General features: G+C 39.0%; 12 protein-coding genes and 1 long non-coding RNA gene across 19 annotated transcripts; 7 read left to right on the plus strand and 6 right to left on the minus strand.

The window, feature by feature from the left end:
• The first annotated feature begins 2,265 nt into the window (after positions 1–2,265).
• Positions 2,266–23,414, plus strand: LOC143451566 (uncharacterized). Of its 2 annotated transcripts, XM_076952216.1 has the most exons (14): positions 2,266–2,404; positions 13,249–13,642; positions 13,722–13,915; positions 14,965–15,068; positions 15,307–15,471; positions 15,596–15,749; positions 15,943–16,064; positions 16,290–16,506; positions 16,865–18,739; positions 18,875–19,023; positions 19,757–19,907; positions 20,001–20,139; positions 21,029–21,263; positions 22,721–23,414. In XM_076952216.1, the coding sequence occupies exons 1-13, from the start codon at positions 2,356–2,358 to the stop codon at positions 21,249–21,251; spliced, it is 3,936 nt and encodes a 1,311-aa protein (XP_076808331.1). In that variant the 5' UTR covers positions 2,266–2,355; the 3' UTR covers positions 21,252–21,263; positions 22,721–23,414. The 2 variants fall into 2 exon arrangements, with proteins under 2 accessions (XP_076808331.1, XP_076808332.1); XM_076952217.1 differs by lacking the exons at positions 2,266–2,404; positions 13,249–13,642; positions 13,722–13,915 and adding an exon at positions 14,716–14,883.
• An 860-nt stretch (positions 23,415–24,274) lies between these two features.
• Positions 24,275–26,591, plus strand: LOC143452072 (uncharacterized). The gene is made up of 3 exons (XM_076952905.1): positions 24,275–25,098; positions 25,189–25,282; positions 25,382–26,591. The coding sequence occupies exons 1-3, from the start codon at positions 24,469–24,471 to the stop codon at positions 25,507–25,509; spliced, it is 852 nt and encodes a 283-aa protein (XP_076809020.1). The 5' UTR covers positions 24,275–24,468; the 3' UTR covers positions 25,510–26,591.
• A 100-nt stretch (positions 26,592–26,691) lies between these two features.
• On the minus strand, positions 26,692–31,314 carry LOC143452057 (polypeptide N-acetylgalactosaminyltransferase 4-like). Its single transcript, XM_076952884.1, has 11 exons — positions 30,787–31,314; positions 30,242–30,538; positions 29,910–30,069; positions 29,569–29,715; positions 29,049–29,179; positions 28,695–28,913; positions 28,309–28,491; positions 27,959–28,090; positions 27,718–27,852; positions 27,195–27,323; positions 26,692–26,935 (listed from the first exon to the last, which is right to left on the minus strand). Exons 1-11 carry the CDS (start codon positions 31,264–31,266, stop codon positions 26,825–26,827), a joined length of 2,124 nt encoding a protein of 707 aa, XP_076808999.1. The 5' UTR covers positions 31,267–31,314; the 3' UTR covers positions 26,692–26,824.
• Positions 31,315–35,133: 3,819 nt separating this feature from the next.
• LOC143451413 (MOB kinase activator 1A-like) lies at positions 35,134–37,620 on the plus strand. The gene has a single exon (XM_076951927.1). It carries the CDS (start codon positions 36,110–36,112, stop codon positions 36,770–36,772), a length of 663 nt encoding a protein of 220 aa, XP_076808042.1. The 5' UTR covers positions 35,134–36,109; the 3' UTR covers positions 36,773–37,620.
• A 986-nt stretch (positions 37,621–38,606) lies between these two features.
• LOC143451414 (stAR-related lipid transfer protein 6-like) lies at positions 38,607–41,726 on the plus strand. Of its 2 annotated transcripts, none has more exons than XM_076951928.1 (7): positions 38,607–38,746; positions 39,074–39,123; positions 39,445–39,580; positions 39,919–40,018; positions 40,428–40,454; positions 40,850–40,943; positions 41,114–41,726. In XM_076951928.1, exons 1-7 carry the CDS (start codon positions 38,654–38,656, stop codon positions 41,253–41,255), a joined length of 642 nt encoding a protein of 213 aa, XP_076808043.1. In that variant the 5' UTR covers positions 38,607–38,653; the 3' UTR covers positions 41,256–41,726. The 2 variants fall into 2 exon arrangements, with proteins under 2 accessions (XP_076808043.1, XP_076808044.1); XM_076951929.1 differs by having other exon boundaries at positions 38,651–38,746; positions 39,074–39,127.
• An 8,465-nt stretch (positions 41,727–50,191) lies between these two features.
• Positions 50,192–79,896, minus strand: LOC143451505 (zinc finger homeobox protein 4-like). 3 transcript variants are annotated; one of them, XM_076952122.1, is made up of 35 exons: positions 79,879–79,896; positions 77,687–78,098; positions 77,370–77,532; positions 77,048–77,195; positions 76,513–76,623; positions 66,059–66,652; positions 65,744–65,881; positions 65,350–65,486; positions 64,672–64,795; positions 64,111–64,302; positions 63,609–63,954; positions 62,974–63,344; positions 62,648–62,851; positions 60,263–60,397; positions 60,046–60,147; positions 59,805–59,909; positions 59,456–59,570; positions 59,290–59,363; positions 59,063–59,173; positions 58,851–58,964; positions 58,646–58,753; positions 58,485–58,530; positions 55,177–58,368; positions 54,778–54,959; positions 54,465–54,677; positions 54,160–54,352; positions 53,627–54,055; positions 53,371–53,525; positions 53,164–53,246; positions 52,680–52,828; positions 52,348–52,596; positions 52,107–52,213; positions 51,852–51,938; positions 51,425–51,468; positions 50,192–51,080 (listed from the first exon to the last, which is right to left on the minus strand). In XM_076952122.1, the coding sequence occupies exons 2-34, from the start codon at positions 78,042–78,044 to the stop codon at positions 51,430–51,432; spliced, it is 8,874 nt and encodes a 2,957-aa protein (XP_076808237.1). In that variant the 5' UTR covers positions 78,045–78,098; positions 79,879–79,896; the 3' UTR covers positions 50,192–51,080; positions 51,425–51,429. The 3 variants fall into 3 exon arrangements, with proteins under 3 accessions (XP_076808237.1, XP_076808236.1, XP_076808234.1); XM_076952121.1 differs by having other exon boundaries at positions 51,852–51,935; positions 53,164–53,258; XM_076952119.1 differs by having other exon boundaries at positions 53,164–53,258.
• Positions 79,897–91,041: 11,145 nt separating this feature from the next.
• LOC143452301 (uncharacterized) lies at positions 91,042–93,058 on the plus strand. Its single transcript, XM_076953213.1, has 6 exons — positions 91,042–91,181; positions 91,395–91,423; positions 91,833–91,918; positions 92,061–92,156; positions 92,350–92,402; positions 92,938–93,058. The coding sequence occupies exons 1-6, from the start codon at positions 91,102–91,104 to the stop codon at positions 92,942–92,944; spliced, it is 351 nt and encodes a 116-aa protein (XP_076809328.1). The 5' UTR covers positions 91,042–91,101; the 3' UTR covers positions 92,945–93,058.
• Positions 93,059–97,274: 4,216 nt separating this feature from the next.
• On the plus strand, positions 97,275–98,022 carry LOC143452835 (mitochondrial import inner membrane translocase subunit Tim13-like). Its single transcript, XM_076953964.1, has one exon. It carries the CDS (start codon positions 97,364–97,366, stop codon positions 97,679–97,681), a length of 318 nt encoding a protein of 105 aa, XP_076810079.1. The 5' UTR covers positions 97,275–97,363; the 3' UTR covers positions 97,682–98,022.
• Positions 98,023–98,330: 308 nt separating this feature from the next.
• LOC143452834 (sorcin-like) lies at positions 98,331–99,996 on the plus strand. Its single transcript, XM_076953963.1, has 5 exons — positions 98,331–98,527; positions 98,718–98,862; positions 98,953–99,111; positions 99,214–99,323; positions 99,394–99,996. The coding sequence occupies exons 1-5, from the start codon at positions 98,480–98,482 to the stop codon at positions 99,487–99,489; spliced, it is 558 nt and encodes a 185-aa protein (XP_076810078.1). The 5' UTR covers positions 98,331–98,479; the 3' UTR covers positions 99,490–99,996.
• Positions 99,997–102,919: 2,923 nt separating this feature from the next.
• On the minus strand, positions 102,920–110,899 carry LOC143452743 (uncharacterized). 3 transcript variants are annotated; one of them, XM_076953820.1, is made up of 11 exons: positions 110,745–110,899; positions 106,183–106,214; positions 105,589–105,731; positions 105,270–105,389; positions 105,063–105,109; positions 104,734–104,918; positions 104,499–104,529; positions 104,012–104,174; positions 103,837–103,917; positions 103,558–103,607; positions 102,920–103,372 (listed from the first exon to the last, which is right to left on the minus strand). In XM_076953820.1, exons 1-11 carry the CDS (start codon positions 110,816–110,818, stop codon positions 103,333–103,335), a joined length of 966 nt encoding a protein of 321 aa, XP_076809935.1. In that variant the 5' UTR covers positions 110,819–110,899; the 3' UTR covers positions 102,920–103,332. The 3 variants fall into 3 exon arrangements, with proteins under 3 accessions (XP_076809935.1, XP_076809936.1, XP_076809934.1); XM_076953821.1 differs by lacking the exon at positions 110,745–110,899 and adding an exon at positions 106,861–107,087 and having other exon boundaries at positions 104,012–104,175; positions 104,509–104,529; XM_076953819.1 differs by lacking the exon at positions 110,745–110,899 and adding an exon at positions 106,861–107,087.
• On the minus strand, positions 109,171–110,315 carry LOC143452746 (uncharacterized). Its single transcript, XR_013115096.1, has 4 exons — positions 109,927–110,315; positions 109,753–109,833; positions 109,475–109,524; positions 109,171–109,279 (listed from the first exon to the last, which is right to left on the minus strand). It is a non-coding gene; the product is annotated as an uncharacterized LOC143452746 (long non-coding RNA).
• A 1,348-nt stretch (positions 110,900–112,247) lies between the features above and the next one.
• Positions 112,248–114,163, minus strand: LOC143452211 (uncharacterized). The gene is made up of 6 exons (XM_076953082.1): positions 114,018–114,163; positions 113,767–113,810; positions 113,478–113,578; positions 113,252–113,368; positions 112,965–113,011; positions 112,248–112,781 (listed from the first exon to the last, which is right to left on the minus strand). The coding sequence occupies exons 1-6, from the start codon at positions 114,080–114,082 to the stop codon at positions 112,697–112,699; spliced, it is 459 nt and encodes a 152-aa protein (XP_076809197.1). The 5' UTR covers positions 114,083–114,163; the 3' UTR covers positions 112,248–112,696.
• An 851-nt stretch (positions 114,164–115,014) lies between these two features.
• LOC143452888 (uncharacterized) lies at positions 115,015–116,713 on the minus strand. The gene is made up of 2 exons (XM_076954026.1): positions 116,285–116,713; positions 115,015–116,008 (listed from the first exon to the last, which is right to left on the minus strand). Exons 1-2 carry the CDS (start codon positions 116,595–116,597, stop codon positions 115,902–115,904), a joined length of 420 nt encoding a protein of 139 aa, XP_076810141.1. The 5' UTR covers positions 116,598–116,713; the 3' UTR covers positions 115,015–115,901.
• Between the last annotated feature and the right edge of the window lie 857 nt (positions 116,714–117,570).

The following is a 117,570-nucleotide window of genomic DNA, read 5'->3' on the forward strand; positions in this document are numbered from 1 at the left end:
ACTTATATTTTTAACAGAACACCGGAACTAACCCTTGTTTATTTTATTATGCAAAGGCTAACTTTTCGTCTTGAACAATGGGCCTAGGCATTTAGGCCTATGGCGTAGTCAGCTCTGACATAGTAGTCAATCTTTCAGAGTAGTTCAAAAATTAAAATAAATAACTCGGCGTATCTGATCATTTGGCTATCTCTAGGTAGCTGTATTTATAAAAAAGAAACATGCTTTAACTTGCTTAAGTCTGGGAAAGCATTTCATTGTTGCCACTTGTAGTTTGAGGCATTTTGAAGTGAGCTTCATGCAGCTTTCAGCCCACTGCATTTTCTATTAACCTTCACTACATTATTGCTTCCTCGATTGTAAGTTAGATGAGACAAGACAAACAAGTAGAAATATATGGTGTAAATCTTAAATCGTGTTACATTGGATATTTGCCACGCATTTTTTAAAAATGCTATTTTGTTATTCGGGGCTATGCTGAAGTACACACTTGCAGTGTAAAGTGATAAAGCTACATTTTGATGTTTATTGCAGATTTCACCAAAAAATAGGCTGCTGCTACTTTACCGGAAAAATTGTCAATTCAAATCGAAGCTATTTTTCATGGTTTCTTTTTAACCTAACTTAACTGTTATTACTAAGTAACTTAACTGAAATGATTTTAGTGGCTGTGCTAGTTGTTACCAGCTATTATTACCTTCATTACTTTTGAGCACGTTTTAACCCTTTTCGGCTTTGTCACGTTTTGTCGTTTATTAGCGCATGCTAATAACAACTGGCTTGATTTTTTCATTCCCACCGCGCTATTAACAAAAAAAAAATGATTGATTGAAATGTACACTCTAATAATCTAAAACTAACTTTAAACAAACCCCAAACAACCAAAATTAAGTTTTTGCATAATAATTCTCCTGACCTAGCCAACTATCTTTAACAACAAGCTGTGTGACCCACTTGCGGTGAAATAGTCATTTCAAAAAAATGTCAAACAGGTTTTGCTGTGTGGTCAAAGTGTAATTAGCCAAATTTAATTTTTCCTTTAAATTTATATAAATCAACTTATGCGTGGTAAATACAGAATAATTCTGTTTAATGCACTTTCCACTATGACCTAAAAAAAGTCGTATATTTATGTGACTCGAACTGGAATAGAGTATAATGCAAGATAGCAAATATAGTCTGGCGAGCACAAGTCGGTAGTAATGCAAAAGTCAAGCAAGCAAACATTAGCAACGTAGGTTTAGTAGGTTTGATGAATCCCAAGAATAGTTTTATACATATTGCAGGACACAGCTCTAGATACTAAAGCAAACATTGCCATACCTCTTGCCAAGGTTTCAACTGGTCATAGTCCTGATATTGTAGCTGTTTTCAAGAAGAAATTTACCACTGGGAACGTCCAAATTTTAATAAAAGTATGCATTATACATGAAAGTTCTCAGTATGGTGTAATGTTGAATAATGTTCAGCGAAGTTTTTCAAATCGACCAGACAGTTGTTTGAAATTTCATTTATTGAGAAATCTATCTTTATTGAGAAACCTACCACACAGTTTTATTTTGCTGAGTTGTATTCCATTATACCAGGATGAATATGGATCATCAGATTCCCTTTTACAGTAGGAAGGTCCTGCATCTCACAATTTTATTGCATTTAATCTGGTGTCATGTTTTAAACATAATAATTATTTCGATAAAAAGGAATAACAGGAAGGATATGTATAGTGGTGAGCTGGCTCTATGCCATTAACTTTTCTTTGCCATCTTTAATTGTCAGCCTGTTTTAAAATGCTTTTTTCGCTTTGAGGTGGTTTGTGAGTGTTGTAGAATTGTAGTCTGGATATGGATTTTCTGTATAAAAAAGCACCACAGTGACTGATTGTGCAGTCATGTTATGGTACATACTACTGTACAAATTTGGATTTTGTTTCTAGTGTTATCATTTTTCATATGCCTAGCCTATGTGGCAAATTTGAAGATTTCAATGATGGTTGTTTTGTTTTCATTATGTTTGTACTGTTGCTGCGATTGTTTAGATTGCAGTCGAGCTTTCATATATGCCATTGCTACAATTTCATAAAGATTGTTCTAGCAAGCTAAATTTACTGAACGTTATGTTTTACAAAATGCCTTATTAATACTCGTATGCTAAAGCGGAGAACCCAAGAATTTCCAGAGCTCAGTAATTTTTTTGTTGTCAATTCATACACACTCGTAAAATGTAGAAATATATAACTTAACCGGTATCTTTGTGTTTACAGTAAAAAATGTCAAAAAAAGCAATATAAAATGATGCATAGTTAAAGTATAAGTGTTTACATTTCAAAGCAAATTGCTCCAGACTTGAAAGCGATAGATGATAACTATGACGAGAAAAAAACAAGGAGCTCCACAGAGACTCAATTGTAAGTGGAAATTGTGGTTGATATTGTATTTTAATTATGATCTACATTTTATGTCAATAGAACTTACTTAATGTGTTTGTCAACATTTGGAACCTAATGTCCCTACATTGATGTATGTGCAATGATTACTTGATTGAATTTTTTCAAAAAATTGCTTTAATATACTCATCTTAAAGTTATTTTGTGTTGGTTTTAAATGTGTGTAACTTGTTAGTTATGAATGTTATGATACATTGGCAGAGTAAAAGCACTACCTAATCATGCTGATACAGTTCTAACTAATTCTTGTTACCAATAAAATTTTACCAAACTTAGCTGCATTTTTCAAGCTTTGCATGGAATTTACTAAATTTTCTCAGTATCAAGTATATTTGCTTTCTTGACAGACTACACAGGCTGTTAAGATCTGGTTAGAATTAAAGTTTGGAATATCGATATAATATAGGTTGATTAAGTCTTGTAATTGTGACTGGTTAGATATAAGTATGTATATATACAGTAACTAAAATATGTACAACCTACAAACAACGACCAATCCTATATTTTTTTTGATTTTGATAAAATGCACTGACCAGATATCATATATCTAGTCTTAACCGTGCGCTTAATGTAAATTAAAATGGACAGAAACCTTATGTCTGATGCTTTTTTTTGACTTGTTTTGCAGAAAGGTAACAAATTGTTTCATGGCAAAAAGGTCATTTGTCAGACCAATTAATGAAAGTTGCAAATGCGATTGATCGATTGTTGCATAATAACAGTTAATAACTTGGTGAGGAATTTTTACCATAGATGCGTTCTAATTGTAGGGGTAACGCATTGGGATTTGGGAGTTGTCACTTCTGTAATTCAGAATAAACAGGAAAGCTAAAATGATTAAAAACTTTCCAAACTATTCCATTTTCACTGAATTTTTCGTGATATGTTAAATGTATATACCATTTTCAAAAACTTGTTTGCAGTGGTTGTAGTCTACTTTGCACATATACGTCCACATTTAGTTCTTCGCAGTTAATAAACGACTTCACGGAGCCATCAGAGAACAGAGAGAAATACATTTTCGAAATCTTAACCTTTTCGCCTGTTTTGATAAAAGCTCATCTTTATGCGCTCGACTCAAACTCTATTCGACATTGACGAATCGTGTTGTTGATCCGTATTCCCATCCAGAGAAGCACTTATCATGGGAATGTTGACGGCTTAAAACATCGCAAGAACCATCACTCACCTACTCTGCTGGGACAAGTTTGCCACAATGGCCTTTCAATTAGGATTGATTCGACGCTCGTTTGTCGCTTTTATCGCGCGCGGTTCATTCTAAGTTCATTCTGTTCTCTCTCTGTTTAACACAAGTATAAATCAACACATTATTCACAGGGCAGTTGTACAGCGTTATAACCCGCTATGTGCAACATGTGGAACTTCATTGTAGTGAATTCTAATACTAACGTTCTGCCGAATGAATGCTAAGAAAAGATTCATTTTGTTGTTTTTTTGGTTTTATTGATGGTTTGCATGTTTGTCATCTGGTTTGATGCAGTTTAATTTTAGCATTTGGTAGGATCTGTGTGTTTCCGAAGTCACCATAGTCGTTGGAATTTGAACGAATGTGATCCTTTTCTTGCTTTCTGTAGGATAATGCATGTCAGACGAGATATGCTGAATTTTACCAGACATGTCGATTTTTCAAATCAGATTTCCTTTCCTTGTCGCTCACAACCCACCTAATTACACAATCTGTCACGATACCTTGCCATTGCGCTATTCTGTAACGTCACCAGAAGTGACGTGTTGTCAATCTTGGCCCACAGGTGACCCCATCACGTGACAGACGTTCTATCTGCTCAATACTTTTGTTTCATCAAGATTGACGTCACACCATCGTATTAAGCATGGTTAACATATGTACCAATTATTTGATTGCATTATGGCCTAGCAAATGGAATTCTATATAAATCCTCAGAATGCTAACTTTGGTTTAGATTTTTACAGAAACAAATTGTGCCTTTGGTTTGCGGATTTCGATCAGTTGATTTCGATCAGTTACGTTGATTACGATAGTAGTTGAAGTTATGCTAGAAACGTGTTGACGCCTTAAAATCCGGCGCCTACTTGAAAGTGTCCGCAGTTTTCTCAAGCACGGGTGCAATACAATCAATGTCGAAGTTTTAAGCGTACAAAGCAAGCAAGTTTCATGATACATTTCATAGCGTGTTTTATTGAAATCATTTGCGTTTTGTATTTGTATAATGGCCATCATGGGAATGTAATAATCGCACAGATCTAAAAGTTGGTTTGTTATGACAGAGCCGGTATATACCGAAATGCCGTTTCAGCAGTTGTTTATTCGTTTCAAATTTAAGCCATCTATCATCGTATTGTGCGCGATTGGCATTATTCCACTGATTAATGATTCCAATAAAGCGTTATTGACTCAACCGGGCTCGTTATGCTCGTCCAATCATCCATTCTATTTCATATATACTGGAACATTCCGTCAAGTGTGGCCCATTTCTACTTTTGATATATTACCCACGCTAATTTATCCAGCCCGTCTTTTGCAGCACTTGTCTTCTGTTTGATCACGTGACCGTTTTGCGGTGATCACGTGATCGCTATCTTTCCATGTTGATGACGTGTCGTGCAAGATGCGACATAACCCGACACCAAACTTTCAACCTGTGCAGCTTACTGTACTTTTTTCCGCATAAATATCGACTCTTCCGCTCAGCGTAATGACACGAAGTTAGAAGTTTTCTTTCCTGCTCTCCTTAAATCGTGTCCGATATACCACGAGCCCCGTTGATTTTCGATGTTAGACGTTGTTTGACTCCTCGAAGACTTCTTTCTGTGATTTATGCCATTTCAGCAAATTAAAGTTGAATTCCTAAAGTTTCCTTACAGTGGTCCAACTTATAACATGCTTTAGTTTCCAAGAGTTTTTGTCGGTTTGGATTCATTACCATTGAAGAGGTTCTACTTGCTGGTTATCATCCAATGCCTATTGATAAACGGGAACCTAGTACCAGGTCAGCAAACCGGCCCAAACCGGTTCGGTCTGGCTTCTTCGGAAGATCAGTCAGCACTCTTATGGGATAAACCACTTGTAAGATTAATGATCTGTCAATCGTGATCTACGTTTCATGTGCTTCATCACGTAAACAGCTGTGAAAGCTGAATATGCCGAAAAATAAAGTGTTGTGTTGTTTAGGTTCAAACTACGCAATCATTACCAGCGACCCAAAATTTTGGACCCATGTTTTGCTTTAAGCGATTAAGTTATCGGTCGCCAACGATGAAGTTAAGTGGAATGTGTCTACCACTCGATTAAACTGTAAACTGTGTTGTTTGCTATAAATTAGTTCGATGACTCTCCATTCAACGACCGATACCCCGTCTATATGTGGCAGCCCGTAGTTTAACTTCAAAGCAAGCCAGCTAAAGCGGTGTTAGTCGCACGTGGATCGTCAAATTTTCTTCACTTGTCCACCGCCGTAATTCTTCATCTTGTTTCGATCGATTCGTTTTGAGCCTCTTTTCATTTCGAAAGAACACATCACATTGATGCCTTTGTTGCATCACAATGCTGGTATATTTGTCAAATCACGACCTGTCAATCACAGATTTACGTCATACGTGGCGTAATACTTCATACGTAAATTCAAGCACAACGTCTACAACTGTACACGATGAGTTTTTCCAATACGACTTAGCTCTCAAGTACATGTCTCAGCACTTGAGTATATCTTTCCCACTTGAGATTAGTATGAGTTTGCTGTAGCCCGAAAGTTGAAAGTAGTATCCGAGTATAAAGTAATATCCGAAATGTACGTTATACTAGTAACGGTATCCATATCGCACAATAAGTCTGGAAATCTGTGGGGTTCTACTGGCTTTTAGCATCCTCATAAATCCCAGATTTTTTGATCAGCCGGCGTCGCTCGATTGATTCATTGCGTGCTCGTTCAGACGTGAATTGAGTGATGAGTTACAGGGCACGGAACAACACGCCATGCATCACTTTTGCAGGCTGTCAGTTGCAAACCATTCGGCTGTGAAATTCCGTTTCGTAAACTTGCCCAAACTCAGTCCATGTTTTCAATTCAAAAGATTCTTGCTAGCTTTTCGCTTTCACCTATCAAACTGATCTGTAAAAAAATGGACGTCACGATCAGTTTATTTCAGATCAACCCATTCCGAAGTAATTCCTATAAATGAATTTATGTTAATAAACATTGTATGTTTGTTGTGCACTGTACAGGCATAATCATCTCTTGTTTCTGTCGTTTCTCCGAAAATATCCATTGGTGTTTCCGAACTTCCCACAAAAATCTTCACCCAAAACTGACATACTCATTAGGTCAAAGGTCATTCGTCTGATCTACATCCTTCCGTTGCCTGGACAACAGCCTACGTCACGATAGTGCTTGCCGTCCAACACGGGTGTAGTCACACAAAACGTTTACTTTGAAATTTTGGTGTTTTGTTGGAAATTTTAGCATAAGGTCAGCGTAAGAACCACCTGCGTTGTAACAACTTCTTCCACCCAAGTCTTCAAGTGGCGGTCCGCCGCCGTTGGTCTGTTTTTCCAGCCAGCAGGTGACATACCTTTCAAGTCGGCAGTCGCTGGATACTTGACATGCTTTGCCACACACGCTAGCACTTCTACCGAGCACACAATTACACTTGTTATAAACGTGACGACAGTTAATTAGGATTATAACGTCACAAATAGCATGCAGGCCCACCTGGTTCTTGGAATGCCATTTCGAGGAAAGTAAGGTGTTTTGAAGGACAGCCATCGATACTCCATGATGACCGCTGATTTATGTGTTCACTGCGGGCTTCATAAGTGCCTATTTCCGCCAAACCTCGTGCCAATTAAAGCGTTTTTTCCCCGCAGAAATTTGTTGACAACTTTACGAAGTTATTAAGCCACACCAAGCGTCAGTTACTTGAGTATTCTCTCACTCGTGTTGAAAAATAATAGAATGTTGTTACGAAATAAATGCTGATGCCTGTTTTGGACCGAAGTGCTTACGACTCGGTTGTTCAATGGATGGCCAAGCATGTAGCAATGAGAACCTGGATATTGTTGTAGCTCAGTTTGCATTAACTCAGCTAGACAGAGGAACATGTTTCGTTTGTCGTTGGGTTTCGAGCAGAATGTTACATTTTTGAGCCAAAATGTCAAAAGGTTCCTGTTATTTGAGAAAACGCGGGAAAACCACAGACTGTAGTCTGTGATTTATGTCGTTACAATCCCATTTTTGTTCTGCTTTGTGACGTAATATGTTTCAGTGTCTTCATTTCAGATATCGTGAAGGATGCCATTATGCTAGTCATGGTGGAGTGAGCATTTTAAGAAACGTCAACCCATATTTAAAATTAGTCTAAAAATCAAGCCGATATTTCGTGAATATGTTAATCTTATTTTCCGTTGTCTGCAAAAGTTCTCCGTAGGTCATTCGCACGCTTGTGTCTTAAGCTTGGTATGTCATGACTTGAAACACGTAGACATTGTCCGCCGGTTTCTGAAACATTTTAAATTACTCCGGTTTTGCACAAGCGTTTAAAAGCACGCCCGATGCTGAGTTTCAATTCATTTTCATTGTCTACGTTATAGTCGACGATTGATTAAAATGATTGCTGTCCTTCTGAAATTTCAACGGACAATGGTAGCTGTTTTACACTGTTTTTCTTCCTCTAATCAGTCTAATCACGAAATTTAAGCGATAAAAAATGTACCAAGACCTTCCAGAGTATATTCACTTTACGCCAGCGATAATACCCTATTGTTCAGAATATAAACGTGTTTGTTTTCGAAATTGTTCAAATTGTTTTGAGAAATTTAAGTAAAATTCAACGTTTTCGACATTACGCTGTTAATAGTAGTCTAATTCTCGGAGACGATGAGTAATTTGGCCGGATTATTTGCAATGTCGGCCAAAATGCAAGCAAAGGTCACACATTTTAAGTCAATCGATGTTTATTTTTAGCAAGTATCTACACGACAATAAAGAGCATTCTTCAACATACTGGCGCAGAATTTCTTCGCCGTGTTTATGTTGTGGGTTTAGCGCTATATTAAAACGCAACGTAGATGCCGCTTCCTAATTAACTAGCCTGAGAAAAGACCAGCCCAGGCCGGATCGAGACCTTGCATTAGTTGGAAATTTCCACTCTGGCTTTAGATTGATCGAAGCTGTCAATAGTGACGTGCGAGGACGCAGTGATAGATGGAATTGGATGGTAGAAGGGCGCGCTTTTAAAATGTGTTTACAGCTAAAACACGTCAAGTCCTTCATCGATCGTACACTTCGTTCCTACTACGCTTATCACTGCAAAACGAAAAGACATCAATTCTTTCTCTTGCCTTTATTGTTTGTGACATCACAATGTATTAGCTCTCCCCTGCTTACGTCACTGTTTTATTAATGGATAAATTTATTTATGAGTTTGCTTGGTATTGAAAACGACGTGACATGGCGTCTATAAATCAAACGCGGGACTCTAAATACTGCCCCGCCCTCTTCTACACGTGCATGAGGATCCAGTTTTATTGTCGTAGGTTGCTTACTGCGCATGCGCGTACCACACGCGTGTTCTAGATACGGAAAAACATGAACCCTAGAATATAGAAAACTAAAGATAAAAAGACCCGGTACCCCCACCCCAGTCTTGTCGTACGCTATTTTTCATATTTCATCGTGACGTATACATGACGTCACTCGCTATGTACGATTTTGATCCATTTAGTGTCTCATAGTCCGGCGCTAATCAACCGCCCGCTGTGTCGAAACTACTGGCAATTTTCCAAGTTAATTTTCATCCTGCTTCATGACTTTATCGGTCACCGACAAGCGCTCGTTGCAACAGTGAGTTGCTCTCATAAATCTGCCACCATCTGCCGTCGCTTCTATTTTCTTTCCACGATCTGATTGATCGCATCGTTCTTACGCGCAATTACTTTGCGGACCACGATTTATTGCCCACCTCGTTCGTAGCGCTGAAGTTATTTCATCAATCGACCGATTTGATCTACATTTCAACGTCATCGAAAGGAATATAATTTACAGCCACGTAATAAATAACAATCAGTGTGTTGGCTTTTGGATTGTGTTCTGATTAAGGATTCTTGTCTGTTGATCCAACATAAATCACACTTCAAATCGCGAAAGAATTATAATAACCGGTCATTGCTTATCCCATGCAAAGAGTCGAGACCAGAACCATCTAGTAGTGCTAAGAAGCCGACAGTATTTTCTAGTAAAGACCGATATCCATTTTACTTGTATTTCACAATAATTTGGGTATTTTTCGGTGTTGTTTTCTGTCTGTTTCGTTCTTGGTCGTCGATTGTTTGCTGACAAGTGCAAGTGCAAGTCGAACTCGCTCAGTTTTCTTTCTCTTGTTTGTACCGATGCTATTAATACTTTGGAAAATTGCTGCCTACTCTTAATACGCGTAGAAATTGTCACGAAGTCCTTGTCATTAATTACGTAGTGCCATAATTTGATGGACTACTCGGAAATTGGAATTAATAGCGCGCAGAATTTGGATCGAAAACGCATTTGAAAAGCTCCTCAAGTTGCTTTGTGTGACGGATTGGCCAATCACATGACATTCTAAGTAGTAAATTGAAAATTAATGGAATAGGACGTCGTGTAACCCTACCCACGTCCTATTCAAAGCCCGTTTGATTGATGGTAGTTGCCGTTTAAAGATCAAGACATTTCGCCGTTTTCGTCACAATAATCATGTTTTTTTTCCCTGTCGAATTTGCTTTAGATTTTAGAACATACATCCACCGCTCTTGACCTTTCGGTGAACTAAAAACCGATCGTGACCAGATTTTAAAAGGCGTCTTTCGATGACCGATCGGGTGACCACAAGAAAAAGGCTTAAAGGCGTCAAACCCTCTCTCACGCGCAGTGTAGTCAATAAATGTAAGACTTGTTAGGCGCATCGGCGTGCTTAGTGCACCATCTTAACTGGTGTGTAAATGGAGGTTATTACACAGGAAACACAGTTGGCAGGCCGCTAATCGTTGCTATTTATACCAAAGCCCACTGCAAAATGGAGTGCACTTGAGCTCCACGGCCGCGGTTTGTAATTTTGGTAAACAAGACACTTACAATGAATGTGGGCATGAACTTGACAAGCCGTTAGCTTAAAGAGGTCAACGGTAATCTGACAGGTCTAGGTTTATCAGCGAGGACGGGATTCGAAAATAATTTGTTGTGAAGCTCAGACAGCGAGAGGGCGGTCGTCAAAGAATAATCAAAACTTCCACTCGTTTGCAAGGAACAACTGCTCCCGGCTTGTAGTGACGTCACATCATATTTGTCCACAGGAGTTAAGAACTTGTGATTGCTGAGGTGGTTGGTGTTGTTTGAGATGAGCGAAGAGCTTTTTTGTCCTGCCTGACTCAGTCAAAATCTGTTGGGAAAACTCTGCTGCTAAGGTCCTTGAGAAAACTGAAGCCAATTCGAAAGCGAACAACTTTGAAGTGATATGTGACGGGTTGCGTTACACAGGTTAAACACCGAGCCCGACACCACTGTAACGAGGCTCACCGGTGTGTTTCCTGTCATGACGTCATCTATATTAGAGGCACCGCACCATTTAATTAAGCAGGTCAAGCACTGGATCTTGAGCCCCCTGATCGTTATTATCGAGATCGTGTTTCTGGGAATTTGTATTAGATTCTGTACCGTTGCACCCTGCCCCTTCATTTACCTTCTTGGCGCGGATAGATTCGGCGCCAAAGGCACCCGTGACTTGCGTGTGCGCTAATCCACGTTTAGAGTGCGTTTCTTTAAACAAACGACGTGTGTTTGTGCGCGCTCGTCACTGTCAGTCGACCTCAATCAATCAGCAGCGAGTGGACATGGAGCGCAAGAAAAAAGGAAAACAAAGTTATTAATCCAGCTCGTACAGGGTTGCTACTGGGTCAAACTAATTTCAAATCCCTCCGATTGAGTCTATTGTTTCCCGCTGTTGTGATGCGGTCGCATGGTTGGCACGAAAATCGATTTGCGACTCTCATTCGCGACAAATTAATTCGTCCGCTCGCCCGTCGAACAGCAGATTAAAAACAGCTTTACCAGTTCGCTTATATCGAAAGCAGAGAGAGAACGAGAGAAGGAAAATGCTAAATTAAGTTACAAACAGGTCACTATGGACCTTTATTAAGCAGCAGGTACTTGGTATGACATGCCAACATGACAAGTTACCGCTAATTTCTAAGTGATTTATTGGACACCTTGTAATTAAATTGAGTTTACTTAACGGTTGGACGCTTTGTTCTTCCACTAAGATAACATTCCTCTTGCATATGAACAGTATAAATTGTGCGTACTCACGTTCGTTTTGTAAAATGTAAGCGTGGCATTACACTGCTGCCAAAAGCCTGTTCTGCCAAATGCGGTCTGCGAGCTTTATAATTTGTTTATAGGCTTTGATATTTATGTGTTAAGCTTTAACAGTGAATTACGTGAACGTTTGCGAAAATATTATTTCGTTCACCGCAAGAGAACCTCGAAAGTTTTTTCAACTTAGTGCCAGTGCAACCAGTTAATGTGACTTAACGAAAACAAATAGATAGTTATTTTAATAAGGACTAATTAATTAAACTGGATGAGTGAAAGGGTAGACAGGAGGTAATATCATCTTAGTAGGCGGCGTAATAGTTTTGTCGGGAATATTTTAAATCATCCTGTCTCTTTGTCTAATAGATCGGCGACAAAGCCAAGTAATCTCTTTGTATTATGCCAAGGTAAAGAGAAATTCTTTTTCCAATATCGGTCTAATTAGCAAACGTCAATTACACTAAAATCACATTTTTAGACATTCTTTATTAATAACCGTACAGGTTTCACCGTTGTTGCTGCGATATTATTAAATTTTCCTTTAGTGTTGATATGAAATTTGCCATTATTATCTGATGTCGGCGTTGGTGACAGTAATTTGCACATGATTTATATACTGCTGGGCAGAGAAATGGCAGGTAGGTTTGTAAGACCATCGAATAAGCGACTAGTTACTACTTAGTGAGACCAACTCGTCTCTTTGACGGAAATGTTCATTAGAATCCGGCGCATTAAGAAATAATTTTATGTTTTCCGTCCCGATTAATTCTGATAAAAATTTAAAAAAAATATTAATTTTCTAACAACACACCCCTCTGTCATTGTTCTCTTCAAGCAATGCCCCAATAAAGTGACAGGGTGATAACACAATGTCAGTCCCTTGTTTGTCAACTTAATCGCGATAAGGCGTATTTTAGGTCCTGCTCGCACAGTCTGTTTACTGGAGTCCTTGTACAATGTTTGCAATAAATAATTGATACTTTCCAACGAGCCTTCCATCGCTCAAATGTTGGAAGTACAACCGGTTGCAATGCTGACGGGTTTGATAAATTACAGGGCAGCACCAGATAAGGTTATTGTTGATCCTGTTTCAACACTGAGCGGACTATGTTTTCAACATACTTAGGTAAAATATTGAAGGACACGCTAAAAGCCTGAAAGACTGAAATTGAAAGCAGTGTTTTCCAACTATAGGCCTATTTTCGGGTCAAGTATACAAGTGCACAACCTGATGACGTTGCAATTTGAGTAGCTAGGTGCTAGTATACAAAGGCAACCTGTGGTTGTGCACTTGTACACTGGACCTCTATTTTCTTCGTTTCTGCCCTTTCAGTGAAATTAAGGGTAAAAAATTTAGCAAATATTCAGAAATTTCAGGACAAAATTTTATCACTCTTTTTTATTACACAGCCAATGTAAGAACTACATAGGATCCACTCATTACTTAACGTTGTACTTGAAAACTTCCAGCTCAATCAGAAGCCACAAAAGACCAGTCTTCATCTGATGCTCTTGATAAAACGCTAAATCGTGATCCGGACTTCGGAGGATCTGGAAACTGTGAATCGCTCCGTGATCCCGCGTCTGTCACTCAGCATCCTTCATCCCCAAGTCTCCAGCACTCGGGAGCCGATATCGTCGATACCGACGCGATTAATCGCGATACCGAACTGACATCGATGGATTCGTCGTGCGACAAAATATTCGCTTTCACCAAAAACTTCATCTCCGGTGAGAGTCGTGCCTCCGGGTCGAAGGTCAAAGTTGAAAGGCGAGAAGAAGTAACGTCATCAAGCCGTGACGTAAAGCGAAGTTGCCGGTCTCCTCATAGCCCAGTTCCAGCGAAGAAGCCAAAAATACAAATGTAAGCTCAAAATTATCCAATGCTCTAACGCCAGTTCGTATGTAGCAGCTTCCAATCCACCCTTCTTTCGTCGCCGCAGGTCGCAGGAAAACGGGGATTCCCGTAACATGAGAACTCACTCATTGAAAACCGAAGTTAACTTTGATGAGCTGTGTGACGTCAGCAAGTGCGATGAACAACAGCAGAACGTGAAAAACAAACAAGAAAGTGTGATGACATCATCGGACTTTCCCTTTTTACCGAACCACGCAGACGGTCTGAAAGCTATGACAGGTAAGCGGCACTACATGCGACTAAAGTTTAAACTGAGAAAAGATATGTCACATAAAGACATTGGAGTATATGTGTTAGAAGATTTACTGAAGTAATAGTCACTTTTCCGACCTTGTACCTTACTCTTGTACTCTTCATAAGATTATCATTGCTTCATGAGCGGTTTGACTGATTCACTTTAGTTTGAAAACTTACATAATGATTGACGATGTACGATATCATTGTTTGATTCCAGCTACCTCTGTTATTCCCGGCTGTGTAATCGCCGGTTAAATATTCTATTCAATAACAAGCTTTTTGTACGAAGTTTGTAAGTGGAATGACAGCATTTCATTGAATCCAATCGTAAATGCCGACAAGAACGTTAAAATGTTCAGATAATATAAAGTATCATACCGTGGCAGAATTCTACTGATCGTACGTCGTTGTTAACAGGATATCAGATATTATCTAGTCATCAGGGTAACAATGAATCACGATTTGATTTGCAACATTACTACCGGTGTTAAAACTCATCTAATAAGACATATATGTAATATTGAATAGACAATAATCTCGAGATGCTTTAATATGTCTCGCGATAGTTAGGGCGGGCGCCGATGTAGCGGCTTTGTCGATTGACGTTTCTTGGAGCTCACTTGCTGCTTGATTTAAGCCGTTTTGAAGGTGTTTGCAGACTAAGTTTGTTTCTGATATACTTCACCTTGCAGTCCTACTGGCGAGATCCAGTACAGCGCATCCCCAATTAATTTTATTTCAAGGGTGGTCTTTGTTTTCAAGCGTCAGTGCTGATGGTTGGTAGATAACGGTACTAATTTATAGCAATGCTTCAATGGTAAATATTTCTGGTTTGAATGGTTAATTTTGCTCGGGATAATAGCTAAGCTGCAATGCCAGATATTATACAACCTGATCTTGTCAATGAAACTGAGCGAACGTAGAAGAAATCCGTTCCCATCATTCCTGGAGTATGTTGCAAATTTTCTCTCACCGTCATAAACTTGCTAATCTTCAACTTATTCGAAAAGAATCTTTGAATTTTATTCCAGATGCCGCGTCGTTAAACGCTGCCCAAAAGCTACTTATGGACGCCATGCTTCGTCAACAGAAGCAGTTCTACGAGCAATGTACTAACAGCTGGGTGAACGTTCAGGTACGCTCCTTGTCTATTGTACATCACATATTTCTGTCTAGTAGGTTACAGTTTTTGTATCAAATGTTTTGTAACGTATTTTAGCATCGCTGTGCTAGTAGCGAACAATTGCTGAAGTATTTAGCGTGATGCGACCACGTCGCGAAAAAATTTACTCTAATCACGTTAAACCAGGCACATACGGTGATAAACCGTGCTAGGTATGGTGGCCATGAACTACTGTATATTTTCCTCTCAGAGGTCTGACAACAATTGCTTAAGTAAGAGCAAGGCGGAGAGATACCGCTGGTGTGTGCAAGGAAACAACCAGAAAACGTCACAAGCGCCAGTTTCCTCACAATCGCATGTTTCAAACCTGAAGAAATCGGCTACGTTAGCTGGCACCGGAGTGGCCCCAGTGCAGGTGGCGTTTTGATACATGCCAGAGACGTCACTATCTACCGACTAGTATTAAATTACCAACTAAGTTATCAAAACTAGTGAAACATTGCAGAGTATTCACCGTGTATCTATGCTAATACGCGCAGGACAAGTTATACAGCACCGTATTCACGGGAGCAAGCAAGTTTCATTGTCGTGATTGCGGAAGCCAGTTCAACACGCTGGTCGAACTCACGGTTCACATGAATAAGACCGGACATTTTCGTGATATGAACGTTGGTGAGAAAGCGAAAACACAAGGTGATTGCATGAGATGCGCGCTTAATCGAGTGACGTACGGTATAGTTGCTGTACTTCCTAAATCTGTGAATTACATGGTGATATTGCGCGACAGGTTTTACGTTTTCGCCCCGTATCATGACATCCAGTTGTATTCTACGTTATGCCATGAAAGTTATTTCTACGCTAATGCTATGCTAATTAAATTATATAGAAGATAGCAACCTGGCCAACGTGAACAAAGCTAAAAAGAAGCATTCACTGTTGGAGGAAGACCCGCAATCGGAGAAGGTTTTGACGTGCATGGGCTGTGGGCATCTCTTCGAGTCGTTGCAGGTTCGCGCCATCACTTGTGTTTATCTGCTGTTAGTTAAAGCGACCAACTGAAGACACGGAAAATGTCAAACGTGTACCCCAACTTAATTCACTGCCTGGAAAAATATCGCAGTCGAGCTTCATGTCATATAGGATCAGATGTATAGCGTTGTAACATTAACCTATTTCTTAGAGCTTCTTCTTGAATAATTTTTTCTACTAATTTTTCTTCATGATTTTTTCTAGGACCTCAGCGTGCACATGATGAAGACAAAGCATTACGAGAACGTCCCTTCCCTTCGTATGTGGAGTCAGAAACATGACCCCGGCAACGATAACAACATCAAAAAGAAAGCGCTCCCAAATCAAGCCGTGTTCCCCAAGAAACATGAAATGGGTCCCTCATTTCCCATGGACCCAGCCGCTATTCAGCAATCTATGTATCTGCCGTCGTTAATGGGAGGTTCGTTGGAAATTATTTTGAAAATGTTTTATCACTTCGCCATTTTGTCTTCCTTGTTCAGATCAGGGTCCATTCAATAATAACGGAATTTTATAAATGTTAAGTTTAATAACGATTCATCTTCGCTTAAGTTGATTCCCTTTTATTTAATCATTAAGTGATGGCCTAATTACTGACATGTCATGACGTTCTATTGCAATAGAAATTAGGTACCATGTTATTATGAATACCATGCTATTATACTGTACCATGTACTTATTACCATGTACTTCTACCGCACGAATGGCAGTATATGATTTCCAGGCACCCACTAATTAACTTGGTTCTTCTTCTTTGATTAACTTTTTTTTCCTTCCAGGCATAAACAATCAGGCTGCTGCATACGCCAGTCTACTATACTCCAATCCCTGGCTCTCTGCCTCTGTTCCTCCCGCTTTCTTCCCATCCGTCTTCCCAGGTGGCTCCGGACTCCCTTACTTGTTTGGATTCCCTCCAACCGGCATGTTTCCGGGATCGTTCACGTCTCTTCCAGTTTCCACGGCAACGGCGGATGACCTCGCGAAGATAAAATGTATCTACTGCAAGGAAACCTTCGCTAACTTGCAAGCTCTCACGGAGCACATGAAGAGCTCCCTGCCCTGCCTGGAGAGCGCTTACAAACACGGTTACCCAGGCCCCAGTAACTCGAATCTTTCTTCGCTACCTCAGAACGAAAACCCGATGGGGGTGTCGCCTTCACCCAAACCTGGAGCTGTCTTGGGCAGCGTCATCCAAAACAACCCGAAGTGGGCGAGTCGTTCTTCATCGGCAAATGGTAGTTTGTCGAACCACAAGTCTGATCAGAGCAATTCTCCGTTTATTCAGGATGTGAAGAAATCGGACGCCGGTCCTGCAGCCAGCTTTGACTTCATCAAGTCACTTGAGAGCACGATCCAAAGTGCCATAAGTAAGGTTGAAGTCCCAAAGCTCAGTAAGAAGCCTCAAACTTCCACAGGGAGCCTTCATCTGTACGAGAATTCGACTCCGGCTTTTAGCCCCTTTTCTTCATCACTTAGATCAGAGTTCTCCTCCATCGAGAAGTCTACCAGTGTGGCTTCAACTTCCAATGCGTCAGATAAAAGATCGGTTGTTTCCTCCTTCATTAACTCTGGATCTTCTCGTCTCAAATCTCTAAGCAATGATGTGATCTCATCAAGTGAACCTCAAGCTCCCGGCTGTGTTTCTGCTCCTGCAGTTTTCCTTGAAGATCCTAAGAAGAGATTGGAAAATTTAGGCAAGGTTGATGCTCCTCTTGATCTTACTTTGAAGAAGGACACTGCTACAAAATCCTCTTCTTCTTCAACTTCCTCGAAAGCATCGACTGATATGTCATTCCATTCGGATTCTGCAAAGAATGGGTTGAGCTCAAAGTTATTCGAGTCATCCCTCATCCCAAAATCTTCCTCTTCCAATGGATGCGAAATTATCTCAGCATACACGGGGACAGAACCCATCAAGAATCCTCTTCAAAGTCTCCATGACAACATGCAGTCCTTGTTTTCTTACATGAAGCCTAAAATTGAAGTAGCGATGAATGCTCTTCCCACTAAATCTGTATCCCCTGTTGCTCCTCTACCGTGTAGATCCAGCTCCGATTTTTATTTTTCTTCAGGTGTCATCGGGTCGGTTGAAAACGCTTCCGATCCTCTCAAAGAGATCCAAAAAATTGTCAACAGCGCTAATCTGGAAACATCACGTTCGCCCACCAACGGGCTCCCCACTTCCAAGGAGTCTGGAAACAGAAAAATTTCTTCGGGTTCATTTTCATTGGAGGAGCAAACACCGAAACTCTCTTCGCTTCTCAATGACCTTGTTGTTCCAAGAGACGAAGCACCATCCTTTGCTAACCCGATCCAGATGATGCAGGACCTTGTAGAGAAAAACCTAAACTCTAACTCTCGTGGAGGAAACAAACGAAAGATCTCATCAAGTCCTCCAGTCGACCTCCATTATGCAGCAAACGGCTCTGTGTCTTCACAAGCCACGAATCCTCAAAAACGTGTCGAAGCAGACAAAGGTTTAGATGAGAGATATGCCATAACATCAGTTGCATCCGCTTTACTCTCCCTCAAATCGCTTGGAAGCACGTGGCCTCCGTCTTCAAACACAAGTGACATGCCGTCAAAGCGTCACTGCGCTGCTGGACAATCCACCAATTTTGAAACAGCAGCGGGAACAGCTTCACTGCATTCAGGTGTGTTTCTGTTTAAGTGAGAGACCTTGAAATGTTGGGACATTGATTTCATGAATGCTGCGTTGTATTGAAGTCGCCAAGGTTCTAATTGCTTGTTGTCTAGGTTTCAATATAAATCTTACCCCCTTTTTCCAGATTGCGACCTTAGCATCGAACAAGCTTTCATAACGTCACTTCCGTCAACGTCGCTGAATATTTCAACCATTGTGAGGTCACTTGAAGCAAGTGAAATGCAAATAACAACATTAGCCAGGGAATCACGTCAAAGTGTTGATGACGTAAAGGTACTGACAATACGCAATAGGTTTTTAACTACTTATAATGTGTCTATTTTCCCTAGTTAGTTTGCCGGGGATGAATTTTAACGGATTATAAAACTGCTCAGTAACTCAGTTTTTGGTCTGGAGTGGCTTTGTAGAAATTCATGCAACCCGCCGTTCGATCAAGTTACCAAGTAAAATCTATAGTTTTAGAAAATGTTTACACCACTCTACCCGATCTTGTTTCTCATTTTCTAAGCCCAGTGACGTCATATCCTCTCGCAATTGCTTTATTCACGTGAGCTCATCGTCACAAAGAGTTGATTGATTGAGCACGCAGGGATACTTGACCCAAAGAGTGTCAGGTTGCGGGAAGGGTTGCTGTGCAGGCGCCCTCCAAGCCCATCTGTCACAGTTATAGGACTGTTAACCGCCAAGATATTACAATTGTCCGATGTAGAATTCTGTCATCGGATTAATTATCCTCGATTCCCCGAAAATATTACCGAGAAATTCGGCAGAATGTGGAAATAAAACCCGGGGTTGTATTTCAAACGCTTGATTAATTGCTTTCGTTTCCCCTTGCAGTCACGTTATTCTTTTCCGTATTCAATTGAATTTTTTAAGGATTATTGCGGCTTGAACGTCGAGGTTTTAATTAATTTCTTGCACCCGTCATCATAACGTCTTAGCAATTAAGCCAGATCAGCCGTTTGATGAACTACACTGCGTAAATTTTTCAATTTGCCTTCAACAGACCTGGTTGCGCCGGCAAAGCGAGTCACGTGGTCGATTCTCATTTGTTCGTGCAACGCTCCACAGCGATAGCCTGGAGTTCATTTGCAGTCGTTGTGACGTCACCTTTCTAAAAGCGTCAGGGCTTGCAAACCACGTTGAAAAGCATTTAGGTATGGCAAGAAGCATTTCACCATGCTATCGGTATCATTTCCTATTACAGCCCATAGTCATTACCTCTTTTTTCTATTATTGACATGTTTCAGAGGACGCCGTGTCCCTAAACGGCATCTCTTCAAACGCAGATCCGTCAGGCACAGATGACGTCACTAGTCGTGACGTTGTGATGACGTCACCGAACGGCAACGGCGAAAGAATCCACTTCCAGGGTGCCATGTGCATCGGGTAAGTTTTGTGTCGGCCGAAGTCGTATCCCGTTGTGCGTTGAGTTGGCGTCTGTGTCATTCGTTGCCTCTTGCAATGTTGTTTATTGGCCTGGAATAGGCTGCATGCCCTCGTACATCAAATATCCCGCGTTAAAACTTGAAAAGAGATTGTTTCGGGGTTTCACGATTAGTCCAATTAGACGCTGTACTTTTACACCGCTGCGGTCTTGCTTAGAAAATCCTTCGACAATCTTTGTCGCTTTTTAGCTGATTTTTATACTCACCCGATCGTACCGCGAAGCCTCACAAGGTTACGTTGCAACCGGAAGTCGTCGAGTGGTTGCCATAGTAACCGGCGCTGTCAGAGTTGATCGATCCGAGGCAGGTGCGTCGAAATTAAAGCCACCTCCCTCGCTTCAATCCATCACCATTCGCCAGGGTTTTGTTTTTATTAAATCTTAGCTCTGTGTGAAGGATGATGATGTTGACTGTTCCATCAGTGAATTAGAGCCCTCATTCGTCGTCATAAACCCAATCGGCTTTTCCCTCTTTTGATAGGTCATAGCCGCCCGTAAAGGTCACCCAGTTTCTTAACTTTACGCGCTGTTTATTATTATTTCGTCATAATCGTTGATAGTTTCTTGGTTTACTGTAAAAAGCTTCTGTCCTATTGTTGATGTGAAACACACACAGCCCGTCAAAATGCACCTATTTCTTGTAAATTAAAGTTTGACTGTTTTATTTTTATGGAACCTACCCTACCTACCATACCTACCTACCCATCATAATAAACATGTGTTTACAGCGGAATAAAAACTCTGTCATGCTTCGTTAAGTTAGGGCAGATTTTAACCAGAGAATTTGATGATAACTTTTACTTAACATTGATACGTTTTTTACCTTTTTAGACCTTATTCTGAACAATTTCGATTGCCGAGTTACGGAACCCCGTGTGTAAGCTCCGCTACGTCACCAATTCAAAACGGGCATTCTCCTGTTCGAAACTACGTCACAGCTTCATCACCTTCTCCCGACGACGTCATTCCAATTAAGCGAATACGTCATCACCCACACAGCCGATGTGCGGACGAAATCGCAAAAACAGATGACGTAATACAAGTGACCAGTTGACCTCTGAGAAAGGTGGTTAATTATTATATGCCCTAGCTCTTGTAGTTCATTGCAGCATTTGCGACTGAGTACGGACTTGCAGAACGCGAAATTGTGTTGAAATAATCGGAGCTGTCTCGAAAAATAAGCAGCAACGATCAAGTAATGTTATCATGAGCGATATGTTTCCTTGTGTTGGTTTGAGCATCGTAGTGATACGCCGAAATCAATTGTAATAACGCTATGAATGATTTGACATTTTTAACTGGCGGCTAAGCTTATGTGCAATTTACACGCAACTCACTTGCACCCGCTCATAAACACCGATATTTAGTATCCATATTAATTTATTACGCACTTATACCTCGAAGTCGAGTGTAAAATAGCACAAACATAAAATCGGAGTTCCTCCGTTTCAACGCAGTGAACCACAGGAAATTGATACACCAGGTGAATAGCTTGTTACCTGTCAAGAGGCGTCAGATAGCTCAAAACTAGCGGTTTGGACCGGTTTGTATGGTGGCAGCCGATTGACGTTTAAACGGGCATTCTGCTAACGTGCTGTCACAATTTATCACCTTCTACAAGTCGTGTACATTTCAAAACTAGGAAACGACAATCGTGTCATTTCACACGAGACCTCACGTTCCCGCAAGGCGGTTTTCATTTCTCACACTTGTCGCGTCATAAAGCAATGCCATTGTGATGTAAGAAAGGCGGAAATGTCTGCTTGTGTGTGCCTTACAACATGACAGGCTAAACCTGAATTACAGCCACGTTAACTGTAGCTTGATGCTTCAAAGCAATGTTTTTCTATAAATGGTGTCGTTATTTGAGACTACGCGTTTTTAAAGCTATGTCGTGACTTGATTCTAGACTTTGCAAATGTGATAACTTTGGGACGCCGTAGCAAAACATAATTTCATCGTTAAGTCACGATTTTGGGACCCTTCCTGGATCTTGGGGACTCTTGCATAAACAATTTTATTCACTGCGCAATATCATTCATAAGGCCCTGACCGCAAAGATTAAAGTTTTTTCGATAAAATTCTGACACTTGCGGATGATTCTGAGAGCTTGAGTTCGCGCGGCGCTGAATTAAAATCGTCAAAGATTGTCAGTTGTGATATTCATTGCTGGGCTTGACTGCGTTGTGGTTGAGGTAGGGTCTTCAACGTACGTTCTCGCTCATGTTGCACCTCCTAAAGTCATGGATCATACGGCTGCCCACACCCCCTACTTTTCACTGACCCTCGATCCATGGTCAGCAGATTTGCAGTGGCATGATCCTGTTATTTTCAAACCAAATATATTTTGAAGAAAAATCTGCCGCTTATGAAGTGGCTTTATGACGTAAGAGGCAGTGAAACCAGCTGCCTGTTTCTTAATAAATGCGTGCTCTGTGTTTTAGTAAAAATATTTTTGTTGTCACTATGTTACTCATGTCCATAAATGGTTGGGTACTTGAATGTTATTTTCTTGTTTTTCAGAAAATGCGAGCCCTTGCTCGCCTTCTTGTGATTGCTGAATGTAATTTATTTGGACGCTAGAGGGCGCCTACTGTTTACAGCCGTAACGCAACGCTTTGTGCTCGTTTCCTTAAGATTGTTGTGTTTGCCGTCGATAGCTAGAGCCGTAGCATATACCTTTGCCCAATGTGTTTTTATTCCCACGGTCGCGATATTTTCATATTTTCTGCAAAGGCTCATTGACTCATTATGTTTGCCTCAACATCCGCTTCAAAATTGTGAAAGATTTTGCCTATTATATTTTCTCGTTACAACGGATTATGTTAAGGGACGCATCGTACAAGATGACGTCATAAATTGTGCGTGTGGTGTCACAATATTGCTTGTGTTGTAACAATAGCTACACCTTCTCAGAGATCCTATAACAATCGTCTCATTCTTAACATGCAGGTGTCTTATTCTTGTTTGCAACGTCATAATCCAGCGTACTACTATTACGACGCTTTTACGTCATAAACCACCTTTGCCTGAAAGAATAGTTTTAGCTGAATTTCCTCAATTTTTCTTTGTCTATTACTGCAGTTTCGATTTCAACGTCCGTCGATATTTTGTCTTTGATTTATATCCACCCTTACTCGTGTCGCTTGTGATAGTAGGTGCGTTGAACCGTTGTGTGGATTCTCAATTACGTTTAATAAATACATTCCTTATTTGGTATTGGCAGTGACGTAAATTTCGACTGTGATTTGAAGCCGAAGGAAATGATCTATTTGAAATTTGTAATCAACTAAAACGCAGCTTCAAAGGCCTAGGTCAATTTAAAGCGGGAACAATTACTGCAAAATTTGTAAAATAGTTCAAATCTAGACGTTCACTGCTTCTTCTAACTGAAGCACGATTCAATTTAAAAGAATGAAATAGTTGTTCGTGGAAGAGCCATAGTCACGTGACAAGCCGTACTGGACAAATGTGAAAACCTTTACGTGTAAAATAATGGGTTGGACGAGTTGGAAATCGCCACATTTCCATGTCGTACAACACTACGCTAGTGTTTTTATCAACGCTTATTCGGCCTGCTGGCGACGATCGTCGATCATATCACCGGTCAGTTGACAAAACGTCGACTAATTACGTCATAATTAAATTTTCCATAAAATCTAAAGAGCTTAATTATTGCGAACTGAGATAGTTTAAGTTTGCGTTCTTATTAAAATGTTAAGTTAAACAAAACCTGCAACTTAACCGATTGTGATAAAAGCAACTGCAAAGTTATTGGTTGACATCAGAAGCTGCTTTCTTACATACTAATTCAGTCATTATGACGCAAAAATGTCTCTTCAGTAATAAATAGTGACGAAACAAACATTAACTAAACTAAGCTCGTCCTCAAAAATAGTTCAAGTTGAAAGTGGAGCTAGGAAAATTACTATATGACGTCACTTGATTGACACGCTGTGGTGTTTTTATTTTTATGCATGGTTGATCGCGACAGCTGGGCCACGTGTCCTAGTCACGTGACTTGCAAAAACATCGCGAACGCGAAGCGAACTATAGTTGCAAGCTCGTAGTGAAATGTCGACCGAGTTCTAGTTCGCACAGGTCAGATTTGAGGCCGATTAACTTTGCTGGATTTTAGTTAGGAATTTTGTATCAGTCAAAAACTTGTCGAGAGAGAAGACAATTCTGCTTCGTCATCGCCTTCGGTTGCAGCCTGGACCGTCCTGGTAACTGGAATACCTTACAGCCTCAAAAGCACCTTACTCGTCCCAATGGATATTTGCACGAAGAACACTCAAATCGATGACAGGCGCGTTTTGCCCAACCCCTGTTTTCAACCCGATGACGTCAACTTGGACCCATTTGCTTCAATGTTGTGCCCCGTGGACACAGAAGAGGGTTTAGCGGGGTCATTACCCCCAATTTACCCTTCGTTATCCGCAGTAAACTGGCAATATCCAACCAAGTCGGGCCCACCAACCCCCTTGTGCCCAAAGCAAAGGGAAAGGGTGAGCCTGCCCCCTCTCGCGACGCTGTTCCTCCATAAACCCGCTTCAACCGAGCTCGTCCCCAGTAACTTGTGGTTGGGGGGTGGGGTGCGCGAAACCATGACGAATTCTAGTTTTTTGAACCCAGCCCCGTCGACGATTCAATGTTCCGATTTTGGGTTCAACGAACAGCAAGTGGCTTTAAACACGAGCGTCGGTGGGTCGGAATGGACGGTAGACTCATCCATTGTAACCCCATTAGTGGACCTGGAGCCAATCGCGACCGCTGCCCGTAAAACATGCGATCATAGTGCGGAAACTAAACCGGATGCAGCAAAAGGAAAAGTTTCGAAACGGAAAAATGTTGCCGTTAAGGAAAAAGGGAGATCCCCTAACGTGAACATGGCTTTTAAGGTAAGTAAAGTTTGGATGGTGGAACTGATGGAACAAATTGCCTGACATGATATTCGATGTGTAATCGGTCAGGCGAAAATTCGTTTTTAGAAACTGCGGACTTTAATCCCTACGGAGCCAGCTGACAGACGTTTGTCAAAGGTGGAGACCTTACGGCTGGCCGTTAGCTACATTCAACACCTGGGTAAGAGTTGGTAGTGTTGCCGTTAACGAAATTATTGTTAACCTTAAACGAATAGCACGAAACATTTTTCATTGCTTGCAAGTTTGTTTTCTTTCCCAGCTCAAACACTAAATTACGACCACTGGGTGGAGCAACCATGCTTGTCGAAAATTCAAGACGAAACTACAGTCTGCACTTTCTGTATGAGACAAAAGCAAAAAAAGAAGAACAAAAAAGATAACCGCTAGACGATGCCCTTCATGCATTGTGTTGCAGCCACGAGGTGATAGGTTTTTTCGTTTAAGGCGATTGAAATCGCTGGGTTGCGCTTTGTTATGACCTAAGCTGCCAAAACTACAATTTGTCAGCTGCTGGCTATATGTAAACTTGCTTTGCATCACGTGATGCCATCACCTGGTAAACAGTTGCTGTTCAACTGTGACGATTTATACGTCACTCAGCTGTTGCATGACTCATCAGTAATGAGAAATTGAATAGGTTGATGAATTCTTTGAAAGCTGGAGCAAATTTTGCACATAATTTCATTGCGCAGGCTTTGCGTTATTTTCAGTTTATTACACGTTGTTCGATTTTCATTGCACGTTATTATGACGTCAAAATGACGTTACAGACAAGTGAGTGTTAGTGATGAAATGACGTCAGGGCTTTGATTCGTTTTGTGACGTCTGTTGTTACGTTGGAAGAAGACTTCGTACTAGCCTTGGTTTCGTGTTTGCATGGAAAAGCCAGTACCAGTATTATGAGACTCTAAAACGACACAGTTATTTAGCATTTTAATCTCCTTGCTGGACACTCAGCTGTTTGAGATTACATCATTTGCTTTGTGACATCACTGTTAAAACTTTGTGAGATTAAGTCGATGAGATGAAGACTTTGTTGAGATTTAGCTTGTCATGTGACCTCCTACCGGCATCACTGTAATTATCCAAACTTCATTTTTTGTGCATTTTTCGTCGCATTGAGCTTGTTTCTTCTCTGAGAGACTGTGATTTTTTTCTCCGCTTTCCAGCCTTGCATTTCTTTTCACAATTGTTGTAATTTTTGTTTCAATTTTTGCTTTTCTTCACTTTGTATTTTTGTTTGGAATGATTTCATTTTGGTTGAAAATCCGCGGTTTTGAAAATTTTTGTTTGTTTGAAAGCAATGTGGTTGGTTATCCGAGGTTTTAGTGATGCAGCAAATGTTATGATGAAAATTGCTTCTAATTTACGATGGAATTACGTGATAGGTTATTGCGTAACAATTATTTATTGTTTAGCGTAATATGCAATCGTTGTTAAATAGAGATTTAATAAACGTTTTTGTTGGAAACATACGTTTTTGTAAATTGTCTTTCAATAAAATTAGTATTTCTCAATGAGAAGAAATCTCGTCAAGTAAAGAACTCTCGTTTGTAAAATATCAAAATTTTATTGAAAATTTTACTCTAATTATCAAATACGGAAGTTTACTAGAATACAACTAACTTTGTGCGCGAGTTTCAACAACAAACCAAACTCTCTACAAGGAAGCAAGCAATGTAACTAAATTGCAGGTAACGTCTCATATCCATCTCCACTTCTGACGTAATGACGAATCACATTTTTCCAACCACACGTTGGCGGTAGAGGCAGTCAAGCACAAATTGTTTGCTTTGTTTAAAAGTGTTAGATCCTATGGAAATAATTGCGTTTTGAAGCGCTATGTACTAACAAATAAACCTAACTAGACCACGATACATCGACTACTAACCTTGCGTGGTAATAATAACATTCAAGACTGTAGCCATGACAAAAAATTTACCGACGCAAATATATCAAATACTACCCCGGTTAGCTACGTTGTTAAATGTAGAAAGGTTTTGTGCCATAATTCCAGAAAGTTTACAGACGCAAGCGCCTCAATGTAGCTGCGGCTCAGGCCCTGAAATTACCTCATTGAAGACCCATTGTTGCTGGGGTAAAGCTACTTTTTCTCCCGGGAATCTGCATCTTTGAAGTTCAATTTTCCTTTCATTAGAGGTCACACAAACGTCACGAACCCCCACGTGACGGATTTCGTTCTAAAACGTTTTCATAAACGGTTTATTCTGCGACATTAAAGTTTTTGTTTACTGCTGTAAACACCTGAAATGTCTTGCATGTTTGGTTAAAAAACAAAATTTTAAATGAGTGATAATAATCATCGGTATAAGGCAGTGTTTAAATTATGTTGCCTCTACTAACACACGGATTAAGGCTTGTTGTTTGCACAACACTGTAACCATTACAGCCATTTAACAATTGTTTCCACATCTCTTGTCCCAAAATATCGACTTCAGCCTTGTACACGGCGCATCAAGTTATTCGGAATTTTCCTTATCTTCCTTCTCAACAAGTCACCACTTAAAGCCACACGGAGTATAACAAAGTATTCCCTGAAAATCCAGTCAGAATCTCAAGCGACTTATACGGTACCTGTTTGGTAAATTCGAAGTACTGCGTTAAAAGACCAGTCTGGTGCTTATCTACGCCCAAAGTTCGTCCAGGGATCGTTTCCGTGGCACCGGTGTCCAAACAAACATCAACCGAGTCCCCAAACCTGCAGCAGACCTTTGAAAATATTGAGCCTTACAACATCATAATAAGTGTAACCAACTCTGTTATTACGTCACCATAACCCAGCGATTAGTGCTTTGGAATGAGATTTATTTCTTACCGCGCCACTGTGTTTGGGCTTAAGTTCCGGTACGTAAAGCTCCGGGTAGATATTCTCCATGTACCATTTGAACGATTTGCACTGAAGGTTCGTGCGTAGTTCCTGCCGGGCTGTGACGTTTCCGACTTCCACCTGAGATGGTAACGATTTTGTAAGGATTCCGCAAACGTAACCTACTGCTACTTGAAGTAAAACATCCATGATCGGAAGTATATTAGCTGATAAATTAATGTTCACGTAGCGTTGTTTGTATAGGGCTCCATGTTAAGCCAAAAAACGATTGCAAAGTGTGTAAAAGAGTTTTTCTTTATCAAGGTTGTCCTGAGCCATATTAGCCAATAACTGCCAACCTGGAGCGCCTGCGGGGTTCTCTTGTAGAACAGGTCTTTGTATTCGTCCATCCATACCTCTGCCACCCTTCGTTTGTTACGTAACACAACGTCAGCAGTAATGTGATGCGGACTTCTTGCCTTAAAAACGTGACCCACGTGACTACAAGGTAAGATTTCTATGCGACCTCCGCACATCCAGATCTGCGCATAGAAATGAAAAATATTAAAATTGTCCTAAACATCAGGGAAAGTTTTGACACTGATTGAAAAATTGCAAGAAAAATCGCGGAGAAACAAGTTCCGCCAAGGTTGGACCAAGTTCGACTCTTACAGGCTTAGTTGCCCAATGTAAATCGCAAAGCAGCAACGCAATAACAGAGCAATGTTCCGTTCATGTCTCTCACCCTATAAGACATTTCCAGGTTTTCCGCTCCCCAAATTTTCATCCCTTCATCGTAGTTGCCCATTTCTTGAAAATATTTTCGATCAATCGCGAAAACGCCACCCGACATGGTCGGTGTCGTCACTGGTTGCGTCATGTCCATAAGCGGGTTCTGAAAACGACCGCGCGGCGGCGCTATCCAACGATAAGTGAGTGTCCAGTCAAACCCGCCCCGCTGAACCTGAAAAAGAATCAATTTTGCTTAAATTGTTCAACGAAACAGACCTAACTCTATTTTTAAAAATACAGCAATCTATGACTCTATAGCAGTAGTTGGTTCATTTATTTGCTTATTGCACAATGGGCATTGTCTGACCTTTTGCATTGGAGTGACCGAGAATTTGAAGTTGTCCGGGTTTATGATTTCCATGATGGGTAGCGCCACCACACGGCGATTTTCTTTGATTCTTTCCAGCAGTGGCTCGAGCCAGCCCTCGTAGCACTCGCCTGAAAAAGTATTCTTTGTTTGTTTGTTTGTTTGTTTATTTTGTTTGTTTGTTTTAATAAGGTGTCTTCACTGCACCGATATTGTATAAGTTCTACATCGGCAGTGACTCTACACGATTGGTATCCTACATGGGGTACTTCTACCCCTTGGAATTATGATTTCAAGGGCGTGCGAAATTCCATTTTTTCTTGACTAGCTTACATTAGTAAAGAACATGAATTTCAACTGAATATTAAAGGTGCACGAAAAATGCTCCAACGAAACTAAGGAGTATAACCAGCAAAAGAGGTTATAGGGGCTTGGGTGGTTCCACTTTATAAGTTCTACATTGGCAATGAGGCCACGCACTGAAACATAGTCTATCTACTGTAATAAGTTCCGTGCTTACAATGTGAATCGAGAAAAGTCAAAACTTCCCCAGTCGCAAGCTTTTCTCCTAAGATACGAGCCTGAGTGATCCCAACTTGTGTCGGACTTCTTATCAGTTTGACCGAGAAAAGATCTTCAGTCTCAGTCTTCATAACTTCATACAGGTCTGAAACGTAAGGTTGTCTTGATGACGTGTGTATGATGTGTATCTGACGTACGGTTAAAAAGTAACACACAGTTGAAACAAGTTCTAATGGTGTTCATTTCAGCTACAACAACTTTAGAACAAATTAATTTATGAAACAATTGTTGAGTTAGAACACTTTGAAAAATGCAACAATTCAAGAAAACTACCGGTACCTATATTGCTGGCATCATCCACCAAAACAACTTCTTTCAACAACAATCCTGGGACAGTCTCCAAAACACTGTACAAAGTTCTTAGCAGGGTTGAAAGAGCCTCGTTTCGAAAGCATATTATCACACTGAAGGTTGGAAGCGGCTTTCGGACTTTGCGACCCTATCGAGCAACATATGCAGTTAAACGGAGTAACAAATCACTTTTGTGGTCACTTGTCAGCTATACAGTACTGTACAGTGACGATAAAACTGAATCAGAAGTATTACTCGTTGCTATGACGTGGCAGTTGCGTTGCTATGGAGGTTATTAAGGGCTCGTCAGCGCCACCTACCTTGCAGTCTTCTTCCCTTTTGTCTCCAAGATTTCTGTGAACGGAAATGATGTCACTCACAAGCACGTTAAAGGCGTGACGTCGGTACCCTTCTTCTATTTGTCGCTCCACAGACGGCCCGAGTCGACTGGGTACCGAAAAGGGGTGACCAAACTCACCGGGAGCGTCTCTGTCTGACGGGGGTTTCGATAAAAGGGGCAAAAGGTCCATGGGTTTGTAGTAAGCGTCGCTGACGTTAACGGTTATTCCCCCGACCAAGTCGGTCACGTCAGTTTGATCAAGTGACTGGTTTTTCATCTGAAACAGAACAGTATAAACTGAATAGGTTCGTGTTAGATCGGATTGACATATGGGGTTCACCTGAATCAATGGCTTTGCTTTAATTAGTCATATTGTTTAAATATAATACGAAAATAAGTTTAACCCAAAACGTTTAAAGCCGTCTCTAACTGGTAAAAAGCCAATATCTGTTGCAATTATTTAAAACATTTCTAGAACACTTCTATTCGAAGCAGAATGAACGATATTCCGCCGAAAAATTTTACTTCATCCAGCAAGTCTTCACTTCTGTCGATAATAATGTTGTCTACCATGACGTCATTTTCACGAAGCACGTCAACGTCATCGTTTTCTGTGCTTTCACTTGGGGCTTCCAAAGCTTCACCATCACCCCCCTCCTTTTTCGTGACGTCATCACTGTTTTCGTCATCACCGGCGTCAACAACAACGACGACCAACTCCTCAACCATTTTCCGCCTCTCCTCAGCTCCTTTCCGCAGGAACGCTTCTCCGGTCTGATTTTCCTCTTCTTCGAAGTCGTTTAAATCTTCTAGAACGAGCGAGCGCACTTCCTTGCTGTCGATATCGTACGCGTCCATGTAGTCATCATATTCACTCAAAATGTTGTCTCGGATGTCCGGGTCGAATTGTCCTTCGTCCGTGTTCAGCAGGTAAAGTATAAGCAGGAAGAGCATGCACAGGCCTATATTTATCAGGGTTTTTGCGGCTCGCGCTACTCTAACCATTACACTGGTTGTCTTCTGCGTCTGCTGAAATATGTTATTTCAAAAATAACTTCCTGTACACGAAGCAGGCCAATAAAGTGCCAGCAAAAACATTTGGTTGTTTTTGTGATTATCTAAGATAACTATTTTCTCTAATTACGCTGAAGTAAAAATATGGTACCATCAGCATTTCGAAATCGACCACATGCTACTTGCTTGCCGGAAAACTTCCATCACAGTCATGTGCATTGTTGCGTGCATCTGATGCAACAAACCACTGCACGTTTCGTCTAACACTATTTCATGCATTCTATGCGGAACCTCAGGAAATAACGTTTAACGAAAACTGTATGAGAAAAGATCTGTCGAACATTGATGCTATGATTGACCCTATTTATGCTGACTTTATGGCCCACGTCATCCAAACAAGTCGATCGATTTAAGTGGTGCTCACGGCTGAAGGTACTTCATATGTAATCAATAGTTATTCCACTCACGACCATCAAGCCAAATTAGTTATAATATAATATGCGATCCGTGGTTTATGGCGTGTTGGCATTATTTGATTTGTCTTTGAAGCCACACTCCAACCGGGGCTGTTTTTGTGGGCTACATCATCGTTTCTCAAACCAAAGTCGCCACACTAATACCAAGACGGCACCAGAAATATGGCGACGGCATAACTTAATTTTTCATCAGCAACTACAGTTGGTTTAGTTGATAAATGGGGTATACTTAAGTTTGTTTTAGTTCAGGTCATTATGTCGGATAGCTTTACAAATCATTTTCGGAAGGGAAAAAGTGAACGAGAAATGCTGGGTTATGATTACGCTACTTAAATTTGCGTGCAATTATTAAAGTTCTAGCTCTTAAAACTTGATTTGCGTATTTTTAATTTTAATTTACAGAAAATGTTTTGCACTTCGGTAAATAAAATACAAAATGATTTTGCCCGAATTTTAAAAAGCCAAGTAGGCTACTTTTAGACCACTTTTTCAATCACTTTTAAAGAAAATCCTTAGTATCCATTTTGCAGATTGGTGGCGCTATGAAGTAAGTTTCCTCAGGTGAAAGCCTGATAATAGTTATAAGCAGGGTTGCCATCGGTCTGGACTCAAAAATAAGAACGACTAGAAAAAGAAAGAAGAATAGTACCTTAAACAGGAGAATCAACTTAAAAAAGAACGAGACAATATTTGCAAGTTCTTGATTTTGGTATTTATTTGGTACAAAATGGTATACGAAAGGTGCCGAAATACCCAAAATAGGAAACTTTGACCTAAAAATAAGACAAAAATAAGGACGCAAGTGAAAATAAGGACATTTCTTAGAAACAAAAGCAAATATATTTTCTAAGACAAAGACCTTGAAAATAATGACAAATCTTAGAAAAAAAGACGGTATGGCAACCCTGGTTATAGACCTGTAATATTTTTTCCTTCCATGGACTCACAGTTTAATTGATATCGGTAAGCATTCTAATGGCAAATGTATTTTAAACGATTTAAAAACGTATGGATTAACTAACTTATTACTTAACTTAAACCAAGTAGCCAAATGGCCAAGGTAGTAATTAGCCTAGTCTGCAATAAAGATTTGCCGAATCGTAACCAAGTCGTTCAACTCGAGCCACAAGTCAAGTCATTTACGATCAAGATCTAAGACTCTAGTCAAACTGGGTCATTTCAATAACGTTACTTAAGTGAATTCGAATCCATTAACGACCAAAGTCAGTCCATAAAACCAGGTTTTGACTACAGCGTTGCCAAGTTATAGTTTGATCTGATACCGCATGTCACTTAACTTAACATAAGTTTTTTCTAACTTACATAAGTAAATTTCCAATAGCTTTTTAAGATTGTGTTTGCATTAACTTTTATTAAACAAAATAGATTATGTTAATTAAAATTTTCTTCAAATGCAAAAGTATAATTGTTTTTGTTATTGCAAAAAGTCATTTGTGATTATAGAAATTTAATTGACATCTTGTAATATAGGCAATACGTCATAAATAAGATTTTCCCTTCATGTAGGCTGTAGGGTTTGGTGCTGAGTTCTCCTCAGTTAAAAGTGAAAACTGGCTGGAAAACTAGGAAGCTGCTGGTTATTTGGCGAAGGATATTGTTGTATGGTTTATGTAAGCTAATTTTAAAACTCAATTCAGTTGCGTAAATGGTGTTCAACAGGTTCACCGCCGTCTCTGTTTTAGTTCAAAGGCTATAATAACGACTGAATGATGAGCAATCTGGCAACTTGTCTGTGTTAGCCTAGCAGATTGCTGTCAAGTAGTGGAAAGTCTGGCACCTGCACGCACGAGATTTATCAACGACTCAACGTGCCTACCAGAATATTTTACTCCTCACGCCGATTTAAAATAAATAAACAAAGAAACATTGGTTGTTTCAACGCCAATTTATAATAAATACCTAAAGAAAGAAATAAGATGTCAGTGCACTTAATCACATCAAACTTTGATGTACTTTCCAGTCGGGTTTGCTTGCAGGGATTTGTAGCTCCATGCTGTCAGCCAATAGCTGTTAGCCATTAGGCTATATCGTGTGACTCATTCAATTTGCTTTTTAAACTGATTTTGTCATCTTGCCAACCATTCAGTGGTTACCAGTACTGGTTAATGCCTGGGCTACTTAGCCAGACAACAGATTGACCGACAGGCTCAGAGCTGGACAAAGCGAGCTCAAGCGCGATTTTCAGTAGATTCAGTAGCGTGCATTAATACGCACACTTATTCATTTGGGTGAATTGTGTTATGTAGTTTATATAGATATATATATTTACATATGCATTTAGTTAATCGTGGACACAATTGTTATACATGATTTATTGCAAGTTTCATAGCAACCAGTTTGGAAAGTTTGCTCTGTTTGAGTGAGAAATCCCCTGCGCAACAAGATGAAACAATAGTCATTATACACGCGATTGTTTTTAATCCCCGCACACTTAGCAAACTTTTCAATCTGTGATAGCATATAGCAGGGGTGGCCAGACCTGCTTCATGCTCGAGCCGCATATTACCAATTCGAGCTTTAAAAGAGCCGCAACACAAACACAATAAAAAATACGAATTTATTCACTCACAAAGAAGTGTAGCTATTGATTAACATTAGTGCTGCGTGGTGATACTATGAGTCTCCACCTGGGCTTCACCAACTCTTTTTGCAATTATTAGTGTAGAGACTTAAATCTATGTCAGCCCTGAGGTACAGCTTCGAACTGACAGTTAACTTAACTACAGTGTACAAGTTAGCACACTTCTGTACAATAATGTCCTTTTTGGATTGTAATTTGATTATTACTAACAATGAGTCCATTGTTACTACGTGTGATAGAACGCATTGTTTCATAATCTGATCAAACAACTCGTCTAGACCGGGAAAATGCATGTCTAATTCAACAATGCAAATTCATTAAAGAGCCGCAATTAAAGGCTCAAAGAGCCGCATGCGGCTCGAGAGCCGCAGTTTGGCCACCCCTGGCATATAGGCTGTAAAAGAGCCTGGTAAAGTACCAAAGCTCAGATCCGACGGCCTTTCAGTGCACCTTTAAAATTTTGGGTCTAGTATACAAGTGCACAACCACAGGATGCCTTTGCATAATAGACCGCAACAACTCAAATTTTAACATAAATTGCTTGTGCACTTGTATATTTGACCCAAACTGTTTGCTCTCCCAAGATCTTATTGGAAAAGGCTGCGGAACCAGGTTCCAAAAACATTGTAAAAAATGTTTGGATCTGGCAACCTTGTGGTAGAATTTTGACTTGCGAAATGATTGTGACATAACAGTTGATTCAAGATGACATGCTGACACCATGCTCTTAACTAGAGTTGGTCTTTGTGTGGAGTCCATGTTACGAGTCCATGAGTCCATGTGTGTTACGAGTTTTTTGAAAAATAAGATAAAGACTGTTTTCATTAAATGGAACATGTTGAAGTTGGTTTTGTGTAAACAGCTTCTCTAGACTGCTTGAATAAGCTGCTCGTGAATCACAATTTGTTCGCTCCTCAAAAACATTAAAGAAAATTTCATTGTACTGTTATTTTTCTAAGGTGCTATGCCAAAATAAGCAGTACATGTAAGCACAACCATATCAAAGCAAGAGTGACATTAGAACTGGGTAGCGATAGCATAGTATACAAGCGCACAGATTTTGTATTGAATGTGCCGGCAGTATTTAAGAAATCTAAGTGAAAAACCAGCACAGTCTTGCTGGCTTGCATGGTCGATGTATTTATCTTCATACAACAGCATCTCAATTGACTTATTTAAAGTCAATTTAACCTCTTCACCACCGGTTGGCTCTCATTATAGTTGAATGAATGAATGAAACATAGTTGGCCACAATGTTCCCTCTAAGCTGCGCGCGTGCGCAAATGCACACTGCTGACACGGTTTCCGCGCACAGAAAATCTGTGCTGCGCATAAGAACATAATCCAACCTGGATTGAAAATAAAATCAACGCATAATAATGACCACAGTGGTCCGAGAGACCGCTCAGGGAGTTAGTGTGTTTGCTCAGACTCGTGAAAAATTAAAGGGAACATTGGTTGGCCATGTGTAAAAGTATACTGGCTATGGTAAATGGTAACATTGATGGCCCGGGTGTAAATTGATTGGTTGAAGGACATTGAGTTTTCTGTGGATATTTTGGCATAACACTACAGCGTGTGAAAAGTATATTTCTTTATCCGACAATTCCAACATCTGATCTGATAAATCTATAGGCTATACAGCACGATGCAAACTTTCTAACCTTGTGTATGCTTCAGTATTTTAGTTCTAATCTATAATACAGTATATATTTTTGCAGTCTGTGTAGTAAGTTTTTTGAAGTTGAGGTTTAAAATGAGTTTTTTATTTTCGAATCGTCACAACAAAACGTTTAAACCACACAAGAGCATACCAGAAGGGTCACATCAGCATGAGCTCATGCGTCATGCTGCTGCAACACTCGGAAGCGGAAACCTCCAACTTGCAGTCGCCCTCCCCGAAGGAGAAGATTTGAACGAATGGATTGCGGTTAACACAGTCGACTTTTTCAATCAAATAAACATGCTCTACGGGACAATAGCAGAGTTTTGTACACCAACAAAATGTGAAGTTATGTCAGCAGGGCCAAAGTACGAGTACCATTGGGCAGATGGAGTTACAATAAAAAAGCCCATAAAGTGCTCAGCCCCTCGATATATTGATTATTTGATGTCTTGGGTCCAGTGCCAGCTTGACAACGAAGAAGTCTTTCCTTCAGCGGTGGGCGTACCTTTCTCAAAAAATTTCATGTCGATTGCAAAGACAATTTTAAAACGTCTCTTTCGTGTCTATGCTCACATCTACCATCAACATTTCTCCGACGTCATGGGGCTCGGAGAGGAAGCCCATTTAAACACATCGTTCAAACACTTTATCTATTTTGTACAGGAGTTTAACTTGATTGACAGGCGTGAGCTTGCCCCCCTTCAAGAGTTGATTGACAAGCTCATCAGTCGTGACAAGGAAAAGTATAAATAATGACAACTTTTCTGACTGTTGCGGAACTTATTGTCAAGACTGCGATAGTTACAACTGATGCTTTTTTTTGTTTAAAGAACCTACTATAATCTATTGTAAAGAAAAGAATGTTATGTAAGAAAGATTCACTTATCTCATATCCAGAGTCTTTGATTTACTTGTTATGAGTTATTCTATAACTCAGTCCATATCAAGATTTTACCTACAAGAATGTACTTGTACTTGTAACATGACTTTTAGCTGTTAAGTGCCGTGCCAATGGCAGCATAGTCATATTCCATAAAAGCTTTTAAGTTTTGCAACTGTTCTGTTTACGATTTTTGTTTAGGCCTTTAAGTCTCATGTTTTCTAAGATAGGTTTCTCTTTTTATTGGTCGGAATCTAGCAGCTAAATATTTATTTATGTTTTTGGAATAGATGAAGACTTTTTAAAATTTCAACATTCTGTTTTTCAATTGTGTGGATAAGGTTTTTCTAGGTACCGATACTGTTAAGTCTATTAAAACACAAAGTATATTTGTTAGTCATAATACCGTAATAGTCTATTTAGCCCTTTGATCTGTGATATTATTATGAGAAGTTAAGCCGATAATTTGGTGATTATGTAGTAAAATTTTCTTTATCATCTACAGTAGCATGTAATCATGCCATCCTTAATATTATTGCCAGTTGCTACAATTACTGTGGAGTATCGAATTAAACTGTCATAGAGTACTTTTATTTTGATGGCTGATTTTTGTGAAAATGTAGTTTTGTCAATTTTATGGTCACACTAGTTATTGTGTACGATGCACATTCATTGTCACACTCATGTTGTTTCAACCCTTCGTCTCATTATTACGTTTCAGCGTGAAGATATAAACCATATTATTACACCGTAGAGTGCTTATTGCAAGATGATTTTTGGTATCCTTCCATTTTCACTGCTTCAAATTGTGCCCCAGTCTGCAAACTAGCATTCCATACATGACAAAATTGGCTCAGTTACGTCACGTGATGTGAAACAAGTATACTTATAGATACACATGTTGGGTGGTCAAACTATAAATTCTCCAATCATGTTGTTTCATCATCAGATGTTTTATCACGAGATACTTGAATATACAGGAATAGTGTATATTTTATGTGACTCCTGAATAAAGGAAACATTTTTTGCTTGACTCTTTAAAAATCACATCAATCGCTGTTATACGTTTCATATCTGATATACATTTTCTGCTTTTATTGGACATAGTTGCCTGTTTTACCACATGAAAGCCTACAGTATATAATTAAAATGTGTAATTTCTTCAAGTGTTGCTGCTGTGGGTTAGATTATATACAACATGACAATTTTGAGCAATAGATCTCCCTGAAAGATGTAGTTATACATCACAATAACATTGATATGTTTGTTTTTCAATTGTACCATATGCTAGCTTCTTATCAAATGTAAATGTTGGATCAATATTTTCTTTGGTTGTAGGCAAACACGACTGGTAGTTTCTCGGTCCTGCTATCTTTGTCGATACACAAAACAGCCCTTTTCCAAACTGTTGAAATTTGACTTGTTCAGTTTCTATTTGACCTTGCCATACCGACGTACAATTATCACAATTAAAAATTTCCTTTTAGTGACACAAATCATTGTATATAATATAGTTCATTTTGGCTTCAAATTTGTTTTTGAAAACCTTCCATATTCTGTCATGATCAATATTTTTTGTGCATGTTTTCAGCTTGAACCAAACCAACTCATTTTGTTAAATGTTGTACTATCAAGTAAATAAGTTTACTCGTGTTTGCGTGTAATGTGTTAGTATGTTGTCGCTTTTGACCTGTTCATGACACTGTTACCATAGGTCATAGGCATTAAGGCCAGGTGTGCGCTGGTAACTCTCAATGGACGATGATATTCTGTCAAAAGCAACTGCTGTTGAGGCTGATGTGGTTGGTTTCTCGCAATCAACATCTTGGGCTAAAATGAAAACACAGGTGGAGGACCAATTTATTTATGTAGTTTTTTAAATACTGTGCTTTTTGCATTCGTATAATGTGCATTGCAATGCTGAAAACAAAGCCCTAAAACCAAAGCAATATGAATCGATATATTCTATCATTATGACTTGCTGGTTACTATTATTACACTCTGATGCCACGTTTGCTTTTTATAACACCTAGGAAGTGATGCATTGTACGACACAGAGTAAATTTAACAAGGGTTGCAAAGAAAATCAGGCTGCTCAATTAGGTTCTAATATCTTGGCATGACCAAATAACTACATTACCATGTTGAATAATTTATATATATATGTGTTGCAGGCCGGTGTAGATGTTTTTTCTCAGCCTTCGCCACATTTTGATGGATATATGTAGGTTTGTGAAGACCTTAATCACAGAAAATGAGGCTTAATTACTTTTGAATTACACATAAATATAGCTTATTACTGTGTTGTGAATAAGAAAATTATGGACAATAAAGAGTCAGATGTGTTGTTTATATCGTATGGATTAGTCATACACAAGCTGGGTATACTGTCAAAGGTTCTGTATATTTGAATTGAAATAATTACTTTGATGTTTTAACGGATACGTAAGGCTAAGATCATTCCGTATAGAATATGACTTGCGCAAGCAGTATGTTGGGCTCCATGATATGTTTCTCTTTACTAACACGGAAATGCACAATCTAGGTACAGATATACGTGCGAGATAGACGCCCCGTGTCATGTGGTGTATGAAGTACTGAAACCACCAAAGACCAGCGCTGAGAGACTGGCATGGGATAAAAGCATTGCTGGTTATGAGCGAGTACACACTTACAATGAGGTGACGTTTTGGCATATGTGGTGGTTGCGGCTCACTCTCGCTATTTGGTTTGTACAATTTCCTTTATGTTAACCGTCATTGTTACAGGTTTTGGACCACTAAAAATAGACTTGTCGTTGTTAAAAAGCGATTGTTCTCGTTCATTTCAACGTCCTGTTGTAATCTCAATATAAAATGTTATGCCTATGTGGTTACATCGATCTCAGATGTCGCATCAGTATTTGTCTAGTGCTGTACTTTAGTATGACAACGTATAGAGGCTATGTACTGAGGTAAAATCTGCGCGAGCTTTGTCATTTACGTCACCACCTCACGTTTTTTCTGTTTTTTATCTGCAGAATTTATTTATCGCCGTCATCGTAACACCAACTGTCTTTACAGGATTAATATCCCAACGTGAATTTCTCGATCTTTTTACGTTCAGGACAATTGATACTGGTAAGTTCCCTGTTGAAAGATAAATTCTTCCTGGGGGACTTTTTTACCTCACGAGGTCATCCGCCGCCTTTCAACAACTTCTACCTTCAAACAGTCGCTTATTAATTCAGGAAATTTAGTGCTACATCGCCACGGGAGACTGTGTTGTAATGTAAATGATAACTTATATTAAAGGGACTGTTATTTTCTCAGAAACCTCTATACCCCCAGTGGGGGAACCTTGGTAACTTCTATCATTGCTTTTAACAGCCCATATACATGTACCAGTCATTAAAAGATATACGGTATATGAACTTCCATCAAGCCATCGGATATGCCAATTATTTTCATTTGCGCGGTTTTAAAACGTGTCTGTTTGTATATTAACCACGGCAGTTAGCGCGAATTAGTTTTGTTCTTTTTTTTACAGATTCTTCACAGACTCACTGGGTGTTTGGTAAGTGAACCCGAACTTAGTTTACCAGGAAGTATTCATTGTGCAACAATATTTTAGTTGTTTCCGTAATATTACGCGATGCCAGCGTATATTGCCAGTCCCTATTGCCTAATAGAGGGTAGCATATTTGACGACTTGCGTGCATTAATTATATAGCTCCCAGGCCATTTTAGAGGCCATGCAAACTCGGTTTTGATGCTCGTATTATAAGCTACCACCCTATTGAAATAATTTTCATCTACTTTGTTGTCATTTGCATGATCGGTGTTTTGTTGTTAGCCCGCAAGCACCCTATTACTCATCGTCCAGTGTGTGTGACGTTCTTAGCATCATTATGATGTAATAAACATCCATTATTTCACGACATTTAATAATCATGTGACCTTTTGCATTAGCGACCAGCGTGAAAGACGAAAGACGGCCTGAAACGAGGAATTACGTACGAGCATTCACACATCCAAGTGGGTACAGCGCTACCGCTATCAGCAGGTAAGGGCACTTACCAGTCGTCTGTTTAAAAACGGGTTCGCTTGGTAGCTCGGCAAGCAAGTACCACTTCTGGCGGCAGGCAAAGCTTTTGTACACTGCTGTTGACGAGCTGTATGACTTCACAACTCTGCTATCTGCTTCAACGTAAATTGTGACGTTTTTTCTTGCAGCGGCAGAACCAAAGTTGAGTTCTTTATCAACATTGAGACCGGGGGTATGTTGCCGCGGTCATTGGTGGAAATGGCGATGCCGTCCCAACAAATCAAATATATTGAGAGCCTCAAAAAGGAAGTCAAGCGAAGATGCAAATAGATGCAAGGGGTCACGACCTCCTGACCTTCTTCCAAGCCCGGATGTTTTCAGAGTCCTGAATTGTTTTTGGATTCAGATATTAGGTTTTAATTTCGAGTTGTTCGGTGTTTTATAAACGCTATTTTCGATCTCAGAACGTTTGCTTGCTAATTAAATTAATGTTGGACACCTTATTTGGAAATTTATGACGCGCCGCTATGAAATACGGATGTTTTTGTGTTGATGTTTTTGCGCGTCTAATTGCACTTAATATTTCCAGCGATGATCGCATTTTTAGAAAAGCAGCCATTTCTCTAGTTACGTCAGTACACCGTCATTATGTAGCAACAATGCATTCATCTTCAGTGATTCTTACACCATTTATCAATTTGCACTTACTGTACCAACACTTCTGAAATTGGCATGTACCCTTAGATATATTATTACTTCATATTGATTGTAATTAGCACGAATAAAACAACGGTACCCACACACCGATGTGCTTTTCGGTCAAGTTTTCCAAGCCAAAGGTACCACAGTGTCGTCGATTACCCAATGTTGCAAAACAACACATTACTTGACCTCAACATATTTCGGCTTTTCATTGTTTATTGCGTCATAGAACACGTCTCAGGCATGCCAGTAGCAAAGGTCTGACTTTTGACTTTTCAAACGTTTACGCCGTCCCAGGATATTTTGTAGAGTTCCTTTTAATCATATGAGGGTTCTATAAGCCTCGCTCCGTCGCGTCGGTCGTTGTGACGTGAAACCTCTCAAGGCACTTCCACCTATACGTCATTTCCGGTTTTGTTTCTTTTTATAAATTGGCGCGCAAAGGGAAATTGTGACACGGCTGGCCAAAGTGGCAAATTGTAGGCCGCTCGATATACGCTTTATGCTGAGTTGCAAATAGGGAACGAAGTAGACAATTCTTCATTATTAAATGTTACTTCCTCAGTCAACTTTTGCGCCGGTGACATGACTTGCAAGCTTCGAGAACGCTTGCCTGCCAAGCAATTTGAGCCAGAATAGGCTGTTATTCCTTTCATGAGAGATGTGAATTCTATGTTTTAGCCAACGTTGCAAAATTGTATTCCGGCGCCAGGCCCACCAACTTGAGACGGGCTAGCATAAGAAAGTGCAAGCACAAAACAGCCTTTTTCAGCGGTGACTAACATGACAGGAAGTCTATTAGGACAATCCGCACATTGAAAGACTCTTGTGTTATTTATACGAGGCAGTACACGTACTAGAATCGTCTTGAACCGCAAAATAATCTACTAGCATAAAACGTGAATTGTGCTGATAGAGTGTTATGGTGTATTACCCACGGAATTAATTTGTGGCTTATTATTATTTGACCTGGATCAGAATAATATGGATAATGACTTCAGGAATGAAGGTGCTGTCGTATAACTTGGTACACGGTGCCTTTGAACCTTTGTTAATCAGAGTGACTATTTCACTGTAAGTAAGTCACGCAACCCATAGTTAAAGATAGGCGGTTAGGTTAGGAAAATGGGTATGCAAAAAGTTGAATTAAACTATTTAGGGTTTAATTGAAGTTACATTTAGATTAGAAGGTAGAGTTAGGTTAGGTTAAGTTACTACGTCATAAAAGTTAAGTTAGAGTAACAAGAAACCTGAAAACTAGCTTGGAACTTACAATTTTTCTGGTGAAATAGTGGCAGCCTAAGTTAAAATGGATGTATTATAGAACCAATTGGTACACCAATAAATGCTGATGCGATTACTAGTTTGTAATCTAATTATTGCTGGAAGTCAGGTCAGATATTAACAAAATGTAAGTGGAGGGTTATAGCCTACAGTGTTTCAATTTGCGGCTTATGTTTGTGCTTGCAAATACAGATAAAGACAAGCGAGTGAGTTTTATTTCCGCTTTTGCGCACGACTGTAGTCCTACTAAATGCCAAACGTTTACCTTACAGCTAAAAGCAATCTGTAATTGGCACGGTTTACCCGTCGCAGATATAGAATAGCCATAGATATTGCGTCTACAACTCTGCATTCGCCTCAGCAGTGCTTAATCTTTTGTAGACCTCGCTCTTTTTGTTAGGAAATGTGGAAGTCTTTTAGGGACTGCAAAAGAACTGTAGTTTCGGGCCAGCTCATAGTTAGGAGGGTTAGGCGCCTTGGTTAGGCGCACAACCGATTGCGTACAAACTTGTGTCACTTCGGTGAAAAGTCTGCAGCGAACCCAATTCGTTTGTTTTGTTTTTAATGAGAGTTTCTAACTTAACCTTTGCTCAGAGAACTTTCTGCGAATTAAGTTCATGCGTATCTCAGAAAAGAAACTTTAAGAGCCCAGTAAGATAATTTTAGTTGTAAAGTTTGGAACCAAAGCCATTGTACTAGATTCTAGAAGCTCTGACCCAAAGGTTTTTATTAAAAACTGGTTGAGAGTTGAGAAATCATCTACCTTTTTCTTTTTCTTGTTACAGACCGACCTAGACAGTAGTGTGTGCAAGCCTACTTACGGATCACTAGGTTTATAAAAACTAGGCAAAAACTGCAATGTCGAACAATAAACGTCACCAAGCGATGGTCAAATTGGTGGAGCAGCTACAACACGAGAATAAGGTGGAAAGGATTCCCGTATCGCAATCTGCCCAGGCTATTCTGGATTTCTGCAATCAGAACACAGACCGTGATTATCTCATCACAAAGCAGGGACCGAATCCATTCAAACCAGATCGGCCCTGCCCGATGCTATGACGTCATTCAGCACGACCTTTCGCTTTATGTGAATTATTACTGAAGAAAAAGAAAACTATGATTTTTTATCTAACGTGATTCGACAGTTATTCAACACATCGACGTGTTTAGCGTGGATGTTTCCGGTTTTGCGCATGAAATTTGACAAAAACCGTTTGATGGCGATTCTTCTACTACTTTCAAGATACATCTTTTAGAAATACATTCCATTTAGTTTGCTTTTGAATTATTCTTAACGTGCATGCTGTAAGAGTGAGTGCGGTTATTCCTCTGTCCTGCGGTCGCGGTCTATATTCAGGTGTATTTGATTTGTGGCCTGACTTTTTATTATTCTCGTTTCATTTTGATGTGTCTCCACATAAATTACCATTTTATCCAGTTAGCGACCGTTTTAGTGAAAATGTAGATTTCTTATATTTTGTAGAGAAGTTTCGCATTTATTCATTCTTTTTTCATTCCAATAAATTTGATTCACTGACCGAGAATGACTGCCAAAACAACAAATGATGGCCAATGTCTCATGCCGTGAGGTGGCGCAAACGATGTGCCATTGTAGACTTATAATTCAACATTCGAAAAGTGTCCAATAAAACACAACTACATTGACTTAAATGATGCTATCCAAATATCGAGCTACAATATCGTAGGCACCACTCAGTGTATTATCTGCAGCCGTTTAGGCAAGCAATAAGCAGGCTGAGATGGAAACTTAACCGAAATATGGTGTTAACTGAAACATCTGCATCCAGTAAGCGACATGCATATGTTAGCTGCTATTCGTGCCCTGTGTCTTTGGAAGCCCTTGCAGAAATATAAAGGAAGTGACACGTTGACTATAAATAACCTGGACATGAATAATACTTAAAACACCAAAACTCGTAGCCAGGATAAAATTTTTACAGAAGCAAATCTGTCAAGTACGTTCCCGGCTAAGTATGTTGTTAAAAGCAGTTAAGAACTAAAAATGTTTGGAGCTAAAATTCTGGGAAGTTTACGCAAAGTGCCTTATTTGCCTCGATGTAGCCACGGCCTATAACACAACGAAAAAGCGTCAAAACAGCACGTTTATATTTCACAGTGTTGATAAATATTGTCAGATTATATCAAGTGTTGAGTAAGTCGTTTAATCCTGCATAAAAGCAATAAGAATAAACATCACCACAAATTTTGTCAAACGTAAAACCAGTACTCGGAACAGCAAAATTTATCAAAAAGTAAATTAGCCTGGGTAACAATGCTATCAAGCACTGATAAAAATTTATTCTCTGAAAATAAAGCACTGTTTTTTTACGGTTAGTGTACAGTTTTAGTTACCCAGCATAACTTTGTTGGCCTCTTACAGTGCAACATTGCTATGATCGAGTAATGAATTTTTTTTCATTGGCAGCGGTCATTTCATGACATGCTTTTTGGGCGTTGTGCTCGCTTCTCAACGTAAATGAGTTGATGTGAGTACGTGAGTGTGCGTTCCACGCAACTTCCGCAGTAGGCCTACCAGCAGCCACACAGTATGCATTGTGTAACCAGCGGAGCGTGCCTTTAAATCGACTGCGTTTGTGCTGTTCGATTAGTCAACGCGACCGGTAGCGTAGTAATTATACTGCCAAGTCATTGCGAAATAAGAGTAAGCTAATTGCCGTCTGATTAACCGTGGTGGAGTAATCTTTCAACCGAAATAGCTAGATAATAATTGCGTGTTTGATAGCAATCTACCGCCAGTTAGTAAAGCGGCTAAAATTAGCTCTTCTTCTAAGGCCCAAAGTGGCTTATCGGGTTGGAACTGGACATATCTATTGCGTGACGTCAATTTGCTACTCAAATGAACAGCCTATAGGGAGTGGGCTGATGATATGGTGCTAATTAATAGCAAACGCGCTTTCAACGGGTTAGAGTAAAGGATAAGAAAATACATGTTTAAGCGTTGAAGTGTAGATAGTACTGATTTAAGCTGTAAGTTTGGTCAATGTTTTTGTTCTTCGTTTCAGCCCGTAACTGAAGACGTGATACAGTATTAGGCTGGTGTTTAGCTCACTGGAAGTAGTCAGGTATAGACTTGCTTAAAATAAACTTTGGTCTGAGCTTCTGCAACTGAATACACGAAACGAAACGTAGCTCCATTGCGGTACTGCCTCGCAAGAATCTGCGCTATGGCCCGTGTGAGTAACAAAAAGTACCAAGCTCTGCTGAAAGTTGTAGAACAATTGGAATTCGAGAAAAACATCGAACGAGTCCCTGTGTCCAAGTCAGCGAGAGACCTTGTGGATTACGTCATAAAACACGAAGAGGACGATCATCTGTTGTACGGAAATCAGCAGCCTAACCCATTCAAGCCTCCGCCGTCTTGTCCGTGCTTGTTGCTGTAAAACAAAACAGTTTTTTTTCTAGACCGTGTTTGGTTTGTTGCATCCGTTTATTTTTTAAAGAAAGCACTTATACCCGTGCCTTGTTATCTATATATAATATGATGGACGCCGTTTTGGTAACTTTACGCTGGTATTCTGGTAACATGAGTCCAGTACCAGTTGTTTCCATTAGGTTCTGGCTGCTTGATGGTATTGAAATATTTTAGCATTTATTGTAATCTTACCTTCTGTAATTGACGTCCGCTTCATCCAATATATTTAATGATATCGGGAACGAAAAACACACGATGCTTTTCACAATGTACTGTAATTATTGAGACTTATCATGACTACCATACTGAGTTAATCTTGTATTTTTGCGCACATTTGTAAGTTCACTGAAATGAACAGATTTTTCAGCCATCGCTTTCAGACTGATTGAAGTTGTTCACATAAGTTGTATACACTATACAGTATATTCTTCATCACATGCTCGAAATACTTAAATTTCTTGCGGCGTTTAGGGCTAAGGTAGCTCGTGTGCCTTAAGAAACATGCTTTAAATCACGTAACAACCCGCACAACAGACAAGTCGGTGAAGACGGCTTGTTACTGGCAATCTAGGCCTGTTATAGGTCCCGTTAATGTCGATAGATCGTTTTTAAGCGGTTGTTTCCTCTTTATATCGTTTGTGTTTATCAGTTGTTTGTTGAATAAAGTGTTAACCAAAAAGGACAACTATATACAGCAGTAATGCATTTTGGCTGAAGCCGGAAAAGCTTTGGTGTTCTCAAACATGGGCCTTCAATATTATCAGTCACGAAATGTGAGTTTGGACGTGCCTAAATACATCACAAGTTAAGGCTGTAAACTCCAGTGTTCAGTACGCCTACAAATTTCATCAAAGCTCAACTTGGAAACAAAACCAACGTTATTAGAATAAGACCAGTACTGCATTTCTTTTCTTATGGAAATAACGGCCAGTTTTATTAGAAGCTTTGGGTTTGTGATTTTATCAATTTATTCTGGCTACGTTTGCAAGACGAACGAAATTCCCCTTAAATTGGATACTGTAGTATGCAGATGTTTAACACAGGCAAATAAAAGTTACCTCGTATCAATAGACGGTACATTTTGCATATTTCCAAGGAAAATGGCAAACTTTCCACACCGTGTAAACCCAGCCTTAGTTTCATAAGTTTGGGTGCATTTTTCAAAGTGGAAACATTTCATAGAGTTTTTGCTTTTTGTAAAGTTTTTGATTTTATTTAACTCGTTTCTATACATAGGTCACCACGCGAAGATCGATTTAGTTCTTTTCGGTCACGAAAACAACGAAATTGGAGTTCACTTTTGACTCATCTCCATAGTCATAAAATTTTATAGGCTACCTATCGTCTTCAACACCAGCGCAACAAACAATCGATTGTGTACGTGACAGACGGAGAATCTTTCTTTGCTTTGGATTTGCTCAAGGGAACCGCCTCAGCTTTCCAAAACACAGCATCTTCAGTTTCTTAAAAGAGGTTGTTATAAATGAATGCATTCAGGCCATTTTGAATGTATTTCGGTGATCATATTTTTTTCTGTTCTTGATATAAAAACACGCTCCTACGTACAACAAGCCGATACAACTGAAACATTTCCTTCCTGCAAGAGGAAGAAGAAATTATTTCACAGTATCTCGGGTTCAAGGCTAACTATTTTTGTTTAATTGGTTGTTGAGCCATCCTCGCTTATATTACATCACAATGGGAGACAATTTTTCACCTCACCGCTATCGGTGGAAGATGTTTCGTCGGTCAGAGGCAGAATTAGTTTGTTATAAACGAGATATTTCCCGTGGGCTTCATGTGGCTGAAAATGAAACGGTCAAATGTGACATTTTATTTTGAAACTAGCTTAATGCTTTACACTACTTTGATAGGGAAAACTTAGTTAAATTAAATGCAAAAGTTATTGGATATTAAATAGTCTGAATAAGGGTGTCGAACTAGAGATGAATCTGAACTCTTAAACCGGTTTAAGCGGATGTTTTTTGAAAACCATTGAAGACTAAGAGAAAAAAAACGAAGCGGAGTAAAACCTTTCTGAAATGTGACCACATTTTCAGCACAATAATTACATCCAAGAGTTGTGGAAAACGTGTTTCCTTTGCCTATGTCAGAACGTAGAAAGCCTAAACTAAAAAATACTCAGTCAAGATGAAATTCCTTGAGGTAACGAAGTGCTACTTGGGCAGTGTAGTCGACGAAATGAAAAAAGTGATTGGCTGGATGATGTCATTCGAACCTGGAGCGAACCTTGCACTAGCGAGCTTGCCGAACCTAAACCCGGAGCGGAATGAATATGTGCAGCCGATGCAAACCTTAACCGGAGAAGAATCGGTAAAATAAAATTTTGTTAAATCTGAACCGGAGTTAAATCAACGCTGCAAAGCGGTTGCTCAGGAATTCTGGCGAGAATGGAATCCTGAGAGTGAAATGAAAATCGTAGCAAGCGGGGTTTTTATCGTTTGTTTGAAACCTTACTTTTACCGTTTTCAATTTGCTTTTTTTATTATTTAACTTTCGTTCAGTGTTTCAAAAGTGTGACGTAATAAATGTAGCTATAATGCCGCGAATCTTATCCAAAGCAGCCACAGAAGTCGTCATTTCAATCGAACTTACAGATTAAAAAAGATCTTTCGCTTCCTTGAAATAAACAATCATTTTGAAACTAAGTGACGAACGTCTGGTCCGGCCAAATACAGCTAGACATACAAATAGGCTGCATGTAGGCTACATTACATACCTTTCATAAAAAACGTCGCCAAGAAGAAACGCTGTTTCCGGGAAAAGAAATTTTTAAAACCATCCTACTGTAGAAGATTTTGTTTTGTTATTGTCTTTGTAGGCATTTTCAGCAATATTTTAGGTTTCATGAAGTTCTCAACTAACAATTCCTACAATGCTTCAAGAATCTGTTTGAATGATCCGCGCGCATCACCAAGTGGGGTGTTTAGACAACAGAAACTGGCCAATACGATTTTCTTTGTCTCTTGTAAAATGGGCTCGTTTTAGTTTATTTTTTGGTGGCGTTTAAAAGGTTTAAATTAAATATTACTAATCCCATTCTGCATCAACAAAATGAGTGTAAAAATTTTTGAAAATTTGACTTGAAACTCTAACTTCTAACTTTGCTAAACAGTCCTAAAGTTTTCACTGAAAAGATCGCTAAATACGGGGATTTCTCAAGCAGAAATTATTTGCTTAGTGGAGTACGAAATTTGAAATATACTTTTTTTTTGTAAATATTACGTCAGCAAACCACTTTAACAGCATTTTCTGTGATACTTAGTTAGAAATGCATGATGGTGCAATTCTTCAAAGAAAATCTACATACCCTATATGCCAGATTTAATAATGTATTCACCGTAGGGCCCTTTATGCTGTAGCTGTGTAGCACATACACAGGTACTCATACATATACGAAAAAAGATAAAAAATAAAACGCACCACTAAAAGCATAGAACAACTTCTGGTGAGGTTGGATTGTTCTACAATGCAGGTGTAAGTTATTACTGGGTTGACTCCGTAACTTTTATCTTCTTATAAACCATATTCACTGCTTCTATGTACTTAACCTGTGCCTAGTTTACAAAAATTTTAACAATATAACGTCTCTCATTATTTTTGTTTCTGCTGGCAACATGCCGCCATAACCACACTGTAGCTATTAAGTTTGCGGGTAAAATATTTTGGTGAAATAATGGGGCAAGTTGTTGAGACTTGTGCAAGCGGTTTGACCGAGATAATGAAACCTTACCCAGCAAAGCCCAATGCATTGACAGACTATGGAGTGAACTATGGATGAATTGTTATGAAATAAAAGTCTTGTTTGTTTGTTTGTTTGTTTTATTTCGGCGCTAAATGAAAACTTTTGAGACTGGAATCGTGGTGAATCAGCATAATTTACAGAGGACGCGTAATCGAACATTTTATACTTTTCAAAACATGAAATATTCAGCGGTGTTGACGATCGGGAAAACTGCATTTTAAAAGTGCGATGCTACACTGCGGCGGGAAACATTACAATGAAATATAAGGCACACTACGATCGGGTACCGGACCCAGACACGATAAAATTTGGAGCGAAAAGTGTGGTGATGCGATAAACAGCGAAATAGGTCGCGACGGGTTGCCACTGGTGACCCCGTATTTACGTTAATTACGTCATTGAAAACAACATAGCAACAACGCAATATAAAATACTAGCAAGATATTTTCAAAAAGTTATTATTCTGTTAGATATGTAAGCGGCTAGACTATTGCTGCTACTGTGTTATTGCAGTCGATTCTTTATGCACTAAAGTTGTACTGCATGCGAGTGCATGATTGCGATGTGTTACAAACTGCAAGGAAAAGGCGGAAACGAGAAAATCATTCAGAAAAACGAGGGCACATCATAATCCATTAAAAATAAGCAAAAATAGAAAAACTATCCACGGTACTCATAAAATGCACTTTTCAACCAAATTTAAACTGAACATTCAGTGAACGATAAATTATAGAAATATGTCAGTAAAAGCAGAGTAATTTGCGTAAAGATAGAACTTGAAAATGTGAATGACAATGGGCACGTCCTAATATGGGTATACTCTGTACAAGGCACATAATGGCCGTAAAAAGTCGGGTCTTTGCCCCTCACTGGGTTAAAAAACACAAATTGTTGGAAACTATATGCACTGGAACTTTACGATTCGGCGAAGACAAAAATTAGGAACAATCTGGAAAAAAATGGGAATGTACATTAAAATGTTACAAAGCGCAGAAAACATGTTAAACGTACGTCATCTGTCACGTCAGTATTGACGACAGGAGTTCAGTCACGTGACACTGAATAACTTCTACAGCTTATTATATTTTGGCAACAGGCAATGTCAATAATGATACGGTACAGTAGAACCGCGGTAACTCGACCGCCTACCGGACCACTGCCCAATGATCGTTTAGTGTTTGTGTTTGTAGAACAGAACGCTACGAATCGCGTTTAAGTGGTCGCGTTATCAAGTGGTCGTCAACCGGGGTTCTACTGTATATGGATTTTATATTTGTAGAAAACCCGACTCACCTGTTTTAATTTCCAGAAGAGGAACCTTGTGTCAATTTCAGCATCTACAAAAATACGAGCATTCAAAATTAATTCGGAACGGAAAGTTACTCCACGATTATGTTAAATAACTGTTGGTTATAAAAACAAAACATCAAATTAATTAATTATTAATAACATTAATAATTTAAATATTTTTCAATTTATTAAGATTAATTATTGATAATTATTAATTATTTAACATTAATTAATCAAACGTTACCCGACGACCATAATACCAACTGTTGAATATAAATACAAAACATCATACGGTAGATAGAGAACTAAAATCGTACAAATTTTAACAGAAATCAAACGATGTTATGGTGCAAAGGCGATAGATGTTTCTAAAGTTTGAACGTTTTTATGGTTTTTATTATTTAGAAGAGTTTTGAAATAGGGTATTCACCTGGTAAAGAGACTTTTGCAGAGCTTGCTGTAACATAGCTTGTTTCTGGGGAGTCTCAGACCCGCTTTCTTCAGGATCATTTTCCTGCTGAAAAGATTTTCCGTTTACAGGAGAAAATTACTAGTCGCAACAGTTTATATTTCAGACAAGTACAACGTTGAATGCACTTGGAGATCTGGGACTGTGGTCACTGCACTCGATTATGGAAGTGATAGTGGATTATTGCGTAACAAAAATGTTGTTTTCTTAGCAAACCTGATTGTGTTGCATCATCTGCTGCAAGGCAAACTGTTGCAGCAAAACAGGATTCTCTGCGAGTAACGCTGAATAATCGTCCTTCGCCGGGTCGGATGTTACATCATCTGCAGAAATAAATCATTCATTGGTTATACAAATCGCGAGCAAAGGATTGTAAAATCATCTTCTTATTCATAACAAGCAGGCGATTTGCATCGAACGTATGCAGGACCCACGTTTGGTAAAAAATTGTTTGTACCTTTGGATTTTTTCTCGATATTGGTTGAACCACTACCGGTGCTCAACGACCGGCCAACACTAACATCTTCATCATGGGGGAAACCATTGATGCTACTGGTACGGTCCTTGTTGACTGACACATCGTTCTGATCAAGCACGATCGGACTTCTCTCCGCTGCTGATCCAAAACCGGTTTGATCCGCTTGAAACTGACTTTCCGTGCCATCATACGAAGACCCAGAACTGCTGGAACAAGCGTTTAACCCAGCTGTGGAAATAAAATGAAAGTTTTACAAGGTTAATTCTCGGGTGATATTATTCAACCGCGAGATGTCGCAGCAAATCACTGACCCGGAGAGAACTGGCCACTTCCGTCGTTGTCGATCGCCAGTAGGAGGCGCTGCAGATGATGGTGCGAGAAAATATGCTCACGAGCGTGCTGCAGCGACGTGTAGCGGACGATTGGAAAGCAGACGTCACAATGTGTCGTAGTGTGAGACCTTTGCAAGAGAAATTGTATGGTTTGAGGAGGCATACATTACAACATGCATTAAAAAGCTTATTCCCGTCTGCCATGAATAAATTTCTGTGCCGTAGCTACATTGAGGCAAGTGGCGTAATGCAATAATGCAGGCACAAAACATTTTCACACTGGTAGAGCTAAACTACATTTAACAACATACTTAACCGGGGACGTACTTGACATATTTGCCTCGGTAAAAATTTTAACCTGGCTACGGTCTTGAATGTGCTTTTTTAAGGCTAGGCGTCAACATTTGAATGCTAGGCTAGCGTTGTACCGGTCAAAGTTGCAATTTTTATAATTGGTACTCACTCTTCGTTGAGTTCAGTTCTTTCCACTCCGTTTCCTTCCATTTGTTGAATCATTTTGTGTTTCTTCTCTTTCGCTCTGGCGTTCTGGAACCAAACCTAAAAATGTTTCAATGGTGAATAGTTTGTAACTACCTATTTTAACTTTAAAGTTCTGTTATAAGCTGCTGTTTTTCTTATTTGTAAACTTGTTTTGGTTAAACCTACAAACCTGTATGACTCGCTTCTGTAAGCCCAGTTCATTTCCGAGCGTTTCACATTCAGCAAGGGTGGGCATTTTGCAACCTTTGAAGCTGTGCTTTAGCGCTTTCACTTGGTTCGCCGTCATCTGGGTTCGGTACCGCTTGGGGGTGGTAGATACACTTTCTAAATCGAAACAGGTTTTTGTAAGTTAGCGTTAAGTATTCATTAAGCATTTAGTTAAATAAATTGGCTACTTAAACGTTAATTAAATACTTTCTATTTACCTGGAGCATACGTAGCATGTGGGTTAGACGTCATAGCTGTTGATCTTTGCGATGGAGATAGTTTGGTTTGTGACGTAAAAATAGAGATTCGATTCTCCGAATAATCTTGCTTCAGTGACATCACAGGGCTCGTGTTTCGACCCGACTGCGAAGCTTCGTTGGCTGATGGCCCTTCATTTCCACGTGGCTGACCTATTGACGTCAACAATGACGTTTCATCCTTGTCGTACTTGTCATAGTGTGTAGAATGACGTGGCGTATCAGGACTGGTTGTTGTAAGCTTTTCCGTTCCACTTGCGAAGTCAGCAGATGAATACAACGCCACAAGTTTTTGAAGATCGGTGGTATTGCGCGTATTTGTAGGTGCAGCTTTCGTGTTCGAGGCAAGCGGGCTGTACCGGTTCGCTGCTTCATTGCGCGTTTGGGCATCTGAAATCGACGAAGACCGTTTCAAAGCTGTTTATGATTGTGTTAGTCAATCATCGTACGTCATAATCCCGGTAATAGTTACGTAAGGATGTATTGCGTCTCACCTGGTGCTTCCAAGGGCAGAACTTCCTGTTTAATGTGCGATATATTTTCTGGCGTCATGGTATTGGTCAGTTTCTTTATTGCATCAATATCCATGTTTATAGATCGGTCAGGGTCATAACTGCTTAGCACTTTGGCCGCATTTTGGGCTGGGGCGCTGTTCCGAGCCAAACCGGCCAAATCAGTGAATTTTATCTGCAATAAGACCAGATAAACTTTTATAACACAACACATAAACTAAGGGGTCTCGCTAGGGTACATAATCTTTAATTCCTGTACCTAGCAGCATCAAACTAGAAGTGGCTACCTTTTTGTTGACCGGTTCGTCTTGAGAGAAGCGGTTTTCCTCTTGGGAACCGTGTCTCGTCTGGATATGAAGGTCCAATTCAGTTTTGCTCCTGAACACCATTCTGCAGAGGTGGCAAAGTTTGTATTGGTTCATGTTCGAGATTGCTCCTCTCGCCACAGACGACCGAAATTGGCCTTTTCTCTCACGAGCTCTGGTATTTTGGAACCAAACCTGGAAGTAGCAATATTACGTCACAATCACTGCATCTATGAATCATAAAGCTAGTTTTCTTTCGATTTTGTAACAACGTTGTCGCTTCAAATAAGCCCACCTGTACAACGCGCTTCTTCAGGCCGACGACCTCAGATATTTGTTCAATTATTTTCCTGCTTGGACTGGAATCAACCAGATATTGCTGGTAAAGGTACTCGAGCTGCTCCGGGGTAATAGTTGTTCTCAATCGTTTGGGGTCCTTCTGAAGGCCAACGCATTCCTTGTCGTCCAGGAAATTCCCTAATCCGAGATAAAAATCACAGCGTCAGCAAAGCAACGAACGAGTGCGAGAAAAACTTATTCCAATTTCTTTGTTTCTTATTTCTATTTCTCAATATCTTTACACTGTTGGGGCTACAAATGAAAGATACGTACAATTTTACTTTGTTTTGAGTATTTTGGCTTACCGCCTGCAATCAACTGATGTGTAATAACACTAAACGTTTGACCTTCTCACCTTTCGCGCGTATTACTCCTCCTTGAGCGATCGAGGGACTTGTTGAAGAAGAGGAGGACATAGAAAGAGTAGGGGAAGTGCTTATCTTTCTCTTAGATGAACTAGACATGGGAGGAGTAATTAATCTTGACCTAATGAGGCTCGACACCGATTTATCGTCGGAGAAGGAAAGATTGCCTTCCCAGTTTCCACGAGAAGAAGAAGATTCGGATTCTTTTTCAAGATTAAATATCTTATTGTTCTCTTCCTTGACTCCGGATGTTTGTCCGAGCGCCTTTTCGTTGAAGAGCTGGGGTCTTGCGTTGCCCATTAGTCCTTGCATGTACATCATTCCATAGGGCGAGAACATAGACGCCACGTTGGCCGCAAAATGACTCTGTTGGTGGACTTGCCATTCTTCCTGGGAGCTAAACTTTTGTTCGCACATCTGGCATGTGATGAGAGTTTCTTTGGACTGATACTCGCATTCGCTCAGAGGCGGACTCTTGGACATCTTCTCCTGAAATTGGAAGTCTGCATCATCCGCCGAAGCTAGAACCTTTAAAGATGCGTTTGCAGGAGTCAGCGATTGCTGAAGCTTGCCATCCTGCGTCATTGTTTTTGTGACCTCGCTGAGAGTCCTTCGGGCCAAATCCTCCACAACAGGCGCATTCTGTCGCCGCGTTTTCGCCGCGATTTCCTCGAAGTTCGGTGAAAGCGATCGCACTCTGCCCATAGATAGCGGGTTGAGGTTCGGTTGTTGTTGCTCGTAGCTCTTTCGCGCTTTTTGCCGCGCATTCTGGAACCATACCACGATCACCCTTGTGCTGAGATTGAGGGTCTGAGAGAGCTTGTCAAGATCGTCGTCTTTGGGGTAGGCGTTGTGGTCAAAGAAATCCTGGAGGACTTGGAGTTGGTGGTCTGTGAATCTTGTTCGCGGGGTGCGACGACAAGCGATCCCCTGTGCGTGGGACGACGGCGGATTCGTGTCCGGTAAACTCTGGCTATCGATGTGATAGTGCATGTCGTTTGCAGAACTGATTTCGTAGTTGGTCAGTGCTTGCCAGCTGGCGATTGGGTCCAGCATTCGTTGCGGCAATATTGAATGGGGCGACTGGTTATATAGCCCAGAAATCTCTGAGGGTTTCTCGTTCTCATCCACAGGTTCCTTATCAGGAAGATTGGGCATTAGAGCCAGTGCGTTGGTAAACAACGCCTGTCTGACCTCCTGTGCTCCAGCTACTGCAGTTAACCGATTGGAGTCCTTTTCTTTGTTGATATTGACATCACTAAATGACTTGTTTGTCTGAATGAACGACAAATCAGTTGGTTTATCAGTGGGCTTTGCTTGATCTGTATCCGCTGTCTCCGGTTTTATATCTGGTAACATCTTCGATGAGTTAGTTTCTGTGAATTTGTTCGAAGTCGTTGTAATGGCAACGTCATGGTCATGATTCGCTGACGTCGCCGATGACGTTTTGTACGCGTCGTCTAGTGACGTGATGGGAGGAATGTTGAAGTTGTAGGGAGAGTCCTTAGATCTCTGCCTCTCCTTGAAGAGAGTGTTTCGAAACCAGTGCTTGATCACTTTGGGTGGGAGGCAAGTCTGGTTGGCCATCTTCTCTATTTGCTCCTCGCTCGGGGAATTATTGATGTCAAAATTGGCGCGAAGTATCTTGAGCTGCTCGTCTGTGATTCGAGTCCGCGGTCGCTTGGCCGGAATTTCGGCGCTAACCGCTGATAACTTCTGCGTGCTTTGTGTGAGCTGAGGTGGCACTTGCTGTATTTGTTTTGCTTGTTCCTGTAAAGCGTCAAACGCGCATGCGCGGCTATGCTTTGCGTCAACTGTGTTTGTTTGAGCGTTGGCGCCGAAGACCTGCGACCCCTTAACAATGGCGTTGTCGTCTGTTATGCCAATCATCGAATTCCCACCAAGCTGCTGCATCTGCTGCATTTGCTGCACAGCGGCGGCATTGGCGAGCATCTGATACGGACTCAGCGTAGAAGCTTGCGCCTGTAGTAAACTTGTATAAAGTCCCATCGAGGAAAGCAGGTTGCCAGACATTGGGTCGCCCATGTACATGGCCGGATTCATGTTCTCGAACTGTCCAAGGATACCGGGTGTGCTATTCTGCTTGTTAACTTGTGCGCTGAAGAGGGCTTTTAAAAGAGCTTGCTGCTGTAGTTGCTGTTGCATGGCGGCCAACTCCGCGTTCATTTTATTTTGCAAGGCCGAGGTTTCAGCCTGATTTGGAACCGTTGAAGCTCCGGATGCGCCCTCCGCCAGGTTAGCGCTATCGTGTGTTGAAGTTTGTTTGACATTCTCTCCAATAGGGGTCGTGTCGTTTCCGGTAACATCATCTTTGATTCTTCCCAGAATTTGATCGGAGTAAGCGGAGGAAAGCTTTTGGATGTTTTGAGCGGGGACGCATACTCCGTGCGTTTCTTCCTCGTGCGCTTTGAGCACCCAAACTCCTGTAAATTCCTTCCCGCATTGACGGCATACCTTGGGCGTGTCCTCGTTGTCAAGCTCGTCGCAGTTCTGATGAGAAATTCTATTTTGGAGGTTTTCTTTGTTGGTTTCATTCCTGCTCCTCGCGCTTTCGCCTTCCTGGACGTCACGCGTCTCCTCAGGAAAAAGTCCGTCGTCTGATAGGCTGGCCCACTTCTGCTGGTCCTGCTTGAACGATCTAGCTCTGTGCCTGTTCTCCGGACTTCGGTTTTCTATGTAGTGGGTCGCTTGTTCCAGGCCGTATTTACTCAGTAAATCACGGTAAGCTCTACTCCTTGATCCGCCGTCCAATGGGTAGGACCTTATCCGGGATCGTTTTGTTTTGACTCGTTTATCTGACGCCGGAAAAGAGTCAGCGATAAGAAAGGCGCCGCCATTTGTGGCTGATGCAAGCAGGTCCGGACAAGATCGGGTGACAGTTCCCTGTGGATCCTCCTGCGCGAAAACAGCTCCCTGTTCCGCAAAGTGCCGTTCAATCTTCACAGGAAAAACCTCCTTTTCTGTACCGGTTTCCACGGAATTGTTGTTATGATCAGGAGCAGTTTTTCTTTTTTCTGAACAGTTCCCGATCACGTCTTGACCTTTCAGGACTTTGAGGATTAAGCTGTCTGACTGGACGGTCCTTTTCTCAGCACTCCTTGCATCCGCATCCACTATGCGCGATGGAAGATTGATCTTCTCTGAGGATTCCTGGTTCATGGCTGGAAAATATTTACAAAAAAGTTTCGAGCAATTTGTCAAAGTTGGAAGTTAACAGCAAATAGCATTTCGCCACGATGTCAAACTTCATAAAATTACAAATGACAATAAAACCAACCGATTGGTTCTTCGTAGATGCCTTCATCTATCTTTAGTTCGCCGGCCTGGATTTAAAGATAAAGCCTATGATTTATCATAATCACACGACGCTCCAACATTTCGTGAAACATTAGTTTTATGATGTACTTTGGCAACTACATACTACTGCACAATACTTACCAATTCATCGGAAATGTCGTTGTTGGCTTCTTGTGTCTTTACTGCATCTTTTACCTCTGATATTGCGACGATTTCTTTTGATTCACCGCCACCTATTTCTTCTTTAATCTATGACATATTCTCGTCTTATAGATCTACCTGCTTTAAGTTGCTTTTATTTCTTTGCGTTTGAACTGTTGTTTATCGTCATCAAAATGGAACTTACCGTTGTTTTGGTTAAGTCCTGTGCTTTGTCATCCATTTGGCCCAAACTCGCCAACGACATATTATGGACTTCGATCATATGCAGCTGCCACTGTATTGGCCCTTTCACGAGTTCCTATGTGACGTAATAAGGGTACAATTATATCCAGTGTCCATCACTGCCCGTAGCGGTGAATTAGAGTCCTAGTGTATTTTTATTTAAGATGTCTATACCTTGCATATTGGACACTCTAGTGGAGGTTGGTCGCTGTGTTGCATCATCACGTGTAACTGCATTCTGCTTTCGTCATCGCTTACGTAATTGCAGAACTCACACCTCTTACCCTACGTCATACAAACACACGAGCACGTCAGATGTGGTTTAGATAACGTTTTTCGTCATATGTTAATAACGCCTAAAATGGAGATACGGAAAATAAATCTGTGGACGCTGGTCTTACCCTGTCTGAAGCACTTTTAGCTTTGCCGGCAGCACTCGGTGATCCAACTTTCTGTTCAATTGTTTTGCAAACATCTACAAATTGAGAAAAGTGCTTTGGTTACATATCACAACTGTACAGTGCACACTCATCGCCACATTTATGACGCGCTGTCAAGGTACATCACCTCTCTCTTCGATTGAGATCACGTCCTGTAATGTTGACATCGGCGGGTTCTTGTGATTCTGGAGTTGGACTTGGTGTTCGTTTGTCTGCATGTGTTTCACCATTTCAACAACGAACTGTAAAAGCAAGAAACTTGTTTGGTGAGGGACGTGGGTTGCGAAATCTATTTTTAACTTGGTTATGATTTTTATTTAAAACAATTTCTGAGTCGTTAGGTGCTCGCTAATTAAACGCAGAAGTGAGAAAAATCTCTAGTCTAAAAACTTGTCTAGTTTAGAAATTTAGGCATTTTACTTTACTTAATAGATTTTTAATACTTTGAAGATGTATGCGTCAGATTTCTAACCTACCGTGGTGGAAAAATTGCCGCATGCCAGACAGTTCAAGGTCAAACCGGATTTCTTTTCTTTTGAACTATCGTCACTGGAGCGTGACTTCAAGACATTGTGAAGATACTGTGACGTAATAAAAGAATTGCGGGATTAGATGAGCAAATTGACTGAATGAAGAGTACGTTCTAAAATATCCGGTCTTAAAAGGCCGAATCCACCGAACAACGTCCGCGTCCACGGAACTCTAGTTTTCACTCACTTGGCATACAGTGAAGACGCCTTGATGCTGATCTGTCGAACAGTGCAGCTTCAGTTTTTCCACGCTGTGGGTCGTGAAGTTGCATGCATTACACGTCACATTCTGCAATATATAGAAGTCGTTCTGAAAACGATTAAGTCTGTCGTGCGTGTGCTGAACGCCACAGGCAAAGGCAGCAAGCGTTATTGTTTTGTTTTTCCTCTCTGCCGCCCCCTACCTGCATCATGTTTCCGCTTATGGCAATGGGTATCATCCACTCGGTGGCAGCACCGCCCTCCCTTATATGAGATATGAGGTTGAGCTTGCAGGTATGCTTCTCGGTCTTGCAGTGAAGATTAAAATTGGTCTTAAGCTGTAAGAAAAATAAATTAACACGGTAAACAAAACATCAGACAAATTTGGCCGAGCAACTGATCAAATTCAACGTAAATGCATTAGAGTCAGAAATAAAACTTCACTTCTTGCCTTCAGGCGCGCATAAAAGCCACAAACGTTTCCGAGCAAAACTTAATTGGCTTGAAATTGTTTGATAAGTGTTTTGGTTACCACAGGGTTAAATTCTATAAATACTTGCAGCATTTATGGGTAAAGTCGTCTCTTTGCTGCTCTGTGTACTCAACACATTGCGGCCTTTTTCCCGATATGACAACGTCGCGACAGTAACAAGCTTTAATTACCAGAGTACCAAGCGGTAAGCACAAAGTTAAAAACAGTCACATCAGGTATAGTCAATTCCCGTTCCGAGCAACTAAAACCAAACATGAAACACATTAGATAACACGCAGCATTGTTTACATAATCAATCTCCGACACGCCCAAGAACATGTATCTGGGACTTTTAACTTCCTTAAAACATCATGACCTGTTACAAATACAGACCGCAGGTAATTATTACCTCAGAAGCGTAGACAAATCTGAAACTATTGCACATGGCAAACCGCACTTGATAACCTTTAATACAAAGAGCCGGAGTGGCATAAACTTATTGGTGTATGATACTATGTTTGCCACCAGGCATAATTTCAATAACGAAAGATGCTCGGCTGGTGAATTTCGCAAACCCATGCGGGTGTGCTTCGTCATGGCAGACTACAATAGGAGAATAGGAAATATTTTTTGAAACCTACAAACTTATAAAAGTAGTGTTATTATAAAATTAGTTATTATTGGTCGATGTTACTGGAAAGGTTACAGCGCCAGCACCACTGCATGTGTTTGAACTTACTGAAACAAGTTAATCACCTTTAACTGAACGAATATCCTTACAAATGACCAAATTGCACTTTGCCTTTCTGACATAATGTTCTCTTTTAAGCGAAGGAGGAAATTCCCTGTTCTTTCATCAATGTAATAATGACTGTAACGCGATTCTTATCAGAGGACAAATTTTAGCTTCGTAACAAGACGCCAAAGATCGATATTATCTCGCTAACTGCCTTTAAAGTGTGATCAAAAAAACGAAATATCGGTACCAAGTGGTACAGAATGTTTTTTGTGAAGAAATCATCAAATTAAACTCGCCTCTTCTATCGCAACTGCGCAATGCAAACTCGGCTTAACAAAATGACAAGTTCTAATTGCACCTACGTCAATAAGTTTCTCTTAAACGAAAAAACTGACACCACCACCACATTGATCAGGTTTAAACCGGAATCTACAGCCCAGGACGAGTAATTAACGCCCGTTAATGAGCAGAAGGTAATTAAACTTTACCATTAAACCTGTAAACTATTTTAATTAAATCAAAATTAGCGGTGTTTGTCCCAATCACAGCGGTTTGATGCTGGAAGGTCGAATAATACCGGCGTTGATATCTCAACAGATCTCGCTCAAATTACACCGAAATTATTTCCGTTACTTTTCAATCGGTTTCTTTATGTTTCTGTGAAGGCTGCACAATTTATTTCCACTTAAAAGGCGACAAAGGATCGTAAAAGTTCTTAATATTCAGGAAGTTTTGTTCTGTTTTCAATTGTCCATTCATGAATTAAAACAAAATTATTGTTTACCAAACATATAAAAACAATTGTTACGTAAAAAACATTGCTGTTACGCAAAACCTTTTCATTGCAACTTATCCCGGTTTAGAGGTCTGTTGAAGCGTGGGGCCACGATAAAACCCACCCATCTTATACTACTTTGCCCCACAGTTGGTTTTCAAACGGGTGAGGTCTAATTATAAGCACTTGCCATGCGATAATTGAGTTTCCTAGCCAGGTCAAGTTTTAAAAGTGGTCGCGCGAATTCCTCACCATCAGCACCGCGCTCGTCTGTTTACGGATGCATTTCAGCGACGGATCTACAGTTAAAAGCGGAGCTAGGTATCCGTTCATGCGGAACCGTGCAAACAGAACCAAGGGTTGTCGCAAATGAACCAAAATGTCGTGATTTCACGACCGAAACGCGTCGCTCTTCGGCGGTGGAAACAGCACAACGCACTTGAATTAGCCGCGTTCCCCTTAATTACAGCTGCAAAAGCGGGGCTAGGCAGGTTTAGGACTTATCCTTGCGCAAATGGTTTCACTAAATTCACTTCTCTTGGCGGGTCCGCAACAGTGAACCCCAATCACCCACGCAGTTGGGAAAGACGCTTTCTTCTTACCGGGGTGCTGTAGCTGCAAAGTTTGCAGAAGTATCCCTCTCTCTGGGACCGCGTCACCCATTCGCTGTTGGTCATATCGTACGTGACGTCACTGTGACGTGGCTTTCTCACGTGAGCGTCGAGAGCATTGATGTCATCGGTGCCGTATATCAAGCAGAGTCCGCAGGAGAAAATGCACGATGACTTCACTTCGCTCGGCTCCAGCTGGAACGAAAGAAAGATCGTAATCACGTGATCGTAGCAAAAATACATAATGCGTCGTAGCCGCCGGTCACATGTATAAGATTCTCAAACTGCAATTCTGGATATCATAGCTTCACTTTTACCTGACGCATCCGCTCTCGTTCTTGTGACGTAGCAAAATTGCTTACGTCATCCTCTTTGGAATGGTTCGATAGCCGCTGTTGTAACGACGACGCTGCAGCAGCGACCATAAACTGCTGGTACTGTTGAGCAAGTAGAAGCTGCTGATGCTGAGCTAGGAGCAGTTGCTGCTGCAAGTATTGAGCCTGCACTTTACGCGCCTTCTCGCTGTCGTCAAGGTGCGGGAATCCCCGTGTGACGTCATCGCGGCCGTCCTGCTCTTGCAGGGATTTAAACGCGGCGGCGTAATATTCCATGAGATTTTGCGGAACGAACGGAAGCATGCGTGACGTATCATTGGATTTGCTCCGCTCTGCCCTGCCGTGACTGGAATCTGAAAAGTCGCAACTGTCCTAATTAACTTGAACCCATCGCCTTCCATCAACTGCTGCAGTCAGCTATACCATCGCTGTTGAACTCATACAGGTAATGATAGTAACGAATTATCGAGAATTAATCGTCTGTACATGTCAATGAACGTTACACGGCGACTGTCGTGAAGCATTACTGCTGATACCGAGTCATAATCAGCCATATTCGGCTGAAGTAAGCTAAAATCTTTGTAAAATGTCGCCATAACTTCAAAACTTCAAATTACCTTCATTGGGTCTGGAGGTCTTCAGAAGTCCTCGCTCCCTCAAAGCCAGATTCTGAGCGTGTTTCTCGCTGGTCATGTGGATGCGAAGGTTTCTCGCTATACTCGTCTCGTACGTGCATACGTCACACCGCCATTTGCCGCCGGTACCGGCATCCCGCCGCCCAATGGTCGGGGAGCCGGTTTTAGACGGAGCCGTAAAGGTACTGGAGTCGATGCTGCTGTTTGTCTTATTTGAAGACCGCCGGCGTCGCGTGGAATTAAATTGCTTCAAGTCCAGCATTGTGTCGTTGTAGGTTGGGTGTTTGTTCGGGGAGTAACTTCGCTTTAACGCATTTCGTTGGATGTTCTGAGGGTGGAAATGTACAGTGACCAGCAGGTATCATTTTAACAAGAAATCAGGCTAAACGTGAAAACGGTAAAGTAGGCTTACTGGAGGTGTACAAATATGGGAGGAACAGACCAAAGTTTATCCGCATTCGTTGTCTCAGTAAAGCCAACATACCTCGCTATGCGTTGAAACGTCACTTCCTGGCGCGTTGAAGCTTGAAGACGAGGGGGAGACACCGTGCCTCATCTTGTCCTGCTGTCGATGTTGAAGAGTCCGGGCGTTGTAGAGATGCTTATCGGACTGCATGTGGATGCTGAGGTTGCCCTTTGTCGTTGTCGAGTAGTTACAGACGCTGCACTTGAAAGGCTGAAAGGGAAAAACAAACAACTCTTTTTAAATGCACAGCGTCGTGGCTTCCGTATGCTCAAGTCGGGCTCATGTTACTGGGCTTATGCGCCATGTTTATTCTGGCCTTGCTTACTTGGCGTGACAATCTTGTTTGAATCTTAGTTGTAAATGATCAAACGCTTTGACATGGGGGCTCGTTAGTCGGGTTAATTAACCCCAAACGGGCCGAGTACAGAGACCTCACATGGGCGTTCACGTCAACCAAATTAAATCCCCCATTTACTCGAGATTTTCTTAATTAAAGGCTTAAGGCGCGCGCGAACCCAGCTTAAAAGTGGGTCAGGAATTTGGCGGTAAACTTTGTAACCCATTTTAGGGCGTACCCACCTTGTATCCACAGGAGTAGCTCTCCCCCCTCGATAGTCGCGGATGAGGCTGCCCGGCGTTGCAGTAAGCGCAGTCGGAAGTTTCTTCGAGATGTTTCTCTTTCATGTGAGCCTCCAGTGTTTGCCTGGAAACAATTAGGTCGTAATTATTGTCCTCATTATTACATCATAATGGCATGAGTTTCTTTTCCGTCCATGCTGTCGTCCGCACGACTTTCAATTTGGTTCTCAAACAGTTCAGTAACATAATAAAATTGTTTTTCGAATCCTCGGCGTGGTTAACGATGCCATATAAGTTACTTTATTAAGCTTTATCAAATTAAACGACTCCCATTAAAGCAAGCAGAAAGGAATTTCAGTTCAACCGTTATAAGCGCTATTAACGGGTGCATTTAATATCTCGTTTCTGGCGGGTGTGTTTGAACAAGGGCGAAATGATTTCATCAAATTAGGAGGGCATTCCATGTTGCTTGATTGCCCTCTCTGAGAAAACAAACCTGCTCATAAACGACCTATTAAAGTTGTTTTCGTGTTTTAACTCCCAAAACAAGGTTGAATGTTAGGTTAGATTTTTTTATAAAGTCACATTTAGTTTAATTTCGTAATAGTGTTAACTCTACATAGCTCCTTATTTATCCCTCGTCACGCTTCACCGCCTACAAAGAAGCTCAAATCCCACCTGTACTTGTAATGCCAGTTGCATTTGGGACACTTCAATGTCTTACACGAATTTCTGGATTGAAACAAAGACATTGGAAAGATATGTTCAGCGTTGGACGGGCTGCTGCTTAAAACATCCAAGCCTTGGCTTGCAACCTGTATGTCGAAGCAGACAATGTGATTCTAACGTTTGTGAACAAAATGGTGGAAAGAGTTCAAGTAGCTCAGTTTGGGCATTGTTACAACATACGACGTAGGCTTTATAAGGTCACACTCGGTATTATTGCCTTGAGAATATTACTATGGAATTGTTTTCGTTGAAATTTGACATGGCAATTTTCATTTTTAACCGTGGGACCATTTTCATAAAAGAATTAATTAAAATATGATATTTCTATGCCATCAGCTCTCACCAATGAAGCCGCAATCGAATTGACGCGGTTCTGTGCATCGGGTATACTAGATGGCAACATCGCGCTGTTTGATGTCGTTACGAGGTGAGTCGCGTTTTCTAGCGGTGACGTCACTATAGAACGCGACGAATTTGTGATCTGAAAAGTTGGAAAACGAAGATTAAGCCTTAATTTTGTCTGTAGTTACTCGCACATCCCTGCATAAGTACCGCATATTTCACTCCTAAAGCAAATAAACACAGGCGTTTCCAAGCGATAGCAACTTGCCATATAATTAGTTCATTATGTTTTTAAACTGATAGTTTTGCTACAAACCTGCGCATCTGTGTCCTGATGTTCAGATTTCGATGAAAAGCTTTTCGAATCGTTAGGTTTCATCAAGGCTATCTTCGCGTCACGGTTCAGCGCGTCCGTTCGCATGACGTTGCTCATCAAAAGCGGATGTGACGTAGGCGGTGACGCGTGAACTCCCAGAGGGGAGGCAAGTGCGAAGGACATGTCCTGATTATGCGACTCTGTTCCCACACTGTTGCCTGATCCTGGAAGATCGGTCAGTTTGCTGGGACTGCTCAGATCCAACACTCCCTCTGCGACGTCATTACCCTTAACAATGGTTGTCTGTGACGTCACAATATTTTCTTTGGTGTCAGGGATCAAGAGAGGTTTGTCGGAGTCGGCTGGTGACGTTATGTTTTCTGCAGGGTTTCCAGTCTCAGGTTCAAGTTTGGTGAAATCATTCGTAGTTTCTGATATGGAAACACTGCAGGCAACGTCCAGTGTTTTGTTGTTCAGGTTTGTTTCGTGGACGTTTTCTGACGTAATGTCATGTGATTTGCTGGTGTCGGATGTCAAATCAGTTTCTGCAGAAAGGCATTCCGTGCCCTCCCTATGTCTAATAGGTGCTGTAATCTGGAAAATTAATGAAACAATTGAATTAAATTCTTTTATCCTATTAGTACATTCAGACTAATTTGATTCAAAATTAATTCATTACTTTCAGCGAAGCTTAAAATCTAATTGAGCCACGGTTGTGAGCAAATGCACAGAACTGGGATCTAACATTTTAACCCATTATAAAAGCCCCTAAAAATACGCATCAAACTGCGGGAATGTCTCTGAAACAGCTAACAAAATGATACAACATCTTTCATACTTCATCTGTCACAATGTCTTTCACGAAAGCTTCATCTGTAAGAAATTCGTCTTGCTCCATATAATCACCTGCAATGCTGCTTCAAGTGTCTGTGCATGACACGTTTACCTTTGCCCTGTCTTAAATAAGCGAGTGATGTTTCTTGTTGAACAAAACAAGAAACTAACCCTGAAGTTCTTCTACTCACTAATTTGTCATAACCGCTGTACAGCTCACTCAAAATAAACTAGTTTCAGTAACGCTGCCATAGACGATGCCAAATACGTCCTTTTTACAAGCAGTTTTATTTTCGTGAATCGATTCTTGGAATTTACAATCATTCAAAACACTGATTTTTAAACGACGCTGTAATCTTCTTAACTAAACAAGTCTAAACCTGTTAACCCGTGTTAGAAGCAAATCAATGTCTATTTAATTACTGTTTTTTCTTTGGAAAAGCGAGTTTCATCACCGGGTATTAAATAAGAGGCCTTGCTGCACTTAGCCCTAACGCGCGGTTAGAAAAGCGGCAAATTTACAACCTTAGCTCTGCTGTGCAGGCCTCGCTATAACACAACGCCCTTCCCCATTAAGTGTTCAATTAGACAAAAACTAATTAAAACTTTACGGCTCGCTGATTCCGTCGCTTTCTTACGTCACAAATAGACAAAACGTCGTCGATAACTCGCTGTGTGAAAACTGTAGTCGTCACTATAAGAGGTCCTTGCTTGTTTGTTACGTTTGCAGACGTCATAATCATATTTTGGTTATGAAACTACGACTGAGATGAGTTAACAACAGTAGGCTTGCTTGCTTAGTTCATACTAACTCACAGTAATAATTTTAACGAATCCAGCAACTTGGAGTAAGCGTGGTCCCTTGGCAAACAACAATGACTGTAGCGGTAAGGTCTCAATCAAATTATAAGTTTGCCTAAAAAAGTTACATCTCCAGAAAAAGTCTAGGCTGGCAGCAAGTAACTATTTGTCTCGGTCCACCAAACATAGAATGACGCCTTTTGCGAACCTCACCGGGTTTGTGTGCTTTCTAGGCCGGCCCTTATCAGTTTCACGCTAATTAACAACTCTTGTATGGGCGATAAGGGAACTTGTTGAATATCGGCGATTAATATATGTTGACAGATACTGGCTCTGTTCGATGTTTTTCAATACATGTAGGTCTTATTAATGGCGGCCTTTCATACGCTCTTAATTGAAACTGTTTTCAATGGATGGTTTTGATAGCATTGGTACGTCGGTATGCCGGATACTTGCTTTGGAATCTAATCAAATTAGATCGACTTCTAATCAACGCTACACACACACGCGTACGCACAAGTCTTTCAGTGGTGATACGCTTGCCGGTAATTCGCTTGTACGACTTTGAAACCATCTCATAATCTGACCGTGTTTATGACTTGGAAACTGACACCGGCGGTACTCGAGTTTTCAAGAATGGAACCCGCGTAATCGTGCAAACCAGTCGAACTTTATAACAGAACGCTTATAAAGCGATATTTATGTTACTTGAAGTGAACAACTAATTCAAACTTTCATCTTGGTGCCATTTCGGAATGAACTATTTCGTTGTTTTCTTCCAGCGTGTCACGTGACTGTCGTTCTAAGCGTCGCCAATGTTCAACTCAAAGATTTCGGGTTTAGGCGAGCTTCGTGCGCGCTGAATTATTTTATGCTCAGATGTGGCATCTCATATTTACGCTAACATCGTGCTATTAATAATTAATTAATTAACCGTTATTACGTTCTTCAGTTTCTAATTGTGCGCCAGGCGCGCGAACAATAACTAGCAGATGTGTGCCGCATGTCATCTGGCTTGCCCAGCCACAGTGATTTCATCAGATCTTCCAGCTGAATTCTATGCAAGCCTGGTTTTGAGTAATATTATTAGTGTTAACATTTTTCTCGTCTTTCTTCACACCGATTGAGGCGTCCAGTTGAAATATGACGAGCGATTCATTATGAGAATTACTGGCTAATTACTCTTTCTATTTAGCCCGTTGATCGGTCGCCAGGTTAATTAACAACGTTACGCGAAATTAGACTGGTTGTAGCTCTGCTGTGCAGGCTAGGACCAGTTACGCCTTGGTTGTAATTTTGAATTTCAAATTTTACAGTCACACTTCCTGCCTCCTAATTCGTAAGTATTAACTAATTATTACAAAATAGTCAGTGATTTAAGTGCTGAAACGTGTATTAAAACCCGGCAATTATTGCTTGAAAATTCGGAAGTCAATTTAAATTTAAAGAAAAGCTGCGAGAGATTTGTTTAATATTAAAATAATTCAGTGAGAATGTCAATCATTAAAACAATTAATTTCTTACCAAAAGTTAATGAGATTATTTGTAGATTTTTAAATTATATTTTGACAAAATATTGTCAACAACTAACAAAATAATTCTTTTTTGAAGTGCGTAAATTTTATGACTTACAACATAACATAATTATAATAAACCAATTATTCTAATCTAATTTAATATCTGAATCGATACAAAAATTTAGCAATTTCATTTAAAAGCCTCCTGAAAATTTCTAAAAAAATAAAATTTGAATAAAATATAACCAAGATTTTATCCAATTTGTTGTTAAAAACATCTATTTTATTTTCAAATGCTCACTGCCAGGTCTATGTCTATCCAGGTCAAATGCCAGTTAGTTTCTGTTCTTATCTCTAACAGCGCCTTCAACATACAAGATTATAACATTGTGCTATTGGCGAGTGAAAAGACAAAAAAGCTAAAAAAAAAGGGAAAAAGACGGCACAACAGGGTGGTACAAGGGGCCCGTAATTGGCCAAATTAAGAATAGAAAACGCGACCGAGCTCTAAAACGGCATAATTTTCCGAATCAAGACACTTAATAATTGCTTGGAAGTGTTTATTTTTTCTGTCAGGCAGCGTATAAGCTTTTGAAGTTAGATTGGTTATCTTTTTTCCTTGCTGGGATAACAGTAGGTGTTTTTTTACTAAATTTTAACGAGCGAGCTTTCTAGCGAAAAAATTTACCGTGAAAAGTGTACGATGGAGTTACATTAGTTGGTTCGAGTCTTGGTCGCACGGCTGAAAGATATTTGATTAATGGCAGACAACGACCTAATCTCAGGATGTTAATTCGCGCGAAAATGCGAAATTACTTTCAGGTGTACGCTTTCTCCTTCCATCTAAACATCAATTATCTGAGCTCCGGTAGCTTTCAAGGTCGAATCTGATTGATTTCAAGTTGATTAACGCCATCGATTATTATTTTAGGTTTTCATCAGCGCTCGACTATCTTTAGATCTGACTTTTAAAATATCGCGCTTTATTTCGAAAAACGGAAAACGAACCCGCCATCTTCTGTCCGGGGGAGGGGGCGTGAAATCGCGAAAAGCGTTATCAATCCGTTCTTGTTTATTTTTCAAAGCATGAAAAATTAATAAGATCTCTAGTTAATGGCTAATCACATGATGACGTCATAGTGAAAACCGTTCTCACTTAATTGGACGAATCTGATAAGTAGCCATCATTGTTTGTTGCTGCTTGATTATCACACGCCAGGGGTCACCTTCTAGGACTTCGCAATTAAATTTTCAACTTTTCTGGAGACAATATCTAATCAATATCTCAACATTCATCATAACTTCAAGCGCGAAAGCGTTAAACGCGATAAACGCGGAAAGCAATCAAGTCCAAAGTCTCTTAACCGCTTGGCAGCGGATTTTCCCAGATCAAACTTAAATTCTTCATTAAAACGAAATCCACGCTTTCAGGTGTTTTGAACTTCTTGCGGCATATATAATTGCATCAGCAAAAACTTAATCTTAAAACGCAGAATTCCTCAAAGTGGGCTCTCTAACTTCCATGTAAACACGGCTACACAGGAAATCTTGATTAACACAATTAACGCTCTTCGCTGTAGCAGTAGCATTTCTCCGCTGGAAATTCAGTTCTGTCATTTCCCGTTAGTTAAATACACATGAGACCTTTCCGTTACACTTTACCATTAATAACCGCTTTATATTCAAGAGGCGTTTAAATCAAGTCCAACATGTCCACTCCGAGGCCAATTATTGTAAATTCCGAGATTCTTTACGCTTAATTAACAGATCTAGCCTTATCTAAGTGGTAATTAGTCCGTCTTGTTTTTTGATTGGCGCTTTTGCTGGCACATGCACGCCAAACGCCACGTACGAACCGATGTGGGCCACAAGTCCAAAGAGCGGAATTTTTTGTTGTAATTTGAACGTTAATTATCTCTGGCAATTTACGAAATAATTGGTTGATTTCTGCCAAATACTCGAGAGACAGCGAACACTTTGTTCCGAAATATTTTATTCCCAAGTTGATAAAAGATTTCGGTGAGTTCTCGCAACCAAATTTTATCAATCGTTTGTACATCGCTCCAAAGATTTATGCCAACCAGCCAACTTTAACCAATCAACCAGTTCCAACCAACCATTTCGAAATGTCCTGGTCCTAATTTTACACAGCGTACTACCACGCGGTATGAAACGCAAAAGTATTTACGGTTTGGGAATTCACTGAAAAGTGGTTTTAATTTAAGGTGGGGCGAAAGACAAAAACCATTTTTAGTCGCATCTGGGACTTGTTTACAAAGCATCCAAGTGAAATAAATTTATAGATGTGTGTGTTCCACACACCATTGTTATAGACGTGAAATCACAGCCGCCATTTAAAGAACGAACAACCATTTGTTGATTTCCACAATGCATCGTTGGTACAGTTCCGATAACAAGAATGGAAAGTCGTAAAAGTTATTTACAATTATTTCCACGTCACTCGTCCGAATTCTTAGGCAAGCACTTGAAAAACACAATAACTCCTCTTCCGTCAGACGACGGGTTTAATTTTGATAAGGCCCAGGAATCTAGCATCAAAGCATGTACCGTAGATAAGATAATTAAGGAAAGCTGTTGGGAAAATGCTAATAAATTGGGTTAATCTGGTCTCAATGAAAGGGGGTTTAACACACATAGATAAGAACTGCCACCGTCTTCCTGCTAATTGCATTTTTCCATTTAATTGGTGTTTAGGAGAATTTATTTCAATTCACTTTCCAACACGAAGCAACCAGGCGGAAAATACGCATAAAGCCCATTGTTAGCTCATGTCATCTCACAAAGGAACGTAGCCAGGCATTACAAGAACAAAATAAATTGGGAAAACAACAAAATTACCAACAACGAGAATTGCCTGAAAACTCCTCAAACTCTGTTCGAAATGGCTAATTTTATGACCAAAATCCATCACAATTCTTTCCTTATGACGTAACAAACGAAAGAAAACAGTCCTCATCGCAATTTCAAAATATCCTGACCATGAAATTGAAGCCACTCACTGTGCAGGAATCAATATTGTAAACTCATCTGCAAAAACGCGCATATTAGAATTAATATAAAACTCCATTCGCTAATAACTCGCTTTCCCACGAAATATAACTGAGGCATTCCTTTCCTAACCAACAAAGGACTGACTTTTAATATCAAACCTTGCCTCCTGTAAGTGCTAAATACATTTATCATATATTTCCACTTACACCGCTCGCCGCTCTGCTAATTAATTTTCGCTGAATCGAAAAAAAAGAAAAAAGTGCGCCAATCAAAATCGTCCAAGCGGAACTAAGTTTACCATTATGACAAAACATTGACGCAAATGATAATTAGCATATGCCGTGCGTGTTTGGCAAGCGAAGGAGGAAATCGTTAAAAACAAACTAATCACAAAAATAACATGGAAACTATATTAAAAGCTTTATCACACACCGAAGCAGGTCACAATGAACTATCTCTTTTCGCAAACACCATCTTACCACACAATTTGCTTATTTTTTGATGAAATTTTTTTCACTGCTAACCAAAAATTTCGCAACGATATTCCCTTGAAGTGACGAAATTCGTTGAAATTTGCGGTTTGCGCCCGACTGCATCTGCTTCGTTTTTCTAGTGACGATAAATTTTAGTCGGAAGATTTTTTGTAAAAATGGTCACGACAACGCCTTATTATCTTAGCCATGCGGAAAAGAGAGAAAAAATGCCTAAATTTCCTTGCCGAAGATCGAGCGTAATTAAGGCGACGGCGTTTTAATGCGTTGGAGAGTAAAAAGCGTTTTCTGATGGCAACATTATTACATCAAGCTATTATCGCGTCATCGCGTTTTCAACATCGAGTCAAATTGGGGTCACGGCGAGAAATTCAACACCGGGACACCGGGTAGTTATTACAAATGATGATATCTCTTCTTAAGAAAAAGAGAAACGCGGCCGCTCTTTGCTCGTAGATGGATAAATTTAATTTTAATTTTAGAGAAAATTTTGCGCGCTTTGATGGCGGGCAAACAAGACGATAATGAGACAAACAAAAGCTGCCGTGAACACGAGAGAAACGGAGAAGCGTTCTTAAGGAATTTACGCGCCATGAAAGCCCACTGAGTTAGCCGAAGTATAAACTTACCAAATAATAAGCTGTAATTGTCGCAAGATGAATAAAGCGACTAATATTTAACGAAATATTTACAATTTCCCTAGATCTCATTTTTCAAGGATCCCTTCGACTCATGGGCTGGTTATAAACCGTTTTACGATCGCGTGACCCTGTCTGCGAGCATTTATATTGATCAAGGGTTTAACGAACCCGGCTATAATTTCAGTAATTTAACTACAGTCTACAATAAATTTAATATTCCTCGAAATTTGTTCACCTGATTATAAGTTTCCGTTCGGATATATTTCACAAATGTCATTAAATACAACCGACTGCAAAAATTGTGCAAAAAATTTCATAAAACATCTGAACAACAATTTCAATTGAGTGAAATGAAAGCAAGAATATTTCCAATTTTTCTGCCTAAACCAATTTGAAATATTCGCTGCAAAATGTCACCAGTCGTTTCATCATTATCATCATCATTAAAAAATCAAAATCAATCATCAAAAATCATCATCAACATCATTAAAAAATCAAATTTATGGAACCTGTAAAATTTAACCTGGCTGGAAACAAATGTTTTGGCCTAAATCAACCTTAAATATAGATTTTTTAAAAATAATAAACCTATAATTTGACAAGTTATAAATAGCACAGATACCGGCTATAACTTGTGAGTCATTGACATCAAACAAATCATTACACAGATAGCGACGGATGTTGACCCAGTTACAAATAACTTAACTATGCAAACTACCTAGATTTTGAAGACAGAAATTTTATCCAAAATACTTTTTGCGCGCAGCCTACGTCACACTTCAGTTAAGTTGTCACGTGATTCCTCATACAAACGAGCATTTTCTGCCAAATTATTTCCTACTTTTTCTGTGATTTCAATGTCGTGATAAAACTGCTGGAAGCCAAAGATGTCGTCACATTTTCCATTAAATATTATCCACGGGCGCGATCGCTGTCTAAGCCTCAACTATGACAAAGTTACTTATGGGTGATAGCAGGAAACGCAACAAAGACGACATTATGACGACATAAGATCATTAAAAGGTTGACATCATCCCAAAATATTTTATAAGTGACTCTCAAGAAAGACAGTCAATGGGCTACGTCTAGTCATTGGAGGCAAGGAGATTCGTCGAAAAATTGGGTAAAGGCACCTCCTTAGATTGCAAATATGATTATTATGTCACAATAAGCGACCTATTTGTGCAGTTTAAACAAAGGTCATTGTGGCATCTCAAGCATTTACCTGGCGCTGTATTAGAAATTATTAAAGCAATTCTTAATTAACGACGGAGGTTTCGGAGGTTCTCGAGCTGAGGTTTGCTGCTGTTTAAACTCGATTTTATCTTTTTTAAAATGCGATTGCCGCATGCAATTTTCAAATGATTGGAAATATTTTATTGATGGAAACATTTTTTCTGAAACAAAAGCCGATCTGTTAATTCGCGTCCGTTTTCGTTGCTGCGATGCAGAAACGTCAAAGCCTGCATTTGTGCAGATCACATACAACGAATTTCTAACAAAGCTGCAAAGTTATGAAGACCTAGTCAGAAACGTTTGGTGGCACTTGTGTCAGACTTTTCACAAACGATAGGTTTTCACAAACGTTAGGCAACCAATGCTTTACTTATGACGTTGTAACATGCAAATCCAATTGCAGTACTGCGTAAGTTTTGCACCATCGTTACTATTGTCTTAAGCATCAATGTCTATTTCAGTATGGTGCTGTAAATAAGGTGATCTCCCTAAAAATATACTAGCTTGGGAACTTTATTACTACGTAATCTTGCAGTAATTGCAGTTAAATAAATTGCCTCGTCTAAATCACCGGCTCTCTTCCAAAGGTTTAAACCCCGCAACGAATTCAAACATCACCCTGATTGTCTTCTTGCTTCCTTTTTCTTTGATTAAATGTTCAAACTAAACACTAATATGATACAGCTGATTCTAATTCTTCTACAACGTTCATGTCTGAAATAACAATCAGAAGCAGCAGAGGCCCTTTGGTCTGTAAGCGTCGAAATACTTCCAGATTATCGCAATAAAGGAGTGAAATGAGAATCTACAACGAGAAAAAAACGAGCCAATTAAGTATCAGCCGCAAGATTTTTCTCTCACGGTGCATTGCCTTGATTTAATCACTCAAACAGCAAATCGGAGCCTCCCTGGAGAGATTTAAGCCTCGTCCATAACTCTCGAATGGGTCGCTAAAGTAGCGTAGATTAGAGAAGCTGCGTTTTAAAAATAAATCAACTCGGAGCGTTTGTTGTGTTAACACCTTCCGCTTTAAACCGAAATTATTCACCGAGTTACGAATTTGATGTTTTTCCCATTATAACGGTGATTTAACAATCCTGGAACCTAATTTCGTGCGCGCACACACGCTACGCTTACCTTTCAGCACCCTGGCGCTCGCCGCACACACAAATCTTCTGCCTTTATAATCACTAAAATTTTCGCAACAAAATTAAAACGGGTCGCTGTGTGTCCGGTGCTCAAACGAGGAACAAAAACCGTGAGAAAAGCGGACAACACAGCGCTGCGTTGGCTCGTCGGCGCAACACTCGGTTTTATTTTCTTACAGTACGTTGACAAAAGCTTTTGGACGTTAGCAACGCTATTTGGCACCGCGCCGCGCGAATGATTGTATTCCGTCTCGATTCGCACACGAATTCCGCGAAAACCGGATGACGACGAACCCTATCCAAGCCCAGGATGGATTCTTTTGATTGCCAATCTCGAGTCTGTGAGAATAAGCGTTATCTGGCAAGCTCATTTAATGTACTTATGTATGAGCTCGAATTGGGGCGAATATTGCCCGGTTAAATATAGCAGCCGAGTCGCTATTTGCGGCTTTATTGAGAAAAGATTTCGATTGACCCTGGGTTGGTAGACAACGAACAGCTGCAAGAAAGCCCTTTTAATTCTCATCGACATCAAATTAAAAAGAAACGATGCTGACCAATAAACGCAAAACTTTTACTGTGACATATCTTCTTAGCACTGAGTCTGCTGTGATATAAGGGTGCCATGCTTATCGAGATGAGATCTGCTACTGCATGCTTTGATATTCCTCAGACATAGTTGACTACAATGTAGTGAGATTGATTTTTCAAACATTGTTCATTTAGCTCCTCAATTATTGCAAAAACATTTTCCTCAAAAATAACATTTCAAACCTGGCTATCAACCGTGACGGATTCTGATTGGTCAACTTCTCTTTCTTTTGATGACGTAAAGTTGTCGGTCGGTTCCAGGAAGCAGACCACGTGACTGGAATCGTCTTTTTTCTGTCACACAATCGTGAATAATGACGTAACCATGACATCATCGCATGCAACAAATCGACCAAAAATGACATCAAAGCAGTAAGTTAAAACCTACAGTTTTAGCATCAAGTGCTAACTTTGGGATTAGTGGCCGTGCTAGTAAGCTAGTTGTTATCGGCAACTATTACCGTTATTATTTTCGAGCATTTGATGCACTTGAAAACGGGTGTATATCATCTGAGTGACAGTTTATTTGAGTGACATAATTATGACATAAATTTTTCATTCGAGTGACATAATTAACCCATTACTGTAGTTTGAACAGTACTCACCAATGTGTCACTCAAATGAACTGTCACTCAGTTGATCAACTACCCTTGAAAACATGTAGAGACCGGTCTACTAACCATAACAGTTAGATTCATGCGTAACGACTTCAACCAACCTGGAGAAAGGCAGATATTTGGGAAGACTTCAACAATTTCTGCTCATGCTTGTTCAACTTTACGTCATGGTTGGTGATGATGTGATCGGTTAGTGACGTTGAAAGGGCAAAGGTTAAACGACATTGAAAACACATGAGAATTTGTTTCCTAAAACAGCGGTTGGAAGAACTGAATTACTTGTTGCTTTATCAAAGGCGCTGGAATAGCTCAACTATTGTTTTACGGTAAGTATATCAGTCAAGTTACTCTATTACTTCATAATGCCTGCTTATGACATCACAATGCAACAGGATGTTTTGGCCTGACTTTTGAACTACGAACCCTTGAACTTTTTCCACACCGTTCTCTTGACTCCACGTTCGGACGGATACTCGTTGCATTATTTCCTTTATTTCGTCATCTTTATCTTGTGTGACGTCATCAGGAAACGTATGAACTCGAAATGTTTGGACACTAGGTGCCGCAGGGCTGCGTTTTCCTGAAACTACGTGACGTCACAAAACGTGCAATGAACTCGAGTGAAAATAAACTTTAACCAATTTCAATCAAGATAGAAGAAGCCAGAAGTACTTCACATAAGTTAACTAGTTAACTATTAATTAGTCAATGATTAAATGATTCGTTAGCAGCAAGCTTACCAGGGCGATCAGTTGTCAAACCGCTCCTCTCTGAAGATTGGGCATCACCGGACGCATCTACGCTGTCAAGGAGAGTAAGATACTTTGGGATTAAAGGATGGTGTCCTCCGACTCCCGATTGTTCTGTATTTTTCCGGATTGTGACGTCACTGTTGTTACTATTGTTTGAATTTGCGTCCTGGATGAAACTTGTGACGTCACAATTCAGTTGAGAATTCTTTAAAACGACTCCGAGCCCGTCGTCCCTGTAACATATTTCGCCGTTGAAGGTTCCTGTGCCTGATGACGTACTAGTTTTCAATTCCATGATGTCATCAGTGACGCGATCCGATTGAACACGGGCAAAATCTTGCGTCATAATGATTAAGTTCAGTGCGTGTCACCTCATCGTGCATGAGGTATTACAGTGGAGCTGAAAAAAGTAACCAAAAAATATCATTTTTAGAGAGATATTCAACTTTTATTCCAACTTTTTTGAAATTGTACCATAAGTAGCTTACTGGTGGCCCTAAAATCCAGCCAAAGGTTATCTTCCTCATTAACTAGCCTAAACGACTGGCAACTAGCACTAACAGATGGCTGATGGCTGTTATATTAATTGAAAGCGCCCGCTTGTAAAATCTCTAACAGCTCATTGTGATCTGACAATAAGTAAAGCGAAAGCTTCAATATTGAAAGATTGTTAAACTCCGGTTATGGCGATTTCGTTATGAGCGCGATTCGGATCTATCTTTTGATCTGTTCCAGAATGTTCGTTGATTAAGCGCGCTGGAGAATTCAAACAATTAACGATGTGTGCGTCATTAAAAGCGATTTTAATGGTCTCGGTAAAAGCGTTGTCAATACAAAAATCCGGCCATAATAAGTAAGGTAGGCCGGGAAAGCCAAACAGCTCTCTCCTGTCTATTGATTGTTACGACTTAATCAAACATTGTGACGGAACCATCCCAATATGCTGGTCCTTAATGACGGCAACAGAATGAAGTAATTATGCGCGCCAGAACCGAGCAATAATTAAACTCGTAAATTTTGAGCAAACAAGGAACTTTAATGGCGGTCCCGTGACTCGATGGAGATTCAAGTAATTTTTTGATAAAAAGCTGGAACCACAGTTAAAATGTTGCCTGCTCGAACAAGACATTTGCATATTGTGCGCTCACTGCCTCAAAAAGCGGTTCCCAGTTTTTATTTTGGGTGTAAAACAGGTGTCTAGGGTTTCAAAATTTTATGAAACTTTTTCTTTCTTGGTGATTATGGTTTTATAGACACTTAATTATGACGTAATTACAATGCATCCACGATTTTTAGTTGTCGGCAAAAATTAATTTTGTCTTTTATCAACCTTTTGCAAGCTGTGACAATAACTAAATGCTGCACTTACGTCGTTATACGTAATGCATACGTCATCACTTGATCACGTAGCCTATAAATGTACGTATTTTTTCCAGGCACTTTACCGCTTAGCAAGCGTTAAATAAGCTGACGCAAATCAGTTGCTACGTAACGCAGTATGACGTAACAAGACTGATGAGGCTTAATTGATTGATTATTTTCGGGAAAACATTCGAATTGGTGTCGAAGTATAGCGCACAGCAAAATGACGACGATAAAGATTTCTCGTTCTCGCCGTACTCTCAATTCTCTTTGTTTATTAAGGAAACGGAGTTAACGCTCTGTCGACCAGCCGCTAAATTTAAAGACAATTTTATGGGTGCCTTATTTTCACGCCCCTTGGAGCCTTCTAATTGCGTGCTTACTTAATTTTGGCACAATTACTGCACGAATGCGTGTGCGTACAAGCAGGTGCTTGGAACTGCAAGTTTTTGGACTTGGTTCGAAAAATCCGTTAATAGCTTGAAACATTTATTTCGCAACAATACCATAAAATTTGAAGAAAAGGGTACACTACGTTTAATTTCACTTTTCTAACAATGCGCAATGCAATTTATTTTCCAACCATCGAATTAGTGACGTCATAATCGTGATAACGCTAAATGTTGGTCGAATTTCGTCAAACGGTAAAAATTTCGGGCGTGAAATTTTGCGATGATATACTGAGATACACACGCTCGCAGATTTCAACAAAAACAAATTCTACCGACTTCCATTTGCAGATTCTAGAGCAGTAATCGGCTGGAAAGTGCGAAAGAAAAACAAATAAACTCATAATAACTCCTAGGGGGTTCTCTTACCCTATGACGTCATAGCTAATCGCTCCAAAAATTGCAACATATAAACGACAAGCACCTAGTGTGTGTGTCTGTATGCTCCACACCAATTCCAAAATAAGAAGCTACACTGCGGATAGAATACAACAGATTGAAATAAGTCCTTTAAAACCTGTCTTGGGCGATTTCAACCTAAATTGACAAATAAATCTTAACACGGTGACACTCACTGTAACACGGTGACACTCACTGTAACAAGATTGCATACAAAGGACATTTATTGCCTGCTGTCATGGATTCAATCCAACCTACACTTGCTTGCTGCCTTATAACGCTTTATCTCATAATTATTTCCCTTCCAGGCCTAATACACGGCCAACGTGAATGATTGGAATCCGATTAATTATTTATTCCCTTAAACAGACGGGTCCGACGTAGCATTGGGCGATCGATCGTCTGTACATGGAAAAATTGTCTCCGAGCCGCACAACCGGCTCACCCTCGGTAAAAAAGCTCCATTAAAAATCGACGTGCGACTGCGATACGGCGCGACTAATGAGCGAAACGCGACTTTTGGAAAAAAGCGAAACGGAATACGCGGAAACGCGGCGAAATTTGGAATATTTCTAAAGCTTTTCACTGCCCATGCCTGGTTATTATCCAGTGAGGATTTTTCATTAATTTCAACAGCGAGTCACAATAGATCTCACGCCCGCTCTTAGTCGCTGAACAGAAATTATCTCGAGCGGGGTGAGATTATTAGAGGATAAAGAGAGAGAAAGAGAGAGAGGAAGAGAAAATGAGCTCTGTGACGTCACAATCGCTACACCGCGGTTGATTGGTGTCGTAAAAGCGAAAAAATGTCTGATGATGAACGAAAAATAAGTGGAACGTATATACGCCGCTAAAACTCTTTTTCCAAATAACACCATTTTTGCTGCATAGACCATTATTACGCAAGTGTGACGTTTTACGGGATTGCAGTTTTTCCGTGAATAGATTTTCCGCAGTTTTGGTAATGTGGTAAATATTTTGAAGGATAAAACCATTTGAAAACCGATTCTAATAAAATTTCTACTGTAAATAGAGGAAGAAAGCGTTGGTCCCTGTTTGAATGCATTGAAATTGGCAACTAACATACGTGCATGGTCCAACAACGAATTCCAGTCTCTTTTCAGCTTGTTTTCTTATTCATCAACGAACCAGGAAGTTGGTGTGATACAAAAACCTCTCATACGTTTTCCGCGACTTGATCGATTGTGAAAATTGAAATTCTTTGAAATCGAAAAGTTAGTCAATTTCGTTTTAGCGCGGCGCCTTTCATGTTGGCACAGTGGGGAAAATATTCCATTAGCTTTATATTTAATCCTGCCCGGCAATCTAAATCCGCGTTTCAATTCTGGAATTATTTTGCTAAAATTGGTTGTGAAACACAATACATTGTTATTACACGCCGTCCTATCCTTTATATTCCCGCATTGGTTACGCTCTACGAGATGAGAATTTCATTTAATGACCGTTTGTTCCGTTTCGTTTGAAAACCGCCCGTGTTTTTTGCCTTAGTGAGAGAAGTGGGGGTAGATATTAATCAAAAGTATTTTAAACAAAAAGAAGGAACGAAAAAGCGAATGACGCTTAATTCATGGCGGCGTCGCGAAATCGCGCGATGATAATCTTGGCCCTTTAACAAAAGGGAACAAAATCGTTCGATTATTTTCGAGTGGAGAGTTAGAAAGTTGCCCTGTTATTAATGAGAATGGTGCACTTAAGGCTCGGGCTTACACACGAGGGTTAACCGTGCTCATATCAAAGTTCTCTCTCTAAGCACAAAATCAACACAACGCAGTCAGCGTGGTGCAATTACGGAGCTGAAAGTTTGAGCACAAAAGCCAGCGCTATTAAGATCCGTGGCGTTAGTTCCAGGCGCTTTTTGGTTGATTTTTTTGGTCTTTTGTGCCAGAAAGAAAAATCCCTCGTAATCCAACGAGAAAAACACACAGATTTAGCCTCCATTTCGAAAAAATTAAGAAAAAAATTTCCATAACCGAAAGCAGATGATTGTCATTGTGGCGTCATCAAGAACTCATGCCCATATTAGGTATCGTACCGACGTGATTGATGGCATCATTCCAAAATATCACAGGATTGTTTTAAATCGATTTTAAAGTGTCCTATAAATGTTTCAAATAAAGTTTTAAAATGTTTTAGTTAATCAATCGTAACCTTGCGAACCACGTGCTGGGTTTAGAAGAGTTTGAACAGTTTCAAATCTCTCACAGGGACAACATCGCACATCGCTCAACTTCCCTAGAACGGCACAAAAGCCACGAAATGGAATTTTGAGTCATGGCCGAATCAGATATTTCGAGATAAAAACGTCAACTCCCTGCAGGTGATGCCAGACGTTCCATATTAAACAATAGGCAGCAGTTAATCGACTGTTCTAGCGACGAAGATGTTTAATCAGGCGTGCCCACTACTATTCATCCAATCCACTGAACCGCGAACCGTCATTATTTCGTTGCTATGACTGCGGGCATTCAGGGAGTTAATCTAAGTCTTTTGAGGAACAAGACAAAAGGGGGGCCAATTAAGCACGGGGGCGAGGTGTCTTTGTGTGTGTGCATTCAGGGTAACCCGTGCGCGTCGGGAAAAGGAAAATAAGCGAGATGAGGCCTTTTCGCCATTCCATCCCGCTTGTTTGTTAATTTCCAAGCTTTGGGTTATTTCTAGTTAAAAATGTTGTGTCAATAGAGAACTATTAAGCACGCCTGACGTCGTGTCATCGCCGGTATAGAAAGCCAGCTTCATGTAGATTAATTTGCTAAAACGGCAGCCGTCTGTCTTTCTTTCCTGCTCTTAAAGAAAATATTCAGAGCTGTTTTTGGCGTTAATTGATCCGAGTCCATTTTCGCGATGCTTTCCGTCTTTTGTCGGGAATTAATTGCGTAGAGAATTATGACAACAACGCACCGTTAAAATAATATTTGCTTCCTTTTGTTCTCCGCCAACGGCTGACAGAGGCATATCACAACGTAACAATGGGTTCTGTGAGTAAGCCCCACTCTGATTGGATATCTAATCAAAATATCTCGCGCAATTTCGTTTTCCGTTTCTTGTTTTTCTTTTATGCTTCGTTCATAATTGTTGTTTTTAATCAGACGTCATAAGAGGGCGATTGTTCGGTCATAAAATCTACTTCCGTCATCTGAACGTTAAATCAGGTTGACTAATAAACACGAATAAAGCGTGTTCTTTTCAACGTAGTTGGCGAAATAATTTAAACAGTGTAATGAGAATCGTAACTACGTAATTGTGTCAAATCCTTGCGTTTCCCAGCGGGTAAAATTGACCCAAGCTCACACGATCATAACTTATAATCCATAAGATGCTGTCTCTCATGCCGCAGGGTTATTGTGCAATAGATATACTTGTTCCCGTTAAAAGTTGATTAGATTTCGTTACGGAGAATCCGTGACGTAACAATGTGTATGTTGTTTGAACGGAAGCACTCCGGAAATCCTGTATTACTTCGTATCCGGTTGCTGTTAACCGCTTTTGACGTCATCTTTATCGTTTAAGGTGACTGTCAGTGAAAAAACACATGACGCAATATATTGTCGCATATTAACGTATTTCTAGTATTTTAAAACTCAAAATCTTGATACACTTTCACAGGAAAATGAACAAAATTAAATGAAATATAACGCGTAGTTATAAAAGTAGGCAATAACCCTATATACATCGCCAGCAAAGGACTACAGAGAGCTTCAATATCTAATTCTGCTGTAAAATTTACCCCGGGTTGAAATTCATTCATTTCTCAAATTCAAGCGTACTGATATTTCCGGTCGTTTCGTTTCTCCATTCATGCATTCCACTGATGATATCATGCACGCTTTCGCGTCCAATTATGACGACATAATTGAAGTCATTGGAGGCGTCGCGTTTCAACTTCAATTGGGGTTGAAGATATGCAAATTGAGAGATGGGAGATGCTTTGAGAAACGGAGAGAAATTGTCGGATTTACAGCAAATTTTGAAGAAAGCTGAGCATTTTATATAATTCCCAAATTTCACAAGAAGCAAGACCATTGCGTATGCGTTGGATCTTCAAAGATTTCAATCCCAAGGATTCCTCCATTAAAATCTGAAGTTAAATCTCTTATTAAACATACGAGCATGTTAGATCCGTTGCGTAATGAGATCTCGATTGTTTTCACTTTGTTAAGTAAATCTCCCTTTGTGATGTAATAATGGCTGACAAACAATAAAAACTATGACCAAATAATTGCGTGTCGTCATAATGAGACCACCCAGAAGGAAGGAAGGGTTAATTGTCTAAGAAGAAGCGTGGCCTGGGCTCGTTCCAATCTGCCACATGGTGTTTGTGTGTGTGTGTTTATATTTACTTAGTGTTTGTTTACAAATTTTGCTTCATAGATTTCGTTATCACGTAAAATCTTGCCACCATGCGGTTAATTGGTTTTGAAGTGGAAGCAATGGGATTCAAACAGCAGGTGTAGTTCACGAACTTTACATGACCCTTGAACCGGTACGTTGTCATTTTCACGGAAGTACCATATATGGTAAACTCGGTACAGCTGCCAATAACGCAGTATAGTTGGACGAGCAATGCATTCTCTCACGTAGACAACGCGAGAAGTCCAAACGGGATTCCAGAATTCCCATAGCAACGACAAAGACCGGAACCAGTTGTGAACTTGCATAAAGCTTTCGCATGACCTATGCCGTAGGCCGGAAGTGCTTGTTAATTAGCGTAATTGGCACGACGGCGTCTGGCGCAAGAGCTGCTGAGATTTCCGACATTTTATTGCAGCCATTGAAACTGAGAAGAAAATGTCAGGGGCATGTTAATACCTTTAATGGGGCGAAGTTTGTGCGAGAATCCTAGCGCGCATTCCCACAGTTTGCATGGGACCCATATGAAGCGATATTCACAGACTTTTCAACTCGTGAATTTCTTTCAAAATTGTTTGGAATTGCTCTTATTAGTCGACGGAATATTGTTGTAATATCTCCATAAAGCCACCGCCACGATCAAAGGAGCTGTTACGGGGGTTTTGTCACGTTTTCTGAATTTATTAACCCCGTCCTAGATTAAAGATTTCCGACATTTTCACATTTCTTATCACAATTATAGACTCAGTGAATCAGGGTTTCAGATTTTCAATCGCACCCTTCATCACAATGGGCTTTATTGGGAAAATCAGATATGAATAAGGCAATTATTTCACCATCAATTATTACCTCATATTCGATGCTTTATTACGAAATAAAGCCTACAACTGCGCAGCGGGGAAAGGAGGACAGATGTTTTCAATGTGGGATTTTGTGGCCATGCTTAATTAGCTTCGAAAAACGCGTTGTGTGGTCTCAAATTTAAACACCATGACGCGTTCGTAAAACTGTGCCCAGATCAACGTATGTTTGGGACCGAACGCCCAAGTTTACCAAAGCCAAGCTCAATTACGAAGCAAACAACAAGTTTAATTAACAGACCCCACTCAGACGACTTTAAAGACGCCGAAAGGGGTTAGAAGGACTCTGTCAAGGGCTTTAATGATCAAACACAAATGCTAATATACGTTTCAGGCAATAGAAGGCTTAATTAGCACTTCGCTTGGGGAAAAAGTGTTTATCTTGGCCAGACGAAACGAATAATTTGCGTTGGTTTTGACTGTAGAGTTCTGTTGTGTGCAGCGCTGTTGCTATATTAATAGTTCTGTCTGTGTTTCGTGTTTTTCGAAGGGAACTGCTCCAATATTGTACGCAATGCGAGGTTATAAGCCTGTTAGGCAATTTAATCAAAATGGTGAAAGGTTCCCAATTCCACCATCAACGAATCTCATTTTTAACGGCGTCGAAGTCCCGCTGTTACGCTGCTTTCTTCATCAAAATAAATAACAAAGCGCATCTCCGAGCATCAATAAGGGCGACGAATGACGACTGGGCGTTTAATTGCGCAATTTTAAACTCATAAAGGTCGATTCGAGCGGCTTCAAAGTTAATGGAATCGCAAAAGCGCTGAAAAGGGCGTAATCAGTCGCCCAGAAATATGAACGAACAAAAAGGGGAGGATGTTTGGGTAACTATTATAAAACACGGACAACAGCAAATGCGAGACTTCTGGAATGCTTTTTAAGACTTACTGGAATTTAATTAGGCCTTGACATAACAAAAAGCATTAATACAGTTGTGAAAATAACTTCCTGATGCTGCGTTCAATACACAAGCTATTGTTTGAAACCGCAATAAATTAAAATTTCTCGGAAGATATAAGGAGCCGGTTTTCTAGGCTATTGTACGGTCTAAAATCCAATGTTACTTCCAAGTTGTTGCTGAATCTTGCAGCTTACAATAGTTAATCAAATCAAAAGAAAATTTGACGAAAAACTACCGCAATGTTTACACCCAGTCGACAGACATATTTTCTGTGAGCGTTTCCCATTCAAAATGCATTAGGCCGTGGAAATTCGTCCACACCTGTTAATTTAGGCCCGGCCCAATCACAGGCACTTCAGTGATGTAGCACCTGGCTTCTTGTGATGCCTCGTTGAGTGACTTTTGCAAATGGCGGTTGTAATTAAAGGAAGCGGGACATCTCACATATCGTCGTCAACTCAAGAATGACAATTGACAAAACAAGTTTAGTGTTTGTCGCCTCTCCGTTTCAAGTTTAGAATGCAAGTTAACTTTTTACACATGGAATTTTATGCAACTGTGTTAAAATGCACGTCATTAAGCGAAACCTGTGACGTAATAAACACTAAGGTTGAAAACAAAGTCTGCTGCGGTTTTTCAAAACAAGTTGTCTCTGGGTCAGGATTTTTTCATGGAACTTTCAAGCTGAAAGAAAAAATGACAATTTTTCGGCTTTGATGATTTCGACATCTGTAATTGGGGCTCGATGGGGCGTGAAATATTTTTGCACCTTGTTTTATCGCCCCCATTGAATGGGTCCCAGTTATTTCCGGCCCTCTAAAGCGCCGAAAGATTAAAGAACCTCCCCAGGCCTTCTTTCATAACGATTGATGCAGTTTTGCATCACCGTCGTCTCAATCGTTATAAAATCTGGGATTATCCAATATCCGAATTTTGATTGGCTGTTGTGAGCAAACTTGCAATCAAGGTCATGAAATCCCTTTGTGATGTCACAATGGGCTTGGTCGTATGCAATAATTTGTCAAGCGCATCTGTTGCTGCTCGAAAGGGTGATAGCAATCTTGATAATCGCCGAAAACGGAAATCCTCCTGTATCAAAACACTATGAGGTCACAATGGCGCGATCGTGATTGAGGTTTATTTAAAATTAAAGGAATCAAGTTCGCGTAAAATTACACAGTTTTAAGTCAGTCCTAAACGAAGCGTTTTAAATATTTTACGCTTCCTCAGCTTCGTTGAGCGCGGCAACCTCGAATTACAGCTGAATGCAGGTGCTCTAGAATTAGGCGGTGTGCTTGGATTACGCCCGAGATTGATATTCATTATCAGGGGCTGATATTAGGATGGAAATTGCGTGTGAAATTGCTGTCCATGTTGCACGCAGCTGTGGATTGAATCTGGTTCATTGTACGACCGTTATTAAGTGGATTTTTGTAAATTCTTGCCCCAACGGAACCAGGAATGCGTATTTAAATTGAGGGTTCATTACAAGTGCTCAAATATAGCCACAAAATTATTGTTGCTCCGTGGTATGAATAGTTTTAAAGCTCTCTGGATATTCAGACTATCTCAGTTACGACGGCAACAAAATGCTTATTGTAAGAGCCAGTGCCCAATTTAAAAAACTTCTTTCGATTTCTCTAATTAATATTCTGACGTATGCTACCCTCTTTGATCTCAAGTCACGTGACTGTCTCGTCACGCTTGTTTGACACCAGAAAAGCGTGACGTGTCAACGCCTGTGACGGTTTTTGAGTTTATTTTAAAAATGTTTTCACAAACGGTTTCAATTTACAAAACTTTAGGGATGATTTAGGTGTTTACCCATAACATCCACGTTCGACTAAAAAGGAGTGTAAAATAAACACTTATGTGAAATAGTAGCCGTAAATACGTTCATGCTGATACCACGAATTATGTCTCGCTTATAGAAGCGGGGTTTGCAGCAATTAGGCCCTGACGATCCAAGTGAAAAATGTATAAATTTTTAATCTCATTAACATGAATATTTCAAAATTAAATTGTTTAAGAAATTATCCGAAACGTTCCTCTGTCAAATATTTGTTACGTAATACGCATAAGTGTCTCCAAAAAGGCATTGAAACACGTCAAACGCTTTATTAGAATTCTCCAATTCATACCGTACTTCTAAGAGCAGGGCTAAATTTCAGGTCCTGCATGAAATTATTCGGTCATGTATGGGACATTGTGACATCACTATGGTTGCAGTAATTACAATGCAGCAGAGCGTGACGCTGGATTGCGTGCGAAGTTCCTCAAAATTACCATTAATGTCAGTTTCCACGGATGGTAATTGAGATTGTATCATGGTGCTGATGGTAAGAAAAGACGGTCTCTATCCAGGCTGGATTACCCTGGGCCAAACATTTAAGCCTCGTCGTCTTATTACAAGTGAATGGAACGCGCCTATTAAAACCGTTAACGGGAGATAGAGTTTTTATTCCGTCGACAATTACGTGAAATTATTTTGTTTTATAATAGAAAATGGAGCGCTTTAATAGCTCGGCCGGGCGCGAAATTAGGCCGTCTCGAATTTAAATAAAGTTCAGGATGTTTATCTGCTTTTTTGTAGTGTTTTGTTGCACTTTTAAAAAATACCGATTGGCAATTTCGGTTTAAATTTTCCGTCATCTAATCCATCAATGTAGTCGTGAAGCGAAAGTCCTATGTCTTTCTCTTATCATAAGATAAAATAAGGAAGTAAATTTGCTCTTCGCTTGGTAATTACGGTTCTGTGATTTCATACGACAGATGAACTCACTCTCGCATTTAAAGTTAATTGAAGTTATCTATCTCGTCACAATCACCATTGTGATCTCATAGCAAACTTTTTATTTTTCACAACACTACGGTCAACTTCTATTAAACAACGATGACGTAACTTGTCAAAGCAATCCGGATTCTCTTTGTCATGAAAGGTGTTTATGACGAATTGTTTAATCTCTTGTGGATTTTCGTTGAAAAAAAAGGCATCCTTTCAATTTGTGTATGGAGACGAACATCAAACTACAAGCCGAACAAATACGTTTACAATTCTCTACAGTCTACATGATCCGTTTTTGGAAGTCTTCATAAGTCGTCAAAACCCAGAAACAAGTGTATTAGCAACCAGTAATTCTGGATTATTCGGTGCTGTTATACTATTTAAAGTTTTGGTCTCATGCCTGAATGCTTAATACAAGCGCCATCTACCGTTTTTATTATATTTGATTAAATTCACACTCAAGTCCTAAAATATCAACTTGCACACGTAATGGTTTGCGATTAGGAACTGTGTCAAAACTTACAAAGTTACTTTTTGTGTTTTAAAGTCAAGGCTTTGTTTGTGGTGGATACAGTGAAAAATGTATAGCCCCGCTTCGTCATGTATCGGGTTTGTAGCTTATCAGGTAAAGCGCTCCTTTTTCAGCAAGACTGATCACAAATTACCCCAATTAACCAAAAGATCTTTGCTTTAAAGGGTTATTTTGCCTCAAAATATGTCTTTAAATGCTGTCTTTCTCATTCTTAAGAAATGGTTTTAGGCTTTTTTTGCAGGGTACGAACCGTAAAAGATCCCTTAATTGCAGTTTTTCAAAGGAAAGACATTTCTATGCCGGTAATTGCTTTTAAGCTTGCTAAATCTTAACCGGATAATTACCCACAGTTCTCCTATCGCATCTTCCTTGGGATCACTGAAGCATGACGATAAACAAACAATTAATTCAAGCGGTCATGTGGCAAATTACAAAGTACGCGCCAAGAAGCATCAGCAAAGGATTTTCCAGCTTTATTTTTTGTTAAGTTTTTTTTTCGATGAACTTGCTTCAGTTTGACTTTATTTTTTATAAAAATTGGAAATTCGCAAAAGAAAAGAAAAGAAAATCTACTGTTTCTAAAAGTATAACCTACTACTAGTAAATATTTATATATTTAGTAACTTACCAGTATCACATACTTTAACAAGCAATGCTTTTAATAAGGTGTTATTTAACAGAGCGCTCCACATATTATTAACTTGACAGTGGTTGGCACGTTTTAAGCCCAAGAGGGTTTGCTGCTTTTTCATGTTCATTGTTTGTTCGCGATCATATCAACCTTGCTCTAGCCCTAGCATGTCACAACGAGGCCAGCATCTTTATTTTTCGCTCCCTACAAGCAATGACAACTGTGTCGATATGACAGCGACACTTGGCGGTTGATAAAAAATTAAGAGAAATGCGCTCGAGTGGTCTCTTCGCTGATCACATGTTCATTTTTCTGATTCTTACCCATAAGGTAATGTTTATCGACTCACAATTGAAGAGTTGAATACAACTGTTTTTCTTATGAAGTTCACGTTGGAAATGACTTATCTGTAGCATCGATTGTGGTTGCCTTGGCGGTATATTTCCAGGCTACTTTTCGGTGTGCTACATATTTCCAGGCTAGGAGCGTGTCGAGGCGTCCAACACTTTAATTGTATTTTAAGTTATAACGCTTGTTCATGCTTACTACGGTTTTAAGCGTTTTACTCAAGTAAAGCAGGATCGAGATATGAATAAGAGTTTGTACAAATTATATAGACAATGAACATACGTGAGCTGTTTACACGAAGCGCCGACCGTGCAAATTTTGCACCAACAAAACCACAGCAGTACTGCGGTTTGCTTAATTAACCTAATGATAGGCAAGTTTTGAAAAATGCAACATGCGGCTTATGCCATCAGACTTCCAAGGAATGCAGCTTGCAAACGCTTTGCAACCACAATAAGTTGTTTTTCCTCAAAGGCCTCTCTCAATGCTTGCAAAACCTTCCTCGCGAATCCAGATTTTCTTAGATTGTCGATGCAGATGTTCGAGTGTTTTATGAAAGCCGCAAGAGAGTCGAGCTCGATCAAGTATTTCCCTTTTAAACAGGCAGGAGATAATCTGGAAGTTATAGGATCTTTATGGAAAGCAAAACATAAGGATCGGGAAAGTCACTTATTAGCCTATGCAGCTTCTAAAACTGTCAGTACACTTTTCTGTGTGTTAGTGGAAGTATCATTGTTAGCTTGTCAAACTTGAAATGATAACGTTATGATGATGAAATCAGCGATAATCTTTTGTGTTGCTTCTTTGGCGCTATGTGCACTTGCATCGGCTGAAGTTGACGAAAGGTAAGTCCTCGTCTGATAAAAGCAGTATTTTAAAAAATTGTAGAGATATTTTTTTATTGTTATAGAACGATTATATTTCATACTCTAAATAGGAAAAATTTAAAGATAAAATATCTGTGTTAAAAAGTTTTTGGTCAATTATATTGATGACATGTTCAAAATAAAAAGTATTGTAATTATGAAAAGTGACAACCAAGTTTTAAATTTTTGCAGCAAATTAGAAGATACATTTCAACCTAAGGGTAAGAGCACATAAACATGATGGAGTTTTGTCCTCTGTTAAGTTGATAATTTCGTTTTTGATAAAATCGAATTTAATTTGTGTGTAGGTGTGTCTACATGAAATTTAGTAACATTTTATTGATGTTAAAGCACTTGTCTAATTTTAATATCGTTTGTAAATGCGTGAAGAGTTTACTTGTGTGTTCATCGCATGATAACCGCTTTGCTCCAAATGCGGAATCTATTTTACGATCTTAACGCTTTTTATGATTTTTTGGTAAAAGGAAAGTTACTTCTGCACAAAATTCACTCCGTAATTTTTCTTCTTTAAAACGTTGTAATTGTGTTAAAACGTTTTTATAGAATATAGATCATTTGGTGTTAAAAACATTTTATATTCTTAAATTTACCACCAGATTTTTAACGCAGATGCTTATAGATTCGATGATGAAGATGATAAAATATTGGAAGAATATGTAACTCTTTCCAATCAATGCTCTGATGGAAGTATTACGGTAAGGGTTGCCGTGGCATTTATTTGAAGACGTTTACGGAATACTAGCATAGTATACTGTTAGCTGGGAAGCTGTAAACGGTTTATTTGTACTATACATACTGTAAAGGATGGCAGGTTATTCCATTAATGTTTTTTTCCAGGCGTGCGGCGCAGCTCAACTCCAACTTATAAGACTTGAGCTTATTAGACTGCAGGGAGCATTGAACCCACATAATATCATTTTCTCGATTGGTTCAGTAAGTACAGTAGAGTAACTTGAAATTACTTAGCAAAAATACAACAAAAACAGACCAAAAACAAAGTTGTTTTTATTTATTATTTTTTATCTCAATTTTTTTACGTTTTCTCATATACGTGCGTTTTAGTTTCGAATTTGTAATTAAAAGTTTTTTACGTTTTTACAAATATTTACCATTTCATCTTATTTAGGGTGCGTTCAACAAAATGGAAGATTACAAAAATAACATCAAAAGAAAATCGTAGTAAGTCTGATTAATGACGTATATATAACGTAATTAATTTAGAACTCCGTATAAGTACGAGGTCTGAGAGCAAGTAATGGCAGCATTGGTGAACTAACTTGTGCTGATGTCAACCGCTTCAAAGTTCAGAGTAACAACTAATATATGAAACCTTTCTTGACTTTGACCTGATCATTGTCGTTAATGTGGCAGAATAATATCTTGCAAGATTGTTCCTTGGTTTTGCCTGTGTTTTTCCACACTTTATATATTTTATTAGTGTTACTTTGTTTATGTTGTTTTTGTTTATGTTTACTTTTTTTTGTTTACATTTAATTTTATTTTTTAACGCTTTAACGTTTTGGCCAACCGTATTAAGACACTGAAGCGTTAAAAAAACTGACACAGTGGACAAACGAAGTCAGCGTGATGTATGCAAAGTAACAATAATAAAATAAATAAAGTGTGGAAAACACAGGTGAAACCAAGGAACAATCTTGCAAGATGTTATTCTGCCACGTTAGTTTATAACCTACATGACGTTTTCTCTTTGCAGCCAGTGAGACACCGAATTCCAGGAAGAAAACTTTTCGAATACTTCAACGAAAGGAATTGTGTGAAAAAGATTTTGGCGTTTTTAACGCAGAAAGTTCGCCAGAAATAAAAGTTTACTAAACACTCTTTTATTACATACTATGGTTGCCACCAGGCGTAATAACATCAAATACAAGTCTCAACAGGTGAAAAACATAACTTACAATTTGCTGCATTACCTGGGAACAATTATGACTAGGGCCCGCAAAAGTCAAAAAAGTCAAAAATTTTTAAGGACCTCGTCTGACCACGAATCAAAGAATAAAGTTGTTTTCAGCACCTAGGGGGGTGTTTCTAAGAAGTTAATAGGTCAAAATAAAGTCAAAATTTACAATAAAGTCAAAATTTTCAATAAAGTCAAAATTTGTCAAATTATGGGTTTTGACAAAGTTTTTGTGTTTCTTGGGAGTTATTTTTGTAAAAATCCTCATGGAAGCATTGTAAATCAGGAACTCCGACACAATTAAACCATATTAACCGATAAAAGCAGGAAATAAGTCACAATGCCCACTTGGATCAGCAGTAACTTTTATCGCAAATTGTCCATTGTTTATTCATTGTTACGTATTTAAGTAATCCTTATGTCGCGTGTAGGGGGTTACATTACTTCTTCCCTGTTTAATTTGCTGTTTATTAGAATTTACCATGCGGAAAAAATCGAGGCAAAGTGCCCTTTTCACAAGGACAAAATAACACAAGCTATACCTAAATCTATCGCCAAAAAACACGACGCACTTTTTATAATCCATAAAACACCTTGACTTTTCGACAAAATATTACGTTTGGGTCTGAAATCGACAAAATATTATGTTTGGGTAACTGGAGGAAGAACTGTGGCCTCTACAAATAAGCAATTTCGTTAGGTCAAAATAAAGTCAAAATTTGATAAAAATAAAGTCAAAAAAATTTTTTTTTAGGTCAAAATAAAAATGGCCCTAATTATGACATATACATGTGACGTTTTAATGTTGCTTACTTAGCTAATACTTTAATATGGTGATACAACAGTAATAAAAAAGTATCTAAAACGCATAGTAACAGGAGACAAGGAAATAAAATACAAAAATAAACTTATCTACTTTTTCAAACTGGCATGGGTTGGCATATTGCAATACAGTGGTTTAATTGATAACGCCAATAAATACACTATGCCTATAAATAAATGCAATGCCCAAAGGTACTACAACTGTAGACCACAGGGTATCAAGCACAAGATACAACATTCCGAGCCTGGCGCTTTTACCATTCGGTCACCGAGCCAGCTGCGTCATAACTTCGACGCGTGTTTTAGTCAAATAAACTCAAACAACTATCTGATTCGAGTCTAACCACGTCAGCATTCTGTGAAAAATATGTTTTGTTTAAACATCTTCAATTTTTAATGCGTACCTGTTTCATAGACATCTAATACAAAATTGCGTGGTTGTGTTGAGCGTTTCGATGAGAAGGTCAACCAGTGTTGTTGCTGGGTTGAAGTTGTTTTTGACTGTGCAGTACTGTGCAAGTCAGTAGTCTACAGTTAGTGAGTAGTCTATTACGAAGTGATTGTAGGCTATATGACTTCATATTTTGATGAAGGCCCTTCAATGGGTCTACTGTAGCATACAAGTGCATAACCAGATGACATCACAATCTGAGTAGCTGTGGTCTAATATACAAAGGCATACCGTGATTGCGCACTTGTATGCAACAACCCCTTGATTATTTACTTACTGATAAAAATGGGTCTAGTGCAGAACTGCACAACCAAATGACGTCGCAATACAAATGCATTGTGTCAGCCTGTAGTTGCGCATCTCTACAATAGACCCGAAAAATGACCAATTAGGCCTATGTTTGCAGGTTAACAGCCTAAACATTTGCTGTAATTTGTATAGTCTAGCATATCATACTGGAAATTATTGAAGTATTCCACAACATCACGCTAAAATTTGCGTCTAGACCTAGGGTCGGGTATCCAGTCTACGAAAGTACCCAATGTACGAATTTTACTAAAAAATTACTATTTCGACTTTTTGTCCAATTTAATGGAGTTTTTGCAGGTGGTAGCAGGGTTCCTCTTCTAGCTGGGTAACTAATTTCAAGTCTTAACGTACGATGCTTGTTAAGTTTCATCGCGTCAAACTCACCAACCTGGAAAAAAAGCTGATTTTCAAGCTTATAATAAAATTATCATGTCTAGTGCAAAAAATAGTAATATCTCACAAAAGGAACGAATTAGAGAGCACTTTTATTGCTTGTGCATTAATTCCTTCTGTTTGTATGTTTTAGTTTGGGGATTTGTTATTTCAGTAAGTTTTTTATAACTACTCTTGTCTCCTTTGGTCTGGATTTTGTATTGAAGCCTGTGTATGAAAAAGATTGATTATGGCAAAATGCATTGTTATCAGTAGCAATGTAATGTTAATTGATGTCTATGAAAAGTAGGCTACGATACCGGATACGTTAAAAAACATATTTATATAGCGATTTAAATCACATATATATTAAAATAAAATACTTAACAAGCTTGTTTAACTCCCGCTCTTATTAACTTTTGCATTGAAAAACATTGCGATGATGTGCCAATGTTGTGATGACGATCTTTTCCATTTAGAATAAATCTTAGTTGTTGATACGGAAACAGGCAGAGAAAGCATGCTCATCTAGTCCGCATAACACGTATCGTTGGTTTTTAATCAAATTTAGCCTAAACGCGATTATTTTGTTAAACTTATTTAAGGTATCCTCCCGTTATGCTTGGCCTATCGTTTTCGTGTTTGCTAGGCATTGTAGACCAAGTCTTCAACCATTGCGTGACAGAGGCAATTTGTTTAGTTATTGTGAAAATTTTCGGTGATGTTTGAAGAAAAGTTTTGCAGATTAAGGGTGAATTTATTAATAAACAATCGTTCAAAATTTTAAAACTAAAAACTTCATATGTCCAGAAAACAGCAAATTCAACACGTGCGAAACTGAAAAATTTTGTTTTTGTTGACTGGTTCCATGCCAGAAAAAAACTGAGTACACTGCAAAAAAGTTACAATTGCTTGCAAAGTTTTGGCTAATTGATGTAGTTTAAGAGGATGTTATGCAGGATGAAATTCTGCTTGTAATGGTATGAATTTTGTTTGTCATACGTTGAGTATAACTTGTTTTATTTGGGTTTGAATCAGCAATATTGTCTTTTTTCGTACAATGGCTACTTGGACCTATTTTATTATTAAGATTTGGTCCAATTTAATAGAGAGTTTGCAGGTTGCTACTCAACCCTAGTTGAATCATACCGTGAGTCTTAGCGAAAGATTTACACCAACATTAATATTACATCAAAATGGTGTAGACAATAATTTACTGACTTAAACGAAAAATGTATGTTACGTTGAAGTTTTACACACACCCAAACTCCGCTGATGTAAAGATATTTTTTCTACAGCAAAAAGGCCTAAGTTCCAGTTAGATCCACAAAAATTTATGTTGTTCTTCACTGCTATGGGAAAAAAATATAATTAATAGATGATTTTATGTCGTTAGGTAATTAACATATTTGGCCTTTATTTGCTTATTGATACTTCAGTGTGGCGCCACACTCTGTGGTTTTAATCCAGCTCAGAAACCAGGTTGCATTTCCAAAAAAATCAAAAGGTCACCGCTATGCCGAGATCAAATCGAATTTAGGCTGCTTGACTGTAGGTCAAGGAAGCCAAAGAAGAAACTGTAGCACATGCTTGAAATTTATTGAAATGCATGTCAAACTTTTTTATGATCACTAATTGAGAGCAAACAAACTAGCTAAAGCTGATTGTTTAAATGTTGAACAAAAATTATGGTCAAGTCATCATCAAGTCAAAATTGTGGTTTCAATTTCTTGTCAAAAACTGCTGTATATATGTCATACCCTTTTAGTAGGCTAATTAAAATTTAATATTTTCTGATCAGTGCAGAAAGTGGAACTTCAAATTTGATAAACTACTTCCTGTAAATAATTCCACAAAGCCTAAGGTTTCAGGCTAAGAATTTTATTTGCTCAACTTTTTAAAAGTAGTTTGAAAAAGTTTTGTTAAGTGAATATGTGTTTTCAAAGTTTTAATTTATGTAAAATGTATTGTTTTGAGAAAAAAAAACAATACATTTACATACACAAGTGGATATGTTTAGGCTACATATTTAGATAACAATCTTTTGGAACAATTTAAGCAAAACTAGCTTTGCTTTAAGTTTTATGCCACTGTAGCTGCAAAGTAAGGCATTGCTCGTTAGCTTTCAACTGACATGATTTATGAATGAAGAAAACACCTGTTATATACATACCTGTCTGTTTTATAGTAAACAGTTTTTAATTTGCATAGATTTGTTGCTGTTGAATATTTTGTGTTATTTGCACAAGTACTGTTGTAGTCTTTGTAGCTATGGATTATTCATCCAGTGCTTTTTCTTCCGGCGGCTCCTTTGGCTCTGGTGGAACTCCAACCGTGAATAAAGAAACCATCGAACAGAGTCTCAAAGTTTTGCAGATGCAAGCCGCAATCGAACAACAGGAATTTCTTGTTCAAACCATCAATGATAAATGTTTCAAGCTTTGCGTCCAGAGTCCTGGTACCAGCCTGGACGGTTCCCAACAAAAATGTCTCGCTAAATGTGTCGATCGCTATATCGACGCTTGGAACTGCGTTTCGAGATCTGTGACGAATAAAATCCGACAGCATTCAGGAATGATGCAGGAATGACGATCAAGATCAGACCGGAATTTTCTTTTAGGTTCAATTAGACAATCGACATTAGATTGGAATATTTTTAATATTCCACTTGTTTTCTATGTTTGAAACGTGTTTGTATTTTTCGCTGGAATAGCCACTAATTTATCGATTTAAATGCCTGTAACTTCTAAACGGCAACTTTTTATATTGCTGTAACTGACATATTGGCTGCTTGTAAAACTTGCGTAGGGTTCATGCACATGACATACGCAATTCTGCACCGATGTGATTTGTTTATTTGCTAGATCTACCACTTTCCAATTACATTATATTATTGATTTCCTAACATTAAAATACAGCACCACTCTGTAGACTTTGGTTCATCATCAGCAGAAGTCGAATGAGGTTGTTGGTCTGAGCACTTGTAGAAGGCAGTTGGCGACCTGTGCGATTGCGTTGTATACGTATGATCATTTGCAAAATTTTATTCTATACATCTTTGGTTATTTCATCTGTTGTTGTTATTCCACAGCGCTAGTTTGTGTATGAGCATTCGAAAATACTCTACCGCACGGTGGCGTTATTAATTCGTCTAATTCAAGTAAACGTTTTAACAAGTCCGGATGTCACGTCGGTTTCACAAATTTACAGGAAGTGTCGTCAGTCTTGCGATCTGTTATCGTTTTAATCGACTTGTTTATCAAAACGTTGGTGATCCGTTAGTCGTATGTTTTTTGCAACAAAACAGGCTCGAGCTATACAATTAGCAACTAAGATTTTGGCTGACATTCTGTGCGACTGAAGCTCAGATAAAAGAATCTTACTAAAATGGCGTATCCAGGCTACGGAGAACCAAACGCAGAGGCACCGCAGATGGTAAATTGCTTGCATATGAATGCATGCTCTACTAAGCCCAACAAACTAACACTAATACCCTGTTTGAACTTGTGAATTAAGTATCACGTATGGGTTACATTACGCCTTCGGTAGAAGTGCATACGATAACCTGCCGTTCTTTGGACTATCAGGCAGACATTGCATGTAGGTTGTATTTTGTACTTCTTAGACTGCGGACCCGTTATGGCCGTACTACAGCCGGTGTGCTGGCCAGGACGGTCAAATCGACGTCAGTGAACTTCACAGAGCTCTGGCAGCGGCCAACTTGGATGGAACGATGGACTTTTCTGAAGAAGCTTGCCGAAAGTTTATTGGTTGGAAGATGGGCTTTTGTGTTCAGTCCTGAGATATTTCGCTTTAAGTCGCGTTTATTCGGCTTGAAAAGAGTTTTTTTTCAATTTCAGCGATGCTCGACAGAGATTACAGCGGGAAAATGGGGTTTAGTGAATTCAAAGAGCTTTGGAATGCGGTGAATTCTTGGCGGAAATCGTTTTCCAAATTTGATCGTAATCGTAGCGGCACCATCGATGCGTCTGAGTTGAAATCCGCTTTACAAGAATTGGGTGAGTTAATGGATTAGAGCGGCAAGACGCGTTGTTTCTATGGTCAAAAAAGTTTTAAGGGTGTTGAGTTTGAACTTATTTCATATATGTTTGCTCTGTCAGGTTACTCTCTGCCGGACAATCTAATCACCCTTGCCATAAGGAAGTTTAACATGAAAGGAAAAAGCACATTTCCTTTCAGTGATTTTGTCAGTTGCGTTTTGTCGTTGCGGGTTAGTAGCTCAGGACTTAAAAAATGTCACCTTTGTGCATGGTAGCGATTTACATTTTTGATTTTTCCAGGCACTCACGGACCAATTCCGAAGTCGCGACACGGCAAGAAACGGAACCGCCGAGTTCAATTACGACGACTTCATTCAAGTCTTGATGTCTAGTTAACGGGAAATCCCCTCAATCACTACTTTCCTGTTCTACCAACGTTGCGATCGGTCATTTCGTCAATTTCAATTCCATTATATTTTTTGGCAGCGCTGGATTTAGATGTATAGTAAGGCACAGGTTTCATGGGTTTACAAAGAATAGCAACCTACGGACCTTCCTAAGATCTTTTTTTTCTTTATCAGTCTGCATTTAAATCTAGCGCAGTATTTTTCTTGTGTATTCGCGGCAAAACAAAATATTCACAGAGCGTCAGTGATTCACAACCGTTGAGAATCTTCGGGAGAGAAAGAGAGATATACGGAGGAGAGGGAATAATTTTAGCTTCACTGCTTCTGCGTTTATATCATATTATCTGCATTATTACCTGTATCTACTACTGTATCTGTATTATCATTATACCTATATTAGCCTGACAATAGACCTAAATGTTAGTCACCAGTTAATGCACGTCCTCAATCTATGATTATGTTTTCATGTAAATTAAATGTAACCATATAACCTGTATTGTTTGTTATCACAGAAATGACGTTTTGCTGGGTTTTAGGCGCGTTATCATTCGTTTCAGTTTTGCGCCCAGATGAAGTCCGCTTTTGATTATGAGGTCACAAATAGTTGCTGTTGTGTAAGATTTAAAGCTTTTTAGGACTAGCAAAGGAGGATTGCAGTAAAACACGTTGAGAACCAGTGCGGTATATTAGACACCTGTATTTGTGGAGGTAAAATATAACAACGACATTTGAAGACTGGGGTTCAGTTTATAATAAGCATAGGTAGACTATAGGCTATGTAAAAACATTAGAATTTTTTTAGGGCTATAGACCTATATTGTCAAGGTATAGTATAGTCGCTATCTTAGCAGATACAACCTGACATGAAAAAACCTGAGTTGTCAATTTCAAGTTATTGTTCGAATGTTTCATTTTACTTAGTAAACTCAACCAATGGTCAGGCTACATGGATATACGAAAAATATCTAAAGCAAATTAAATAAGATTTACAAAGACTCCCATAGTCAGTTGTAAGCAAACATGTTAAGATACGACAGCCGTTGTTTATGAAGCATATACAAAAGATAACTTTAACATCCTTTAACATATCACAGACAACGTGAAAAGGAAATATACAACTATAATGACTGCGTTTTGAAAATCTTATTAAAGACATTTAGATCAATCAAGCAATTGCTGAAACAACGTCTGTTCCTAATATTTCTGTTAAATCTACTGAAGTTGAATCAATTGTTCCTTCGCTGATTTTTGGCATGTTCCCGGTTCAGTGCCAAAAAGGTCAGTTTTGGGATGGCGATGGTCGACATGTTTTTGCTTGATAATTGCGTCGTATGTGAACTTGACGTAGCAATTATACCTTGAGCTATCTTCGAAAGCAAATTTTACAATTGTATTACTGAGGTTCAGCCTCATCCATTTGTCACCACATTTTTATCGTGCTAGGCAGCTAGAACGATAAAACGGCAATTTTCTAACTGGTTTTTTCAGGCCAGCAAATTTACGGAAGCCAGCGCACCAAATGAAAGGATGTAAATTGGCACACAATGAGGTAACATCCGGTCGTAAACGTAACAACTAACGACATCCGCTGAAGACATCAAAAACAGGAAAAGAGTGAACCAAGCCCTATTGCCACCTGCATTGCCTCTAGCGGTTATTGTATAAGGCAAGAGTGCCGGCAACGCCCCACACACTATGACTGAGTCCATGATGGCATCGCTACAAAACAAAACATTAAGTAAGTACATTAGGGTAGAAAAGTCAGCTCTAACACCTGCCCAGATGATTATCGAACGCTATGCAGTATATTTTCGCCCGATGCAAAATGCAAAGCATGCAATATACAAAGCAAAATGTAAGAGCCAAGTATTGGGCAGTAGAATTTACGGGAGGTTAAAAGAGCTTTTCCCAAAGGGGACACAGTTACTGTGAGTAAATTATTTTCAAGGAAGGACAATATGGCCGACTTCAAAGCCAACGACACCAAGGACTTATGATCCTAATGATACCCATTTTGATACAAAAATGATATTTCCTGGTGAACCCCAAAATATGTTTAGAAGCCCATAAACCACAACATAGTAAAATGAACAGACGCCCAAAAATCCGATAACCTTTTCCACGCATCCGATGAAGTTAGAACGTTTGAAATCACGATTCAAAGTTTGACCGAAATCGCAAAGCAAGCGGTGATGATAACTAAGCGAATGCTAAATTGTACATCGAAAAACAAATGGAGATGGTTTGCTAAAATCAAACACAAACGCTTTCATCTTAAGAGAAGATTGCAGTTCATGAGCTGTTTCTACACATATGATCATACAGTTTAAGCCAACAAGGGATTGTAAAAGTTTGAGATTTTTCTCGGTAAATTGTTCCAATTCCAATGATTGCTCTTTTTTTAAATGGAATAAATTTTACTTTAAACTATTTCTCAAATACAGTGGCTGTGAGATAAATTGATGATGTCAGTAACGTCCACATCTTGAAGTTACAGAGAAACAACGAAGATTTGTTTACTGTAAGTTAAATGTTTGTAACATTACTTGTTAGTGTATAAACTTGATCTTAATATTCGCACAATTACCTGTCGCTTACAGTAACTGACGCAATTTCAAATATTGTAAATAAGACGACATATAACGTCATTACAGACTTTGTCATCGTCGAATCCGATTTGTTCAAACCTGACAAGTATACAATTGTGTCAACTTCTTAAACACGCTGAATTAGGTAATGCTCTTTAAAAACTGCTGCGTATAGGCTTGTTAATGCATCCAGAACCGTATCGCTTCCCATAAAATTCTCAGCAATTCTCTGCACTAACTTCCTGCTTATGATGGAAATCTGTTATCAAAATCTGTTATCTGTTATCACTTGTCGCTTCTATAAAGAATTCGCATCGTTAAAATTTATACAGGCACTGAGTGAAGCAGGAAATTCTCATCTATGTTTTATGTTTGTTTCACAACACGGTATCATCCTGGGGAAAATTGCTGGCCGATGATATGTCTCATATAGCTAGATACAGATGTCATGAATGCATTAGGTGGATACGTCGCAGTGAAAAGGCTTACCTAATAATTTATGAGTCGACTTACACCGGTTTCCACTTCGTATAATGAAAGAACCGATGTGCGAAAAGCGCTTGCTTCTGTTGAGTGCGCCACTTAGCGGTAAGTTTGTTTTTGACCCTGATAAGCAATTTTTGCATGAAAAAGGGAAAGACGGAAACAGAAATTGTTTTCCTAGTTTGTTGTTAGGGTTTAGTTCCACTGTTACTTATGCAATTTATCGAGACAATATTTGGTTGTGTTGATTAACCTTAATAATAAAGCTTACCATACATGGCACAATTGAACAGGAACGTTGAAAAAACATAGTTATCTGGAAATTATAAACACAACAAACCGCAGCAGTTTGCTTTTTAAGCTTTTATTTCTGGCACGCTTTCTGCGATAAAAACGACAAAAAACTTTTTACAAATTTCCTTTTGTTGAAAAATTTCGAAAAGTTCTTCTAGAATAACATGACACAAAAGCTAATTTTAAAATAATTGAATGAAATATCAATCAAGTTAAATCATCGTCAAACTCCACAAAATCCCTTATTACTAATGTCAATAAACGTGTGTTATCAAATTAGAAGATGTTTTAGGATCAACAGAAATGTAACAGAGCATATATGGTAAGTGAATTACGTTAACGCGGACCAGGAGTAATTAAGTTTAAGTTAACTTTTTATCTATTGAAACATACACCGGGTAGTCGTCTTATTACTTTGTTATACTGTGAATGATCAAGATCAACAAATTTTGTTAATTTTGTTCAAGTTACATTCTGGTGTTTTCTTCTTGGGGCTCGGTGTCTCGGCTGCAAAATCAAAGAAATGGAGTCAAGTATAAATCTACAACAATGATCAGGTCAAAGTCTAGAAAAGTTTAAAATATTAACGACTGGTTTTCTTTAGTTGTACAACTCACAAAAATTCACCAATGGTGTCATTATTTTATCTAAGATTACGTCATGTTAGGTTAACAAATAATAATGAGACTTACATATTTGAGATGATGTTTCTGTTGACATCGGATAATTTCTTGAGAAGGTTCTGCAAAAAAATGATAAAAAATGTAAAGTCGTCAGACTTTTTCAATTAAAAATGCATAGAAGTAAAAACAAACCGGCAAAGAACGAGTTTTAAAAGATTAGAAAAAACAAAAAATTGAGTTCAAAAACATTGAGAAAAATTGAAGTCAAAAACAGTTCATGAAAATAACTTTGATTTTGACCACTTTTAATCACTTCTCTGCAGAAACAACCTTCACATTAGCACTCACTGAACTAAAGTCTACTGTCGTTGAAAATTTGCCCATTAAACTTTGCAGCCTAAGAAGGGCAAGTTGGGCTTCCGTACACGCCTGGAAAAAAAACAGTGATGTACTTATGTCTAATGCATTATATCATTACACCTAATATTACGTCACAACTTTCTATTAAATGATAAGTTGTCACCTGATCGTCTCCCTGAGAACATTTTTCCTGGAAAGCTTTGTATTCGGTAAATGTGCTATCGAGTGTATCTTCTAACATCTTTAATTTTTGATTTACGATGGATGCTATGGAATTTGTTAGCGAATTAACGCTTGCACCTCCTGTTCCGTCATCAGCTTCGTCACTGGCGGAATAGGAGCAGGACAAAAATGGAAGTTAAACCAAATTTAAAAAGATTTTGCAATATCATGCTTTGGCTGTCGTTTTAGCTGCGAGTTTTGCCCAAAATTTTCCATTGTATCCGAAACTGTATTTGAGCATTTTTTGCCAATTAAGCAGTTTCTTTTTCCCTTGCTGGCGAAGCAGTGTTTGTTTTCGCAAGTTTGAAAACATGGTTTGTGGAAGTATGAGTACAAAAGTATCGTAAACATGCTAAAAAGTGTTTTTGAGTTAACGTCATATTTTTAGAACCCCAAATTTTACAAAAACTAAACAATATTTTACTTACCCATCTGCTTCATCTGCTTCATCTGCTTTGCCTTAAACAAAACAAAAATAATTTTAAATAATTTTTTAATTTTATTGCTTAAAAAAGTTTTAAACCTATAAGACGTAGTTCATAGAAAGATTTAGCACTTATTAAGTTTTATTTCAAAGAAAATCCTACACCAGTAAGTAACTGTCAGTAACTGTCATCAGTAAGTACTTTAATTAAGTAAGATGGAATTTTAAGTATTACTAACTGCTTTTAATAAGTTGGGCCGCTGCTTCCCCGGTCTTTTGCGAATCTTGCTTCGAACTGGTTGCATTTGTTTTGACAAGATTGCTTGCTTTGGCAGACTGAACTTTCGTAGTTGCTTTTGTGGTGTTTTGCTTGGCGAGGTTGCTTTTCAAGCTAGCTGCTGACCCAGTAGTAACTCCAATAGCACTGCGTTTCAAATATATTTAGTCAAACTCGAATGAAACGTGTTTTGTTTATAGCCAAATTTCACTACAATGACGTTGAAGTATTTTGCATTATTATTATTTTTTACTAATTTTGTGCTCACTAAAAGTTGCATTAACCACATACCTCGAGATTATGCTCGCGAGGTGCTGGAATTTAGCTTTGTCTTGAGCCTGGAAAGTTTGTAAAACACAAAAGTACAGTTACAAGATCTAGCACAAAGTTTCCAAGCTCAACTGCGACACATAATTAGTTGAAATCATAAATCAATTTGCAGTTATAATGATAAATAATTTGTTCGGACTTAAGGCAAATGGCCACTTAAGACATTACCGTCCCGGCAACTTTAGACAGGTCAGCTTGGATAGCCTTCAGCTGCTCTTGTCGAACCGCTGCTGTTTCGTTATTGTTTTTTAATTCATTCATAATTGACATGATTTGCATAAAGCAGGCCTGTGAAGTATTGAATGCAATTTTGTAATACCTTTGCAACATAGCTTATAATATCTAAAGATCTTTCTAGTTGTTTTAGTGCAATATACGGTAGGTTTAAGACTGGAGTGATTGAGTTTAAAAACCTTTGTAGTAATTTGTGCTCATCCAGGATATTTCATGAAAAACCTTCAGAAGTGTAGAACCTTTTGCAACTTACCGCAAAGTTTGAATTAGTCGAACCATTGCAATGTGTTTGCTCCAGAAATTTCGTGACGTTTATTGCTGAAATGTTGGCATCAATGTTGGGTTTCTGCTTGGCCAATTTTGGGCTGTCATCTTCAGCGAAAAGTCCTAGTACATCTGTGATAAAATTCTGGTGGTAAAGTTTAGAATTTGAAATGGCTTTAACACCGAGCAATTTATAGAAACATTTTAACACAATTACAGTTTTTTAAAGAACGAAAGATTTACCGAGTGAGTTTTTATGATGTAATAACTTTCCTAATAAAAAAATTTTACATCATAAAATAGATTCCGCATTTGGAGCAAAGCGCTTGTTGTGCGATTAAAAGGTGAAGTATTAATGAATTAGCAAACGAACCTTGAACCCTGTATAAACGCTTATACAAAGCTATTGTATATTTGAAAGAAGCAGAAACATGGTGTCAACGCTAATAATCTCGTAGCCTATGCATATGACAAAAACTTAACCTAATATTGTTTACTGCTTATTGATCTGATCTATTAACTAATCATCAACTTAGCATAGTAAAAGTATAGTAAAAGAGTACATAATGTCCAAATCTCCTACCGTGTGAATTAAGTCCATTTTCGTCTCTGTCGCTGTACAAATTGAACAAGTTCATTATTAATTTTTGGAATCACAATACATTTTATTATGAATAGGTCATAACAGAGTTGTAAGTTGGGCCGGGCTTTGCGGGTTCGGGTTCGGGTTTGGGTTCGGATTCGGGTTCGGGTTTGGGTTCGGATTCGGGTTCGGGTTCGGGCTTAAGTTTGAAAAAAATTGGACCAGATTCGGGTCTAAATATAAAATCTCACTCTGTCGCATTTGTGTCGTAACTTTACTTTGTTACGCGAATTTGCCGCAGAACGCAACTTAGAAAGTGACGCAAGTCAACGAATGTCATCAAAAGATGAACTTGATTCATTCAGTATATTTAACGTTCGAGCCTAATTCGAACGCAAAAAAATTTTCGGGTTGAGTTCGTGCTTGTATTTTCGGCTTCGGCTTAATAACATAAGTCCCGTTTACAACTCTGAGTCATCATTATAATTGACTAAAACGATTTTCACAATAAAAGTCAATCAATTAAGACACAGTTACTGTACGTTTAAACTTTTGCAACCTTGCTTTTAACTTAAAAACACCAAAAGTAACTTATTAACGTTTCGTAATAGCAAAAAAGTAGTTTCAGATTTCAAAATATATTTTTATAATATATGTGTTTTTACCACAAGGACTTACTTGTCGTAGTATCCAGTTGATACAAGTGCGCATAGTGCCAAAATAGCAACTCTAAACATTATCGCTGATTTCATTATCGTAAATTTCTCTGTTCAAGTCTGACAAGCTAACAGTGATACTTCTACTAACACACAGAAAAGTGTAATGACAGTTTTAGAAGCTGCATGGGCTAATAAGTAACTTTCCTGATCCTTATGTTTTGCTTTCCATAAAGATCCTATACTTCGCATAACTTCCAGATTATCTCCTGCCTGTTTAAAAGGGAAACACTTGATCGAGCTCGACTCTCTTGCGGCTTTCATAAAACTCTCGAACGTCTGCATTGACAAACTAAGAAAATCTGGATTCGCCAGGAAGTTGTGCGAGCATTGAGAGAGGCCTTTGAGGAAAAAACAACATATTGCTGTTCAAATGCTTATGGGAGCATCATCCTTTTTGAAGGCATCTTTTGCTGTCCGCTTGAAGCACCTTAATTTGATAAAAATTATTTCGATTTCAATTCTGCTTTCGTTATTATTGGCGCACGCTGTGCTACACGCATTCCTTATCAATGAACATAAACGAACAACAGATTATTTCAAATTTTGTTTGAAAACGAAAAATGAAACTAATTTGTTACATTTATAAAGGTTTCGTGCTATTTGTGAAAAGTTTGACTCACAACGGAACAGATTAAAAGTTGCAAGTTACAAAACATACTGTAAATACAATATTTATGTTTTTAACTCATTCACAAAAGCCGCATTTTGAACAGACTTGTCGGGGATATTGGACAGAACGCTTGCAATATTTGAACATAAAACACACCAAAAAATCGAATTTACGCTCGTATGAAAACAGCTGTTGAAGCCGCGTACTACACTGCGTATAGATACAGATATCGTTTAATTTTCGGCGGTTTGATCTAATGAAAAAGTTGTGCCAGTCAAAATGCCCGGATCATTATGCAGAGCTGAAGTAGGCTACATGTTGGTCAATTAGTAATTACTGCAGTTAGTCAATGATTAAGTTGTAAACTTTTTGCAAGTATCCTATTAGATACCAGTGTATTTCTTTGTGCAATACTCTGGCCTTTGTTCCATTGCTGTTTGAAAATGTATTTTTTTGCGAAATCCAACGTAGCAAGTATTAATTTCGTTGCGTTTTCGTCACACCCAAACATTTCTATAAAACTGTGTTAAGTTTAAGTTTTAAGTTTTCAACCGACAAGCGCTGGTTGAGTGAATTCAAGTTTAGTTGTTTTGCGTTTAATCGTTTTTAGGTCAAATCGTTAAATAAAGTTGAAGCGATCTGAAATCCAAAACCACTTGTTCAAACTATTCTTGAAAAGTTTAAATGCATGTTTGAAAATTAAGAAGTGAAACCTCGAAATGTGATCACGGCAGTGTAATACTTTATCTCTGTAAAGCTGAGCATATTTTTTCTATCCATACGCCTAGAAGTTGGTAAAGTGCAGTTCTCACCGTTATACGCCTTTATTATATTTAACCGATTAACCAACGATTAAAATAGGCAAATTAGACGGGCTGCTACGCTCCTGATTAGTGTAAAGTTGTTTTTCTCATTTGAGAAACAATTTGTGTTTTAACGAAGTATGTTTTTGATGAAATATATTTTTATGTCTTTTTCAAGTGTTTTGGAATTGCGGTTAACCAATTACAAATAGTTTACTTGTGCTTCAACCTGAATATTTCAAATTTAGACCAATGAATAAACAACGCATTACAAGGTGTACATCGGACAAAAAAACTATGTTGCTAAATTATAAGCCCAGACTACTTTCTCCATCTCAAACCTGTTGCACTGTTTCCAATGCTCGGATACGATTTAGTTGTATATCTAAATGAATTGACAGCAGCCATGAATTATGTTTTTGTGCTATAGCTGTAATTACCCTACATGTGTATATATATGTATATACGTTCATCATCTTCTCTGTAATAACTGTTTATTTTCGGGGAAAAAACATCCACAACTTTTCAATAAAATCATTTCAAACATAATTCTTTACAATATTTGGAAACGTTAAAAGTAACTTTTCTAAGAACAACAAATACGAGGGGTTTATGGACGTGAAAAAAATTGTTTTTTAAGGTCTTATGTAGCCTTTATTTCTTTCTCCATGGCGACTTTGAATTACATTATGAACGAATATATGGGACAATGAGAAGGAAAACATCATAAAGTATCATGGCCTGTAACCGATTTAGATGCTGCATCCGCTTAAAATTAAAATGAATTACTTGGACCAACAACAAGCAAATCGAACTTCACAAATTTTTTCTCACTTCAAACAAAATGATACACCGGGTAGTCGTCTTATTACTTTGTTATACTGTGAATGATCAAGATAAACAACTTTTGTTAATTTTGTTCAAGTTACATTTTGGTGTTTCCTTCTTCGGGTTCGGTGTCTCGGCTGCAAAGTCAAAGAAATGGAGTCAAGTATAATAAATCTACAACAATGATCAAGTCAAAGTCTAGAAAGGTTTAAATTATTAATGACTGGTTTTCTCTAGCTGTTGACGTCACAAGTCACAAAATTTCACCAATGGTGTCATTATTTGATCTAAGATTACGTCATGTTAGGTCAACAAATAATAATGAGACTTACATATTTGAGATGATATTTTTGTTGACATCGTTTATTTTACTGAGAAGGTTCTGCAAAAAATGGTAAAAAATGTAAAGTCGTCAGACATTTTCAATTAAAAATGCATAGAAATAAAGAAAACCGGCAAAGAACGAGTTTTAAAAGATTAGAAAAAACAAAAACTGAGTTCAAAAACATTGAGAAAAATTAAAGTCAAAAACAATTCATGAAGATAACTTTGATTTTGACCCCTTTCCATTACTTAGCAATGCAAAAACAATCTTCACATTAGCACTCACTGAATAAGCGGATACTGTCATTGGATATTTCTTCAGTAAACTCTGCAAACTGAGAAGATTAAGTTGAGCTTCCGCACACGCCTGGAAAAAAACGATGATGTACTTATGTCTAATGCGTTATATCATTACACCTAATATTACGTAAGAATTTTCTATTAAATGATAAGTTATCACCTGTTCGTCTCCCTGAGAACATTTTTCCTGGAAAGCTTTGTATTTGGTAAATTTGCTGTTGAACATATCTTCTAGCATCTTTGAGTTTTCATGTACCATGGATGCCATCAGATTTGTTAGCGAATTATCGCTTGCACCTCCTGTTTCGTCATCAGCTTCGTCACTGGCGGAATAGGAACAGGACAAAAAATGGAAGTTAATCAAAGTTTAAAAATGTTTTGCAATATCATGCTTTGGCTGTCGTTTTAGCTGCAAGTTTTGCCCAAAATTTTCCATTGTATTCGAAACTGTATTTGAGCATTTTTTTGTTAATTAAGCAGTTTCTTTTTTCCTTTTCGAGCTTAAGTTTGATAAAATTTGGGCCAGATTCGGGTCTAAATATAAAATATCATTCTGTCGCGTTTCAGTCATAACTTTAATTTGTTACACGAGTTTGCCGCAGAACGCAACTTAGAAAGTGACGCAAGTCAACGAATGTCATCAAAAGATGAACTTGATTCTTTCAGCATATTTAACGTTCGAGCCTAATTCGAACTCAAAAAAAATTTCGGGTCGAGTTCGTGCCTGTATTTTCGGCTTCGGCTTAATAACATAAGTCCCGTTTACAACTCTGGGTCATCAATATAATTGACTAAAACGATTTTCACAACAAAAGTCAACCAATTAAGACACAGTTACTGTACGTTAAACTTTTGCAATCCTGCTTTTAACTTACAAACACAAAAAGTAACTTATTATCGTTTCGTAAAAGCAAAAAAGTAGTTTCAGATTTCAAAATATATTTTTATAATATATATGTTTTTACCACAAGGACTTACTTGTCGTAGCATCCAGCCGATGCAAGTACGCATAACGCCAAAATAGCAACTCTAAACATTATTGCTGATTTCATTATCAAAACTTTCTCTGTTCAAGTCTGACAAGCTAGCAGTGATACTTCCACTAACACACAGAAAAGTGTACTGACAGTATTAGAAGCTGCATGGGCTAATAAGTAACTTTCCTGATCCTTATGTTTTGCTTTCCATAAAGATCCTATACTTCGCATAACTTCCAGATTACCTCCAGCCTGTTTAAAAGGGAAATACTTGATCGAGCTCGACTCTCTTGCGGCTTTCATAGAATGCTCGAACGTCTGCATTGACAATCTAAGAAAATCTGGATTCGCGAGGAAGTTGTGCGAGCATTGAGAGAGGCCTTGGGGGAAAAGACAACATATTGTGGTTCAAATGCGTTTGCAATCTGCATTCGTTTCAAGGCATCTTTTGCTGCGCGCTTAAAGCACCTTAATTCGATAAAAATTATTTCGATTTCAATTCTGCTTTCATAATTATTGGCGCACGTTGTACCACACGCATTCCTTATCAATGAACATAAACGAACAACAGATTATTTCAAATTTTGTTTGAAAACGAAAAATGAAAAGAATTTGTTACATTTATAAAGGTTTCGTGCTATTCGTGAAAATTTGATTCACAACTTAAAAGTTTAAAAGCTGCAAGTTACAAAACATACTGTAAATACAATATTTATGCTTTTAGTTTAACTCATTCACAAAAGCCGTATTTTGAGCAGACTTGTCGGGGATATTGGAAAGAACGCTTGCAATATTTGAACATAGAACACGCCAAAAAATCGAATTAACGCTCGTAGGAAAACAGCTGTTGAAGCAGCGTACTACGCTGCGTATATACAGATATCGTTTAATTTGTGGCGGTTTGATCTAATGAAAAAGTTGTGCCAGTCAAAATGCCAGGATCATTATGCGTAGCTGAAGTAGACTACACATTGGTCAATTACTACAGTTAGTCAATTATTAATTTGTAAACTTTCTGCAAGTATCCTTTTAGATACCGGAGTATTTCTTTGTAATACTCTGGCCTTTGTTCCATTGCTGTTTGAAAATGTATTTTTTTGCGAAATCCAACATAGCAAGTATTAACTTCGTTGCGTTTTCTTCACACCTAAACATTTCTATAAAATTGTGTTAAGTTTGAGTTTTAAGTTTTCAATCGACAAACGCTGGTTGAGTGAATTTAAGTTTAGTTGTTTTGTTTTTAATCGTTCTTAGGTCAAATCGTTAAATAGAGTTGAAGCGACCTGAAATCTAAAACCACTTGTTCAAACTATTCTTGAAAAGTTTAAATGCATGTTTGAAAATTAAGAAGTGAAAACTCGAAATGTGATCACGGCAGTATAATACTTTTTCTCTGTAAAGTTGAGCATATTTTTTCTATTCATACGCCTAGTTACCAAGTTACCTAGTTACCATAGCTGTAGTTACGCTATATGTGTAAAAATATGTATATACGTTTATCATCTTCTCTGTAATAACTGTTTATTTTCGGGGAAAACACAACCACAATTTTGCAATAAAATCATTTCAAACATAATTCTTTACAATATTTGGAAACGTTAAAAGTAATATTTCCAATAACAACAAACACGAGGTGCTTATAGACATGAAGAATATCTTGATTAAGGCCTTATGTAGCCTTTATTTCTTTCTCCATGGCGACTTTGAATTCAATTATCAATAAATATATGCGAACATGAGAAGGAAAACATCATAAAGTATCATGGCCTGTAGCCTAAAAAGACGCTGCATCCGCTTAAAATTAAAATGAATTACTTGGACGAGCAAAAACCGAATCGAAGTTGACAAATTTTATCTCATTTTTACTCAACCGAATCAAAACTATGCCAGATGTACAACAACCGCTTGGGATCGTAGAGTCTTTGACAAAAACAAAAATCCACAATCAAAGAATTAGACATCGGCCTTAAATGATGACGTCGCAATCTTTGACTTTACTCCAGCGGCAGCACCAATCCCACCAAGCCCACTAACAGCACTGTGATAAACAAACTAATTGTTAGTTCTGTGCAGAAGATATTCGAAGATAAATTACATCTCTTGTCATCATATACTCCATATAGTTTCAGTATGTTGTACAAAAATATATGGTTAACATCATTTTGGGTTAAAAAAAACTTTTTCACTTTAAAATCTTAAAAGTCCAAAAATTTAACTTTACCTTAAAGCAGCCGACACCAAGGTGTTGACAAATGCAGAGTTTGCAGCCTGTAAAAAAATTAATTCTAAGTGCTGATTGGTTAAGCGTTATAAATTTCCTTTCATGAAAAAACAAGAATAAAAACAAACTTTTCGTTCTTCCTTCGTGAAAGTATTTTGCGTAAATTTTATACATTTAAAACTGTGTATTTAACAAAAATATCCGTTTTAGAAATAAAACTGGTAAAGGTTTACGAGCAATGTAAGACATAAAACAAAAAAAGTTTTGAAACAAAACTCTTAACGTACATTTTTCAATTTTTCGGCCGCTGTAACAATATTATCCAGCTGATCCTCACGCTGGGTTTCCCTCACCGCCGAAGCCGTCTCTCTTTGTATTCTGCTAAGTTCCGCAAACAAACACAACTGAAATCAAAACGCAGAGTTACTTCACTTAAAACTACCCATTAAAAATTTCGTACTGGTCTGCAAAGTTTAAATGGTTTGAAACATTTAAAAAAGTGGCTGCAATTACCAAATTAGCAAAGCTCGACTCTGTATCTGGGCAAGATATTGTCGGTTCTGAGTCCAGTTCAACACTGCTGGGAAGTGAAAGAGTCGATATTTCTTCGTCGACTGTAAACAAAAACAATTGTTTTATGAATCTTCAGATTGACTGTGGTTCACAGTTGGAAAGAACATCGCTTTTGTCTGAATGTTAACATCTTTATCCTTCCATGTTTTGTTAATCAATCAATCAAACGTGGAAATAAGGTTTGCAAAATTATTTCACGACAAAATGAAATTGAAAATCTCTGTTTAACCATCTCTGTCCTCATTTGCATCGAAGACAGCTTCAGCTTCGTTTCTGGAAAAGACAAAATAAAACTTTCACACTTCTTATTTAGAATAATGATATTCATGACATAATTGTTAAAGCAATTGATTGCAAGCTAGCTCAAGGATGGATACAGACCAAGAAAGCAAAATCAACTTATTGTACAGTAAATATAGACGTGCTTGTTCATCTGCTTTGACTGATATATTGAACACAAGTTTCTTCTCTTTTGCTCACCTGTACCATCTAGCGTCTGATATAATTGCAAAGGACACAACACATAATATTATTACTATCTTCATTATTGTTAGTCGAGTCTATACAACACGATCTTGTCACACAATAGCGTCCCTTTTACAAACTGAGCGCTGAAAAGTATGACACTTTACATTATGCTTTGAAGGTCGGTCTCGTGTTAGGATGCATATGTTTAACTTTCTATAAAATATCCCAACTCACTTTGTATATATAACTTCCTGATATGTTGCTATCAACTTACAACGCAATTTCGTCGATGTTTCAACTCAATTGCCCCTTCCATGAAACTTTCGAATCGCTGCAATGGAAAGTTGTAAAGTTGACATATGTGGTGGTTCGTGTGAGAGTCTTAATGTAACCAAAACTGCGCCAAGCAATGGTTTCAATGCCCACAGCACAAGCTGTACACAAAAGTTTGAGCACATTGCAAATATCCTGGGTGTCTCATACTGTGGCAAGCAGTTTTATGCTGGAATTTAATGGAAACAAAATCTCGTTCCTGGCTGTGGCAGCGGTGATCAACTTATCATGACTTATCCGACTCTCTAGTTTCTAGTAATTAGTAAAATCGTTGAGAGCGAATCGTTGCCGTTAAACTGTTAAAATTTGTATTTTAGCCAAAAAACGTTAACAGGCCAAGTAAGCTTATAAGTTGTTTTTCAAGTTTGGAACGTCCTATTTTCAACTTGTAATTCACAAGCGTATAACGACCAACAAAGCTCCCAATAGTTTATACTAAATAGTTAATGTTGGCGGACAGTTAACTACATGAAAGTGATCAACATATTGTCGATAGTAACGTTTCTTATGCATAAAAATGCTTAGGCAAGCACAAAGCCCTTTACATTAAAGTGATATCGGGGATAACTGGTTTGCTTATAGCCTTGCATTAGCAATATTCGTGCGTAACTTTTCTTTTTCAATCTCTTTTGCATTAAAAGCGCAAAGACTCAAGAAATTTAATTTACGAACAATACAAGACACAAACAATAATTTATTTATACAGGAAAAATTGCGTTTATGAGAACATGTGACTGTACCATGTTGAGGAAAACGCGTTATTCTGAAGTCGAAAAAATGACAAAGCATTGAAAAAATGTAGACTAAGCGTAACGTATAAGATGAAAAACGTAATATCTGTAATTTGCTGTGTGCGGCGATCCACTGGTTTATTAAACAGGATAAATTTTTCCTTTGACAAAAGAAACAAAATGTCACATATTTATATTATTTGACCAGCACAGGACTGGGCTACAACATATGCGTTTTTCTTACGCAGTAATGGTGTCATCACTTACTGACGTCATTCCGAGTGTCATTGCAACAGAATTCTAATAAACAGTAGACGCTTTGGTTTAAGATTTTCAGCCAAAAGCGTTTTCCGCCAGACAATTGCTGAAGTACTGGAGAAATTTGTTTAACTTTGAGAAAATGTTTTTGTCACACATTGCAAACGGCAAAAAAGGGGAAAGTTACAAAAATTGATTAGATGAAAAAGAAATAAAACGCATGTATGTACAAAAAGTTGATTAAAATGTAAAATTTGCGCCAGTTTTCGAAAATGAACTGACACAGAAATTAATATTTTCAAGAGCCCGTCTTATTTACAGACCAGCATTTCAAATAACGATTGATTTTGTGGCGCTAAATAATCAAAAACATCTGCATCAGGTTATCCAAGCTACGTCATACGAAGACCTTGTTGTCTCAAAAGAAACGTGACAAGATTTACGAAAAAAACCTAACCCGGAGTGCAATGGCGCTCCCAGGCGGTTAACAAAACGACAAAAACACTTGCTAGAGTCAAAATAGCACGTCGCATACACCGGGAAAGCCCCAAAGGTTTCATTTGAAGAATTGGAATTAATCCAGAAGACAACAGCATAGAAGCGCCGTGCAACATCCAATAAGGAAACAATCAGCCGCGTCATCATTCTTGTTGCTTCGATGACGGTCGCTCTCAACATAAACTGAAAAAAGTAAAATTTAAGTTTGGTGATGACAAAATTTTCAACTGGGCTGAATAGGTCTGTAGCAGTAATTATCCTCGGTGACACAACAGTTTAGTGTCGTTGAAGAAAATCTCTTTACAACTAGGCCAAATGCAAAATCTGAGTAAATAAGCACGAGCGGCAGATAAACATTAAATAGGCTACGAACGGGGCAGTCAACAACAGACGTTCCTACATGTACAGGTTGGCACTAAATCATAGCGTTGCAAAGCTCAAAATCGACGAAATACTCACCAACTTGAGTCGGTTGCTTTCCGTGACGTTGGCCTGACGACATTTGTTGTCCGGGCGGTGGGTACGGCTGTTGAGGGTAACCCCCCGCCTGTGGTGGGTACCCAGGTTGGGGAGGGTAAGCTCCTTGGGGAGGTGGGTAAGCCCCTTGTGGGGGCGGGTACCCCCCTTGGTAATAAGGGGCTTGTTGCGGTGGAGCCTGTTGGTATCCGGCTTGGGCGGTTGGGGGCTGCGGTGGGTAACCTGGGGTAGTAGCAGGTGGTGGGTAAGCTCCAGGGTCGTTTGGTGTATATGGAGGTGGCGGGGCTGATGCCATTTTAATTCTTAAATTCAAAATTCCTAGATTCAAACTTTAATACTCGAGTCTACAATAGAATGGGAAGAGGTTAATCCAAGCGTCTGCAGACTTTTCTGACCACTCAGTCATTTCATGCCACTGGGAAAACCCCATTTCCAGCCCAGAGCATGGACTGTAGAGTCCAGTAAGAGTAGAGTCACTAGTAGAGTCACGCAGTGAGTCAAACAACGGACCACCGCTGTGCTGCCAGCTGAATTGAATTAAGCGTAACAAACACAAGGCAAGCAGCAATTAAGGCGTCTTTGCCGCGTAGATCATGCGCGGGACAATAATTAAATTGACAAAAGACGTGATATATGAAATTTAAAAATAATAAGAAAATATTAGCACCGTTGTAAATTAGCAACGTAAACACAATGATCCTTGCAAACTCCACTACGCTAAAAACGAAATTTCGGATTACACAAAGCAACTTCAGCAATACCGGCGACTAATTATGACGTAAATATGATGTCATAATGAAAGCGTCAGTTTGCCTTTATTAAACTTTATTGCAAACTCTGGCAACTTCAGGTAAAGTTCGTTAAGGCTGAAGTGAAAATTAGCGAAAAAGTCGAACCGACATCGAAAAATCGTCAACAGCGAAATTTGTTAAAATCGGACGACGGCTTCGAAAGCCGAAAGCCAGCCGTGACGTAGTTGTAATATAGCCGGCCGACTTCGGCTTGGACTTGACATCGAGCATTGACGAGGTGCTTTTTTGAATGTAACCAAAACGGCACAGCAAAATTTTAGCCATACGATCAGGTGCGTCCACAGTATCCAGCATAGTATACACGCACAGTACGTCGCACTTTCAATTTCCCAGGTGCAATTAATTTAAATTACGATATTACCACTTGCAAATATGCTGCGAGCAGCCATTACAGCAGTTGTGGGTTTTTTGAAATTCAATGCAATGCGTACTGCAGGAATACTACGGCGCTGCGCT

This window comes from Clavelina lepadiformis, chromosome 4 (genome assembly GCF_947623445.1).
Source record: "Clavelina lepadiformis chromosome 4, kaClaLepa1.1, whole genome shotgun sequence".
Classification (NCBI taxonomy): domain Eukaryota; kingdom Metazoa; phylum Chordata; class Ascidiacea; order Aplousobranchia; family Clavelinidae; genus Clavelina; species Clavelina lepadiformis.

What these genes read in the sequence shown, in the direction of transcription:
- LOC143451566 (XM_076952216.1), top strand. Translation starts at nt 2,356, where the DNA reads ATGATAACTATGACGAGAAAAAAACAAGGAGCTCCACAGAGACTCAAT. An exon ending in AACAGCTTCACTGCATTCAG is followed by an intron (nt 18,740 to 18,874) that starts GTGTGTTTCTGT and finishes CCCTTTTTCCAG; the next exon opens with ATTGCGACCTTAGCATCGAA. An exon ending in CAGGGTGCCATGTGCATCGG is followed by an intron (nt 20,140 to 21,028) that starts GTAAGTTTTGTG and finishes TTACCTTTTTAG; the next exon opens with ACCTTATTCTGAACAATTTC.
- LOC143452072 (XM_076952905.1), top strand. Translation starts at nt 24,469, where the DNA reads ATGGATATTTGCACGAAGAACACTCAAATCGATGACAGGCGCGTTTTG. An exon ending in ACGTGAACATGGCTTTTAAG is followed by an intron (nt 25,099 to 25,188) that starts GTAAGTAAAGTT and finishes ATTCGTTTTTAG; the next exon opens with AAACTGCGGACTTTAATCCC. An exon ending in TAGCTACATTCAACACCTGG is followed by an intron (nt 25,283 to 25,381) that starts GTAAGAGTTGGT and finishes TTTCTTTCCCAG; the next exon opens with CTCAAACACTAAATTACGAC.
- LOC143452057 (XM_076952884.1), bottom strand. Translation starts at nt 31,266, where the DNA reads ATGGTTAGAGTAGCGCGAGCCGCAAAAACCCTGATAAATATAGGCCTG. An exon ending in AAAGGGAAGAAGACTGCAAG is followed by an intron (nt 30,070 to 30,241) that starts GTAGGTGGCGCT and finishes GTTGCTCGATAG; the next exon opens with GGTCGCAAAGTCCGAAAGCC. An exon ending in ACCTGGAAATGTCTTATAGG is followed by an intron (nt 28,492 to 28,694) that starts GTGAGAGACATG and finishes TTCTATGCGCAG; the next exon opens with ATCTGGATGTGCGGAGGTCG.
- LOC143451413 (XM_076951927.1), top strand. Translation starts at nt 36,110, where the DNA reads ATGAGTTTTTTATTTTCGAATCGTCACAACAAAACGTTTAAACCACAC.
- LOC143451414 (XM_076951928.1), top strand. Translation starts at nt 38,654, where the DNA reads ATGGACGATGATATTCTGTCAAAAGCAACTGCTGTTGAGGCTGATGTG. An exon ending in GAGTACACACTTACAATGAG is followed by an intron (nt 39,581 to 39,918) that starts GTGACGTTTTGG and finishes TTTTATCTGCAG; the next exon opens with AATTTATTTATCGCCGTCAT. An exon ending in ACAGACTCACTGGGTGTTTG is followed by an intron (nt 40,455 to 40,849) that starts GTAAGTGAACCC and finishes CTTTTGCATTAG; the next exon opens with CGACCAGCGTGAAAGACGAA.
- LOC143451505 (XM_076952119.1), bottom strand. Translation starts at nt 78,044, where the DNA reads ATGACGCAAGATTTTGCCCGTGTTCAATCGGATCGCGTCACTGATGAC. An exon ending in GACCTCCAGACCCAATGAAG is followed by an intron (nt 63,345 to 63,608) that starts GTAATTTGAAGT and finishes GCGACTTTTCAG; the next exon opens with ATTCCAGTCACGGCAGGGCA. An exon ending in TAAGCGGAAACATGATGCAG is followed by an intron (nt 60,148 to 60,262) that starts GTAGGGGGCGGC and finishes TATATATTGCAG; the next exon opens with AATGTGACGTGTAATGCATG.
- LOC143452301 (XM_076953213.1), top strand. Translation starts at nt 91,102, where the DNA reads ATGATGATGAAATCAGCGATAATCTTTTGTGTTGCTTCTTTGGCGCTA. An exon ending in TCGGCTGAAGTTGACGAAAG is followed by an intron (nt 91,182 to 91,394) that starts GTAAGTCCTCGT and finishes AAATTTTTGCAG; the next exon opens with CAAATTAGAAGATACATTTC. An exon ending in TCATTTTCTCGATTGGTTCA is followed by an intron (nt 92,157 to 92,349) that starts GTAAGTACAGTA and finishes CATCTTATTTAG; the next exon opens with GGTGCGTTCAACAAAATGGA.
- LOC143452835 (XM_076953964.1), top strand. Translation starts at nt 97,364, where the DNA reads ATGGATTATTCATCCAGTGCTTTTTCTTCCGGCGGCTCCTTTGGCTCT.
- LOC143452834 (XM_076953963.1), top strand. Translation starts at nt 98,480, where the DNA reads ATGGCGTATCCAGGCTACGGAGAACCAAACGCAGAGGCACCGCAGATG. An exon ending in ACGCAGAGGCACCGCAGATG is followed by an intron (nt 98,528 to 98,717) that starts GTAAATTGCTTG and finishes TGTACTTCTTAG; the next exon opens with ACTGCGGACCCGTTATGGCC. An exon ending in AGCTTGCCGAAAGTTTATTG is followed by an intron (nt 98,863 to 98,952) that starts GTTGGAAGATGG and finishes TTTCAATTTCAG; the next exon opens with CGATGCTCGACAGAGATTAC.
- LOC143452743 (XM_076953820.1), bottom strand. Translation starts at nt 110,818, where the DNA reads ATGAAATCAGCAATAATGTTTAGAGTTGCTATTTTGGCGTTATGCGTA. An exon ending in AAATGGACTTAATTCACACG is followed by an intron (nt 105,732 to 106,182) that starts GTAGGAGATTTG and finishes ATTTTATCACAG; the next exon opens with ATGTACTAGGACTTTTCGCT. An exon ending in GAAGCAGATGAAGCAGATGG is followed by an intron (nt 104,175 to 104,498) that starts GTAAGTAAAATA and finishes CTATTCCGCCAG; the next exon opens with TGACGAAGCTGATGACGGAA.
- LOC143452211 (XM_076953082.1), bottom strand. Translation starts at nt 114,082, where the DNA reads ATGAAGATAGTAATAATATTATGTGTTGTGTCCTTTGCAATTATATCA. An exon ending in AGTCGAGCTTTGCTAATTTG is followed by an intron (nt 113,369 to 113,477) that starts GTAATTGCAGCC and finishes TTTTGATTTCAG; the next exon opens with TTGTGTTTGTTTGCGGAACT. An exon ending in CGGCCGAAAAATTGAAAAAT is followed by an intron (nt 113,012 to 113,251) that starts GTACGTTAAGAG and finishes ATTTTTTTACAG; the next exon opens with GCTGCAAACTCTGCATTTGT.
- LOC143452888 (XM_076954026.1), bottom strand. Translation starts at nt 116,597, where the DNA reads ATGGCATCAGCCCCGCCACCTCCATATACACCAAACGACCCTGGAGCT. An exon ending in AAAGCAACCGACTCAAGTTG is followed by an intron (nt 116,009 to 116,284) that starts GTGAGTATTTCG and finishes TACTTTTTTCAG; the next exon opens with TTTATGTTGAGAGCGACCGT.